Raw genomic sequence first — 144179 nt, forward strand, 5'->3', positions numbered from 1 at the left:
AACATGTATAATTGCATAAATTATTCAACAATAGGAGTAGTTATACAAATATTTGTATGTGTACAATTGATTCAACATACAAATAAATAAACTATAGAAATGCTGAATTTATACAAATATTATCTAGTGTAGAATTGTAGGTAATATCCAAATATGAACCTTAAAAATTCACATGTGGGTTAAAAATTATGTAAATATACAAATCAAACTGTATACAATTACACTCATAGCAATAAACATGGATACAAATAAATTCAAAGAGTCATATACAACAAAATATCAAATTTTTTAATACAAATACATATCACAAAAAAATATATACAAAATTAAATTATACAACTAGCTCAAATTTATAGATCTATATTCTTCATTGGATCTAATTTCTTCAATAACTCTAGATTTAGCAAAAAATCTTGCAAATTTTTCACAAATACCCCAAATTTATAGATCTATACTCTTCGATGAATCTAATTTCTTCAATAGCTCTAGATTTAGCAAGAAATCTTGCAATTTTTTTAAAATTTTGAGTTAGACCCAAAGAAAAAGATGGGGATCTAATTTTACCGGAAGATTGAAGATGATGAAGAATTATTTCTAGTAATTCTATTTGGTGGAGATTGTTCCTCCATGATTTGAATGTGTGTGATGATTATACTGAGATTTCAAGATTATGGCCAGAAAAAAATATGAAACAACGGGAGAAATTGAAACAAATTATACAAATACAAAAACTAAAAATGGATGAAAGTTAAAATAAATAAAAAAAACTGAATGAAAGTTACTTGGATTTGATTTTGCATGATTAGAGGGATGAATAAAATTTTCAAATTTTGAATTTTGATTCGGTTGAATGATTTAGGGGGAATTGAGAGATTTTAGGAGCAAAATAAGTGGGTGTGATAAGAGAGAGAGTGTTGATTTGTGTAAAAGGAGAAAAAAGGATACTACACATTCTGATACAAAATGTGGGACCCGACATATAGCCATTTTCTTAAACTATAACCATTTTTTTAAACTATTTTAAACTATAGTTATGAAGCATTATTAACTACTAAATATTAGTTTAGTTATGTAATTTTTCCCTTATTAGACCTTGTATTACAATAGCGGGAAAAAAAATACATAACCCAGTCTTAGTCTGTCTTGTGAACAATTTTTGGTCCATTAATATGAGTTGGTGAAGATTTTAAACATGTGCACTTATGTGTAGTATAGGAACATATGGGAATTCCTTTTTTGCATTGAGTAATTTTAACACAATCACAATCTACTATGATTATATATATCGACTTCAATTATAACATGCTCGAGGTTTTATGACTTACTAGCTATTGAAAAACTTATATGCATTCCGAATCTATTCACTCTCGTTTGTTTTTATCACTAAATAATCTGTCCCCTAAAACCATTTTTAGGAGTTCTTCAAAATTCAAGATTCTCTAAAATCCTTAAGTATAATTGGCTCGAAGAAATTAATTGAAGATAAAATACATCGCATAGATAACAAGAAGTCAAAGAGAGCAAACATAAACCATTTTCCAACATGATCAATATGAAAATAAGGGATCTTTATTGAACCCTATGAAAAGGGAAAACATAAATCATTGTTCAATTTTGCACATGAATAGAACAAATCAGTTTTGGTGAGTCTTGTGAACCCTTTTTGTTCCATAATTAGCTGGTGGAGCTTGTTGACAAATGCATTGATGGTTTGTCAAGTTGCATATGGGATGTGCGTCTATGCATTTCACAAACTTAGCACAATCTGCATCCTTAGAACATCCTCCTGCCGCATGGCTTCCTTGTCCTACCAACATTGGTTAGTGAGGTACACAAAAATTTTCATAAGCATAATATCAACATTTGAAGAAGTGAACAAACGAATGAATTATCATAATAATAGCGTAAATAAGTAAATTTACACAATCACATCACTTAAAAGATAATTGTACAACATTCTATCCAGAGTATAAGTTGCAATAGATAAAGAAAATTGCTTACCAGAAAAAATAAGCAAAAGGGAGACCAAGAAAATCTTAAAAAATGTTGCCTTCTCCATTTTCTTCCAAGTTTTATGGTAGCACAAGAGTAATTAACTATATATGTGATTTGTATTATTGATTTTAGTTGTCACTCTTAGCAATGTATTTATAGGGAAACAAAGACATTAGGTTGATGGAGAAATAGTAAATATTAAATAAGATAAATTCGAATCTCACAGGATCAAATAATTTTATGTTTTTTCCATAAATAGTGTAGCTAATTAAAGAAATACTATTAAAGATTAAGGTAACACAATCTTTTCTTGCAGGACTAGTTAGTAAAGTGATGTTTGACAAGTAAGATTTTCACACCACATAACTATATAAGACATAATATTACCCAATATATAGACATATTTTCATATTTGTCAAACATAGCAACATTTCACAATATACTTTCACCAAACTTTCAATTGATGCAGAAATGGTAAAAAAGATAACCTCAAATCTGGAAGGATCAAATAATTTTATGTCCTTCCCAAAAATAGTGTAGCTAATTAATTAAAGAAATTATATGAAAGACTAAGGTAACACAATCTTTTGTTGCTGGAAGAGTGAGTCAATTTTTCCTTTGATGTTTGACAAGTATATATTTATGCTCACTTAAGAAATAGAACAATTCGATTTATTACTTAGTAATCTAATTGCAACAGATTACTTAGAACGCATTAATCCTTCATATAATGGACGACTAGCTTTCTTTAATTGTTCATAAAAATGCTTAGCCTCGTCATTTGGCTCGTTTTGAGCCTTTGAGTACAATTATAATTTATCTCGACTTTTGTGATAATTACCTGAGTTCCCTCTTTTTTCCAGATTTCTGATACGTACGAATGACGCTGATACATCGCGATTTGATACATAAGTTTTTTTCATGATATATCGCTAGTTGATACAAACCAAACATTGTAATATCAATAAAACTTGTGAATCAGCTTATAACACCTAATATATCATGAACACAACAAAAATAGCAGTAAAAATAAGTTTTACTGATACATTTTGTGTTTGATTTGTATCAACTAGCGATGTATCATGAAAAAGACTTATTTATCAAATCACGATGTATCAACATCATTTCTATGTATCAGAAGAGGGATTTTTGAAATTTTTACAAATGATAGGGAATAATTGAAAATATAGGAATATAAGGTATGTAATTTGATAATTTTTCCTAAATTTTATATAAAAGAATCTAGGTAAAAGCCCAATAGTTTTTTTTTTTACATAAATTTAAAAAAAGTAGCTTGTTTAATCACATTCACGGTCATAAACTTTCTTAAATCATATTTTTGATTTAATTTAATATAAATGAGTCGGCTTGGCTCAGCTTGGGCTCCGTCATAATCTAGAAAAGCTCTGTTGAGCTACGCTCGATAATATTTAAAGTGACTCGGCTCGATGCCTAGGCCTAATTGCAGTTCATTTGATCGAGTACGAAACAATTCAGCTTCAACATTTCTTGTGTTTAAATAAGGGAGCGTTTGGTAGAATATATTAGTAAAAATAATATATGCATTAATTTTGTGTATTTAGTAGTATTTTATTTGATAAGTTTTTTCATGTTATAAATACAATTAATGATTACATTAATATAGTTATACTCTATTATGTATTGTGGAGTGTATTATTAATACATGAAAATCCATTGTATTAGTAATGCAAAGGGATTTAATGTATGCATTAGCATGGTTAAAGACCCAATTGTTCCTCAAAACTTTTTTTTACATCTTTCCACTATATTTATGAAGGGTATCTTTGTAAATAAATATTTTTTTAAAAAAAATTATGCAATGCATTTTATTTTTAATACATCAAATCAAAAAATGCATAAGAAATAATCTTGCATAATTAATGCAAGTATTACTGATGCACTCTAGTTTCTTCTCCTTTTCTCTTCTTTTTATCAATGGAATTAATTAAAATCTATTTGCAGAATTACATAAATGATAAGTTTTTTAGTAACCCTATAGTACTTAGTATTATTTTTTAATTAATGAGGTTATTTTGAATTTCAAAAATGAAAATTCATCGAATTGGTTAATAGTAATATATGTGACTTGTAATTTATTTATATTGTGTTCTACTTTTAGTATAACATTATAGTATTTTATATTTTTAAATTAAAATGTGACACCTATTTTTACACTATCCATATATAATTAAACTAGTTGAGATTGCCTATTGAAAAAATAATATATATCCATTCCAACCTATGCACTCTCTTTTGATTTTTACACTTATAAATAATTAGTCTATCTCTTAAGACCAATTAATTAGAGATTCTTTACAACCTTTAAAGATAATTGGCTTGAAGAAATTCATTAAAGATAAAATACATCGCGCATATAACATCAAGTCAAAAGGAGCAAATTAAACCAAACCACTTTATTCCAACATGATCAATATAAATCATGGTTCAATTTTGCAGATGAATAACAAACATAATAAATCAGTTTTGGTGAGTGTTGAGAACCCTTTTTGTTCCATAGTTAGCTGGTGGAGTTGAACATGTGCATTGATGTTTTGTCAAGTCACATATGGGATGTGCGTCTATACATTTCAGCTTAGTACAATCGGCATCCGTAGAACATCCTCCCGCTACATGGCTTCCTTGTCCTACCAAGTCAGTCACATACGCAATATTTTTCATAACAGATAATCAACATTTGAGAAAGTAAACAAAATATTATAACAACAACCGGTGTCATTTATATATATAAGAACTCATCAAAGCACGATTGGTCTTAAATCTTATTCATAATATAAAAGGACACACAAATTGTTAAAATTTGTCTAGTGTAAAAGTAAAATTGCTTACCAAACAAAACAAGCAAAAAGGAGACCAAGAAAACCTTAAGGAATGTTGCCTTCTCCATTTTCTCTTCCAAGTTTTGTGGTAGAACAAGAGTAATAATTAACTATATATGTGATTGTTATTATTGATTTTAATTGTCATTCTTAGCAATGTATTTATAGAGAAACAAAGACATTCAGTGGATGGAGAAATAATAACTGAGATAAAAAAAACTTTATGTACTTACCATAAATTAAAGAAGTCAAGTCAAAGACTAAGGTAACGCCAATAAGTAATCTAAAATCATTATTATGGTCAAACAAATTTTTGCACTTCCCATTCTCCTAATCCATAGCTAATTATAAAAGAAAAAAAAATCATGGAGAAATTATTAAACAAGATTAACTCTAATCTGTAAGGGTCAAACAACTTTCTGTCCTTCCCATAAATCTGCAACTAACATAAAGAAATTAAATTTAAAAATAAGGTAATTAATTAGGCAATCTTTTTGTGCAGGAATTATTTTAGAAAGTGAGTTAATTTGTCTTTGCTGTTTGAGAAGTAATCTAAATTAAATATTGTTTCTACTAAACTCATTTATTGTTGATATATGCAATCAGAAACGATCCCACTCAATTAAATTGGGTGCATGAATTTAAAAAATGGTGAGAATTCAATATTTCTATCAATTCAGAAATTCATAATTTAAATTGATGTCCTTTCATTGATTTTAATAATAATGACTTCCTCCGTTTTAATTTATGGTAACCTTTTCCATTGACATATTGTATAAAAAATTGTTGATTTTAAACATGACATAATAGTTGTATAAGTATAAAGTCATGTCATTAAGACTTAAATAGGACATTTAAGTAAAATCGTTTTCAAATATATGAATATATGTATAACACTACAAGATCCAAAAATTTATAGCCACCTATATTTAATTCATGGCATGTTTATAATCACAAATCCTAAAAAATTGTTTTTCTTTCTTAATTAATTTTTGTGTCCATTCAAAAAGATCTACATAAAGAGGGACGGAGCCAGGAAGAAATAACATACCCCTCTATTTCATTTTATGTGACTATATCTTATTAATTATTTTTAAAAAGATTGACACACTTCCAGTGGAATAGCTTAACTTAAAAATGAGTTCGCATGTCACATTAGTTCATGGTAGTTCGGTGTGTGTGTGTTGGGGTGGGGGGTGGGGTGGGGGGAGGGGGCAAGACAATTTATTCTATCAAATTAAATTTTTGAACGTTGGCCAACAATTATGTTTGACTAAAAATAATAAAACGTGAATGATTCTTTTGATCAAAATTAATAGCAGATATTAGAGAAATTTTAAAAGATGTTTTTGTTTTTTGTTTTTTTTGAGATATTTACAATATTTTTCCCAGCAATTGCCACATATATCAAAAAGAATGGTAACGAATATAATGAAATAAAAAGTTTTGATTTCACAAATAATAATAATAATAATGCGTCATATGAAACATATATAGATAAAACAAGATTAAAATTATAGAACATAATTTTGAACTTTTAATGAACCAAGAATTTTTGTGTATCCAAAGTTGGAGGATATAGATATCAGCTGAGACCAAGTAAAATGGCACGTTTATGTATTATATAGGCATAGGCATATTAACTTGGGTTTACAACCTGTTTGGATAAGCTTTATAAGCTGAAAACTGTTTATTTTAAGCTAAAAAAAAGTTGGGGTGACCCAACTTATTTTTTTGGCTCTGTTTTAGATAAGCTAAGTCAAACAAACTCAATTATTTTTGGGGGCTTATTTTAAGAACAAAATGACTTTAAATTGGCCAGCCAAACACTCAAAAAAGCTGAAAACAACTTATAAGCTAATCCAAAAGGACTCTTAGTTGACATCTATGACCTCCAACTTTGGATGTGCATAAGTAGATAGACACTTAAATTTGTATACAATAATTGCAACAAGTAGACACGCACGTCTTACATGTTAGACGTCATGTAGGATGCAAATTATCACATAATACATACAGAGAAAATTTTAAAAAATAGCTAAGACTAGAAACTTATATATAATCAAGCTCCTTAACTATAGTTTGTTTAATTATGATTCATAGCTACTTGTTCAAAGGATGAGAGAGGAAAGCGAGATTGAAAGAGGGAGGAGAGAGACGAATGAGATCTAAAAGAGGGAGGAGAGAGGAGAGAGATACAATTTATTTGTATATTTGGTCGATAATTGTATCACGAATACAATTGATACGATTGATTTGTATAAAAAAAGTAGCTAGCTACTATAGGAGGGGGGAGGAGAGAGGTGAGAGAGATATAATTCATTTGTATATCTGATATTGATAATTGTATATCTGATCGATAGTTGTATCACGAATACAATTGATTTGTATCATTGACTCTTACCATGTCTATTTGTGTTATCATTTATATTTGTATCAATTAACTTTTACCATTTGTATTTGTATCATTGACTATTACCATTTGTATTTGTATCATTGCATGTTACCATTTATATCATTGATTGTTACCATTTATGTTATTGTAGAGAGTTGAGATGAAAAGGCGAGAGAAAGTGGGAAGAGAGAGGGGAGGAGGGAGGGAGAGAAGAGAGAGAAATTTGCTATAAAATTCTAACTATAGCTACGAAACGTAATTTCTTTTGAACTATAGTTGTGTATAGTATATACATATCATGATCACGTATTTGGCTTCTTATGTAATTTTTCCATACATACATAAATGTATCATTTAACTTGACCTCATTGTCATTTATACCCTCCAACTTTGAGTGTGCACAAGTAGACACTTATAGTTACATAAAATTGAACAAGTAGATACTCACGTGGTACCTAACCTAATACACAAAGTCACATAGTTGACACACGTGTTAAAGAATTTTTATTGATCATTCTTAACAATTCTCATCACAAACTCTCGGTTAGTTCATAGACGGTCACTCAATGTTTACTTCCACTAATCTTTGTCTAAATAGTAAGTATCACGAAAAGTCATTAAGAAGGAAATAAAAGAGACATTCTAGATGATACACTTTAGACAAAACAAAATGACTTTTGGGTTTAAAAAATTAAAACTTTCTATATGAAACTTAAACAGTAACCAAAAAATAGTTTAGCGACTTTTATTGATACTTTGAGCAAAATTTACATCATTACAAAAAATAATTTAACGTAGGAATAAATCAAAAATGAATCGAGATCATCCGTGAAATCACCCCTTACAAATCATCAGGTTGTTTATTGACGGTACTGATAATTTCATAAATGAAGCTGTGTATAACATCACAACAATGAGAAGATTAGAAGAAAGAGAAGCAGTGCAAGCAGAGAAGAAGAAGAAGAAGAAGAAGCAGAGGCAGAAGCTCAGATGAAGAAGATGATGCAGAAGGAGAGAGGAGCAACTACATTGTGTAGAATCTTATTAATTTTCAATCAATCTTACATGAGTGTGTATGTGATGTATTTATAGATCACTTTGTAGTTAGTTTCTAATCTCAACAACCTCTAATTAACTCTAACACACTCTAACAAACTGTGACAACCTCTAACAAACTTCTAACAACCTTACTCAACCATGGTATCTTGTTAACTACCCCATGGTTAACACTCCCCCTCAAGGTCATGGTTTGAACAGGTTCATAACTCCAAGTTCATTCAGCAGCAGTTGATGTTGTGTTTTGCCAAGGCTCTTTGTGAGCAAGTCAGCTAGTTGATCCTTGGTGTGTGTGAATTCTGTTTTCAGCATTCCTTGATTGATTTTCTCTCTTACAAAGTGACAATCAATATCTATGTGTTTGGTCCTTTCGTGAAAGATATGATTAGCTGCAATCTGAATTGCTACTTTGGTGTCATACACCATGGTTATAGGTAGCTCAATGTGTACCCCAAGTTCTTCAAATAGCCCTACTAACCATGTAACTTCATCTGCACAGTTGGCCATGCTTCTAAACTCATCTTTAGCTGAGCTTCTGGAGACAGTCTCTTGCTTTTTTGATTTCCAGGATATTAAGGCTCCACCAAACTTAACTAAGTAGCCAGTTACAGATCTCCTTGTCTCTAGGCATCCACCCCAATCTAAGTCACAGTAGGCAAGAAGCTTGTTAGTGTCTTCTGCAGGCATCAACAACCCAAGTCCGGGAGCTTCTTTTACATATCTAATTACTCTCAATGTTGCTTCCATGTGAGATTCTTTAGGACAGTGCATGTACTGACTTAGGACCTGAACTGAGAAAGCTAAATCAGGCCTAGTCATGGTCAAGTATAGAAGTTTTCCTACTAGTCTTTGATAATTGCTAGGATCCTGCAGTTTGTGATCTTCATGTCCCTCATTACTTTTAATGCACTCATTATATTGCACAAAGGTCAACTTCTGATTCTGTTCTAATGGAGTTCCTGCAGGTTTATCTCCCCCTTGGCCACATTCAGCTATCAATTCAAGAGCATACTTCCTTTGAGGCATATGAATCCCTTTGCTTGATCTAGCACTTTCAATACCTAGGAAGAACTTGAGCTCTCCCAGATCTTTCATTTTGAATTGTTTTTGTAAATCTTTCCTTGTGTCACTGATGATGGACTGATTACTACCAGTGATCAGAAGGTCATCTACATAAACCAACATAATGAGTATATCATCCTCATCATGTCTATTGAAGAGTGAGTAGTCATAATGGCTTTGCTGAAATCCCAGCTGAATTAAAGAATATGTTAGTTTAAAGTTCCACTGTCTTGGTGCATGTTTGAGCCCATATAAAGAATTTTGAAGTTTGCAGACTTTAGAACTCTCCCTCTGTCTAGCAAACCCAGGAGGAACGGTCATGTAAACATCTTCTAAAACATCACCATTGAGAAATGCATTGTGACTATCCATTTGATGAATAATCCAAGCTTTAGAAGCAGCAAGAGCAACTATAGACCTTACAGTCACCATCTTAGCTACAGGGCTGAAAGTCTCACCATAATCCAGGTCCTCCTATTGACTATAGTCTTTAGCTACTAATCTGGCCTTGTGCCTCTCTACTTCCCCTGTAGACTTATACTTGACCTTGTAGATCCATCTACAACCAATAGACTTCTTATCAGGTGAAAGGTATACCAGACTCTAAGTCTTGTTGTCCACCAAGGCATCTATTTCCAGCTGCATTGCTTGAATCCACTGAGGATCAAGAGCAACCTCTTTATAAGCGGAAGGCTCTGAGATAGCTAAATAGGCCTTGAGACAAGACTTATAGGAAGGAGAAAGATGGTTGTAGGTAACAAAGTTAGACATAGGATATACACAGGAGTGGCTTTTAGGCTGAGTGACAAAGTCCTGAAGCCATAGAGGTGGTTTGGTTGGTCTAGAAGACCTCTTGGAAGGGACAAGAGTTGCTGTAGGAGGTGAGGGAACAACAGATGATAGAGTAGGAGAGTTAGGAGTAGGAGGAGAGGAAGGGAGTACAGGTGCATGTGGATTGGAAAGTGTAGTAGGGACAGTTGAAGTAGATGGATCAGTAGGTGGGATGAAGGTTAAGACTAGGAATATGGGATTGGATGAGGTGTGAATGTTTTTGAAAGGGAACAGGTCCTCTTTGAACACAACATGCCTATTAACGAAGAAGAATTTAGAATGCAAATCATATAGAAGGTACCGTTTTTATAACACAAAGTATCCCATGAGAACAGCAGGTATGGCTCTAGGAGAGAAATTATCTTGGATAGTTAGATAGGTGGCATAACACAAGCAACCAAAGGTTCTGATATGAGAGAGGGGGGAAGATACTAATACAGTAGCTCAAAGGAAGACTTATTGGACAGGAGTTTTGATGGAAGTCTATTAAGAATATAGACTGCAGTGGTAACACATTCTCCCCAAAACTATAAAGGTACAGATGCCTGGAACGTTAAGGCTCTTTCCATGTATAATATAGTCCTGTGCTTCCTTTCCACCACACGATTTTACTGAGGTGTATATACACATGTGGTTTGATGACATATCCCAAGACTTGACAACATGGACTGAAATGATATGCTCATAAATTCAACCCCATTATAAGTTCTAAACACTTTGACATATGTAGAAAATAGATTGTGAACTTGATCAAAGAAATGTCTCAGGACAACTATTGTATTAGATTTGGATGTAACAAGAAATAGCCAAGTGAACCTGGAGTAGTCATATACTATAGTAACAAAGTATTTTATTCCATTATGAGTAGGCACTCTATATGGACCCCAAACATCACAATGTATTAAGTCAAGGATTGCCTTTGAAGTATGAGTGCTTACAGGAAATGGAGCTTTTGTTTGTTTAGCTAGTGGATACAGAGTATATGTAGAATGATCAGAGATATCTACACCAGCAAGACTAGAAGACCTTCTTATTACATCAATGGGAGCATGTCCTAACCTTCTATGCCACAGTGAAATAGAATCAGAACTATCACACACAGTACTACATAAACTTTGAGTAAGAGCAGAATAGTTGAAGCCTTCCTTGAGGATGTAGAGTCCTTCATCTTCTCTACCAATCCCCTTGACCTGTCTACTGTAGAGATCCTAGAAAATACAGAAAATCAGGGACGAAAGCTGCCATACATTGAAGTTCCTTAGTTAGCTGAGACACAGATAACAAGTTGCATTTGAATTCAAGAACAAAGAGAACATTTCCAATAATTTGATCCCCAAGGACTTTTGTGCTACCAACATGAGACACTGATACTGTAGTTCCTGTAGGTAGAAGTACCTGCCTTCTTTCATACTCAGACACTGAGGTACACTTATCTAGCAGGGCTGACTGACATGTCATATGGTTAGTGGCTCCTGTGTCAACTATCCACTCCTTATTCACATATTTGAACACTAGAGCAGATAGAACTCTACCTGCAGTGGCTGCTTTAACTGAGTGCTCTCCACCAGTATCACTTCCTTTGGTTAGTAGCTGCAGGATCTGTTGATATTGATCAGCTGTGAAGAAAGTTGCAGGTGACTTGTTTACTGCATTAGTTTCTTCATTGTGTGCTGAACCTGCACTTTGAGTAATTGAAACTTGGTTAGCAAAAGAGCTAAAGTTAGATGTAGAACTACCAGTTTTCTTCTTTGATCTCTAGCCAGCTGGATAGCCCTTGACTTTAAAACATTGTTCTTTAGTGTGACCTCTGTAACCACAAACTTCACAAGTGATAACAGACTTTTGTGACTTTTGAGGATTATACTGAGGCTCATAATGAATTCTACTTGGATTACCACCACCTCCACTAGGTGGATGACCAAAGTTACCACTACCAATACTATGGCTATTCCCTCCTTTTTGACTGAACAAAGCAGTGCTTTCAATCAGTTTAGGAAGGGATGAGCCTTTATAGCTAGTTTGTGCTATGTTTCTCTGACTTTCATGATTTATGACAATAGAAAAGGCTTTATTCAAGTTTGGAACTGGTGACTGCATTAGAATTTATCCTCTGACTGCAGAGTAAGTTTCATTCAGCCTCATTAGGAACCCTAGTAGCTTTTGGTACTCATAATGATCTTGAAACTTCTTAAATTCAGGACATAAGCAACCTGGACAAGGCATAATTGAGTCATATTCATCCCATAGTCCTTTGAGAGTAGTGTAGTAATCTGTAACTATCATAGTTCCCTGACTTAGACTGTGAATTTCCTTATGGAGTTGATACACATGAGCTCCATTAATTTTGTTAAATCTTTCTTTTAGATCACACCATACCTTGTGTGCATCATTACCATACACAATAGCCCCTAGTAATCCTGGTCGAACAGCATTCATGATCCAAGAAAGAACTACAGCATTACACTTCTCCCAAGCATCAGAGAACTCAGGTCCAAACTTAGACTTAGGAAATCTGCCATCAATAAATCCAAGCTTGCTCTTCCCTAGCAGTCTAATTTTCATGGATCTACTCCAGACTGCATAGTTCTCAGAACCTATCAGTTGAAGGGATATTAAGGAGCTACCTGGAGTATCATTTTGGTGCAAAAACAGTGGATAATTGTGATCAATGTTCGAAATTATGAAATCAGGAGTTACATTCCTTACTCCTGTGTTTGGATGGAGGTTTACAGTGCCTAATGTTTCAGCTGCAACTTCACCTAAGTTCACCATTGCAATTGCTTTGAACTTGAGTGTGCTGCTGATTTGATACTTACTTGTGATTCAAACATTTTCCATGTGTGAATCTAAGTATCTGCACTGCACGACTTTGACTACTCTATGGATTGATCTAACCAGACTTCACCAATGCTCTGATACCATGATAATCTCATAAATGGAGCTGTGTATAACATCACAACAATGAGAAGATTAGATGAGAGAGAAGCAGTGCAAGCAGAGAAGAAGAAGAAGAAGAAGAAGCAGAGGCAGAAGCTCAGATGAAGAAGATGATGCAGAAGCAGAGAGGAGCAATTACATTGTGTAGAATCTTATTAATTTTCAATCAATCTTACGTGAGTGTGTATGTGATGTATTTATCAATCACTTTGTAGTTAGTTTCTAATCTCAACAACTTCCAATTAACTCTAACACACTCTAACAAACTCTAACAACCTCTAACAAACTTCTAACAACCTTACTCAACCATGGTAGCTTGTTAACTACCCCATGGTTAACAGGAACCACTGAGAGGAGATCCAATTGGTGGCTGTGAAGGAATTTTGCAATCTCAACAACCTATGTGTTTTCATGTAACACGTAGGAGAGTTATAAGGATAAAGACTGCATTTCAATAAAACACCACGATCAGCATCACTATTACACATAGTTTCATTATAATTTGGTAAGCTATTTGGAACTTTACAATAACACACTTGTGTTCTTGCAAAACATGAAGGTATCCCACCAGACAAGCATTTCAATTGCCGAGCACAATCAGCAGACGTTTTGCACCTAAAAGGTTGATTATCATGTGGAAGTCTGCAATAGCATACGTTTGTTCTGAAGTTACATACAGGATGCCCTTCTGTGCAATTTAATTGTTTTATACAAATGTCACTATCGTTGCTTCTCCTAATATAACAATATTGTCGAATAGGTTAGCAAAAAAAACATATCTAAAGTATCTTAAAATATTTTGTATTAATTATAATAAGAGTACTTAAGGGTAAAAGTGAACACACCTGAATAGTTTAGTGTGTATTTCGATAAACATTTGGTGATAGTTCAGGTAGAAAACACAAACATCTAATAGTTTAGATATGAAACTCAAAAAATCAGAATAAGTTAGGTGTGTTTTTTACCCTTTCACTAATCTTATATATAAAGATGGGAACTTACATAAATCTCACTAGTTTAGGAGCTAATTATTTAAATACACTCTAGTTTGCAATATTACGTATCTTACCATATGTTTTTGCGTCCATATACATTCAGATACGTTCTAGATACATTGTATCTAAGTGAATTCGCATCTATATGCGATACATAACAAATCTCGCTCGGCTCTCTCGCTCGCCACTCTCGTATGTATTTGGTATCTTAAATATGATAGTGAAGTATGTGTAATTATTATGTAGTTTTTCCTATATATATTAATAATAATGCTACTATAATGTAGTATTACATTTTGTTTCGGCGTCTTCATTTGAATCCGACGATTTGTATGAATAACTTTTCAAATCATGTATTGAAAGGTGTCACTTTTTTTACGGACTATATAATAGTTAATTAAATAAAGAGAGACACAATTAATTTACTAATTTTTTTTTGAGAGTACAAATTTCTGGATAAGAAAATACTAGTATTAATTATTGTGTTCATTTAGCATGCATGTGTATGTTAGTGTCATGTTTAATCAGCATCAATATCACAATATTCAAAAAATTCATCACAAGAAACACAAAACAAAATTATCTATATCCAAAAATTTTGGGGATAATAAGAGATCTAATTGGGCTATATATTTTGTTAGAATATACTCCCTCTATTCCATATTAACTGAATTTTTAGAGTTTTTTTCATTATTTAAAATAGTTGAATTGTTCAAAGTTCAAGAGAAATGCTTGAAACTTTTTTCATGTTTACCCATTTCTTTAATGAAGTTTTGTAATTTCTTAGGAGTAAATTACACTACTTATAAAGCTATACTCCAATAAAGGACTATTTATATTTATGATTTCACATCTAATAATCGTTATGATGCCAATTAAACAAAAGGGTAATAGAGAAAAGTATGATTCAAATTTTGTTCTTAAATATTTTTCTTAATATGTGTGCATTATCTTAAAAAATTCAACTAATATGGAATAGTGGGAGTAGTTACCTTACAAAATAACCAAAAAGGAAACGAAGAAAACCTTTTGGATTAATGTTGCCTTCCCCATTATCTTCCAATTAGTATTTTTGTAGCAGTATGGCTGCTATTATTGATAACTTTAAACTGTTTGTTTATTTAGCAAAAAAATATATATTTATATAGGGAAGAAAAGGCATTGACCACAACTTGTTGATGGATAAATTAATAATAACCACATTCATTTGACCACAAATTACAAGCGCATTTTCACATACTCCTCACATAGTGGAGTGTATCCTCTCACTATTAATCAACCATTTGGTTTCCTTAAACTTTGCTTTCACCACTTTTTTTAAAAAAATCTTAAAAAGAATATCATATATTAAATATAATGAGTTGATGGATATTTTTCCTTTATAATAATAAAGTTAAACTTTAACCACTATATAGAAACATGTTTTTCAATCTCCTCAATGAGAGAATGAGAATTTAAAAACCTAAATTAAATAAAGTAGTATTTTTTTTTTCGTTCACTAAATATAGCAGGCTTCTAATCTCGTTTATATCCTGGCAATTAATATGAACCCAAATTAGTATTTTTATTTTTACATTTTTCATTTCCCTCTCACTATTTTTATTCTCTTATTATTGAATATTCTGAAGTCTCCAAACAGTCAAACTTTTTGGATTATGCAAAATCTATCATTTTCTGTTTACAAGAAGATCAAATTTGTTTTTTGCTATCTTCTTCAAATTTCAAACACTACAACAAGTCAATACCATTTCAATATCACTATATCAACATATCAAATTTAACGCAATATTATTTCGATATCATTATATTAACTTCTCAAATCTTTGAGTGAGGTTTGATTCTAACTTTATATTATATTTTTTCATTAAAAATTTACACATATTTATATTCTTATTTCATAAGACCTGCTTATATCCTCTACCTTCTTTCGATCTTACTTAAAAAAAATTATGAAACTTTGATTTTATGCTCCCAATCTTGTTGAAACGGGCATGTTTTCGTCCATGATAAGTTGTGGTGGTGGACAAAAGCAAGTACGAGTCTTCAAGTTACATAATGGAGAACCAAAGTTGCAAATCAATTGGTGATCATACAATTGGCATCCGAATTGCACAGCAGCCCCCCATTACTTCCTTGTCCTGATAATGAAAAAAATAAATTAAATTAGAGTTATCATAATTAAATTAAATAAAAAGAGACTAAAGTTACTCATAAGTGAAAAATAGAAGAGAGTTAAAGCTCCTTTCATGAGAAATGCGAAATGAAAAAGAAAAAAAACTATCTCTATTGGGAATGAGTTATGCTCTATGTCCTTCTTTTCGAAAAAAATAAATAAAGAGATGAATTGATATATTTAATTATTGAATTCATCAGAACTAATGGGGCTCAAATCCACAACTTTCGCTTTGACAGGACAGTACTCTGACCGATTGAATTACCATCCCAAGAAAATTTAGTACTTACCTAGCAAAATAAGCAAGAAATACACCAAGAAAACCTTTAGGAATGTTGTCTTCTCCATTCTCTCTTCCAAGTACTAATTTGTTTGCACTAAAATAATTATATGACCGTTTTTTTAAAATTGACATCTCTTTGTAACTTAATTGTTGTCCTAGCAATGTATTTATAGGGAATAAAAGTTGACCAAGGTTAACTAAACCTAGCTATTTGGATTTGCCTTTTGATTTTTGTAACTAATGAGATTTCTAAGATTGAATTACACTGAATATGTTATTAATGACGGAATAAGATCCGACTCGATCCTCTCCATTACACTCTCTTCATTTCTTCAAGTACACTAGATGAGAGACATGTGTCCTAGTTAATTTTTAAAGGTCGAGATTATATTACTAACAAGTATTATAACCATAGTTAAAGTAAATAAATTAGAAAAATACTCTTCAAATTTGGTAAGAAAAAGAAATATTTCCCACAAATTTTGAAGACTCATTAATATCATTAATTTAATCTTATTTTTATATTATTCGATATTACAATTATTGAACATGAATTTTACGTTTTTAATTAGCCTGATAAGTAATCTTCGAAAATATTTTGGCTTTAGAACATTCAAAAAAAAGTTGGCCTTAGAACAATGTTTTCATTTATAACACACACAAACAAACAAAAAAAAAAGATCAAAGATTATTTTTTAGGAAAAAAACAGAATTCATTTTTTCTCTCCAACACAATATCCTCCGAACATTTTCTTCTCCAAACACATTAGCCTTGTACAGTTTAATATTTAAATATTAATATATAAAATAAAATTAATGATATTAATGGGTATCGGAATTTGGGGGAGTAATTTTTTCTTACCAAAGTTGAAAAATATTTTTTGAAAATTTATACACTTAACTATGATGATGATACTTGTTAATGTAATATAATCTTGATTTTTAAAGATTAAATAGGACACATATCTTTCATCTAAATGTGTACTTAATGAAATGGAGAAAAAAATTAATGGAGAGGAGACAGATCCTACTAGAAATATGTTATTATTATCATTATAATTAATTATAAGAACCTTTCTGTTATTAATAACCTGACAATAACCATTCCTACTTGAGAGTGTTCACGAAAAAAAAACCACACCGAAAATCGAAAATAATCTAAGAAACAAATAGACATTTTTTTGGTATGATTTGATTTTGGCAAGTTGACTATGTCATCAGATTACATCTAGTCTTAGATTTGCGATTTTTTTTATAACGAATTAAATGAAAACAATAATGTACAAAATTATGGTCTTAACTATGGCAAACGACTGGTTGGATACCCTTGATATGTAAATAACTACATAAAATAGAAGTCAAATTTAGAGTTACAATACATCAAGTTAATTTATTAAAATACATATCTAATTAAAATTTTCTTGAAAGGTCTGTCAAATCAATATGAGTCAAGTAATAAAAACGAAAGAAATAATAGAGATAGTTCTCTCTTAAATAAATTCTACTGGACTAGGATCTAAATTAATCGAGACAATAAATTTTGAAGGCTAGATAGCTTTTATTTTATAAGAAAATAAAGGTAAATTGTGGTAACTCAATTAGAACAAAAAAAAAGTTAAAAATTATAAGACCATAATATATATAGCCTTATCCACGTATAGCCTTAACCATTCAAAATATATGGATAATAAAGTTAGAAAACAGAGAGTAAACAAGCAAGAACAGAACAGCATCACTCAACAACAATGGCAGATTCATTAACACTGTCCTTACTCTCTACTGTTCCAGTTCCCAATTCAGTACTCTCAACAAAATCTCAACCCAAATGTAGTGTTCTATTTCGACGAAATCGATGTTTGATTTCTTCGAAAATAGGAACAAAATGCAGTGGAATGAGGTCATCAACAAGATTGTATGCAGGTCTAACGGAGATAGAACCAGATATTAATGAAGATCCTGTTGATCGATGGAGAACTAATGGCATTGACATTGTAATGTTTCTTTTATTCATTCCTATTTAATTCATAACCCGCATGTACCTTGACTAATTTTTAGGATTATCTACTCTCTCCCATCAACACAGGTAATGAGTAACTCTTTCTCTCCAAAAAGAGAAAAAGTCATCTAGTCGTTTTGACTCTACTGAGTCTTGAACCCCAAAACCCGTAGTTTTCAACCTATTTCATTGACCATACCAGGCTCGGAGATAAGCATGATAATAAAGAATTGGTTTTGATTTGATATGTTGCAGGAAGATTATGTGTTTGGGAAGTACGATGATCATCATACCTACTTTGAGAGTGAAGATAAAGGTACATAACTATATATACGACTCAATTTTAATTTATTTATTTGATTTGGACTGAACACAAAATTTAAGAAAGTAGAAAACTTTTGAATATTGTGGTCCTAAATTAAAGGCACGTAGAATGTACTAAAATGTTTATTTATTACTCTTGTGGTTTTAAGCATGCCGCGTGGAAATTTGAGATTAAAGAGTTATTAGAAAAAGAAAAGAGACAATCTTTTTTTTCACTCAGACTAAAAGGAAAATAAGACAAACAAATTGAAACGGGAAGTGTGTGTGTATATATATGTATATCTCTTGGGACTCAATTCATCATTTGAACTTTTATTGCAGCAACATTTTGGGGATCTATAGCAGAAGATTATGCTGCTATTGCACCCCCAACAGGATTTCAAGGTATATACTGTACCAAATTACCATGATCATTATCATATGTTTATTTAGTTATTCACTTAAGATAACTTATTTTCTGATGTTCGACAATAGGTATTATTTCATGGGTATTTCCTCCAGCAATTATTGCTGGAATGTACTTCAATGTTCCAGTAAGTTCATGATGAAATTTCAAAGACTCGAAAAACGCCCTTTTCCAGCTAACTGAATCTTGTATTTTCACTTGTTGACAATGCAGGGGGAGTATTTGTACATTGGAGCAGCTGTATTTACAATTGTGTTCTGCATTATTGAGATGGACAAACCAAGTGAAGCACACAATTTTGAGCCTCAGATATATAACATGGAGAGAGGCGCTCGAGATAAGTTAATATCGGATTATAACACCATGGACATTTGGGAATTTAACGAGAAATATGGCGATTTATGGGATTTCACTGTTAAGAAGGACGATATCATGAAAAGATAGAAATAAAATGAAATGAATTGTGTTCTGAATCATGAACAATAGGCTAAATATCGTTTAATTTGATCGATTACTCGGGGATGCAAGTGTTTGCTTGGCTTGTAGAGTTCAAGAAATGGTTGTTGTAAACAAGGTTTGTGAAAAATGTCTACTATTATTTCCAAGCACTATGGTTATTTATGTTTTCATAACATTCTTGTGTCTATGAAACACCTTGTAATAGTGAACATCATTACCTTGTATTCCTAGACGGCTAGACAGTTAGTTCGAAGAAAATACATAGGAATGTATATGTGTTATCCCTTTATACATATAAGTTACATATCTTTCACATGTTCTGTTGATGATTAATGAGTTGTTTTTGTCCTAGAAAAAGAATTAACTAGTACAAAAGACAGTTGCTTGGTTTGTTTAGTATTTTCTGTTTTTTTTTTATTAATGTTCTGATTTTGGTTCACACCATCTTGTAATGGTGAACTTCCTTCTATTTCATACATAAAAACTTTAAAAAATGTTTGACATCTTTATTGGAATCTCTCTTAATATATACTAGTGATTCTGCAAAGGTTACATGGTTGTAGTTATTGTTACAACATATATTTTAAGGACCAAATGTGTTAATTTCACCTCTAGAAAGTGGAGAATGATGACATTTCTCAAAAAATATGTACTATTTATATTAAATTATAACAAATGGACACGAAAAAGCAGTGGATGTAGTGTTAATTGGTATTTAAAATTTTGAATTCGTCTTTGCTAGGAGTAATTGAAGAGGGAAAGTACACACAACTCACAAGATGATTGGAAGACCGCTCAGAAAATAATAAATCAGTTAATGTTTAACCGCTTTAGAATCATCTTGAAATCTACTAGATTGAAGCTCAAAATTTTGATATGGGAAAAACTAGAGTTACTGATAAAATTGGAACTAGGTAAAAGTGGTGATGACAAACAGAAAATTTGGTGAGGGTGCAATAGAAATGATGACATCCTCATGACTTGATGAAAGTTATCAATCATAGTAAAGGTAACAAATGCACAAATGTGAAGCTTTTATTGGAGAAAAATATTTATGAGGTTCAACTAACCTTATGTGTAATAACTATTTTTTAAAAAATGAAGGGTTAATTGATAATTTCAACTCTTAAATAATTAAGAGGATTAGAAAGTGTGGGCCAATCCTATTCCTTCATTTTTGTTGTTGTGTATATTCTAGCTGAATAGAAAGTATATTTATTATTTTCTTAATCTTCTAACGGGAAGCAGCAGCCTCATACAAGATTTTTGGGGGAGTTCACGGCATAGAAGCCAAGCGTAGTAATTTCAGCGTGGTAAACCCATTTGTTTTTGGCTACTGGTGCAATTTTAAGCTTTAAATTGTTGCCATTTTTAATTAGAAAGAAGAGAAGACGGCAGCGTTATGATTAAGTAATGACTGTAATGATTCTAAGTGCAGAAGTATAACCAGTGGCTTCATTAATATGAGAAACGAATGTTGGGCAGTATTTGATGCCTCTATTCTGGCAATTTACTCTTTCGTGAAAGTTTCATGTTTAAACAGTGATGCTGGGATATAAATTTTATATATATTTTATGTTATCGTTAATTCATGGATGGTTTAAGGTGTGAGATATTAAGGTATGTCTCTAAGCTTAAAAGTTAGGGATATTGAGACTTGACTCCGATTAGTATAATTTATATCGTTAATTAATATTTTGCATAGATTGAGGTAATTGGGGACTGTTTTGGTTGGTGCTCTACGCGTGCAAGGTTGTGGAACTTGTCATTAGCAAGGTAAGTGAGACTTTAAGCTTTAGTGGTTGCTTTTCAAACCTGCTTTGATAAATGTGTTTTCTCTTTCTGATTCATGTGTTGGGACAAGCGTGTGCTTAGCAGAATCGGCGGCCTTGATCAGTCGTAGATATGCTATTTTGTGAAAAGTATCAAATATTTTTATAAGTTATATGTGGTGTGACATTGAATATTTTTCTTCATTGTCGTGATTTAGTCACTAGGGGCACACATAGCTATCGTAATATATTAGGGGCATACCAATCCTGTCGTAGTATATTAGGGTTTTGTACATGCTATCGTAGTTCTGACAATTTCATACTTTATTTTTGACTGTCTCAAGCTCTGAGTTATTCTACAACGTGACAGTGTTTGCTTTTGAGTAAAATACAATGTCAATTTATGTGCATAGTTCATTTAGTTTGTCACCTTGTTTCTAAGTAATTTTCAATAAAAACAATTGTGTCAAATATTAAAGGTTTAACCGATAAGCCAACTAATAACGATTAATAACCGATAAACCAATAACCGATAAGTAGGGGCAGAACCACCTATTGCTCTGAATCCCCTTCGACGAAAAATTATACTATTTATACATGGTAAAAATAATTTTTATGTATATATAATAGATGTCGACTTTTTGATTTTCTGGCCGATCTTTCAACAGCCTTCACGCTACGCGGAACTGCACGGGTAAAGTTTCAGTGAGTTGGGTCGATTGGCTTGCTGCTAGTCTTGGAAAGGGTCTTTGGGAGACCTCTTTCTCCGGCGATCTCTTTCTCCGGCGACCTCTTCCGGCGACTTCTCTCTCTAGCGGTCTTTCTGAGTACTCTTTCCTCCGGTCCTTCGTCAAGCACACTTTCTCCGTCACTCCTCTCAACCACCACACAACCAACGCCGCCGTTATCGTTGCCGTTGACGTTATCATTGACACAGCGGCACGTAAACATAGAAAAGGCTCTGCTTCTTCTTCTTCTCGTCTCTTCTTCTTCGTCTTCTTCTTTAGTGTTGTTTTGCAGGTATAGCTGAACCCCAAGTTGACTGGACGAATACATCATCAAGGATAAAGCATCAATTAATTTCTGGGTCTTTTATAGTTCAAGAAAAACTACTGATATACTGTTGGGCTCTAGCTTGCTGGGTTTGTGTTAAGAATCGACAAGCTATCGTCGGATTCTATTCGCTACTGCTTGGCTGGAAACACAGCTGGTCAGATCGGTCCACACTAAGGAACTCATTTTTAGCGGCAATCAGGTTCATTCCGACTGGAGTTGGTACCTCCGGTTTCTATATCTTTTATCCTTTTCATATCTGTCCTTTGTTCATACACTTGTAGTTACATTTTGCTGACTTTAGACCTTTAAATAATCTATTTGAATAAGTTATTAGCCCACACATATTTTCATGGCTTTGGATAGTGATGGTAGACTAGGGTCATATTCTCACTCGGGGACGGGGACGGGAATGGGGACAGGGCCGAGGATAAGGAGGGGTATGGGATAGTAGCGGGGATGCGAATAGTATATGGGATATGACAGCTAGTTGTATTAGGGTTGTAGCAAGAGAAGTGTTGGAAGTCTCGACATGTAGTCGTAGTCGGCATCGAGGAAACTAGTGGTGAAATAGAGAAGTGCAAGGGAAGGTGGAAGCAAAGAAGATGGCGTATGCGAAGTTGTTAGAAAGTAAGGATGAGGTGGAAAAGTGGACAAATGGGGAACTTTATAAGATAGCGAGGAAGGAGGCAAAGTTGACGATTTCGACGGTAAAAACACCAGCTTTTGAACGTCTTTATACTGAACTAGAGGAGCAAGGTGGGGATAGAAAATTGTTCAAGCTAGCCAGGGCACGGGAGAGAAGGGCACGCAATGTGGATCAAGTGAAGTGCATTAAGGACGAGTATGGAGAAGTATTAGTAGACGAGACTCTCATTAAACAGATATGGCAGTTCTACTTTCATAAACTTTTGAATGAAGAAGGGGATAGAGAAATTGTATTGGGAGAGTTGGAACATACAGGGAGGCGTCGCGATTTTGAGTGTTGTATGAGTATTACGGTTGAGGAGGTTAAGGATGCTGTTTGTAGGATGCGCCGGGGTAGAGTGACCGGACCCGACGAGGTTCCTGTGGAATTTTGGAAGAGTGCGAGCTCGGTAGGTTTGGAGTGGCTGACTAGGCTATTTAATGTCATCCTTAAGACAGCAACGATGCCCGAAGAATGGAGGTCGAGCGTAATAATCCCTCTATATAAGAACAAGGGGGATATCTAGAGCTGCGATAACTATAGAGGTATCAAACTTCTAATCCATACTATGAAAGTGTGGGAAAGAGTGGTGGAGATGAGGGTGAGGAAAGGAGTGTCTATTTCAGAGAACTAGTTCGGATTTATGCTGGAACGCTCAACTACAGAAGCCATCCATCTTATGCGGAGACTGGTGGAGCAGTATAGGGAGAGGAAGAGAGACTTGCATATGGTATTCATTGACCTAAAAAAGGCTTACGATAAAGTTTCATGAGAGATACTGTGGAAATGTCTGGAGGCTAAAGATGTACCGATGACATATATTAGGGTGATCAAGGACATGTATGAGGGTGCCAAAACCAGGGTAAGGACAGTCGGAGGCGACTCAGAGAACTTCCCAATTGTGATGGGATTGCATCAAGGATCAGCTTTTAGTTCATTTTTATTTGCATTGGTGATGAATGGATTGACGCGACAAATTCAAGGTGAGGTGCCATGGTGTATTCTTTTCGCGGATGACATAGTCTTGATCGATGAGACTCGTAGCGGAGTTAACACTAAGCTGGAGGATTGGAGAAGGACCTTGGAGTCTAAAGGGTTCAAGCTGAGTAGGACCAAGACAGAGTACTTAGAGTGCAAGTTCAGTGAGACACTTCAGGAGGTTGGAACTGAAGTTAGGCTTAGTGACCAGGCCATCCTAAAGAAAAGTAGTTTCAAGTATCTTGGTTCTATTATGTAAGATAGCGGGGAGATTGACGATGATGTCACACATCGTATTGGGGCAGGGTTGATGAAATAAAGGCTCACTTCCGATGTACTATGTGACAAGAATGTGGCACCACAACTTAAGGGCAAGTTTTATAAAGTGGTGGTTAGACCGGCTATGTTATATGAGGCGGAGTGTTGGCTAGTTAAGGTATCTCACGTTCAAAAGATGAAAGTTGATGAAATGAGAATGTTGAGATGGATGTGTGGGCATACCAGGAGCAACAAGATTAGAAATGAGGCTATTCGGTATAAGGTAGGAGTGACTTCGGTGGAAGATAAGATGCGGGAAATATGACTGAGATGGTTTGGGCACGTGAAGAGGAGAGACACAGATGCCCCAGTACGGAGGTGTGAGAGGTTGGTCATGGATGGTTTCAGAAGAGGTAGGGGTAGGCCAAAAAAATATTGGAGAGAGGTAATTAGACAGGACATGACGCAGTTACAACTTACCGAGGATATGACCTTAGATAGGATGGTGTGGAGGACCCACATTAGGGTAGAAGGCTAGTTCATAGTCTTGTTATTTTTTCTTTAGTAGGTGAATTAGCGCACTATAATTCCTTTGTGATCTAATTTTTTTTATAATCTATTATAATTTATTACTTTTTGTAATTTGATTGCTCTATTCTATTTTATTTTATTTGAGTTGCTTGTCTTATTTGCTTAGCTTTGAACTCCATATTCTTATCTGACTTCGCTTATGATTTTTCTGAGCCGAGGTCTTTCGAAAACAGCCGTGCTATCTTGATAGAAGTCAGGTCTGCGTACACTTTACCCTCCCCAGACCCCACGTGTGGGATTTCACTGGGATTTCACTGGATTGTTGTTGTTGTAATAGATGTCGAACCCTCTTTGACAAGTTCGTGTGTCTACTTCTTCAAATTTTGAAACCCCTAAATCAAAATCATGACTCTGTCACTGCCGATAAATCAATATCTTAATGGTTCTATAACAGTCTATTATGTCTACAAATCTATAACGAATAAGTCAAATTAATAAACTTTAAAACCGCATCGAACAGACCGATACGTAACCCTGAGTGAATTTGATTTCCACAATTTGGATACATGATAAGCTATATAATCACAGTACATATTTATGGTGTGTGACTCAAGTCTCAGCCATGTTAATATTGGCTAGTTCTTGATTATGTGATTAGATTAAATATTGTCTTCAAGATATAAACTAAAAAATAAGTAAAGAAATTCATTTATTTTTAATTATTTTTTTTGATATATTTTCTTCATACCAGACACACCCTAAATGGAAAAAAATAGAATTGATCCTAACAATAAAAACATATATTACGTGAAAAATAAAACAATGAATACCTCAAATTCCTATATCAGAAATAAATATTTCACTTATCTATTTTTAACAAATTAAGAGAGTGTTATTAGTTTTTTCTCATACTACTCTTAATTAAATAACTACATTAAGTAGTAGTATAGTAAAACCTCGATAAAGTAATATTCGATAAAGTAATAATCTCGGTAAATGAATATTTTTCTCCGGTCCCGACTTGGGCCATTTATATTAAAGTAATATTCTCGCTAAATGCATTAGATAATAATTAAAAATAAAGTATTAAAGGTCCGGAAAAAATATAAAGTAATAATTACTAGAATACATCCATAATTTATATAAATTTAATCAGTCAATAACATTAGACCAATAACTATTTCTTTTTAAAATACGATTCTATAGTTGATTATTTTTTCTTCCCACTAAAAGCAAAATTAATCTCATCCTTAACTTTTTGAAGAGCGAACACAATTTTCGGAATATTTTGTTCGTCTTGTACAATTTTATAATATACTTGGATTATGATTTTTAAACATCTACCTTTTTTTCTTTTATAGTTAATATAAAATCTCTTCATATTCTATATACATGAATACAATTAAAAATATTAAACTTCACTAAATTCCTTTAGCTTTCCTAAATTTAAATGATAAATATGTAAAAACTACACTTTTTAGTTTCCTGAATTTAAACTTTTGAAATTTTTAATTCAAATATTATTTTCTTTCTTATGGCACATACTGCAAATACTCTCTAAAATAATAAATATTTATTTATCGATAAATAAATATTTTGTGCTTTTATCGATAAACTAATCATCTCGATAAATGAATATTTTTTCCTGTCCTAAGCATATGCATTTATAGAGGTTTTACTGTAGTAATCAAAATTAGAATTCAAAGCACCATTAATAAGATTAATTTAGTAAAATACATTTTTGATTAAATTTTTTATAAGAGGTGTGCCAAATCAATAAAAATCAAACCATATGAAACGGAGGGAGTACTAGTAAAGAATACTTCACGCTTAAATAAACCCTACGAGTCTAGAATATGAATTAATTAATAAATTTTGAATGCCCGATAAGACTTTTTTTTAAAAAGAAAAAAGCTAAATTGTGGTAATGCAATAAGAGCTAAAAAAAATTATTCTTTCCATTTCATTTTATGTGGCATCATTTTATTTGGTACTGTGTGCCCAAGGACGGAGCTAGTAAGGTCTCAGGGTTCATTTGAACCACCTTCGATGAAAAATTATAGTATTATTTACACATGGTCAAAATTATTTTTATATATATATATTACACATGGTGAACCTCTTCGACTTCTTTGTATGTTCACTTCTTCGTATTTTGAATCTCTTTAATGCAAATTCTTACTCCGCCATATTACTAAATAATTAGTTTGGATTTATTGCAGGAAGATTTTGTGTTTGGGAAGTACGATGATCATCATACCTACTTTGACAGTGAAGATAAAGGTACAAAATCATATATGCGTGGTCAATATAAAACTCTTATAACTTTCTCACAATAAGTGCTTCGACACTTCACTTTATCATAAGAGTTTTGCTCTCTATTTCTTCATCTCTAACTCTCTAAGAAGCTTTGCTTCTTTTTTTTAAAACACACTATTACATACATACAAACATCTATTTATAGCTAACCTACACCTCCATATAGAAGACTTCTCCAAGTTGAATTTCTTCTACTTTAGTTTACTTCACCAAGTTGAATTCCGCCATCTTTAGTTTACTTCTCCAAATTGAATTCTTCCGTCTTTAGTTTACTTCTCCAAATTGAATTTCTCATACTTTTTAATCTTGCCAATTTTGACTTTGTTGAAGTCGGTTTGAATTTTAACACTCCCCCTCAAACCGAACATTTCATTCCAAGCTTTTTTTTGAGTATGTTGAATATGTCTACTTTCAATGGCTTCGTAAATATATCAGCCAATTGGTCTTCTGTGTGACAATTGACTAACTCCACTATTTTGTTCTTCACATGTTCTCGGATAAAATGATATTTTGTATCGATGTTCTTGCTTCGACTGTGCGACACCGAATTTCTCGCAAGTGATATGATAGACTTGTTGTCAACATAAACTGTGATCGGATCTTTTTGAGCAAAAAACAATTCTTCCAAAATATTCTTCAACCCAATTGCTTGACAGTTACATGCTGTCGCGGCTATATATTTTGATTCACATATTGAAAGAGCAATAGTTTATTATTTCTTTGATGACCATGAAAATGTTACTGAGCCAAGATTGAATAAATATCCGGACGTACTTTTTCGATCATTCAAGTCTCCCCCATAATCACTATCTGAGTAACCGGTCAATTTCAATTTTTTAAAGTGTGTATAAAAAAGACCATGATCCACCGTACCTTTGATGTATCTCAAAATTGTCTTTGCTGAAATTCAATGATCTTGTTTTGGCTTTTTCATAAATCTGCTAACCAGTCCAACTGCATACATAATATTTGGCCGCAAGATAGTCAAATACCTTAAACTTCTAATTACGTTTTTAAAGAAAGTTGGATTAACTGGCTAGCTTGTTAAGTCAACACTTAACTTCATGCCTGATTCTGCTGGCGTGGCTATAATTTTGCATTCTGAACTTTTTTAGAATTCGCTTCGCATATTTCTTTTGAGACATAAATATGCCATCTCTCATTTGTTTCACTTCGACTTCAAGAAAGTATGACACTTCACCAATGTCTATCATTTCAAATTCTTTAGTCATAGCTTTCTTCAAGTCATAGGACATACCTAGATTATTTTCGGTGAAAATTATATCATCCACATATAGACACATGATCATGATGACACTGGCCTTATTTTTTTCGTGTATAATGCATGCTCGTATGGGCTTTTCATGAATCCATTCTTCTGAAAGTATTCATCAATCCTGGTATTTCATGCTTGCGAAACTTGCTTTAATCCATACAAAGCTTTCTTAAGATGGTAGACTTTGTCTTCATGTCCTTGCTTTATATATTCAGGCAGCTGCTCGATATAAACTTTTTCTTCCAGGTAGCCATTTAGAAATGTTGACTTCATATCCATTTGATAAATCTTCCATGAATTTTGTGCTGCAATTGTAGTGATAAGCCTTATGGAATCAATCCTTACCATCGAAGCAAATATTTCATCATAATCTACTCCATATTTTTGTTTGTAGCCTTTTGCAATGAGTCTTGCTTTGTACTTGTCCAGTTTTTCTTCTTTGTTGGTTTTTGTCTTATACACCCATTTGACTCCAATAGGACTATGTCCTACTAGCAGTCTTGTTAGCTTTTATGTGTAATTTCTTCTGATGGCAACAATTTCTTTGTCCATTGCCTTCTTCCATTTAACATCTTCAATTGCCTCTTCATATGTTACCGGATCACTTTCAACCATTAAACAAAATAAGAAATAATCGAGACTTGTCTCTATGAGTTCAGTATTATCATAGACCTTACGGAGATCTACGCATTTTTGTTGGAGCTTCACTTGAACTGTTGCTACTTGGTGATGCAGATGTTGAAGGAGTTGTTGCAACAGGGTTTGTGGTGGACTCAATCCGTCACCTCGTTCATTTTGATCAACAAAATCATCATCATCTTCATCACGAAAGAATAATCCTTCAACTTTCTTTTCTTCTTCGCTCTATTTTCAATAATCACCTTCATCAAATTCAACATCTCTTGAGATAATTAGCTTCTTTGTGAGAGTATCATACAACCTGTAAGCTTTGCTTCTTTTATCATATCCAATGAAGATGCACTTTTCTCCTCTATCATCAAGCTTCTCTCTTAACTTTTCAAGAACATGAGCGTATGCAATACATCCAAATATCTTGAGATGTCCAACTCCAGGTTTTTGACCACTCCATGCTTCGTTTGGTGTCATATATCGTACACTCTCTTTTGGACAACGATTCAACAAATAAACTGCACATCGAACAGCCTCAGCCCAGAAATTTCTTGATAAATTCTTACCTTTCACCATACTCCTTGTTATATTAAAAATGGTATAGTTTTTTCTTTCTGCGACTCCATTTTGTTGAGGTGTATATCTGACTGTCAACTGATGAATAATTTCATGCTTTTTAACGAAATCTTCAAATAAATTTGCAGTGTATTCACCTCTTCTATCTGATTTGAGTATCTTCAGATAATATCCATTTTGTTTTTCCACTATCGCTTTAAACTCTTTGAATCTTTCAAGAGTTTCTGATTTTTTTAAGATTATAAACCCAATATTTTCTACTATTATCATCAATAAAAGTTAGGTAATACTTGTTTTCACCAAGTGATGGTGTGTCAAACAGACCAGCTAAATTTGAGTGCACAATCTCGAGTGTTCTTTTAGCTCTTCTAAATTTTTCAACTTTAAAACTTTGTCGATGTTGTTTTCCTTTGATACAGGCCTCACATAGTTGATCGAGTGAATTTATTTCTGGCAGACCATTCATCATCTTTTCTTTTGCAAATAATTTTAGACCAAAAAATTTAATATGTCCATATCTCAAGTGTCAAACCATGAGTCATCTTTTATAGATGTTTTCATGCACTTACATCTCCAGACTTGATATCAATAGTGAATAGGCGATTTTGCATCATATTAATCTTGGAAACAAATTCTTTATTTTTGTTGCTCAAGATCATTGAGCAATCCTTTATCTGCACTTCATATCCTATTTCAGAAAGATGGCCAAAGGCTGATAATGTTGCTTTTCAAAGCTGGTACATAGTGAACATAAGGAATAAATTTCTTTTTCCCATTTTTTTTGAGTAATTCTAATTTTGCCTTTTCTTTTAACAGAAACTTGTGATTCATCGCTAAAGGTTACTTTACCATTAATAGATTTATCCAGTTCAGAAAATAACTCCTTTTTGGCCAGACATATGGTTGCGAGCACAACTATCTAAATACCAAATATTCTTCTTAGATTTTTCATCTCCGTTGTAGGTGAGGAATATGTGAGATTCTCTATTTTGATCCTCAATAGTTGTTATATAACTTCCTTTTTCTTGTTTAGGAGTTGATCTACACTTATAACTATAGTGACTATATTTATCACAATTATAGCATTTTACTTGAGATTTATATCCCTGTTGAGATCTGCCTTGATCTAGGCTTTTGCCTCAAGCTCCTCATCCATGACTTGTGGCATAATAGTCTTCACTTGATTTTCCTCTACCATATGATTGATTTCCTTGTCCATATCCACCTTTGTTGCTACCTCTATATTCTTCATGATATCTTCCTCGGTTGTTTGAACTTTGTTATAAGTTGCTATTTGTTCTGCCTTCATTTACGGATAACTTGCTTTGCAAAGCTTGATCCAAACTTTCAGAATCATCGCTTTGCTTCATCTTTTGCTCATGGGTTTGAAGAGAATTCGCAAGCTCATCAAAGTATATCTGTGATAGATCCTTTGATTCTTCGATGACGACAACCACATAATTGAATTTGCATGCCAAAGACCACAAAATCTTTTACATGATTCTAACATCACTAAGAACTTCTCCATTTCTTTTCCTCTCGCTTGCCACCGATTTAACTCGGGTGACATAATCATCCACGCTTTTTAACATTTTTATTTTCAACGTCTCAAATTTAACTCTAAGGGTTTGCAAACGTACCCTTTTTGCCTTTTCTACTCCTTGAAGAGATTTTTGCAAAGTCTGTCACGCCACTTTTGATATTTTTGATTCAGAGATTTTTTCAAAGGTTGATTAATCAATACTTTGATGAATTGCATTTAACACCTTGCTATCTTTTTCTCAACTTTTTCTTAACACTTTTTTTCTTCATTTGACAGATCCTCTTTAGCTGTTGCATTTGTTGGCATATCATAATCAGCCTTAACCATATCTCAACAATCTATTGTACCAAGTATGACTTTCATCTGGTTACTTCAGTTGCCATAATTGGATTTTGTTAATTTTGGGCTTTGAAATTGGAACATATTTGACATTGTGGTGTGTATAAAAACAAAGCTCTGATACCACTTGTTAGAAGCATAGTTGACCAAGATAAAACTATTACAACTTTCTCACAATAAGTGCTTCGGCATTTTACTTTATCACAAGAGTTTTGCTCTCTATTTATTCCTCACTAACTCTCTAAGAATCTTTGCTTCTTCTTTCTAGAACACACAATTACATGCGTACAAGCATCTATTTATAGCTAACCTACACCTCCATATACAAGACTTCTCCAAATTGAATTTCTCCTACTTTAGTTTACTTCTCCAAGTAAGTTGAATTCTTTCTACTTTAGTTTATTTCTCCAAGTTTAATTCCTCCATATTTAGTTTACTTCTCTAAATTGAATTCCTCCATATTTAGTTACTTCTCCAAATTAAATTTCTCCTATTTTTTAATCTTGCCAATTTTGACTTTGTTGAAGTCGGTTTGAATTTTAACAATTTCATCTATTACTCCAGAATGCAAATGTGATCTAGTGTTGCTCCATGATTGTAGTATGTATTTCTTAACGCTAGCATAGCATGGAAACATGTTAAACTCTAATGAACCGCCTTGTCGAAGAATTACAGTGTATATACAATGTCAAAATTATTTATTTATTTATCTATAATATATGTCGAATCCCTTTCTTCTTTATATTTTGAGTTTCTATCTTGTGGGGTTCATCCCATAGTCAATATTAGCTGCTAACAAATTTGTCAAAGCAACAATTATTGAATTGAGAGCACTGCAGCTAATATTGACGGTGCAATTTGAAAATTGCAAACTAACCAATACTTTGATTGGTTCAACTTGCTGAAAATTTCTCAATAAATAAAGAATATTTTCTTCATCAGAAATACAACCAAGACAGAGAGAAAAATATTTGAGTTGTGATGTTTTTATAAATTATATACAAGAAAATAGTTTGTGAAGAAAAATAAAGTGTTAGCGATATTTTTAGTAAGGTGGAAGATCAAAAGAGTGTTATTCCTTTTGAGTGTATGGTAGTCATTTTTGAGTATTACATTTGGTACTACCCAATGCAAAATTTTCTACTATAATGATATCAGTTGCTCCTCTTGGTCCGTGGTTTTTCTCCCATTTAAAAGAATTTCCACATAAAATTCTTGATGTCATTATTTTTTCATTTTATTTTTACTATTTTGACTATATATATTTTGTGTTAGTCCATTTTTCCTAATAAAATAGTATCAGAGCAAGATTTTATCTAAGTATGCTCTGTGGTTGCAGCATAGTCTGAACTTCCACATCAGAAAAGATTTACTTAGATTTGCTATAGTTATTATTTTTAGGGGAAAACGATGGAAGCCAACATTAATAGAATGATTATTTTGAATAATTTTAATTATGTCATTTAAAAAGGGGGAAATGGAAGATCTGTTTTATGTCAAAAAATTTTATCAATCAGTCTTTACCACTGTAAAATCTAAAAATAAAAAAGATGAAGAGTGGAATCTATTGGACAGACATGTGTGTGAATTTAGTAGGCAATGGGTTAACGATAATGTGTTAAACCATATTTCTGGAGAGACAGATTCTCGTATCCTATGGGAGTATCTTGAATGTTTATATGCTTGAAAGACTAGAACAACAAAATATTCTTAATAAAGCAGATGTTAAATTTAAAATATCATGATGGTTCTCCGATAACAGATCACCTGAATAATTTTTTGGGATCATAAACTAGTTGTCTGCTATGGATATTAAATTTGACAAAGTAATTCAAGGGTTGCTTCTACTTAGCTCTCTACCAGACTCTTAAGAAACATTTAAAACTTCATTGTCAAATTCTGCCCCGGATGGTGTGATCTCTATGGATTCCGCCAATAGTAGTGTCTTGAACGAAGAAATGAGAATAAAATCTCAAGGTTCTTCATCTTTTTCATCGGATGTCCTGATAACTCGCTCCAGTGGGGGAAATAAAAATCGTGATTCCAGAGGCAGACTTAGGGCTATTGAGTGATATCATTATGGCATGAAAGGGCACACAAAGAGGTTTTGTCAGAAATTGAAGAGGGAGAACAAAAAAAAGAGGAAAATAAAGAAGATGGCAATGCAAATTTCCTAGCCACCGTCTCCACCGAAGATCTTATTATAGTCCTTGATACAGATCTGATAAATATTACTTGTGATGAGTTAAGCTGGGTTGTGCACACTAGTGCCACATCTCATGTGACATCAAAAAAGAATTATTTCTCTTCTTATACTCTTGGTGACTTTGGAACCTTGGGTATGAGTTATGTGACTGTATCTAGGGTGGTTGGTGTTGGTACAATCTATTTGGAAACTAGTATTAGAACTATACTAGTTTTAAACAATGTAAAACATGCACCTGATGTTCGTCTGCACCTAATTTCGGTTGGTGTTCTAGATGATGAAGAATATATTAGTACCAATGGCGGTGGAACATAAAAACTTATAAAGGGTTCCTTGGTTGTGGCTGAAGGTAACAAACGTCATAATTTATACTGGACTACGACTTCTACTTGTGACAATATGGTGAATGCAGTTGAGAGCGATAACTCTTCAACGTTATGGCACAAGAGACTTAGTCACATCAGTGAGAAAGGACTTAATGTTCTAGCTAAGAAAAAATTACTGTCAGATTTCCAAAGTGCTAAATTAGAAAAGTGTGAGCACTGCTTAGCTGGAAAATAAAGTAAAGTTTCTTTTAAGTCTAACCCTCTTTCAAAAAAGACAAAGTTGGTTGAGTTAGTGCACTTTGATTTATGCAGTCCAACGAAGACAAGGACTCTGGGTGGTGCACTTTATTTTACCACTTTCATTGATGACTACTCAAGAAAGCTTTGGGTCTATGTCTTGAAGACTAAAGACAAGGTGTTGGATGTCTTTAAGCAATTTTAGGCTTCAGTCGAAAGAGAAACTGGAAGAAAACTGAAATGTATTCGTACTGATAACGGTGGTGAATATTGTGGACCATTTGACGAATATTGCAAGCATTAAGGTATTAGACACCAGAAGACTCCTCCTAAGACTCCCCAGCTTAATGGATTGGCTGAGAGGATGAACAGGACCTTGATAGAAAGAGTTAAATGTTTGCTTTCTGAAGCAAAGTTGTCGAACTTCTTTTGGGATAAGGCCTTATTTACCGCTGCATATGTTATTAACTTATCTTTTGTGACTGCTTTGCAAAGTGATGTTCCAAATAGAGTTTGGTATGGAAAAGATGTTTCGTATGACTATTTAAGAGTATTTAGTTGCAAAACTTTTGTACATGTGCTGAAAGATGAAAGGTAAAAATTAAATGCCAAGACAAGACAGTATATCTTAATTGGATATGACTTTGATGAATTTGGTTATAGGCTATATGATCCAATTGAGAAGAATCTTGTGAGAATCTATGATATCGTCTTTATGGAGAATTAAATAGTTGAAGATATTGACAAAGCGGAAAAGCTAGAACCTTTAAGTTCTGATGGCGCAGTCAATCTTGATCAAGTTTCTCATACAAGTGTGCATGACATTGGTGGGCTTGATGATCACGGTGACGATCAGAATCAAGTTCCAGATCAACATATTGATATTGATAATAACAATAGTGCTGTTATTGATAATGTTCCTGCTAATGAAATTGTGGACGAATCAATTATTCCTCTCAGAAGATCCACAAGACAACTTATCCCTCCTCTCGTTATTCACCCAATGAGTATGTGTTACTCACTGACGGGGGTGAACCTGAGTGTTATGAGGAGCCCATGGAAGATGAGCATAAGAATCAATGGATTGAAGCCATGCAAGATAAGATGAAATCTTTGCATGAGAATCACACTTATCATTTGGTAAAATTGCCTAAGGGCATGAGAGCTTTGAAGAACAAGTGGGTGTTCAAAGTAAAAGTTCAAGAACACAGGTTGAATCCCAGATACAAAGCTAGATTGGTTGTTAAAGAAATTAGTCAAAGGAAGGGTATTGACTTTGATGAAATATTTTTTCTGTTGTGAAAATGTTCTCCATTCGTACAGTTCTTGATTTAGATACTAGTATTAATTTAGAGATTGAGCAAATGGATGTGAATACGGCTTTTCTTCACTCTGACCTAGAAGAGAATATTTATATGGAACAACCTGAGGGAATCAAAGTAAATGGTAGAGAAAATTTTGTGTGCAAACTCAAAAAGAGTCTTTAGGGCTAAAGCAAGTTCCTAGACAGTGGTACAAAAAGTTTGAATATGTTATAGGGGAGCAAGACTACAAGAAAACTTCTTCAGATCATTGTGTATTTATATTAAAAAATTCTGACGATGATTCTATCATTCTCTTTCTATATGTGGATGATATATTTATTATGGGCAGGTATACTTCAAAGATTGACAAGTTGAAGAAAGACTTGTGTAAGTCTTTTGCTATGAAAGACTTGGGTCATGTCAAGCAAATTTTGTGCATAAGAATTACTCATCTCAAAGATGAAAGAAAGATTTATCTATCACAAGAAAAGTACATTGAACGTGTACTGGAGCGCTCAACATGAAGAATGCTAAGCTTGTTAGCACACCTCTTACTGGTCATATGAAGTTGAACAAGAAGATGTGTCCTACAACTCGGGAGGAAAAAGAGAGCATGACCAAAGTTTCATATTTCTCCGTCGTTGGAAGTCTAATGTATGTAATGGTATGCACTAGACCTGATATTTCTCATGTAGTTGGTGTTGTCAATAAGTTTTTCAACAATCCAAGAAAACATCATTGGAAAGTTGTAAAGTGGATACTCAAGTATCTGAGAGGAAGCTCAGATAAATGCTGATATGGCTATACAGATGCTGATATAGCAGGTGACCTTGATAATAGAAAATCCACTCCTGGATATTTATTTACTTTTTCAGGGGAAACTATATCATGGCAGTCAAAATTGCAGAAGTGTGTTGCACTGTCTACAACTGAAGCTGAGTGTATTGCGGCTACTGAAGCTGGCAAGGAGATGATATGGTTCAAACAATTCCTTCAAGAGCTTGGCTTGTATCAAAAGGAGTGTATCGTCTATTGTGACAGTCAAAGTGCAATAAACTTGAGCAAGAACTCTATGTACCATGCAAGGACAAAACACATAGACGTGGGATATCACTGTATTCAAGAAAAGATAGAAGACGAATCTATGCAGGTTGAAAAAATTTCTACAAATAAGAATCCTGCAAATATGCTGACCAAAGTGGTAACAAATGACAAGCTCGAATTATGCAAAGAATTTATTGGCATGAGCTCTCTCTAAGAAGATGAAGATACATCCTTCTAGTGAATGAGACTAGAGGGAGAGATTTGTGGGGTCCATCCCATAATCAACATTAGCTGCTAATAAAAATTTTAAAGCAACAATTATTGAATTGAGAACACTGCAGCCAATATTGACGGTGCAATTTGCAAATTGCTAACTAACCAATTTTTTAATTGGTTCAACTTGTTGAAAATTTTTCTATAAATAGAAAACATTTTCTTCTTCAGAAATAAACCAAGATAGAGAGAAAAATATTTGAGCTGTGAGGTTTCCATAGACTATATATAAGAAAATAGAGTGTGAGCGATATTTTTAGTAAGGTGAGAGATCAAAAGAGTGTTATTCATTTTGAGTGTGGTAGTCATTTTTGAGTATTGTACTTGTTATTACCCAGTGTAAAATTCCTCACTATAGTGATATCAGTTGCTCCTCTTGGCCCCTGGTTTTTCTCTTATTTAAAAGGGTTTCCACGTAAAATTCTTGGTGTCATTATTTTTTCATCTTATTTCTACTATTTTAACTATATATATTTTTGTGTTAGTCCGTTTTTCCCAACACATCATAATTCTGTCACTCAGTTCTATAAATCAGAAGTGCATAGGACGTTTAAAGTTACTTTTAGAAGGAACTTAAGAGTTGAGAAGTTAAGGTAGTAGTTATTAATGTTACAACATATATTTTAATGACCAAATGTGTTACATGATTGTAGTAGTTATTTGTTACAACATGTATTTTAATAACCAAATGCGTTAATTTCATCACTAGAAAGTGGAGATTTAATGATGCCCGGGATCACTAAAACCAGAGATGGATGTAGCTTGTTGCAAATAGGTGTAAATATACCTACTGCATTAGCTCTATGTACTTATAGTTAATCATTTCTCAAAAGAATAATAAGTAAATTTTAACTCATGGTCACGAAAGAGCAGTGGATGTTGTGTTACTTCACATTTTAAAAATTCTGAATTCGTCTTCGCCTTTGATAAGGGTAATTGAAGGGAGCATGTACAACAAGCCACTTAGAGGACCACTATCTATGACATAGAAGAAAATTATAAATCATTTAATGTTTAATCGCTTTAGAATCATCTTGAAATTTATGGGATTGAAATCAGTCTGAGGTTTCAAACTTGCAAAGGATTTGTAAGTTTGGTGAGGGTGCAATAGAAATGATGACATCCTCATGACTTATGAAGTTATCAATCATAGGAAATGTAACAAATGGAAAAAGGTGAAGCTTTGATTGGAGCAAAATATTTATGAGGTTCAACTAACCTATGTGCATTTTTCCCAGCATGTGGGCTCTTTTTTGTTTATTTAGTGCTTTCTGAATTTTTTAACTCTTGACTAAAACAAAGTGGACTTGTTCAAATAGACTTAGTCAAAGATCACTTTCACAAAGACAGCAGTGAATAGCATCGGTGCATGCATTATTTTGCGTCATCACAATTTAGCTTGTAAGTAGATTTTTCATGCGATGAGCCGGTACGGGTTGGATAGAATTCACTAACTTCATTTTAAAATATTTAAATTTATTTGAAAAATTTATTGAATATGTACCTAGAATAATTTTCACAATGTTGGATCAACCTCTAAGATTTAGGTATAAGACGAGTGATTTCAAGGCTTTACTTTTTGTCTTATACTAACTTTAGCCAAACTTTCGAGAAGATTAAAATTTCAAATACTATGTGCATACATAAAAATACAAATACAAATACAAAAACAAAACCGTGTTAGATAATATCGAATAATTATGTGTCACTATTTGATGGCAAAAGTCCTTTTAAATGACCTCTCCAATACTCCAAGGACCCATTGGCTTCCATTAGTCAAGTTTAAAAGTCTTGGTCTTCCTATATAAATCCAAAGTCATACACAAATCAAAGTGAAACAGGTTTTCAAAGCAATGGAATTTGGCATTAGGACTCGACCAAAGTTGGCGTTTGATTTGGAAAATAAAGTTTGTCTTAATACAGTTTTTTTTTGTTAATGATGAATATAATATAATAACAATAACATATTTAATGTGAAATTTCATAAGGATTGTTTGGAAAGAGTAGAGTATATGTAGATTTTATCAGTACAACCTCAACAAGATAGAAAGGTTATTTTCAAAAAATATTCAGATCAAGTGCAAGAAATCCAAGTATAAAAAAAAGAAAACAACCTATAAAATAAACAAGGATATTAAAAAATTGAATTTCTAGACCAATAACAGTCCAATCATAAAGAAGACAAAAGCTTTTAATTTTCTAGTAGTTCCACAGTTGTAATAATGTTGATTTTAACATTATTTAGCTTAATGTGCTACAAAATCCTTAACCGGAGTTTGATAGCAGGTTAGAGTTATTCGAATATTAATAATATAGAGATTAGTTATGAAGAAATTTATATGTTGTTTTATGTAAGCTATTAGTATGCAAGGTTTATATATGTATTAGTTATGCAAATTTTTAAATTACAAATCAAACACATACTGATTTTATACATAAATAATTTACCCCCTAACTAACTATCAAACATAATTTTATTTATGAAAAATTTAATACCTACCTGACTCAACTTCAAATCAACCAGCAAACGACCCCTAAGTGAAAAGTATTTTCCCTAATTCTTGCAATAGCTTTATATAACCTTAGAAAAAGGTGCATCTCATAATAGCTATAAGTCCAAACATGTGAAAACATCCTGCGGACCAACATTTGCAGAAAAACAAGGGATAATGGATAATTATCCTTAAATTATGATCAAAATTTTAGCGATATATGTTAACTTAATTAGAGTTTTATTATTTTTTTAAATTATTTTAAAATAAAATTAATATACCCTAAAAGCTAACGTGACACAGAAAATGTGCACACTTTCTTGAAAGTAAATGATGAATGAAAAAATTAGATACATATCGTTTTTTAATTGATAACTTTACAATTAGTTAATACACATAATTATTGATATTAAAACTTACATATGTTTAATTATTTTTAATTATTTCTATGTAAAATATTTAAATTTAATTTCTTCCTCACTTAAACTTTTTATTTTTTTTCTTTCATTAATTTCTTATCTTTCCACTTTTAATTTTTTTTAAAAACTTATGTGGATTTTTAAAAAAAATAATTAAAAAGTGTCCTTTAATTTTAACATTTTAATTTTTTTCTTTTTATTTGATTTGTTTCACTTATTTTGATATTCATTTGAAATTAACTTACTTTAAATATAAGACATTTGAAATTAAATTTGAAATCAAATCAAAAGAAAAGACAAAGAAAAAAAAAGAATAAATACAATCAATAAAAAAATAAAAGAGAAAAGACAATGAATGAAGGTAAAAAAAAATTAAAAAGTTTAAATATAAGGAAAAAAATAATTTTTCCTACGTATATTAACTTAATTTAAATACAAGATAAAAAAATAAGAAGATTTAAAAAAGAATTAAAAATTTAAAAAAAAATAAAAAAAATTTAAAAAATATTTGCTAACGTGGTCAGACGCTTGTGTACAAATACATCTAACTTACTTAATTAAAGATGTCACATAAGTATAAAAAAAATGCAAAAATAATGAATTCGGGAATAATAAAATCTTAATAATTTAAGATATGTTGCTAAAATTTCAATTATAGTCGAAAGGTATTTATCCGAAAAACAACAAATAATCAAAAGAGTATTTTCTATAATATGGTAGACCAAAATCTCTTCTGGGACCATCAAATTGAAAAACCTCAACAACGACAACCAATCAAATGAGAAAAATCCCCATCACTCTAAATGCTCAAAACCAAGACTATGAGAAAAAACAACAAAAACTTTGATATATAAACTTCTTTACTCCCATCATATTTTTTTATACACACATCTCTCCTTCAATACAACAAAAACAAAACCAAGAAAATGATAACAAAACCTATGTTTGGTTTTCCACTTCTCTTCTTCTTATCACTCATCTTCAACCAAAATATATGTTATGCACAAGAACCACCAAGTATATCAGGATATACTTGTAATCCTAACCAATTCGATCCATGTCAAACTTATGTGTTATACAGAGCTAGAGGACCAGAGTTTCTTGATTTAGCCTCAATTGGTGATCTCTTTTCAGTAAGTAGGCTAATGATCGCAAACCCCAGTAATATTTCCAACCCAAACACAACTCTTGTCAATGACCAACCCCTTTTTGTCCCCATCACATGTTCTTGCCACAACATCAACACAACTTTTGGTAGCATATCTTATGCTGGCCTAAACTACAGTTTCAACTCAGGTGACACTATGTATGGTATATCAACAGGCAAATTCCAAAATCTTACTACTTTTCAATCCGTTGAGGCTGTTAATCCAACTGTTGTACCAACAAACATTGACATAGGTCAATCCATAAAATTCCCAATTTTTTGCAAGTGTCCAAACAGGACACAAAATCAACCAAGATTACTCATAACTTATGTTATTCAACCTTCTGATAACATTTCTTCAATTGCTTCAAGATTTGGGATAACCCCACAATCCATAAGACAAATTAATGGAAATACTTCCAAGATTCTTGATACCCTTTTCATCCCTCTTTCTAATCTTCCTAATCTTACACAGCCAGCAGCTTCAAACACCCCACCCCTACCCTCACCCCCACCCCAAACACCAGTAATCCAAGAAAATGACAGAAAATGGACTGTCATAGGGTTAGCAATTGGTTTAGGGGTTTGTGGGCTGCTGTTGATTTTGGTTGTTGGTTTGTTTTACAGAGAGAAATCAGTAAAGAAAGAAAAGTATAGTGATGTAGAAAGACAAAAAAGTTTGTATCTTGGATCAAAAAAAGGGTCTTTGGATAAAGATGTTGAAGTGAATTTGATGGCTGATGTATCAGAATGTTTGGACAAGTATAAAATGTATAAAATGGAACAGCTTTGGGAAGCAACAGATGGATTTGATGAAGGGTGTTTGATACAAGGATCTGTGTATAAAGGAACAATTGATGGGGAAGTGTTTGCAATCAAGAAAATGAAGTGGAATGCCCGTGAAGAACTCAAAATCTTGCAAAAGGTAAAAAATTTACTCAAAATTCTACACATATAGGTAATCCACTCAAGAATAGCTTCTGTGTACTACTCCCTATTCCCAATTTAACCTAACATAAAAAAAATGAGTCAGGTAATCGAGCCAGAGAGAGTAGTAATTGATATTAAGAAAATGACAAATATGGTTGGGATAGATTCAAAACAGGTTTAAGTATGTATTTAATAGTTTTAATCTTTTAAGTTTGTTCAAAATTAAAAATTTTAATATTTTTATAAAGTATTTATTGAATATTTATTTATTAGATTTGACAGAAATATGAAAAGAAAAAAACGAGGGAATTCACATTTAGAGGTACTATTTTTGAAGCTTCGGTTAGTTTTGATTTGTATTTTTATATATATAATTTGTAGCTTTTTGAGGTGTAAAGTGTCTAATACAATTTTTTGTGTTGCCTAATTTAGATTTTGATTTTAAAAAAATTAGTGTTTATGATTTAAAAAAATTCTCACAATTTTTGTCAAATCTAATAAATTTATATTATTAAATATTTGATAAAAAATTAAAAATATAAAACTTCACAAATTTGAAGAATCAAAATTATTTAAGAGTACATATTTAAAGAACTATTTTGAGCATATCCTCCAACCTGACTATTTTTGTCATTTTCTCAATTCATAAGTAATGTTAGAATTCCACTGCAGAATTGTTTTTCTTCCAACGGATCAGATTAAGTATTTAATTAAAAAATATTTACTAATTAGAATTATTAGGTCTAGTGACCTGTCGTATTCTCAAGACATTAGGACTTTATTTAAATATTTAAGTGGACCATTATGCCCGTTTGGATTTGATAATTTATAATTTAAGCTAATCAACTTCATTTAATACTCAATTTATATCTTTTCATTAAAAACTCTTTTTCTTTGTTTCTCAATTATTCACTTTTCGATTTCCTTTTTAAATTGGTGTCTGAAAGGAGACCCTACCACCCCCACCCCCTGAAATCCCTTTGAACAAGAATTTTGAATATGCATTGCTTTATTTGAATTGAATGTCTATTGAGAAGATTTTCTTCATCTAAACAAGAGTAAAACTACATATACATTATTTGTGAGATTTTATCGGATATATTATTATTTCGATAAGAATTGAGGGTTTTAAAAAATTAACAAGATGTTATTTGAGAAATAATTTTTTTTGTCATAAAAAAGCATCTTTTATTGATAAATAAAATAACTCAAGACAAAGTAAAAAATAAATTTATTTCCTAAATGAAATTTCTTGTCTGTTGGCCTCAAATTTTGTTAGTACCCCCACTTGCTTTCATACGTCATGCTTTCAGCTTGGTTTGGCTGTACTACTTTGACCAGATTTTATTATCTGTCCTATTAAATAAAGAAAATGTCATCAAGTCTTATTTTGCAACCTTTACTATAATTAGGGCGGAGCTCATTACAATAAAAATAGCTTTTTGTGATAATAAATATGTACATTAATAAAGAGTATTAAATTTTTTATTAATATTAGTTAATTTTTATTGAATTCAATATTGTTGTAGGCTTTAAAGATACTTATAAAGAGTGTTAATTGCCTCTAAAAGAACATATTTAGTGACAATTAAGTTATTATCGTTAATTAATTGCCTCAAAGATCACTTTTGATGCGGTGGCTAGTAGCTACATGACTTTTGCTTAAATTTTGTATTTGTATGTTGAATATGTAAAAAAAAAACAAGCTATAAGTTGGTGACAAATTTAAAATCCATAAGAAATGGAGGGAGTACTATTTGTTCAATTTCAACCAAATATTGTGTGAGCATACTTATGATTTTCACTTTTTGTTTTGTGTAGGTGAACCATGGGAATTTGGTCAAGCTAGAGGGGTTTTGCATAGACCCTAAAGAAGCAAATTGCTACTTAGTGTACGAGTATGTTGAAAATGGTTCACTACATTCTTGGCTTCATAGTGAAAAACCTGAAAAATTGAGCTGGAAAACAAGACTAAGAATTGCCACTGATGTTGCAAATGGTCTCTTATACATTCATGAACATACAAGGCCAAGGGTTGTCCACAAAGACATCAAAAGTAGCAACATTCTCCTAGACTCCAACATGAGAGCTAAAGTTGCCAATTTTGGTCTAGCTAAATCAGGGTGCAATGCAATAACAATGCACATTGTGGGTACTCAGGGGTACATCGCCCCTGAGTACCTCGCCGATGGGATTGTATCCACCAAAATGGATGTTTTCTCATTTGGGGTTGTGTTGCTTGAGCTCGTGTCAGGGAAGGAGGCCATCGACGATGAAGGGAAAGTCTTGTGGGCAAAAATTGGCGATTTTTCGGAAGGGAGTGAAGAGAGAAAGGTGAGGAAATTGCAAGAATGGATGGATGAAAGTCTTTTAAGGGAAGAATTTACAATGGAGAGTGTTGTGAATGTGATGTCTGTGGCTATTTCTTGTTTGAATAAAGATCCTTCAAGAAGGCCAGGCATGATTGAAATTGTGTATGCCTTGTCTAAAAGTATTGATCTATTTTCTGATGTCTCAGAGGAGGGACTATCTCCAAGGCAAGTCACAGCAAGATAGGCTAGTTTTGAAGTGGAGTATCATTTTGTGTTTTGAGGTTTTTACTTTACTTTAAAGTTTGCTTCTATATATGTGTAATACCCCTATATATTATCTTTTCTAGTAGTTGTGGAAAATGCAACTTCAAATAAGAGGATGATTAAGGTTGTTCAAGTGGAATATATATTATTAGTACCACATAAGATTCTTGTAATGAACTTTTTTATTTTATAATGTTGCTTGGATTATATTCTTCAAAAAATGGTGTCGCATTTGTGTCAAATTCTTTAGAGTTACAGAACTTTTGCAGGATTTACCACAATCGATAATATATATGAAGAGTCTAAACAATATAAGATTGTTTTGCCAAAAGAGATTGTTTATTGTAGGAATGAACATTGTTTTACAACTTATTCTTTTTTGTGGTGAACTAATACGAATTTCTCTCGCATACCTCTACTTTATTCTTATTAACTGCAAAATATATATCTTTACAAAGACAAAACATTGTTGATGACAGAATTAAACAGATGAAACGTGATCTTTTTAACCATTTAAGTTTTTAGATGATATGTGTACATATTTTACCATTATATCAAAGTCAAAACCATCTTAATTCTTTATTTACTTGATGTTGAGCTTTCCATTCTTGTTAATGTTATGTTATCCATACTTCGGATTTCTGGTCTTGAACGTCAGGAGGAAGTGTTAAAAAGTCTTGCATCGGTTGTGAATGGGTAATTGATCTCCTCATGTGATTTTGGATAATTTCACCTCATAAGCTAATTTTTGAAATTGAATTATAATCAAAGTTATCTTTTAACCAACTTAAAAATTGAAGAACTATATAATAAAACTATAAATTGACTACAAAAATTAATGAAAACTTCCCCTGATTTGTTGATGAGAGTAGTCAAATTCACTTGTTGATAGAAGTATATAGCAAAGAATTTCCAAATGCATATGATGTTTAGATAGTCAAATACGTATCTGCAATAATTCTACTTTAATTTGTTTGTTCACTTCTATAAGAGAAGTTTTAAAAGTTTCTCCTTTATCTCCAGTTTCAACCCAAATGTCAAACATACTTTGGATTGTTTTTCTCATTTATTCTTAATCTTATTGTGTATGAAAGATACATTAACCATAAGTCAAAAAGAGTAAAGAAGAAGTTCCTCAATACCTGCTGCATTTTAGGATTGTCAATATGAACAATTTTTTTTAAAAAAAACTATAACAATAATGATAATAGGCATAATACATAAATAGACATTCAAATTTAGCCTCAGTTGACGTGTAAGCACTTCAACTTTGAAAAGCACATCTAAACACCTCAATTGATCCAGATAAAAAACAAGAAATATATTTAGAAACATTTGTGGTCAAACGACACCTTAATAAAATGTTTTATAATTTTATGTTTGACCAATTTATAATTATTCAATTTATAAGCATATTTGGTTTGATCCATATTTTATCCCTAATACATTTTGTAAGTCTCAAAGTAACATATAGTAATACACATTAGAAAAATTAGAGACTATGTGATTACGAAATAATACTACTAATAAGGCAAAGATGAGAGGAGGAGGCTAGCCTCTGCCTCTTCTCACGGAAGTGCGATAACACTCGATCACTTACTTACTGTCTACACTAATTCTCGATCTCCATATCTTTCTATCTATGATTTATGTCCTCAATAAGTTAAAGTTGCGTCATGTCCTATTTAATCCTCCCCCTTCCCTCCGCTCCCCATTTTTTTTTCTACCTCTACCTCTCCTAACTTTTGCTACAACCACCCGCTCATACCTCATTATTGGTGCATCTGCACATCTCATCTTCACATGTTTGAATTATTTCAGTCTTGCTGCCCTCATCTTGTCTATCATGGAAGCGACTCTTATCTTATCCAGTATAACTTCGTTCTTAATCATATATCTCCTAGTATGCCCACACATCATCTTAGCATCCTAATAATTGCTACCTTTATCTTCTTCTGTACGTGAGCATTTTTACTAGTCAATACTCCGCCTCATACAATAAGTTTGACAAACACCACTTTGTAGAACTTACTCCTTAAATCTTGGCGACATGTTCTTAACGCATAGTACTTCGGAGGTGAGCCTCATTTCACCCACCATGCTCCAATACGATGTGCAACATCATCGTCAATCTCTGTGTTTCCTAGGATTATGCACCCAAGATACTTGAAGCTTAGACTCTTGGGTATGACTCAAGCATCAATCTTCACTTCATTTCTGCCTCATATGTTACATCACTAAACTTGCACTTCTAGTGATTTGTTTTAATCCTGGTTAATCTAAAACATTTAGACTCTCGGGCCTATCTCTAAACTTCTAGTCCATCGTAAACTTCACCACGCATCTTGTCAATCAATATTATGTCATCTGCAAATAACTACCACGAACTATTTGTTATTTAAAGTTGAGGAACATTTTATTTTTAAAGCAAAGTTAAAAAGTGTAAATAATTATTACCCATTTATTTTAAATTTTAAATATTATAATAAGCAATTTCTTGTTTTAAGCAATAACTATCCAACATTTTCAATGTGTAAAGTGTGATTTTCTATGAAGAAATTAATCAGAGTCGTTTTTCTAATATTTTCTTCATCAAATTAATTCCCCTTACTATAAGATGAAAAACATTATTTATTTACACAACAGCACATTTAGTAACAAATATAGTTAATACTTATTACTTAGCAATATTATACCTTTTAACATAAAGAATATCCCTTTTGTGTCTATTGAGGTGTAGCTAAAATTTAAAATTCATAATTTGAATTTTAATTCTTTAAAATTATCGGATTGTAAATTAATAATTTATACATAGTTAATAGAGTCTTTAATATAAATTTAAAATTTAGATCAAAACTACTAAAATTGGCCTAATCCTTAACCAAAGAGCTAGCTCCACCCATTACCTGTCAAAGTAAACTTATGTTTCTGTCATCATTTGATCAGTAATAAAAATAATGAGAAATTTGATCGTATGATTTTTGATCTAGTGATAAGAACTTAGATATTGTGGTTAGACATATATCACTGACTCAAGCTACTGTAAATAATAAATCTGATATTTACGTGAAAAGGAATGTATAAACAAACTCATCATCCACCAAATTTTTGATTTGATGTATTTGAATCGATCATCTTTCGGAAACAACCTCTTATCTTCATGAGGTAAGTATAAGGTCTACATACACTCTATCCACTCCAGATCCTGCTTAGTGTAATTTCACCGGGTATATTATTGTTATTGCATTATCCACCAAATTTTGAACGATGCACTGTTAACAAATCTTTTATTAAAAGAAAAGAGCAATTTGTCCATTTACAAAACCTATAGAGGAAAAAGACAACATTACAATGAACTCCAGGGGGCCAACAGCAAAAAATAAAGCAATCAAAAAATCAGCACACTTTTTAAACGCATGCCACAAAGCACGAAAGCCAAACAGAGACATTCCATTTCAGTTCCTCAAAACCCTTAACTTCTTCTCGCCGGAGAAAAAATTAATTTCGCCGGATAAATCTCCGGCATGGCAGCGAACCAACCGGAGGGCTATGCCGATGATTTCCTCGAGCAAATTCTCGCGATTCCTTCCTACTCTGGCTTACCGGTAGCTGACGTTGGCACTCCATCAGAGACGACGTCGTTTACCTCGGCGGCTGCCGTATCTCATCTTAACTCTGCCGCTGCTGGTGGCCTACATCAACCTTTGTTTCCGTTGGGATTAAGCTTGGATAACGGCCGTGATGACGTCAGCGACGCTGGTGCTTATGCAGTGAAGCATGTAAGTTTTTTTTAAAAAAAAATTAATTTTTGCGATTGGCATTTTCCAATTTTGACAATATTTATGAAGGAAAATTGACGAATTTAACTTTCTTTTTTGTTTATTATGCAGGAAAGAGAAGGAATAAATATCGGAAATTTATATGCAGGTCTAGAACACTTGCAATCTCATGCAGTTCGTCATTCTGTGCCTTCTGTTCACCATGTCCAGGTTACTCACTGTCTTTATGTGTGTGTGTGATTTTTTATTTTATTTTTTTTGTTGTGAAAGTTATTGCTAAAACTTTTTTCTACAGAATTGTTCATTATTATTCTCCAATACAAATAATGTTTCGACATAAATAGCTGGAAATGTAAAATTGAGTTCATTTCAGTTTTCATGTGTTGATTCTTTTTTTTTCTAATTAAAAAAAAAATTGTGATAGGTTTCAGGGTGTAGTGTGTTGTGTACAGTTAGTTTTGTAGTGACTTGAAACAGGTCCCTGTGAAGTGTTGCTATTGTTTCTGATGATGATTGAGGAATTAATGTGTTTTAAAGAATGATAAAATGTCTTTAAAACGTGCCTATTCTAAATTTAACTTGTGACTGAATTTTTTCCGGCATCTTCTATCCTTTTTGTTATATTCCTTATTGACTTGTAAATATTGCAATTATTTAGACCGCATAAGGATTTTGCTTCCTGAAGTTTTATGAGAGACAACTTTGTCGTCAAGCCCTTTGTAGACTATGCTTAAATGATTAAAATTTGGAACCTGAAAGCTAAGTGCATATACAAAACTGTAGCCAGTGATCTGTATGAAGCTAGTCCAGAATCTGTCTATACACAAGTTTGATACCCCTTGCCTACAAGGAAAGATTATGTATATATCTATAAATACTCCTCTAAAGATGGTGGTATTCGAGCCAACTTGTGATCACTTGACTATTCGATTGGATATTTGCTTATCTTCCTCCAATACAAGTATCGAGGAACTCTATCCACCAATGTTTGTACAGTTAGGAAGAAATTACCTAGTGCTTTTTGCCTCCACGGGATTTGAACCTTAGACCTCGTGGAGTCATGGTTCTTCTCCTCCCTCGTTGATCACTAGGCCACACCCTTGGGTATTTGGTATTGCATCCATTATTCTGTTTAATTTATCTTAATTTTCGAAGTCTAATTAGTTGTATGATTTGAGCCGAGGGTCTATCCGAAACAACCTCTCTGCCCTAAAAAGGTAGGGGTAAGGTTTGCGTACACTCACCCTCCCCAGACCTCACTTGTGGGATTATACTGAGTATGTTGTTGTAATTAGGTTTATATGATTCGTGCTTGGTAACTATGATTTGGATTATGTTTCTTTAAGACGAACATGGCCTTCTTTGTCAATGAGGGGAGTATATAATTACTGCATTTGTCTAGCTTATAACTTCTCTTGGCTTCTTGTAGCCTTTTCAAGGCCCACCAACAACGAGCACAACTGTAACTGTACCGCACCCACCTTCAATTCGTCCCAGGGTTCGAGCTCGAAGGGGACAAGCCACAGATCCACATAGCATTGCTGAGAGGGTAAGCAGATTGATGTAGCATGCTATGTAGATAAGTTTCGCAAAGACAAACGTGAATCACATAGTATAATGCAAGGTATTATGAGAGTCCTCTAGAAACAAGTGGTACTAAATAATGATCTGTCTCTTTTGCAGCTGAGAAGAGAGAGGATATCAGAAAGAATAAAGGCTTTGCAGGAACTGGTACCCAGCTGCAATAAGGTGTGTTGCAGTGTCTAGTTGCCTGCCACAAGTTTTATTTTCGTGAATAGTGTATTTCTTTACTCATTGCAAATGTCATACTTAAGTTCTCTAAAACACGAGGTCTTATGTTTACAAATGATAGTAATTTTACTTTTTTGTCTCATCATGGCCATAAAATACCGATACGTAAAAGTAAAGCAGGTATAAGATGAATCATCTTGTAGGCAAATACTTGCAGTGGAGTGTGTCTGGTTGTTTAATTTACTATTTTCTAGTTGTCGGGCTTTTGGGATTAGCGTTTAGCTTGATTGCTGATTTTCACTTTGATTGGGATTTTCGAAATTGGACTGTCTTAATTATTCAGCATCTAATATCAATGTTAGATTGGTCCCTTTTATATAGAGTGAAATTATAAAGGATGTGGCAGCTTGGAGTATTGAAATTTTATTTTTCTCTTGCCAGACAGATAGGGCTGCTATGCTTGATGAGATTCTGGACTATGTGAAGTTCTTAAGGCTTCAAGTTAAGGTAATATGTCATTTTTTAACGTTGATTATACTAGCTAACTTAGTCGTTCACTCTATCACAATTATTCCTTTCCATATGATTCGATCCTCAATTTAAAATTGTTGGAACCATTATCATTTATTTATTCCTGTAGAGCTCGCTAATTCATCTTGACCATCATGTTCTCAAGGACACTTCCTTGCTAGGGGTTTGGTGGTTTTGAATCATGTGGTGTTCTGGTTGTGGGTTTTCAAATTGTGGTTAACTATCTTATCCATGTTACGTATCTTGAGCTATGTTTTAGCTTGATTTCATGGGAAATAGTTGCCTTATTAGTTTAATATTAAGAACAGGTTAACGGTTTTGCTTGTATACTAATTTCAGTTTACAAATAAGTATATTTCTGTATCTCCTGGGTAATTTGAAAGTAATTCTCTTCCTGGCCTGTTCTACCAGCTACTCCCCTGGTCCCTATTTACATACACTTCCTATTTTGGTTTGACATCATTCTGCTAATCATATTTTTCAGAGATGCTTTTTAAATCCTTTGAACCAATCAAATTCAATTTTTTGATTTTTTTTATTGAACTTAACCTTTCAAATACTCTTTTGATATGTTTTTCTTCTACTACTAGTATGATATTCAAATCAAACTAATATTTTGGTTCCATTTCAAGTAGTATCATAAAATGGGAGGGAAGGATGTTAGATGTGTTCAAGAAATTGAAAAAAGAAGAGGATAATCTCATACTTTTAGTTGGAAGTCCTCAATTCTACCATTGCCTTCTCAATAAAGGTCCTCTGTTCTAGATAAATAACCTCTTGAAGCATTGTTTGTCCCTCAACAAGAAACTTACATCTTGTCTAATGGTCCCTAGTGATTCTTTACTTCCACGACAATTATCATGCCTATCATTGATGATCCTGCTCTGTAACTCTTAACTTAGTAGCATGTTACTGTTATGTTCTGGTATATCATTTGCTGTATATATATGCAAAAGTTTTGGCTTTGTTAAGAGGTTGAGGTGAGTTGGTGCATGCTGTTGCCTCCTTAATGGTTTTGAGTTTCCAGTTTCTATTCCTTGGTCAGTTCAGTGTATGTTGGATTTCTTGGCCATCATAGTCCCCTTAGCTGCTTTTGGAGATTTCCTGGTTTTCATTCTTGTATCTGTCCAGTAAATGGTTTGCCTTAAAACTGCCTAAAGGTACTGAGCATGAGTAGGCTGGGAGGAGCCAGTGCGGTGGCACAACTTGTTGCTGACGTTCCATTGCAATCTGTGGAGGTAATGAATGGAATCCTGTTGCTACTAGTTGAACATCTAAACCTTAAAAACAGTTTCTAATAGCTTGAGTTAAACAAATTCTTGTTTTTTTCTCTATCATAGGGGGACAGTGGTGAAAGTAGATCCAACCAGCATATATGGGATAAGTGGTCCAATGCCGACACAGAACTAGAGGTTGCCAAGCTCATGGAGGAAGATGTTGGTGCAGCCATGCAATACCTTCAGTCTAAATCACTCTGCATCATGCCCATATCACTTGCTGCACTCATCTATCCTACTCAACAACAGGATGAACAGTCACTGGTCAAGCCTGAATCGGCAGCCCCATCATAGACCTCCAATTCACTGCACGTGCCTCTGCGAACTCCTAATGGCCTTGTGTCCCACCCTCCTTTGTATCCTTACCTACCATCGCTTTGTATTTTCCTCTGTAATTGGTGGTAATGCAATCAATGTCAGATGCCACAACTTTTGCTTTTAGCCCAACCATTGGCCCTTTTTTATTACCTTTCTGGAGTTTCGTCTGATGTCATCATACCTTGGACAAAGGTAAACGTATGAAAGCACCCAATCAATTAGCATCATTTTCGGATGAGGTGAGCTTCTTTTTCAAAGTCATCTATGATTAGCAGCTGCTCTATCGCCATTTTGTTGTGGGATTGTGGGGACTCCCTTTATCCTTAGCATAGTGGATGGTGGGGCTTTGTAAAAGTAACCAACTGATTGTTGTAAAGTCTGATGTAATTTTAGTATATTATTGTAATGGGTAGTTGAAGTTGCTCTCCCCCCAAAAAGTTCTGAAAATATGATTAGTGCGTTTGGTGTACTTTTTGTCTTTTTTTGCACTTAGTAGAATGTGGACTTTCTGGTGATAAAGAACTAGGTTTAAATTCTTCCAATTAGTTTCTTTTCTCATCTGTGTAGTGTAAACAGGGTTTGTGCTAACCAGCTTGTTCACTCAAAGTTCCTTTCACTTGGGACTATGATATTTGCAAGGACAATATTGAGAAAATCAAGTCGGTACCTAATATCCATTTCAAAAAAGAATTATGCGTAAATTTAACCTTAAATAATCAGTAGAGACGATAAAAAAGAACCGTGATTAATTTTAAAAAAAATCTAAGAAAACAAGGCGATTAAATGCATCCAAAATGTTAAAGCACATAGTACACATCTAAGCATATCCCAAACATCTCGTTCTCTATGATCCTTCCATAAATCATTTTAAAGATTTTAGTTCTGTAAATTTCATGTTTTATTTCTTTTTTCCTGTCTGTCGTGCTGAGGAGACAACCTCTATACCTCACAAATGTAGGAATATGGTTTGTGTACGTTTTATCCATTCACATATTTTACTTTTGAAATTATCTGAGGATGTTATTGTTATTTTTTTTAAGTATCATGGTTATTCACCATATTACAAGGGATTTTGGTTTTCTTTTAGGGCAACAACAACAAAAACTTTATATTTCAAAGCAAATTCAATTTTTTATGGTCACGAAAGATAAAAACTTATATTGAACTAGTAGCTATTACAAGTAGGAGACAAAGGTCTAACTGTACCCAAAGGGTCAGTACTACAAGACAACACATTTGCCGCAGTTCTAACACTGTACTAGATGCTAATACTAAACTATTTACTAGTCCTATTTGCTATGTGAGGTGGAACGAGTCTTCGTGTTGCATCTTCGTCGATTAGCTACAACTGATTGTATAGCTTCCAAGGATGCCCAAATTACAACGAGAATGGGCTTGCACGATGCCTGATTTGTTGTGATTAACTTTCATCAGTTTATGGTGCTATGATGCTATCTGTTTACATGGACAAAGATGAGCAAGGTTCAAGCATAAACTAATAGGTAGGGGCGGATCTAACGTGAGTTTCTATATGTTCAACTGAAGCATTACTTTCGGCTCCAACTATGTACACATATGCAAAAGAATTTAAAATATGTACATAAAATAGGCAAAGGCTCCAAGCACTTAAACTGATGCAAATATCATCTGGCCACCAGATTATCAAACTTCTAATGCTTCTTCAGCACATTAGTAGCAGTAGTATAGTAGTAGCGCTTTTTTTTTTTCATCCGGAGTTCGATATCCGCATTGGAGTCTCATTAAATTTGAATTCGCATCAGAAAGTTCGTCCTAAAACATTCTTTCTTTTTACTGCAAAAATACTCAGGCAATCGACATGCACTTAGAACTTTCAATTTGAATCCTTTTAAATAATAGGACATTTTGTTTGTCTTATAATAAGGGGACCAAAATCATAATTAGTCGATAAGATATCAGCTAAACTCGCAAGTCTCAAGAAGTTTGGGGGGTTTAAGGGAAAACCTTAAATCCTATCGTCTCTTTTCCTCCACAGCAAAATTCCCCAACTCCAAGGAGTTCGTAATTCTGCAAATCCACATGGAATCCAAAGAAGATGAAGCCCTCCCCAAACGGAGCAAACCCACTGAAATTCAGTCCATTTCAAGCAAAGATTCAGTCTTATCAATGCCTAATCTTCCTGAAGAACTCATCACTGAAATCTTGTTAAAGCTTCCGGTGAAATCTCTCTTACAATTCAGGTCTGTTTCAAAATCGTGGCTTTCTTTAATCTCTAGCCCTGATTTTGTGAAGACCCATCTCTTATTATCCGCTAGTAACAAGGACTACACCCATCATGGAGTTATGATTAAGGTTTCTAATGCTAACCGCGGTGTCAAGGACTGTTCTCTTAGCGCTTTACTTTACGATTCTGTACCTGAGGCATTTGACTTGGATTATCCTGGTCAAATTCCCGATGGTTATCCTCAGCTTGTGGGTTCTGCCAATGGATTGATTTGTCTTGCTATCAATCTATTTTATGGATTAGATTGCTTGATTCTATGGAATCCATCAATTAGAAAGCATAAGGAATTGCCTAGTTGTAGACTTAATCTAAACCGCCGTCACCAGGAGCATGGTCTTCCTCATTTCACTTTTGGGTTTGCATATGATGAGTTCCAAAATGATTACAAGGTAGTGGGTATTTTCCCTATTTACAAGTATGTAAGTCTTTTTCGTGTTGAGGTCCAAATATACAGTCTAAAGAGTGATTCTTGGAAACGTATTGATGATTTTAAAGGTAGAGAGCTTTTGGATGATTCTGCTAAGTTTGTGAATGGGAAATTTCATTGGCTTGACAAGCAATGGAACATCATTTCTATTGATTTGGCGGATGAGAAATGGGAAAAAGTAGAGCAGCCCTGCTGTTTTAAAAGATGTGGATTTTTGAAGCTAGGAGTGTTTGAGAGTGATCTTTCTGTGTTTTGTAATTACGCATGGACTCATGTTGATGTCTGGGTTATGAAGGAGTATGGAGTAAAAGAATCTTGGACAAAGATGTTTACCATCAAGTCTCCTGAAGGTTCTAGGGGACTGATATTTTATCCAGCCATTTTAATGTCTAATGAAGGTGAAATTTTGCTTCAGTTTGGATCACGTTTCACGAAATACAATCCAAAGGATGACTCTATCAGATATCTAGATGTTGCTAACTTAGCTCCATGTCTTGAGGTAGAAATCTATGTTAAGAGCCTAGTTTGTCCCTTTTACCGATGAGACCACGAATTCACCAACAACGGAGGCTGAAATAATTCTGATGAAGACAATCGTGTGACTGATAGATAACCTGTAAGAGTTACACTCTATGCATATTTGTTAAATGTTGTTAAATCCTGCTTCATATTGCTTGGGGATCTTGTTAGTCAATTTCCTTTCTTGCCCTATTTTCAAGAAATGATAATCTTTTCCAAGAGCAGTTATTTTGGTAGCATTACTGATGTATTGAACTTTAAACTTATTGTTACTGGATGTCGTTGCTCTTGTTGAGAGCAGTTTTCTATTGGGATCAGAGGCAGACATACCTTTAAAGGTGAGGGGACACCGGCCCCTGTATGTTTCCGGCGAAATGTAGTATATTGTATATATAATCCCTTAAAATGGCTATGTAATGTGGCTGGTACCCGTAATCACAATGTAGAGGTAGGTGCATTGGTTGAGTGAAAGTATTTAAGGGTTCCTCTACCCTTCTGCCCAAGATTGAGTTTGTCTTGCTGCAAAACATTTACATTTTAGGGTGTGCTCTGTATGAAGGCCCCAGAAAATATTTTTCAATTTTCTCATGTTTGGTTGGTCAATTATTTTGGAGAACATTTTCTCTTAGGTAAAGAAGCTCCTTAATAATGGGAATTCTTGCAAGTTAAGGGGCAGGGTTTCTGTGTAAACCTCCCAAGTTTAAGTCTGACTGTCGATTTTTGGCTGTCCAATGTGCTGCACATGGATCAGCAGAACTATTTGCTTGTGACTTGTTCTTGGCTTTTGTTGTTTTGGTATTAGTTCTGTTTGAAAGTGCTAAGAAAATTTTGTTAGAAATTAGCACCCATAGAGTGCAAAGGAAGTGGTGTGTTGATATTTATAATAGCATATGCATACCACTTGAGACAGGATACATGAATAGTTGAATTGGTATTTTGAGATAGGATACTTGAGTTGGTTTGTTTGGATGAATAAATTCGTTTTGAGTGCTTGAATAGCCTTCGGAAACAACCTCTCTATCTTCACAAGATACATAAACAACCTTTCGAAAAATCTTTTTAATTTTTTTCATATTTGGTTGGCTTTAAGTGTTTTGGAAAACGTTTTACAAATAAACTTATTCTTAAAATTTAAAGAAAATGACTTCTCTTTATAAAATAATGAAAATGTTAGTTTAGATTATACCTAAATGCTCTTAGGACAATATTTAGAGTACACCTTTTATATATATAAAATTGTGGATTGTACTATCCAAAAAAAATAAATTATATGTATTAACTACATTATCGTGTTGTGTTTTATATGATAATGTACCTGTAGCACAAATATTTGTATAGAAAGTGAAGTGGTTGATGTTTTGGTTTAACTTTTTCTGTTTACTTTTGTTAAAAACAAATGGTATATCTGAGTTTGTTGCTATATAATATACGTAGAGTAGGTATATATTCATTTTGAAAAATATTATATTTCTATCTATATCGTGGAACTTATTAAATTACTCCACCACTTGAATTCATTTTCAAATAAAAAATAATGACAAACAATGATTATTATAGCTTTTTTTTTTCTCTTAGTAGTTGTATCCTTAATTGTATTGTAAATAATAAAATAAAAAATTGTATTGTATATTATTTCCTCTTTCAACTGTCCCCAATTTTTTATTTTTTTTAAATAAGGGTCCAACAAATGAAAGGTTGTTTGTGTCATGGAACCAGCAGATATAGGCCAAATCCATGTGACTTTTATTAAATAAATTCATTTTGGCATTTTGACAATTTATGAACATGAACATTAATCATGTTGGCATTTTAATAATGAACATAATTAGCATCAAGTTTTGTCATTCATTTGACTGCACGTGACAATATATTCGTTTATATTTAGACGTTAATTGCATTAATGAACTCCGCCAATTTATTTTACTATCTTATAAATGGGAGTTAGCCAAAAAAGAATGAAAATGACAAGACCCAATCGAAAAAGAAGATATTCACGAATAAAATTGTTATTTGTTTTAGCTTTAGTTAGATATATGAGTACATCAAATATTGAATTTGATATTTAATTTTAAGTATTAGCAAGAAGGTTAGTATGTAATCGTATGTTGTCGTATTTTACGTGAGAAGGCACGAGACTAGTCTCTCCTTCACTTATCCTTATTAATTTGTAATCATATAATTTTTTATTCTTTAATATATATTATTATTTGTTGTTTTATTCGCTTTGTATTTTACTATTTTGCTGTCATATTAAATAATCTCTCACCCTACAATAATAAAAGTAAAGTCTATGTATATTCTAGGCTTTTTAAACTTCACTTTTAAAATTATACCAATGTGTTGCTGTCGTAAATAAGAAGAGAATGATAATTATTCACAACTTTTCAGTACTTGAAATACTTCTGAAAATCATGACAAATGTGAAATTTTAGAAAGTATACTTTTATTAGATCCCTTTTTATGTTGCCAAAAAGCACCCCTTTCTGATATTTTCAGAAAAATGAAATTTTAAAAGGACCACACATTCATTATTTTCCCCTCTTTTCTGATACTCATAAAAAATAAAAAAGAACCCACTTTCGAAGTCCAAATATATCGATGAGCAACAATTGCTAAATTCCATATATATATAATTATTATGGTCAGATGAATCTTTATAAACCTTAATTACCTCAATTAATTTTATGAAATATCTATCATCTTTTCAACCACAGTTGCTCGATTTTTTCATCTCTTCTAAATTTCGTCCGTTCTTTGGATTGATCTGTATGACGCAAAAACTCATTCTAGGTATTGTTCGGAGCCTGAGACCCACAACGGCAGTAAGGGTGCAACTTAGGTGAGTTAACACAAAAAAATACATTTCATTCAACAATTTACTTTGAATTTAGATACTGAATTAATTTCATAAAGTATTTATCATCTTCCATCCATAATAAATACCAATAATTCTATCCGAGCAAAATAAATTAAACCTAGAATTTAAACTCAATTGATATGACTGTCAATCAATTCACGGATCACTCCGCCACAACTTGGATGCAAATTAATACTCATTTTCCTTCCAAGTTTTCAACCTATTTCTCAAATTAAACAAAAAATTCGTACCAAAATTGCTTCTTTTTTTTTCTTCACATTCCATAATTATATCATAGCACGCATTTCTTATATTAAAATCTGAAATTTTTTCGTCGAAAACAATGCCTTTAATCTCTTCCTTCTCTGCAATTCTTCAAAGGGTCATTACATAATCTCGAGTGAAGAAAAGGGGTTACAGAAAAATGCTTCAATTGCATTGCCCATCAATTCCAATACTGAATCCAAGATTCCATCAGATTTCTCCTTCTAAGAGGTTTGTTTGTATTATGTTTGTCATGAATATGTTTTGTATTGAGGGGTTAGTATCAATATAAGTTTTGCTTTCGCAATAGATTTTGAAGTTGAAACTTGAAACTTGAAATTTGAAAATTGAAAATTGAAAATTTGAGTTTTTTCAAGTTGTGTTTGGACATGCATTTTTATAACTTTTCAAATTACTTGGAAAAAAATTGAACTTTTGTTAGTGGAAGTGAATTTCTCCCAAGTAATCAAATTCCATGTCCAAACAACAGATATTGGAAGATAAATTTTCAAAAACTGATTCAAAATCTAAGGTCAAATGCGAGTTAAATGTGCAAGTGAACTTTAGACACTTGAAAGTTCTGTTCTTTCTCTTGGGTGTGTTGAGTATTGTAAGCTTGAAAGCAATTTCAATATCTCACTACCATTCTACATCTTCTTTTGGCACTACTGTTACTGTGTTCTGATCTGAATTTCTTGCATCTATGTGTATTTGATGTAGTTCTAGTTGCATTTTATTATAAAAAAAATACACAATTTATGCTGAAGTTGACCACTTTAATCAAATACATTATAGTCCTATCACCTATGCACAATATTCTTATGATGACATACAATAAAAAGAAGTTATGAGCTACAGAGATTGAATGAAAATAGCATAGATTTCGCGCAAATCTGAGATTTTATCTTCTAATCAAATATTCTATTAAATAGAAGTAATTTTATCATCATTTGGATAGGATCAATCCAAGTCAGCTCTCTTACAGTTCGATTGTCTGAGGACAGAGGGCTAGTCTAACTGCTGGTACGGTTATGCTAATAGGCAGAGGATCTTCCAATCCTGGATTAAGAAAGTCATAATGTTAGGAGTAGTGGTATGGGATTATCTAGAAATCCTTCAAATATCTTGCATCACTTAATCATTTTGGCTCTGCCGTTTCGTCCATCTTCACAGATATAGCCAACGCATATTGCAATTTGCATTAATACCAAGTCCTGTAAACAGAACAGTTAGTGTTGGACAATCCTCCATTTTCAGTTAGTTGCATATCTTGCTGTCACCAAAATAGAATAGCACTTCCGAATCTCAAGACATAACTAAGATGGAAGAAACAGCTGCAATTACTTGCTTTGTTCAGTGTAAAAGGTTGACTGTTGGAAGTCTCTTTATTCCCAATATTCTGTGTATTTAAAATTGCTATTCTTTATTTTCGTTGTCTAGAATGTCCCTATCAGTCTCTATTATAATTCAGACTACGGGTGTCTAGAAATACTGGATCTTGGTCTCATGTAGTGCTATACCAGTCTCTTTTCCACCCAAATGACACATTTTCTGATTTAACAAATTCGAAGAAATGCTAGATACATAATTTTATAATGGATATTCTAATGTGACAGTTATGAATGGGTAAACTTAAACAGTGGTTGAAAATATCTAAGGGTTCCTTCAAATAGTATGTGATTCTGGTTGGTTGTTTTAAATCAGGGAACGCTTAAGTGAATGCATAAGCTCAGATATATGTGCATAAGGATGCTAGGCCTTGCAGCTACAGCCTAAAATATCCACATGATATTGAACCTATCCTTTTTGCGCATTGTTTTAACTAAAGCTGTTTCAATTTCCAGAAAGTCATTGGCTTGTCCCTGTTGGAGAAACCATGCTTCTACTCTTTGCATGAATGACTGGTTGGCCAAAAGTAAAAGTGAGTAACTAGATTGTTTATTTTCAATGCTGTAAGAGTGTTTATGCCAAAAATAAGCTCCGATGCAGCTGAAGCTCATGAAAGCTGAGAATTCATCATTATGTCTTTAAGAGCCTTGATGAACTGGTGGACGGTGGTCCATTGAGCTCCTATCATCCTCCTTTTCCTTTTCTTGTCGGAACTGCATCCTAGTAATGCTTGTTACTCTTTTTCAACCAGGAAACCTGCCAAGCATTCAACAGAAGACATGCAGACAGCTAAGTTCCCCAGGAAACATGAATATCTGGGAAAATCTGAATCATCAGCCATTGAAGATTTATTTGAATAATATTTTTCAGGTTCCAATGCCTCTTGGTTTCAGTTTAAAACATAATATTTTATTCTTTAGATATAATGCCACGTTACTCTCGCCCATGTATGATATAATTTAATGGTTCCGCTACTTAACAAGAAAAAGAATTCAGTGGTTTGTGCAGGGCAATGTCAGATTTCTTTCAAATTTGTTGCCTTTGGTTCTATTACTGAAGGCAAAATAACATCTCTCAGCACTATAGTATTTTCCCTTAAGTTTGGGAAGTTGATCTTAACAATAATCAAGAGATAACCAACTGAATTTGATGGTTGTCCATAAAAAACTTAGTCATAGTTCTTCTCCTTGGACCCTTCTTAGAATTTCATGTTATGCCTCTGATTCAGTTTTCAACTTGAATCTGAAGTTGACCACCTTCGGAGATCTAGAGGAAACTAGTTCTGTACGTATTTTTAAAGAACTTCTGTCTCATTACAGGGAAAGCTCCATTTTTTTAATGAAGTAAATATTTGGTTGCTATGTTAGTTCTGTAAATCCGACACTGCACCCAGTATAGTGGAAAATCTTAACTTCTAGATGGTTCCATCTTTGTCCCGAAAAAACTGACGTAGGTTACAAATTCTCCAGTTGTTTATTATAATATTTTAGCCGAACCTGACTTGTTTGGGACTGAGGCTTAGTTGTTGTTGTTTAGTATAATATTTAAAAGTCTGATGAGGAAAAGCTGAATATCAAGTTGTGAGGTTGTATCACGATCCAAGCTACACCCTAGACGTGACACGGCAAAAAGGATCCTGAAATATCCTAAACAAGCTTCTTAGCATAAGCATGACTTAAGATACAAGAAAATCAAAATAAACTTAAAGCGGAAGATAAGTCTCAATAACAATCTCATCATAGTATAGAAATATATGAACAAAGACCATAAGCTAAAAATAAGTCTCACATAAGCCTCTACTACAATAGGTGAGATGCTAGGACATGTCCCTAGCTAAATCGAAATCTGACAACTGAAAGTATAGTCTAAATGAAAATCACAAGAAACACATCCTCGAAGCATGAGGACTCACCACACAATAGACAGCTGATAAGAATCATGTACTAACCGCGGGCGTGAGTAGGAGTGTCGTGACCTATATTATAAAACAATATAGGCAAAAGAAGTATGCGGTCAGTACTATGGAGAATATAAAATGCGTGATGTAAAACATGATAATGCATGACCAAGCTAAGACATAATATCATCCTTTAAAACATCATTAAAACACAACACATGGTCAATGCACTATTCGTAAGAAAATCATAATCAAAGCATAACATAGTGAGAGATACCGTTAACCGACATAAACTATGCGAGCTACAACATGGAGTCCAGTGTCTTCCCCACACCGAAAAGAGATTGACCTACTTGCCAGGTAAGGACCATAAACATGAGCTATACGTGGATCCACTAGCTAAGGTCAATTAAGGCAAATTCTACTGGGGCACGTAGTTATGGGATCTGGGTAATCGCCACTAGTCCAACTCGGTGCTAGGTGATACTCTCAACAAGAATAGTCATAATCATAGCTTAATCTTAAAAAATGGTAAAAGTCTAGTAATACCAAGTTCGTCATAATATACATGAAACATAAAAATAGCTTCTTTAACAAATCATGATTTCATAACGTATTCATAAAAGACACTTAAGTATCTAAGCATCTAAATCATGATAAGCTTGTTCATAAAAATCATGGAAATGCTTCATGATGAGAATACTTCACCTTTTGAAGCAACCTTGTTTTCATATAAATCATATTGATACTTCTAAAAGCATCCGTAAAAGCATAGTTTCATCAATTCATGATGCATGCATAATACTCAAACATAGTTCATTATCATAAAATAGGCATAATGCATGGGTTCATGTAAAAGTCCTTGAAAACATGTAATTACGATCAAATCATGTATAATAAGATCATTGAGAATGAATAAAACCATAATTGATTGAACCCAATACAAAATCATGAAAACCCTGGTCTTAGGAAGAAATCATAAAGAGTAATTGAAGATTCTTTGGGACTCCAGGGATGAAAAGAGATCCATGGATGAAATTCCCACACACCTCAATGAAATCTAGCTTGAAACTTGAAGAGGAGACTTGAGTCCTTGAACCCTAGCTTGATTGGAGAAGAAGACCTTGAGAGATCTCGAGAGCCTTAGGGGTTTTGAGTGAATGAGAGGGAATGTGGGAAATTTGAAGGGTAAGGATAGTTATAGGTCTTAGGAATTAGTCCAAAACGACATAGCTTAGGTATTAAAAGAATCGGAAATAACAAAATATCCCTGAAAGTATTCTGCCGAAGGGACCCTACGGCCCTACCTACGGGTCGTCAAAAGGGCTCGTGGAATCAAGGTAAGAAATCCAAGTTTCTGAATTTCACCCTATGACTCACTCCTACGGTTCATACATGGGCCTACGATCCGTAGACCTCACTCGTCTTGCCAACCCTAAATCCCCAACTCTCTGAATCTCACCTACAGGACCACCTATGGCCCATATCACTTCCTACGATCCGTAGGAGCCTCTCGTCCTGTAGAACCTTGAAGACCCCTCCTCTGAATCTCATCCTACGACCCTTCCGACGGACCGTCCTGTTGGTCCGTAGGTCAACTTTTGAGACTTAAAATTTTTAGCTACTTTAGGACCCCCTACAGACCGTAGGACCTTGTATGGTCCGTAGGTGGGCCTCGTGCAACAACTTCTGAAGCTCAAATTTTTCCAAGGGTCAGGGCTTACCTACGACTGCCCTCCGACGGGCCGTAAGACTTTGTATGACCCATAGGTCGGCTCATAGGAGCCTGCACCAGAAACTTTTCTGCATCATTTCCTTCCAATCACATTTTCCGACTTCTGAGGTAGTGAGGTTTTACAGGTTGGTTCTTGATGATGTAAACTTCTGATCCATATTGGATCCGTTGGGATTATACAACCACCTCTCTACTTCCAATGTTTCAGCTGATTCCACTTCCATTATACCAGGGATTTTTTCCATTCTTTATCCCGTTGAGATGCAATTTTGTGACCAACTTTGTGCGAGTTCTTCTATAAACCGATTTCTGCAATGTCGATTTTCTTATTGGAAACTCTCAAAGGTAGATTGGTTATATCATGTAAATATTTACTAATGAGAGTGTCTACATGTGCAGGACTTCCCAGCTAAAATTGTAATAGCTTCGTTGGCATCTTATTTCCTGCATAAATTGAAGCTTCTAAATCTAATTGGTAAGAAGATGGGGATGATCCGAGAGTTATTCTTCTTTGTGACTCAAACATCAGGGGCTCAAAGTTTACCTTTTGCTTGTCTTTCTAAGCCGGTGAATAAACCAATACCACTTCAGTTGGATGTGTCCTTTACTTCACTGAAAGACATCAAATGGAGTTTAGCACGGTTAATATATTTGTTCAATATACAACTAGAGAAAAATGTCGCCATGTAAGTAAGCCAATTATACCTCCTTTGTAGTATGTTACCTTTTTGCTTCTCTTTCTCAATGGCTTAGCTCGGTCATGGGTGCATAAATGATATCATGGAACGTGCTAGAGAAAGATTATAAGTTTGTTTTGTAAAAATAAAATATAGGTGGCTTGAATCAGGAAACTCGTACTCGTTACTACTTTAATTTGTTCTAGACCTGAATCGTAATGCTTATAACTTTTCAAGTATTCATGGACTTGTACTAGTAGGGTTTTAGGTCAGTCATCTGAACTTTCTATCTTCTCTCATTTCAGTTGCAATAATGCACTTCCAATTGTATTCTTTGTACAGGCTTACCATCTTTTTAACTTGTTTAAGATTATAATGTATGAAGCGATAGGACAGTAGTTCTTTGTAGCGCATTCATAAAAATACAGTACAAGGCCTTATTTGGATTTTTCCTTAGAAATGTGAATCATCTATTCCATTTTGTGCAGGTTTTTTATTGTGCTTTTGGTATCATGCTTCTCATTTGTGATGATTGGTGGTTTTCTGTTCTTCAAATTCAGGTAAATTCTTCCAGACATGATATTCAGTATACTTATTTGTGCTAATGTTGTCTACAAATGTATAAAACTATAAGTATATTAGGTTTCTCGTTACAAACACCGAGTAATCCCCCCTTGTATTAATATCCAAAGATCTTCTTAAAGCACATTCTTTAGCAGAAGCATTTGTAGATTTTTTTTAAAAAAAAGGTATCTTTAGAAGCATTTGTAGATTTCTCCTGCCTTTGTTACCGGAATACCTATTATAGGGGTCATTAATTTTTGTCAGTTGCTGAAGAACTAGTTATCTTTATGGAATTTCGTAACCACCTCAGCTAATAGTTTAAGCTGGTAGATAGGGTATATTTTATTTATTTATTTCGGGTCTTGTAGCATGCCCCTCACAAGTAGGCATGATTCCTTGGGCAAGCACACACGGATATTTTTGTTGATGGATGGAACTGAAACTTGAACCATGACCTCTTCTTGCTTTGACACCATGTTGAATTGGGTGAAGCGCATTAGCTAAAAAGTGAACTGCTACTGAGCAAACACTTCTATTGTTAGTTTTAGGTCTGCAAAAATCAAGGTGCAGAGCTGGCTGCCACCATTTTCAACTTGAAGAATCACAGAATATTGGTGTTGTTCGGTATAAATACATGCTAACATGCATGTCTAATAAAACAAGCCATATATTCTATCAGCTAATGGCGAAACGTGTCTTGTATACTCTCAGTTAGCCACTATCAACTAATAATGACCACTTTAAGAAAGTTGATAGTTCTTTAGGTTGTTGAATAGAATAAATACTATCTGGATTTTAATTGTACCATAGGCACAAAGCCTAGCTATGTTCCATAGACTCTTCAAAATTCCTGCTGCACCCGAGTCGACACGTCATGGCTGTGGATGTGGGATCCATACCGGATTTAGTCAACTTATCTTGGGTACTTTAACCACATTCTATGACCAAGAAGTATAAATTGATTGGGTATATGGTTCGATTTTTGGGTTTATGTGATATATATAGAGAGAGTTATATAAAGTATGAGAATGCTTTTCTATTACGCGAGATAAGAAGAAAATATTGGTATTCATAAACAATAAAATTTTATTAGTTTTAGTTCAATAACTTTAACTAATCAAAATATATACTTTATATGTTGTAATATACATTTATTGGCCGTATCCCAGAGCCCTATCCGTACTCGGATCCATACCCTTGAATCCCAAATTTACGTGATGAAGAATCCGACCTTTAGATCCGCACCCTCATCGGATACCCATACCTAAGTCCGAGCAACATAGAAGCCAAGTTTAAGTTTATTTCAAGTTCCAACGTGGTTTTAACCCATGATAAAGCAACCTGCATGTTTATTTGGTTTCACTTATGCCATGCTCCAGTCAGCCATGTTACTCAGTCATGTTACTCTCCTCTCTTTTCTTTCCCTTTATTTTTTCCTATTGCTGAAAGCGCTATGTAGTAGGAATTTTCTTCAATTTTTTACTTTCCCTTTTATGAAATTTGGCAAAATTTGGTGGTTTAGTTGCTTTCAGATTTAAAGTAACATTTATGGAAATGATCTTAATTCTTATCCATCGAATAGTTTTATCATTTGCTTTCATTGTGTGCTTCACCATATTATCATGTTTCATACTGTTTCTGATAGTGAATTTTGTTGATGCCTTATATGAGAAATTATTCATATTTCGATTTTCTTCTCCAGCTGTTTCCCTATCCTCATGTTTGTTTGCTGATATGGATATTTTTCGTCATGAAGAAAACGCAGGGGTAATGCTTACTCTTTGGAGGACTGCTTATGGGAGGCCTGGGCATGCCTCTGTTCATCATCTACTCACCTGAAAGTGTGGTTTATCTTTATCACATTTGATTTTGTTGATAAAATGTAATCTTCTTACTGATAGCAATATTTAGATCATAATAATTATCATTACTAAAAGGACTTGCATTTGACTGCAGCAAAGAACAAGAGTTGAACGTGTAATAGGATTCATCCTTGCCATATGGGGCATACTGTTTTATTCTCGCTTATTGAGCACCATGACTGAACAATTTAGGGTAAGCTCTTGAAAAATGCTGCATTCAAGCTTAATAGCAGCAGGCAGTCCCCTAACAAGCACTTTGACAGAATAATATGCAAAGACTCAGAGAAGGGGCACAAATGCAAGTGTTGGAGACTGATCATATTATAATTTGTGGAGTTAACAGTCATCTGAACTTTATACTAAAGCAGCTAAATAAGTACCACGAATTTGCTGTTCGCTTAGGTACTGCCACTGCTAGGTAATATCATTGCTTACAGTTCACCATACAAACTATGCTTAGTGCTGCAAATGTTACAAGTGGAGTTACCTGTTTGCAGGCGGCAGAGAATTCTTCTGCTATCTGATCTTCCACGAAAGCAAATGGACAAAATATCCGACAACATCACCAAAGATCTCAATCACATTGATGTCTTTACAAAAAGGTCAGTCTCACTTCATAAAGAAAACTATGTAAGATTGCCGAGGTCTGGAAATCTCTATAGAAGATCAAACAAGTCCTAGTAAAGCTACTTCATTAGTTATATAGATCACCTGTGTCTAGTGAAGCTACTCCATTAATTATATCGATCACCTTTGTGTATGTTTTCTACAATAAGAAAAAAAACCATCTCCAGGTAGGAAAAGAGAATAAGGGGAATATCATAGAAGACGCTTCCTTGAACAAAGCTGTATGCGCTACAGCTGTAATCCTTAACTTTTTCAAGGAATTGAAGTGCTACGTTTGCTGTTCCAAATCTTTAATTTGTTGAACTGCTTAGATGGAATACATGTTTTTGTTAGATGCCTTCTTTGTAAAATGTGCTCTTTTGTAAATGATGTTATATACTGTTTCATTGCATCCTCTTAAAGCTTATACTGTCTAGAGAGGGTCACCACTTGTTTATTTAATCTTATTAGACTTTGCAGTTGCTCTCTCTTGTATGGGTTCTTTACCCATGAGCTAAGCAAATCACTGTATTTGATTATGGGTGGCTACTTAATTTGAGGATCTTTCTGTACTTTGAAACCTTGTTGAATATTAACCTACACTCATCCGAAAGCTTAACTTGGGTTTTCCCACTTCCAATGAATAAGATTGACTTTTCATAAAAAGCAGTCAATACTCCCAAAACTTGATTTCATGAATTAGCATTAAACAGTATCATTTTTTTATTACTCTAGTCCTGGTAATTATCAAAGTCAAGCCTGAGACTTGATATGGGCAGCTCGGATACATATTTCCGTAGCAGATGCTGGTCCAGTGTTACTCCAGAGCATAGTGTATGCATCTATCTCCCTCACTTCGAAGAGGGGGAGGCAGTTAAAATTTCTCTAACTTGTATATATTGCTAATGGTCAAAACATCAAGTGATCGTAATTTGGCTTTCCAAGAGGGTTTTGTTGTGCTGTGCAAGATTGCATAAGTCGGCTTAGGCCTCGGGTTCATAGGCCTCAGTCTGTCCATGTTTCCTGAGCTATTCTATGATTAAATTGAAGTTGCTGTAATTTCAGTTGCCTTTAATCTAACATTTCATACATTTTCTCTAACAGTTGCAGTTTAAGTATGACAAAATCATTTGAAAGAGCTGCAGCCAATAAGGCACGTGCCATTGTTATACTTCCAGCGAAGGGAAATAGGTAGATGATTTGTTTTATCTTGGGCACATTATGAAGTGTTTGCTACATCAATTTTCTTGTTCTTTAGTTCTCTTCATATGGCATGTGGTCAAAGGGATAGAAGACAGTTCCTAGTTGAGCTCTCTAAATACTACAATCACTTCTATGATTAATTTATCCTCACGTAGACATGGGAGGACCACTCTCCTCAACTTAAAAAATTATATTGACATCATGGACTTCAGGAAATTCTATTCTTGAGTTTTGATAATTTTCCTAGTTTTGGTTCAATATTTGGAAAATACCCAACAAACTTAGTATCATATTCGTCAATATATCCAAAATAAGGAAGAGTGATTCACAACATTAGCAGCTGGGTAAAGTATAGTATTCACTTGAAGAGATCAATCGTATTCCTTTATCCTAAATTATATGTTATAATTGGATTATAATGTTACCGAAGAATTTACTGTACGTAATTTAAATAATTCCCGTGTTTTCAAAAAAGTTAAACTTACAGCTTAAGGTTTCAGTGTCGTTAGTTGTTGTCAATTATGTTCTATATTGATTGACAGTATGCAATACGATTCTAAAAATGATCTCTGAAAAAGAGTCCTTGTAAGCCATAGACAGAATATGTGGAAATAATACAACACACTAAACCATGCCACAGAAACTCAATCTGTTATCTGCAACTTCAGTGCTTAAGTCTAGACCTTATGAAAGGTCTTATACCCTGACACCAGGTGACATGTATGTGATTGGGAGTAATTTCATGCACGATTCTCTGAGTCTTTTGATGTCTACACTTCCCTAATTTTAAACTAATGGCATTTTATGTGCAATTTGAATTTTGTGTTTGTGCTTTCTTCGTAGTTTCTTATTTGCGATGTTCTTAATTTAATTAGGTATGAGGTCGACACAGATGCATTTCTCTCAGTACTAGCCCTTCAACCCCTTCCAGAAATGATCTCTGTGCCCACCATAGTTGAGGTATGTTTCTCTGGAAGAGTACTTTAAACGTTTTGAATTATCATTTATAATTTAGTGACTCCTTCGCAGATTTCTTTCAGGTTTCAAGCTCCAACACATGCGAACTCTTAAAGTCAATTTCAGGATTGAGAGTGGAACCTGTTCAGAATGTCGCATCAAAGTTGTTTGTTCAATGTTCTCGCCAAAAGGGACTCATTAAAATATACAAACATTTGCTCAATTATCGAAGTAATGTACTGTTTCTCAGTTAAATCATTTTTGTTTCATGAGTTATTTTATTGAATGCATAATCTGTAAAGGAAAATTTGGCAGGTATCTCATTGTCTTCCACTGTTTTAAGTGCTGCATTCTGATAGTGGTCTCAAATACATTTAACTTTTGTCAAAAAGTGGATCATCCACTGGTGGAGTGGTAAACCTGAGTAAAATATCATGCAGCTTGTTAGGTTATGATAGCTAGTTAGGTTCTTTTACTTCATCTACCTGTAGCCGTTTGTAACAAAATCAACTTCCGTTTTATTGCATCTTTTGTTCTGTCTGGTAAAGAGCTAAGTTCCTTAAGACATTATGAATTCTGTGGTCCACAACCTTGAACTTTGAACATCCCATGCTTAATTCAAAGCACTAATGTCTTCTTAAGTTTCTCAAAGTTCTCAGCAAACCAGAACTTTGCTCTGTCCTTAATTGTGGGATAACATTTCAAGTCTGAAGTGTCTGCTCGTTGAAGTTTTTGCTTCATATATTATGTTGCTTTTTTGCATAAAATCATGTCATGTATCTTGCAATATCCTGACAGTGAAATTATCATAACAATGTACATGGATTTGTTTCATGATTGGACACTTCTAAGAAGAGCACGGTTTCATTTGGCAGAGAACGTATTCAATCTTTGCAGTTTCCCTCACCTGGTGGGATTAAAATATAAGCAATTAAGACGTGGCTTCCAAGAGGTAGTCTATTTGACTAGAATGGTTTTAACTAGTGATTTCATAAAGTTTGTTGATCTTGAAGTCATATTCAATTCTGCTTTTCTTTCAGGCTGTTGTTTGCGGTCTCTACCAACAAGGGAAGATAAATTTCCATCCAAGGGATGAAGAGGTTTTGGAAGAAACTGATAAAGTATGTTTCAACATTAAATGTTGCAGTTGTGTCACCCATACGAATAAAATAATCCAAACTGTAGATGTTAAATCAACTTGGACTATCACTGTGGAGTAACAAAAATTTACACACTGCTTCCTTTGGGAGACCTAGTTTGTGAAAGCATAGTGATATACTCAGTACACTGCTTTTATACTGATCTAATTATTCTGCATCAGTCCTTGAAAGATATTGTATGCTTATATTGATTGTACATCTATTATAAGCCATCCTACATTAGTCTCAAGTAGAAGAAAGGAATATTAACTAGAAGCGGATTGATGGAACTAGGTGAGATGAATCCTTAAGACAGGTATTTATTGCTTTCATGATTGCCATTGAAGTGAATAGTAAGGTAGTCGCCATAAGGCTTTTTTTTTTATTATTTCTACAGTTTTAAGCTTTGATGATTTATCAGTTTGAACATGAAGGTGATTCGTTTCTGCCAATAATGCCTTGCGTCTCGTCTATCATAGATCATGCATGAATGAGATCAGTTGCTAGTTATACCTTTTACTTTGGTCTTAATGGAATCATCAGTTATAGGATAAGGATCAAGAACATTTATAAGGGGTAAAAAGTGTTGCAGCACTAAATCATTCCATGGGACATCCAGCACTCCTTTCTGGCTCCAATGATTACTATCTTTCTGTTTTGGTGTGGAGATCAGGCAGTTGAGCTATGATAGTAGTTGCAGTGTCACCATTGTAGTGGCGAGAGCAGAAATTATGTACTGTTCACTTCGTTTCATAATTCATAATTGACTAGATCATAAAATGTTGTGCATGTTCTCATCAGAAAGTTCTGGAAAATGTACAAAGTTCAAATACTTTTTTGCTATAGTCCCCTAATTTAGTTTACTTGCATGCTGATTGTTTCACTTTGAATCATAAAGGTTTTGTTTATTGGACCTGTTCATGGGAAAAAAAGGCCGCAGCTGGCATACTCAAATATTTCTGATGAAAGTGGTATTGCCATAAATGATTCTCACACTGTGGAAAAGAATGGACAATTCCGGAGTAATGCTTTGGAGATAACAAAAGCACGCCTTGAGAATATAGTGAAACGAACAAAATCAGGGTCTAAGGTATAACATAATATAGTGGCAGGCCTTTGCACCTGCCACCTTCATTGCTGAGTATTTTAGCTAAATCTGTAAGTATCTAAATTCAGGGATCTGATTGGTGTCCGGGACCTAAAGAATGCATATTAATGCTGGGATGGCGGGCTGATATCGTAGAAATGATTGAAGAATATGATAATTACCTGGGACCTGGAAGCACATTGGTAAGTCATTCTCTTCTGGAAGACCTCCACTTCTAACCTCTACATTATAGGTGAAGATAATTAAATGATTAGCTTTTCAATTTGTTATTAGGAAACAGACTTTTCCTGGTTCAGCATGACATCTGTCAGTATTTCTGGGAGTCATGACAAGGAAAAATCAAAATTGTCAAACTCAAAAGGGGTACAATGTAAAATGCAACCGAAACACTTGGTTCTAAAGTTGTGGGGTTGATTTGGATTAATTTTGTTATTTTTTCTAGTAGACACAAGGAATTGACGCAAATATAACATTATTCTGTTAGCCTTCTACACCATATCACTTCTTCCATGAATTACTTGACAACATCGCTGTAGTTTGAAGAAATGATCACATTTCAGGAACATAATCAAGAGGAGGTCTCTTTCATTTAAGGTTATCTAATGTTAATAGATTAGGCTACCATCCAATTGATTTTAAGTATGAAATATTGACCTTAACAGTTTCTAGTTCATTAAAAATACTTGATTTGATTTCTCCTGATGAAAAGATGCTATTAATTCATTCATGTGGATATTAATTCATTCATATGGATCTTTAGGTGACAGTGAAACATCTCTACAAAATCAAGAAAATTAGTATATGTAGAATATTCTTGACGGTTAAATACTGTCAAGAGAATCATTATGAAGGCAGAATACATTCACATACACTTAAATTTGTCTGAATTTTTCACCTTGCCACCTGAACTAAGCCTATAGCCTACTGAACACTTGATCTATGCTCAAACTATGCCTATTAGATGCATGTGGTATGGCACATGCATGGATATCACATACATTAAGCACGTGAATGCATTGAAAATGAGCTGCCATGGATCTTTTTCCCTCATCTAATTCTTTTCTCATCTCTCAACAAAATAAGACCCATCTTCCATCACTTTTCACCTTAAATCTCTGCTAACAAACCACCACAGCCACCCCTTCTCCCATGATATAAACAAAAACCAACACCTTACCACCACCATTACAGACCACAAACGGCCTTGCTCCCACCAGCTTTCTTCTCCACTTCTCCAGAAACAATAGAAAAACAGAGACCCAACACCTCATAGACCCCATGGATCGCTCTTTCTAAACTCTCGAACAATCTGCCATCCTTGAAATCTATATCCAACTATTAGTTCCACCAGCCATATTTTCCCTGGAAAATGGACAGCCTCTGCCACGCTTAATTCTGTTAGGACCTTCTTTCCAGCATATGAACCCGCCATCTGCACGTACTTCGAATGTCCCATCGAAAACCTCTATAGTTGTGTTTAGGATGAATGACATTTCCCATCAAGCACGCCGGCAGAGTTGATCAGGATGTTGGCTGGTGATTGAAAAGTCGGCCTCGTCAAAAGAAACTTTACTTCATCTTGGTTGTAGATATTGAAGTGGGAAGTTTTGGCCTTCGGTATAGTGCTGATGAGTGGTGGTGTCTTCTTCCACCATGATTGAAGAAAACCAATGATTGCTAGGGATACAGGAGAGAGGAAAGGAATTTTGTGGATAGACACCAAAGAGTGAAGATTATGCAAATATATGTCAGTGAAGGGAGACAGGTCGGAGGTACAACAAAGAGGTTGATGCTTTGTGGGGAAGGATAAGGATCATTTATGACAAATGTTGTAGGTAGGACATTGGTGTCCAAAAACTGTCAACAGGTCTTATGGTGTGGGGGTATGGAAAGCTATCAGAAGCCACTGGATCTATCTACATGCCAACTCTTCAATAAGGGTAGGAAATGGAAGAAATACTATTTGAAGTGATAATTGACTGGGACATGGCCCTCTTAAGGACATCTTCCCTGAAAGCCTGAACTTTTTAGCAAAGCTTCACTGCCTGAAGCAAATCTGGAATAACTGTGGGGTGCAAGGGTGGAATGTTGTGTTCAGAAGAGTACTGAATGACTGGGAACTTCAAAAAGTTGTTGATTTCTTCAAGTGCGTGGAGTCTTTCCGGAGGTTCAAGGAGGTTGAGGACACACCCAACTGGTGCAGAAGCATTAGTGGAGAGTGCACAGTCAAATCAGCTTACTTCCCCCTCTCTAACTCCTCGAGGAGGCAGGAACTGTCCATGGAGATCAATATGGAAACTGAGGCACCTTTCAAAGTGGTTTGCTTCAGATGGTTAGTGACCAGACAAGCTTGCCTAAACCAAGAAAATCTCATAATAAGGGGATTCCAACTGTGCTCTAGATGCTCTCTATGTGGTTCTGCTGGTTAATCTAATAGCCATTTGTTCCTTCATTGTCCAATTTACTGCTCAACTGTGGCAGCTGTTTATTAGCATGGTGGGTTTTAGTTGGGTGATATCCAGCAAATACTGCTGAGCTGTTACATTCATGAAACTATAATGGGGGAATAGTGAAGTAGAAGGGGTGGTGGAGAGTGGTGCCAACTTGCTTTTGTGGTCAGTCTAAATGAGAGGAATGCAAGAAGTTTTAACTAGAAGCAAGGTTCAACACAGAAACTTCAGATGAACTGTATCTTGATGTTTCACTTTTGGTGTAAAGAAAGAAGAGTAGTGGAGAAAGATTCCCTGACAGATATGATGGTTCTCTGTAAATTTTATTTTGTGCATAGCAGGGATTTTGGATTCTTTGTAAATATGGCTTCGCACTTCCTTAAGTGTTTTTTGTATATACTAACATGTTATCAGTCTCAAAAAAATGTCTTTCTTCTAAAACGCAGAGCAGTTGTAGATTAGCATCTGAATTATCACCATATCTTTGGATTTTATGACCAAGTGACTGTGATTTGCTTACTACTAGACTAAGTCTTATTTTGTATGCTTTTGTTTTGTGTCCCATAAACTCGTAGGAGGTGTTATCAGATGTTCCAATGGATGACAGACATACGGCTAGCAGACTTGCTGGTCAGGGAAAGCTAAAAAATGTTCGAGTCTCTCACAGGGTATTTCTGACTCAGTATCTTATGTTGATTACCTGGATTAAACTTGGAACTGTCCATATTAGTCTGTCCATATTCATAATATTTTACAGATTGGAAACCCAATGGACTATGACATGCTGACGGACACCATTGCGAACATTCAAAAATCATTTAAAAAAGGCGAAGAATTTCCATTCTCCATTGTCGTAATATCTGATAGAGAATGGTTACTTGGAGGTAACAAAAATGGTGTTATCTAATTTGTGATATAGACGCATGTTTAAATTTATCTTTCATTTCTCCAGATGCATCGAAGGCAGACAAGCAATCTGTATATTCTCTCCTCCTTGCTGAAAACATCTGCAACAAGCTTGGCGTGAAGGTATTTGGTCAAAATATGTCTTCACAAATCTAATTTCCTACTTCAGTATTCTCTAAAAAGCTCTTCAGTGTGTAATATACCCACCCTCTACTTCATCATTAGTACTTTATTAGTGGTACTGGGTGGGGCGGTTGCAACCATAGGTTAACTCCTTTTCTTACCTTGTATTAAATTTTTGTATCCCATAGTACAGTCTCAAACAAATAGCTATGTAGAACTATTCTTTGAAAATAAGAAAAAAAAAGGGAAATCCGGAGCTCGAAGCATCCCGCGTTCATGAACGCACACCTCAAGGGAGTGTGATGTAGGCAACCTACTTTCATGCAAACATCAGTGGAATCATCCTCTGTTCGAACCCATGGCTAAGAACATGGCTAGGTCACATGGAGACAATTGTACCGTTGCTCCAAGGCTCCCTTCCTTCTTTGATAATAAGAACAAAGACTAATTTAGATAACTATCTTTTGTCAATCTATACTTTTTGTATATCCACTTCTATCCGGAAATGAGAAGGGCGTACACTCTAGAAGATTTTCTTGGAGTTTTGTTTTTTCACTTGGTTGATGGTATCTTGAAACCAAAAGAAAATCTTCATTTACTTGCATAATAGAATCTGTACCGCCTTTGTGATTTCAAGATGCATGCTGTAACCTTCAACATCATATGTGTATCTAGCAACCTTCTTTACTGGGTATTATTTCTAGTAGAGGGTAACATATTTGACAGGAGTTATACTGAGATGTGTATGCTTATCAATTGCCAATCTTTCCCTTTTGTACAAATAAATGTTTTGAAAATGAAAACGATGCTGCTTCTGTTGCCTGTGCTGGCATCTATGACCTGAGAAAGCACATAAAAACTTGAATGCTACTATGTAGTGGTTGTGTGCTGCTCAAATCTTCTGATCAGAGTATCCTGGTGTTTGAAGAAAACACTCTTATTTCATCACTATTCTTGTATTTCTCTTTCCATGGGAAATTGTCAATAACACTACTGATTGGTTTAACATTCTGCTGTGCGGAATCAATGATCAAATTGCAGATGCATAATCTTGTTGCGGAGATTGTCGATTCCAAATTGGGTAAACAGGTAATTTGTTTCTAACAAAGGCTGTTCTTGGTTAATTTAAATGAATGTGTAAGTTATGGCTTTGTTTTTCTCTAGTTGTGGAGTTTTGATGGCATGTTTGAATGTTCTGCTCTCCAGATTACAAGAATCAAGCCTTCCCTCACTTACATTGCTTCAGAGGAAGTAATGAGTCTTGTGACTGCTCAAGGTTTCAAATATTTCCATACAAAGGCCAAACGGATTCTTCTTAGTGAGGTTTGAAGTGATTCCTGAATTGTTTTTTTTTATTTTGTCACAGTTGCAGAAAATAGCGAATTGAATGAGGTTTGGAAAGATATTTTGAATGTCGATGGAGATGAAATATACGTTAAGGTAATAATTTGCCTTTTTAAATATAGCAGGTGTGAAATGGACAAAGAAAGTTGGCTTCTAGAATAAGATTATTGTCAATTATCTTGAACCTCATGTATTAAATCTTTAGATAAGCTTCACCTCTCTGCGTCTGATAGTTCATGAAGGAATTGGCATGTGTTTCCACTTTCCTGTAATGGTGCACGTAAACCAAGTTAGTGCTTGTGTCAATGGTGCACTTAACAGGCATGCCTGTTGGTTGTTTAATTGATGTATGCTTCATTTACCAAAAGGTGTGAATATTTAATATATAAATTTATGAATGAGTTGTGGCAAGTGTTAGAACAGTAATCGGAAATATAAAGGAGTTTTTGCATTGAGTGCATACTTGTTTACACTAGTTATAGATGAGATACTTAATATATCCATTTTTAGGTCCTATTGTGTATCATATATATATGCATTGGATATTGTGTTAATTGATAAAACTAGCGAGATGTCAACTAAAAGCTGGACTTATGAACAAATACTCTAGAGAGTGAGAGTTCATGATAAATAGGAGTAAAATAGACTCTTCCGTGGGAGTTGCGTATTAAGAAGAGTAAAGCTGATAAGAGATTAGAAGGGATTGTGGTGCTTAATGTAAGACAATTCAAATATGAAGGCTGGATGTTTACAGAGAATGGTATGTTAGATGAAAACGGAAAAGATAGAATTAGAATAGAATGGTAGAAAAGGAGAAATGCTACGGGAGTGTTAAGCAAAAGGACACCTACCAAAGTGAAATACAAGAGTTTGGGATAAGACCTAGTCATGTCAGTAAGCTTACGTTAGGTCCAATTTTTCTCTGTGTCAGTAAAATATGTAGAAAGCCTGTGGTAAAAAAACCTAAATTATTGAATAATAGAATGGAACGTGTTCAAAATGGAGTGTAATAGATAATGAGGATTCACACAACTTACACCAACTAGCTTAGGATTGACGCATAGTTGTTGCTGTTGTTACTTCATTTACCCTCTTTTTCAACCCCTTCCCCCAAACCCCAAGAAAACAAAAAATGTAAAAGTAACTAAGAAGGAAAATAAAATATAACCAATGTAAAAATGTAAAAAATATAGTTTTGCTTATGTATGAATATTTCTCTCGTTTGACCTTTGGACATGAATGATGTGTATATTCCTTAGGACATCGACTGAACGTATGTAGTTTGCCCAATTTTTTCCCTTGAGAGTGATGAAAGAATAGTGCCTATTTGTTGTACCGGATTCGCCAAGGATGGCGAATGGGCAATTAGAGGTTGCTCCGCTTCCTATGGATTGTTCTATAGCACTATGATTACGATGCTTGCTCCGAGTGGAAGAGAGACGGTGTCCCTTTCAGATGTTGCAAACGGACAAACAAAACACCTTAATCAGCTGAAGAATTCACTCTCAATCCAATCTAGCAAGAAAAGCTTTACCGGTAAAGTAAAGCAAGAGACAGTCGATCCTCTCCTTCTCTACTACCTTAGCTGTCAGAAATAGCATATTTGACCTCTTTTCCCCTTTCTTTCATCCTCCTAATAGTATCTACAATAATTTATTCCAGAAATATTCTCCTTCTAAGACTTTATAAGGACGCTACAGGTGATCGTAGAATGAGAGACTTCATTTTTTTTTAATTTCCTCAGTTCCACACAGCATGAGTTTGTGATAGATTAAATGGTGACATGAAACAGAAACTATTAGAGCTCCTGACTTGGTTGTAACTTTCTTTTTACCCTCCACTTACAGGACATTGGCCTTTACATGAAGGAAGGTGAGAAACCTTCATTTGCTGAACTTTCAGAAAGAGCACATTTGCGAAGAGAAGTTGCTATTGGATATGTGAAGAACAACAAGAAGGTATAGAATCTCGATCTGCTTCTGTAAATAGAATGGACATTGAAGCTCAACCTAACGCCTCACCCATTGCAGGTTATTAACCCAATCCCGAAATCAGAACCGCTTTCTCTTGAACCGGGTGATTTGCTGATAGTGATATCAGAACTTGAAAGAGAACAACCCGTGATCACAGTTCAAGCAAAATAACACAGGCAGCACCTTCTTATTACACCAACTACGACGAATGCCAAGTTTGGATCGTCAGTCTCAGTTCTTGGCTTCTCGCAACTGATGAAGAAAGAACAAGGAGCAAGCATGATAAGGAGATGCAAGTTACTGTAAATAAAGCAAAGAAAAAAATCGTCATTGGATTGAACTATAGTGTTTTTTTATTTTTCTTCTTTTTTTTCTTCCACCACTGGTTAAGAGGGAAAATCCCTTTTGAAAATGAACTCCCGCATTTGCTATATTTATTCACTGTGCAAAGAAAGAAACAGTTCAAGCCAAATATGATTTCAGTTTTGTGAAGGGGGGATGAAGATATATTTATTCATCTTCCAAGTTTCTGATAAACAGAGATAATATATTTATTCACTGTCCAAAGAAAGATTCATTCTTGATATTTCCTACTCTGTAAGTCAATAATTTTATAATAAGTTATATGATACTGTGATATATTAGTTTATGGTCAACACCCACTAATCGGAATCGTTTGATGTGAGGTATAAAGTATAATAATCCTGAAATAAAATGTAGGATTATTTTGTCAAGTGTTTGGTTGGAGGTATTAGATAATCCTTGGATTATTTATCCATCATTTATACTTTAGTGATGGGATAAGTTATCTTATCATATACATGATGAAATAATTTATTTCAAGATAACTTATTCGGGGATAAGTTGTTCTCAACCAAACGATTCCTTATGGTTGTAACTCTAGGACCTTCATAACCTCCTCCATAATCTTACTTCAGGACTTCAGTGGTTAATGTCATGTTTAATGTATCTATTTTGTAATCCTATATGTATTAGTGTAAATAAATAAAGGCATGAGATATGATATACAAAAAGGATATTGTAGAAAACAAAGAAAGAAGAAAGTTCAGTGATTTTGTGATTAGAAAAATAAGTTTGGTGATTTTATCTCAACTATATTTTAAGTTGAAATTTGAAAAATCATATGTGAATTTACTCCAAATATTAGAGCATATTTAAGATCATATTAGTTATCTACAAAGGAATTCGAACCCCAAAACTACAAATCGTGCACCTCTTAGCAGTGCTATACATGGTTAAGGAGAAGATGATGGGTGCATGTGAACTCACTCCCCTCCATGTGCATATGCTCCAGTACCAGAATCAGCACCACAAAAATAAAAAATAAAATGGAGGAGGTTATCTAAATATAAACAAGTGACTTGTAAGAATAGTCTTTATAAAGGATTTTACCAACAACAACAACAAAAAAAACTCTATAAATGATGGTCTTGAACGTTGGCTCCTGCTTAACAACATTCTTAAGAAATGACGTTTGTTGCCCATGGGGCATTTGTTGTGGGCATAAAATACTTTGCTTGTGAGGCGGGAGTTTGGGTGATTTCAATAGAGTGAACTTATTTGACTGATTTCAAATTCTACCTCATAAATAAAAGTTACATGTGTTGCTTATTTGCTATATATTTTTCCCTTTTTACGCAATTCAGTTTGATTTTCAATTCTTGCTTCTCCCTTTCTCCTCTCCGTCTCCAGAATGATTGCCTGATTACTATAAATAAATTTTACATCATAGAATTCGTAAGTCAATACAATGAAAATTCATGCTCAATAGCCAAATGCACCACACACTCTCAACAAGAACAGAAAATATATTAAGAATGAGATCGCTAGGTAGGTTAGGGTAGCACTTGTCATAAAGAAGCTAGCCAAAAAGCACATCAGACAGACGAACGACAGTACAAGCAAACTAACATGCAAACGGGGAATTCTCAATTGAAATATTCCAAACTCTTGTCTAAAACACAAAATTAATTGGAAAAATTACGCGGATAAATAAACATATATTAGTTAATTAGCTAGCATAGCTATAGTTTGAATTAATTATGGCTCGCGGCAAATATCTAGCTGTAATTACAGTTTGAGTTTTGTATAATTCAAGCGATTTATACAAATGTTGTGCGCAAATCAAATTATGTAATGAAATATACCAACGCTACAAATTGTATAGCTAATTATACAAATATTGTGGATGAATTGTATAATGAAATATACAAATGTTATACAAAAATTGCGAATTGTATAGCGAATTATACAAATATAACGCAAATTATACAAACTCTGTTATGACTATGATTATGAATTGTAATTAGCAAATTATAGCTATAGAGTATAATTAATTTAGGTGCATAATACAACTAAAATTCATACCAAATGAAAAAGGAAAGCTATATTTACAATTTTATATTAAGAGGAACAAAAAAAAATTATTTGAAATTTCTTTTAAAAAGAACTCTCCAAACCCACCCCCTAGGCAAAACACCCCACCCCATCGAGCTAAAAGCCTAAAACCTAGCTTGACAATTGTCCATTGGAGTGGCACAATGTCCGCTCCACAGCAGTAGAATTGCTCCATTTTCTGGCATCTGGGTTTTCTCCTTTGTAATGGCGCACGGAGGTTATGGAAAGCGCAGAGTCCCTGAAGCTAATAGTAATAGAAACCGGCGACCCAAATCGTTAGGTGTTGAGAAGAAGTCCAAGCCTAAGGCTGTTTCTATAAAGAATCAAATTCGCTCCGTCGAACGCATGCTCCGCAAAGTACATACCCTTTTATCTCTTCTTTATTCTTTTTGTTGTTGAAATTATTATAGAGAAACAAAAACAAAAGGTACCGATTATACATTCATATTTGTTGTGTCATACTGGAGGTCGAACTATCTCAGCTTAGGTCTCACTTTCGAGATGAATTTATCTTAAAAAATAGTATTTTTTTTTTCATTAGGAAGTATGTTGTATTGTAAAAACTGTTTAAAACGTTAGTTAGTTAAAGATAAGAACGTTTTTGATTTCGAAACAGCAATGGCGCATTGTAACAGGAATATCTATGCTAGAGCACCATGAAATTGGGTTGAATAGTGCTAGTATCTCTGGAAAAAAGTTGAACCATTTATGAAAAGAGTGATTTGGAAAATTCCCTCTTTCTTTTTGTTTGTTTTTTCCTGTCAAATGTGGTTTTGATTCCTAATTATGTTCATTTCTATTTGTGCTATGGGAGAAATTACTATGTGATGCAGAATTTTATTTTATTTTTTATTAGAGTTGGTTGCAGAATTGATATATCCTGGGTGGTGTTTGCGTCTTTTAATTGAACTAGTAGTTGCACACGATGGGGTGGTTTAAAGTTGTTGTCTTTGCTTAACTTTGATGTTGTTTATCTGTTGTATTTTTTGTTTATTAGTTTAAATTGTGAACAAACGATTGTGGTAAGTGTTTTGAAAATAATTGTTGATCATAAAGGATGGAATTTGTAAATATGAAACAAATGTAACTTACAGATTTAAAGAAACTTTAACATATGGGAGTAATAGGATGCTTAATTTTTGGCTTTTAGTTTACAGCTTGATTGTTTTCCTAGCATCTTCTGGGAAAGAGTTGCTATTAGCCGTGGCTTACTGGAACAATCTACCAGGTGCAGGGATAACTAGTTTCACACCCAATAACTATGCTCATATCTGACGATGACTTCTATCAGAAATAAGAAACGAACTAGTGTTTCTGATAAATGTTTTTTTTTGACCAAGCAATTTTAATAGATCAGATAAGACAACAGAACGGATGTAATGGATTCATATGCGGCAACTGATTTGGGATAGAGGCATAGTTAATTGATTGATTGGCATGTAATTATGTTTGGGTCTTAGTTAAATCAAGTGTACGTCAATTTAATGATTATGGTATTCCCACTAATTGGCAGATTGATAGACATGACTTGACGCAACTTCAACTTACCAATGACATGACCTTAGATAGGAGCTTATGGAAGATACAAATTAGGGTAGAGAGTTAGTGAGGTATTTGAGTGGTTATGGAAGATACAAATTAGGGTAGAGGGTTAGTGAGGTATCTTAGTGTTTGTCTCGCTTATCTTTTCATACTAGTAGTCATAACATTACTCTTATAATTCATGTTATTCCATTTTTGTTACTATTTAATGTTTCTTGTACTTCAATTGTCGTATTATTTTGTTGTAGACTTGTAGTTACTGTTCCTTTTTAGTATGTTTTGTTGTGCTTTTAATTGAGTCGAGGGTCTATCGGAAACAACCTCTCTTCCTCCCCAGATAAGGGTAAGTCTGCGTACACACTACCCTGCCCAGACCCCACTTGTGGGATTACACCGGGTATGTTGTTGGTATTCCCACTAATTGTATAGTATAAAAAGTGTGAAATTATATGTCGGTTAGTTACGATTATTTTCACATTCTACATGTCATGCTGTTGTGTCTGTTTTCCACTTTTATATCTACCTATGAATTTTGTTATCTGAGTTTTGGCTCCTAGACAAGCGTCCTAACTTGGGACTCAAATGTGGTTTTGCATGAAATAGATTCAAAGCAAAGTTCTATGCTTGGTATCAGCATCTCTAACTTCGAGCTCTATTTTCACGTCCCGGAAGGGTACCCTAGACGTGGTCGGCACTCAAAAATCATTGCTGGCCTTTAAGCGAACCACTTGGTCCAATCGCACTTTCATTCAATCACATTCTATAAGCGGAAGGCTCAACTCACAAGAATACTATTCATAAATAAGGCCAAAGGCCAACCACATATCCAATCAACAACTAGTAAGAATGAAACTAGTCAAAACGAAATAAATCAACATCATCCACACTCTAGTCTATGGAGCCTCTATCAACAATCTAAGAGGTGTCAATAACAGGTTCATGGCTACCACAAATCAAATAAAGGAAAACTAACTCAAAGCTGAAAAGATAACTGCGGTATCCTTCGAAAACAGTGAGGACTCACCAACTAGCTGGAAGCGAATAGATCCTCAACGGTGCGCTTGTTGATGATCTCTAGTACCTGTCTCTGCATCATGAAACGATGCAAGCCAAATGACGTTAGTACGTGAAATGTACGAGTATGTAAAATGGCGGAATGAAACATGCATCAGGGTAGGATCAAATCAACTCAGAATCTCAACTCAGAAGAAAGACCAACTAAATCAAGATGTCCTAAGTCTAAACAAGAATATGATTTAGACAAGACCAATCATATACAACCCAATCCAATCCATTCTAATCCGACTCAGAGTATTATCAAGACCTATATAGGAGTTTCTCTTATCTGACAACTATCACTTATGAGCCAGTGATAGTACAACAAACCGATGTTGTTGCCACGTCCATTCTTACCCTGTTCCTACCTTGTCAGGGTAAGAACGAATCAACAATCATGGATCCATAACCAATCATGTCCTATCATATCAGGACAGTAATTTGGGAAACATCCGACTTTAATAGTTCAATTCCCTCATACGTTTGGCGACATAGTTATTGAATTTGAGTTATTACTTACTCTTACCCAATTCGGTGCTCGATACTCCTCCCAAGACTCAATGTTCATAAAACTCTATCCAATCAATCAATCTAGCCATTTCGACAAGTCTCATTTGAACCCTTATCAATTCATCAATCCTATCACAATCAAACCTCTCTACTAATCATATTATCCAATCAACCCCAATCATATTTTTCAAGAGTGGTTTACATAAGCATTTATGACAACATTTAATCCTATCCAATCATTTCTCCATTCATTTAGCCAATCTTTTGTGGCTAAATCATGACTCACCAAGACTCTAAATCAACAATTAAGTATACTCAAAATATTTAAGTTTATAACAAAATATGTATAACAACTCATACCAATCAAACTCTTAGACCCAACCATAGTATAAGAATATTGTAATATAGGAATCAATTTAGGTTTATGGGGATGAAGACATGAAGCATTTATCAATTTCTCAACTTATCAACATCAACATAACAAAATCAAGTTAGTAGATGTAAAAACTCATTAGGACATAAATCTATCAAGAAAACTCAATTCCTATGAACATTCAACTCAAAGAAGATGTATGGCACATGGGTGAATTCAATTCATGTTATGAGGAGCCTTACATACCTTAGAGTAGAACTTGAAGAAATCTTGATGTTAGGTCCTAAATGGAGAGCTTGAATCCTTGAGTTTGAGAGCAATTTTGTTGGAGATGATTTGAGAGAGAAGAGGATGAAGTTTGGGGGTTTTGAGGAGGCTAAAGACTGAAAAAATGCCCTAAAAACGCGTCCAAGATCGTATATATATAATAGGGAATGGTCCAAGTTGCCCTTACTAAAATCTGTAAAAACTAGCCAGGTCCGCGTCGCGGACTTGACATGCACCTCTCTGGTCAACTGGGCATAACTTTTTACTCCGAACTCCAAAAAATGCAATCTTGGTGTCGTTGGAAAAAAGACTCAAAGACCTTTAATTTGATAGGTCATGGTTCACCCAATTCGTTATATTCTAGTAGATATGGTCGTTTGAAGTTGACCCTTATAAGAACTCATACGAAAACTTAGCCGATAGAAATTCTTTGGACTCGGCTTGGTGTTAGAGATTCCTTATGACCCTAAAACACATCTAATACACTTCAAATACTTAGGAATTGATCCTAACTCATATATACAACTCAAAGTCACCGAGTTCGATCCTACACGCACATGAAAAATGGTTCGGGTCTTGGCATAGAAATTTTCGAGGTGTTACATCTATCAGGTGACATACAGCTAATGTAGGAAGCTAACGTGTTCATTTTGCATTTGTAGTCCATAAACCCGGAGGTGGTATAAGATTTGAGTGCCCCATTATTGAAAAACATAGTTACAAGATAATTTTTCCAGGATCTGCCTCCTGAAATTAGAGAAGTTCAAAAACAGAAGTTGGAGGAACTCAAAAAGCAGCAAGAGCTTCAGAATCGTCTGGCTGTAGAACGCAAAATATTTCTACGCAACAGGAAGGTTAAGTTTTTTGGTTAGTAACTTCTTCTCTGCTTTATAGATTTGATATGCTTCCACACTCTACATGCTAGTTGAAAATTGATTCATTGAGCTTCAATTAATGGGCAGATAGAAGAAAAATAGAGAGAAGAATAAGACGTTTAGAGAAACAGCAGCGCACTTCATCTTGTAAGGCCCAAGAAACAGATATTGCTGAACAACTTGCTAAACTGAAAGAGGACCTTGAATATGTTCGGGTGAGCTTCTAATTAGTTTACCTGTTTCTTATGTTCTTTGATTTCCATCTCCGGTTGAGTTCCGACTCTGTTTCTCACAGTATCGATCTTTTCACTGAAACAGTTGTATTCTTTTTCTGGTCCCAGATTTAGAGTTTAGTCTATTTTCTTTGCAAAGAAATTTGTTTAATGAGAAGGATAAACTCGTGTTTTCTGATGAATATTATCATTGATGCCATTTGTTTTTTTGCTAGTGCGAGCATGAGGTCGTCTTATTATCTCAAAATGGCATTTACATATTGACGATGCAATAGTTAGCCTAGATTTGGGGTCATCTAGGGTTTCTTTAAGAATTTGCTAATGCAGAGATCACCTGCTGTAATGGCTAACTCAGAAATCTACCTTTTATAAATGGTTTCTCATATAGTACAATAGAACTTATCACGTCTTTCCTAGTGTAAGTTTAAACATAATTGGTCATTTTTTGTCTTCTCACTCTGATAACGAAGTGCTATTTTGGTCACAGTTCTTTCCCAAGAATGAGAAATATGTACCCTTGTTTTCGGGAGGTGACGAGCAAGATATTGTTGACAAAAGATGTAAATTACGGGATCAAATCAAAGCCAATATAGTTGCTGCTGCCGCAAGTGGGAAAGATTTGGAAGGTACTAAGCTGTTGTTCAATCTGTAGTTCACCTTAGTTTTGGCTAGCTTCGCATAGAGTTCGTTTCGTTTTTAAAATGCTTATTGCAACATCTGGTAAGTCAAAATCTGTAACTAAAACATACTACATAATAAAATATCGTCTATGCTGATTTTATCTTATCTTAGCTACTAAGTGATCAATCTTCATATCCTCGTTATAACTAAATGAATCTTTCCATTTTCTCATTTTAATATCTGCAAGACTAAAAGTTATATGAAACATGTGAGCAAGAGCCTTAACTTTTTTTACCGGAAGTGTGCTTTGGTTGATGGTTATGTAGTGTTAGTTTGTTATAGGTATTCAATTTGATATGCTTCTGAATGATGAATTTTGAACAAGATCTTGGTTAGCTTCAGAGAAATATGTCAGCATAATTTTTGGAGCAACATGTGGAATTCTTATTACCTTACATTAGTAACTTACTTTTAAGAAGAACTTGAGATTTAGCAGATCCTAGAGTGGGAGGTGGATTTTGTGTCAGAAGCTGCAACATTGTGACCTTCAGTTGGCTTTACTAGATGGATTATTAGATGGAACTCCAGTTGCTCTTCTCAATTGTGTACTTATTAATTTCAAATTTGGTATTGGCAACATTTGTTTGCATTGACCAGAACTGACCCCTCTACTTGGGCCTTTCCTAACAGAAACAGGGAGCGAAGATGATGGGCTTCTTGATTTAAGCGATGATGATTTCTTTGAAAGTGGAAGTTCAAGTGATGATGCCGATGACGAGTGGACTGATAAAAGTGCAAGGTATTGATTTGTCCTTAAAAACTACTCCCTATTTTTCAATGTACATGTCTTACTTTCTTTGGATGTCTTTTTTTAGATCTAGTAGCTCTTAAAACCAATATCCTGGCATATTTAAGACCATAAGATTCAAAGGGCATTTTGGTGCATTTTACACTTTATTTTAAGACTACAAAATTCAAAATTCTTCCTTACTTTTTAAACTTCGTGCGTAGACAAATTAAGACACATAAATTGAAATGGAGAGAGAAATTACTATTGACTTCACACTTGCTGGACTTTCTAAGTTCTGCCTTGAGTGAAAGTATCCTTTTGGGAGATGGACTGAAGTCTATAATGTGTGCAAGGGGAATTATGACATTATATCTAGAGGGTCAATAATTTTCTTGTGATGTTGTTTAATGTATTAGTGTTAGATTTTAGAACATAGTATGAGCTTGGCAGTGAAGTTAGTACTAGTTAATTTGCAACTGGAAGCTGGTGTATCCACCCTCTTGTAAAACTCAATGGAATGAAGTAGGGACACAAAAACCAATCTCCTCCTAAAACTCAATGAAAGGGAGTAGAGTATGCCCAGCATGATTCAGGTTGAGTCCACTTGTGAACTCTTTGTTTTAGATTATTCGTTTCTTAGACCAAACAAACAACAACTACGCCTCAATCCCCGACCAGTTAGTGTCCACCTCCCACTTCTTAACAACAATTGGAGTTCTCTCTGGGGTCTCTAGAAGGTGATTAATGCTCATGTAATGATCGATCTGCATGAAGCCGTCAGTGCCGAACTTCTTTTTGTGAGCCCTTTTCTTGTTGATCATTATAACGAGAACTCAAATACTTTTATTGCAGAGAACAAGCTTCTAGTGCATCTGGGAAAGCAGCTTCTAGTATGTCCAGCGATGAAAAGAATCAGGTCTATCTCAATTGGAATGTTCTACTTTTGCTGCTGAAAATTTACTTTGGAATTTGAATATTAACAGTCTCTTACCATTTGAAATGGTGTATGCAGAAGCAAATATCTGCCCGTGCTCTAATGCCGCCACCTCGTCCTTCGAGCAAGTCTTTTAGTCACTCAGCAAATAAAAAATCACGGTTTGGAGGATCTACAAGTAAGAAATCATCTTTCCGTGATATGTCAACCTCCAGCAACACGTCAGATAGCATTAATAGATCTACCTTCAGAAAAGGAAGACCTGCAGATTCACTCACAGGCAACAGTGGCAATATCAGCTCTAACTCTGATGCTCGAAAACCCCGAAGAAAGAGGAGACCTAAGAAGAAAAAACAACAGGTTGTTACTTTTATATGCATGCAGCTTTTCCTTCTTGATCATCATTATGCATACTCAATTTCAAGCACACTTTTGGTCTTTTGGGCACTTGACATACTGAAGATTTCTCGCGAGGCTAAAAAAGTCAAAACAATAAGTTAAAGTATTCATGTTGTAAAAATTTGAGAGTAGTCTAGTTCAATTATGTCAGATTCTAACACATGAGCACATACACAAAGTCGGTTGTTTGGCGTGGAGTGGGAAGAACCGGAATATCCACAGTTCCACTCATACATATATAGTGCACGTACTACCTAGTTTAAAATATTTTGAAGTATATTTTGCCTCATGCTGTTTTGTCCTTGTACCTTTGAATAAAAGGTCTACCTCTTTCTGTGTTGGTGCTCATAATGCTGCTCCTAGGTGTCTCTGTCATTTTGTACATGTGTCAGTTTATTGAAGAATCTGTATTCTAATGCATATTTTTTTTCTCGTCTTTTTTCCCTCGTGTGAAAAGCATCTTTTCATTGTTGAAACACCAGATGATAATATAGGCTGGTTTAATATAGGTTGCCTGTTTGTGGTACTCTTTTCTGTTACTTTGATAGGTCTTTTCTGGAGTTTAGCTCTACATATAAGTGTAAGATATATAGAAATTTATTAAGTGCATCTTAGCTAAGTTCTATCTGTTGCTTTGTATCTTGCTATTTTGTTGTCATATTTTCTTGCTGCCATGCTTCGAATTCTTTTCTTTTCTGTCGAGCCGAGGGTCTGCTAGAAACAACCTCTCTACCCCGCAAAGGTGTAGGGGTACAGTTTGCATACATTCTATCCTCCCCATATCCCACTTGTGGGATTACATCGGATATGTATAAAATGCAGAATCCGTAGACTGTATAAACACTCCTTTGACTTACGTTTCGGTTTATATTCATAACTAACTGGCTCCTTGTTTACAATTTTCTCAGGCTTGAATCAAGTTTCTATAGCTCCAAATACATTGTTGTTACCAGAGTTCTGAGGACAATTGAAATGCCTCTTATATTTCAAAAAAAAAATAGATAGCAAGTTGTTGAGGCTACATATGCTTGAATAACATTTGTTTGATATTGTCTTCACTAAGCTTTATTATTACTTTATTTTCTTAATTTTAATCTTTTACTTTACAGAATCGGATTTCAAGTAAGTACTTTTATTTATCCTTTTCTTCATTTTGAATTGAAAATAAAATTAGAAGCATCTCTGCCTCAGTGTACAACTTTCTATATTTTTAATTTCAGAATATATTATTTAATTCTTTTTAATTTTAAACTCCAAATCTTAAACCATAAAATCGACTAATAAAACCGTTGTTGCTCCTCTTTGTATTCTTCGAATATGTTCCTTTTTATTTTCGGCAATTCACTTTTTTTTATCCTATTCTTTTTAATTTCTCTAGCCTTTTTCTTGACAAATTTAACAGTCTAGCATAAATATAGTGCGAAAATAGTTTGTTCACTTTAAACTTATATTTTCCTTTAAAGTATAAGTTGTAAATTTAACCATTTTTTCTTTGTTTCTATTCTAACAAATTTATATTATGATAAATTCTAAATCTGAAATAGATCTGCTCAACGATAAATTGAACAAGAATGGATAAAATATTGATGAACTAAAGTACTTTTATTTCAAGGCAAAAAAAAAACGTTTTTTGTTCCAAAATATGTTTTACTTTTGATGTGCAAACAATTTTAACTATAATATTCTCATTTTATCCTAATGAGTTATAGCACACAAATATGTGTGACAGTGCTTCAAATCATAAGTTTCAAGTATTTATTTTTTAAAAACTTTAGTCTTATAAAAAAATTGATGGAACATAAATTAGAATGAAGAGAGTACCAAAAATTATGATGTAATTATATAATTTAATTTTTTTTAATGTGCGGTATATGTTTTAATTGCTCTATCCATGGATCACCAAGAAAGATTGCGAATATATGTTGGATATGAATCTCCTTCTATTATAAAATATTTGAAACATATGACTGGAGATTTATTTACGATAAGATTTGTTGGTTGTCATTTTGATAATCTGAATACCCAACATTATGGGAGAAACATAAACATGTGGAAAAAGAGATATATTGAAATACATTATTACTGTCTCATTTAGACGATCTCGAACAAATCAATATGAACAAGAAGTTCAAAAGACGATTTATTTGTCAAATATTACAAATCAACTTTCAAATGCATTTAATAACCTTTCAAGGGTTACTAAATCTCATGTTCTAACTACAAATGCTCAAGTTTGAGTAGATGTTCTAATAAAACAAACCGTAAATGCAAATGAATCTAGACCACGTCTAAAACGTGATAGACTAATTGGTTCTAAGGATAAAAATTTCCAAAAAAGAAAAGGAGAAAATGATCATAATATGAAAGTGAATGTTCAAGGAGAGCCCCGAGACATAACAAACAATGAGACCATAGAAAAGTCCAGATACCTGAAAATAATGAGGATGAACAGATCTCAATAAGTTATGTTTCGACAAAATAAAGGTGCAACCGAAATGATATTGTGGTCGATAATATAATTGCTTATAATGTTGCTATCAAAATAATGCAACACAATGAGGATTTTGAATCAAAATCTGTCGATGAATATAGATAGAGAAATGATTGGCCAAAATAGAAGGACAAAATATAGACAAGAATATTTTGAATAGAAACATGAGTTACAGGATGTTCATTTTTTAACCCAATTGATAAACTTGAGAAGTAAATTCTTTAGCATTATTGAGATAACTATATGAGAATTGTATTCTGAATCATATTATTTGAGCAAATAATTTTTCAAACATCAGATTGCGAGACGATAGGAGGCACACTAAAATCATCTTTCAAATGCATCTATTAAAATCATAAAATATCTAAATATCCACCAAGTGGGTGAATAAGTCCACATGTATCTCTATATTTACATTTTTAAAAGACGGGATTTAACGCAATATTATTTTTTTTGGCGTTGGTTTAGATATCAATTTATCTTGATAAACTGAATCACTTGAAAATTCACCAATTTTAAAAATTCTTAGATTCGTCTTATTATTATTTATTCAGTATGACATACTATTAATTTGCCAAATTACAAAAGTACTTGAATCAATAAATTTTATATTTACGATTGAATGTAATTCAATTGGACTAATTTATATATCGTTAGAGATAAGTGTCAAAAACACACATAAATTATCCTTTTTTTTTTGAGTTTCATACTTAAATTATTGGGAGTGTGAGTTTCATACATAAATTATCACTTCTTAATTTTAAAAAAATTCTTACTTCATCTTCCCCCTCCCCCTTCAAATAATAATTTAGGTATTATTTTTATATATTTTTTTAAAAAAAAAATCTATCCCGCCACACCTAACCCTCCGCTTCTAATTTTTTTTCTCATTTTGTGTTAGACACATACACATGAGTGAGAAAAATATTTTAAACTTTTTTAAAAAAATGATTTCTTTTTTTGGGGATAAAAATACTTTAGTTTTAACTTTTAACTAATATTAGTAGTTTATTTAATTTTTATCAATATAGAATATTTTAGCCATATGGCAAAAAAAATTCAAAAAATAGAGAGAGTAGTGAGTGTATTACACACACCACTGAGGTGTGTTTCTCAAACTGAGAACTGATAGTTTAGGTATGAAACTCACACTCTCAATAATTTAGATATGAAACTTTAAAAAGATGAATAGTTTATGTATGTTTTTGACACTTATCTCTATGTAATATAGTCTAGAAGATAAAATTGATAATTTCTTCAAAATATATTTTTCACCGCAGACATTCTTAATAATATCAAATATTCATAATTAAATAGAGGATATATTTTTTTTAGAGTACTAAGAAATCAATTATATTCTAATGCATGAAGTCATCATTTTCTTCGTAAATAAAACTTGATTCATTTTGTGTACTTTAGGGAGGCTTGATAAAGCTCAACTGGTGATTTGAGATACAATAAGCATTGTGTCAATGCCTAGTCTCTTCACATCAGTAATGTTTAGCTCGATTTTTTTTTTAATTTTATCTCTCAATATTGTTATTGTAGGAGCATATTTGAGACATGAAAAATGGTGAAAATTTTCTCCAACATATCATAATAATATTTTCACCACATAATTGCAATTGTGAGATTATTCTAAACATTGAAAAGTTATACCCATAGATAGAATTGATTTCCTATTCATAGAAGAAAATCATTTGCAAGTTATGTATTTGATTTTAAAAAATTGTGTAATGGACACCCACACAATTACGTATTTATAACATATTACTCTCTTTATCTTTAAATAAGTGTTAAGTTCATTTCACTCCCATTAAGAAAAGTAATAAATAGAAGGTGCAATTTATTAAATTACCCCTATTTATAGTTGAAAAAACTTATTAATTTTTATCTTGAATTTCTAATATGTCACTTATTTTGAGACAATCTTTTTTTTGGTTAAGGCCATGCTTATTTTGAGATTGAAAAAAAATAAATTAAACCCTTTTAAATAACTTTTTGTTCAATTTCTGGGTTTCCAAAGGATCCAGTTAATGCTACATTGGATTCCAAGTTCTTTTGATTATTATTTTTGGTCAATAAATAAACAATATATAATAAACCAGGAAAAAAATATTACTGCAGCTCTGACTCATTATTGAATTAATGAAGGATTAAATGGAAAAATTACATTCTATGTGCACGGTGCTGAGTGCTGACAACTATATATTAAAAATGATTCATGCCATATATAATATAAACGCAATTTTGTTTATATAATATATTATTTATCATTTTACTACGTATTGTTCAAAATTATCTTTGAATTAATCTGATAATATAAATATTATACTGACAACGTATATAACTTAATTTTCTTTTCACGTCTGATCGGCGAGTTCAGTCACGCCTATAGGTCCGCTACTTCAAAGGCATCGCCTCACTTAGATTGTCGGGGCTAGAGCTTCTTCGACCCCTAGCCATGACCATTCTCCCTTATCTTGCATTTCAGTAGGTTTTCTATGCTAGTGAATTAGATCTTTGACTTTATCGTGTTACTATTTAAAGAATGAAGGTGATCTCTCTCTATCGGTTATTTTTACCGGCTAGAATATAATATATGCAAAATGTATTCTTAATACTAATTAAACTTGGAATTAGTTGCAGGCTATCTGAATTCAAGTGAATCATTTGATATCTTTTCTTAAAAGCATCCAAAGAAGTAGATATTTTCTAAAAAGAATAAGATTTGCTAAAATAATAATAATAACAATAATAATAATAATATTATGAAAAAAGATTAGTTAAAAAAGGTTACTTTTACTTAAATTACTGTCTAATTGTTTGCTGAAATGTGAACAATTGCAACTATTACCTCGTAATTCTCACCATTAGCATGTGCTAATTTATTAATTAAATGTATGTGGACAGTGAGTGAAGAATAAGATTTGAGATATTGATTAATAAGTAATCAATGTTGTTAAACTTACTTTAGTTATTTTCAGTTAACTTTTGTTTGCTTTATGTAGGCACAGGGCTCCAAGATAACTTATTTTTTTAAGCCTTAAAAATTCGTTTCTACAAACATTAAAAATTAAAATAAGTAGCAAAGCACAAGAAATATTTTCTTGATTGCTCGATAAGATTCTTATAATTTTTTTTTAATTATTCGATTAATGTTTTCTGTCCACTAACTAGCAAACATGATCCTTAACAAAGACTTTGGATTCTTATGTCAAAAGCAACCCCCCCCCCCCCCCCCCCACCTCCAAAAATATAAATAAATAATTACATAAATATTAATCCTGCTTAAGTGATACTTAAAAATTAGCATAAACACGGGTTCGAGTAAGAGTTTCTTTCCCCCGAGTTTCTATCCATGTAAAGGAGGATCAGAAATTAAGTATATAAAATATTCCGCGTTCATGCATAAGGTAAAAAAAAGGATTGTATTCGAGGGGTGTGATTTAAAGGAGGATACTTCTTAAATTCTTATGTATGCTTTTTTTTTTATATGATTGACAGTGCATGCGTGTGAAAATTACAAAAAATACTAACAAATATTATTTACGTTGTGTTATGTAATGTTAATTGATTAGGTAAAAAATATTTTTAAGAAATAAAAAAATAATCTAAAATAAGTCATAAATATTTATATGAATATAAATTATTTCGTCAAGATCAAACTGAAAAGTATAAAGTTAAGATATTTCTAAATATTTCTAAATATTATTTTTTTTTTAACAAATTCACAAAAAAAAATGTATCACGTAAATTGAAATAGAAGAAATATAAAGCTTTGAACTCATATTTGCAAATGTTGAAATATAAGGGCAAAACCTATCATGTTCATATCTACGATCCGCCTCTAAACAACTCCCTTCTAGCACCTCAGGTAAGCTATGGGTTCATCTGAATTATTTTTATTAAAAAAATATATATATTTTATATATATTAAATGTAGAATTTTTAAATTTTATGTGTATTGTTTTTATATTTTAAATTTTTTAAGTAAAAATTTAGATTTCACTACTATAAGGCAAATGCGTAAATTAAAGATATCATAAAAATTTTAAATTAGATATTTGATCTAATTCACATTTCAAACGCTAGTTTTAAGGGAGAATAATTATCTAAACCTAATTACCCCCGCACTCTTTCCCCTCATACTCAAATTCAGACATTCTTTATCTGAGATTCTACTATTCGATCTGATGCATGTATATTTTAGGGAAATTTACATAGATATACTATATTAAGAAAATATTTATCATTTATAGCAATAATATTTTTTTTCGCTGAACATTTATAATATAATTTTAATACATATTACCGAGAATAATTTATAAAACACATATAATACACGTTTTATTCATGGATTGTACATTTATCACACTTATAATACATTGTGTCAATTTCTTACCAAACAAGCATAATATATTTTATAACACTTATAATACATTTATATTGCATGCATAATTCACTTTTAATACATAACAATTTTATTATAGTATTGTTATAGATGGTAATAAATAAATAAAATATTGCTAAAATCAGTAATTATTTATTAAAAAATGTTCATCCAAATAATTTTTTCTATATTTTATAAAATCGAGGATATTTTCATCATCGCAATTTATGGGACCCTAGAGGCCCGTACTGAATCAAACGTTAAGATATGGTATCTAATTAGATCTTGCGTCAAACTTACACTCAATAACTAGCTCAGAGCAAAGAAGAATTTCCCCGGTCTTATGAGGAGTGAAGATTCTCACCCTTCACCAAGTGGGATTTATTCCATTCATCAAAGAAAATTAAGTTGATAAACTAAACAAAAAATTAATCACATGAATCATTGGAATTAGAATCTTTTTTTTTCTTCCCAATTAATTTTCTTTTTCCCTGTGTGAAATAGGGAAATTCTGCAAGAATATAGGCATGTTCATTAATGGTGTATTTTTTAAAAAAAATTAAGGACTTTTAAGTTTATGCATTCCCTGCATCTGTACTTTCACTTATTCTGAACTTTGACCATGTCTGTCTTTAGCTTCATGTGGCATTTTTATAATTTAAAGTTTTGTTCTTTAATTATTTCATATAATTGAACATTGACTTTTTCTTGATAGAAGAAAATTTAGGTGGACAGTGTATAATGATTGTTCTGAAGCAATTAAAACTTCTGGCCAACTTGTTAATTAATGTACCCTGGCCTCAAGTTAGAATCCAATGAACTTAGCATTTTTCTTTGGTAACAAAACAATATTTTTAAAAAATAACTTATGACAAAATGGTTGCAGTTTGATTTTAGTTTCTAAAACCTGAGCTTGTAAATTGAAAAAAAATTGTTTAAGCTGTATTTATTAAATGTTGCGGTAGGATGACAAGTATCTTTTTATCCTTAATTAGAAGTTTCAACTGATAACGACATTTTTATTTTTAATTAAAAGTCTCAACTTTTGGAGTTCGAGATTTGAGAATGAAGTTGTACTTAATAAGACACATTTTACCTCCAACATAAAACTTTTCTGAGTGAATCCGGATTAGTCAAACCCTAAAGTGAATACCAAACGTGAAGAACTAAAAAATTCTAGAAAATTTTGGTATATAATTGGGAATTACCTCAGTAGAACATTTTGGTTTCATTTTCGAAACCCAAAATCTATTTTGTCAAATTAATTTTTGGTAAAGTTTTTGAAAAAAAAAAACAAACTAAAAAAGTAACTTTGTTGTGTACCACAAAAATGTGTACGAAAGATTCCGAATGAAAAGTTTGCAACTTTTCTCTATTTTTATCCATAGTATATACTAATAGATTCCTACTTATCTTGGTGAGCATATATAATCTAGTGGATTTTATTGGATGAAATTTGCAGCAATTAACTATTTAGTTTTTATTGGAATTTAAGATTGTCTTCTTTTGGTTTGAGGTTATATTTTGATTGAAGGAACCATCTAATGTTATTCATGAGTCCATATAAGTTCACCTTTGGATACGTAGGAAGAATTCTCCATATCCTCTTACTTCCTGTTGAATGTATAAAATAAGGAAACGGACTTAAAAATATTTTTAAACTATCGAATTTGGTATAAAAATACTTTTCGTTAACTTTTCGGTGGTAAAATGCTTTTGATGTCAACCTATTAATCTTGAAATACCCTTATTTTGACAGCCATAATTAGGGGTGTACATGGACCGGGTTGGTTCGGATTTTTTACAAACCAAACCAAACCATTTGTGTCGGGTTATTAAATCTATAAACCAAACCAAACCAATAAAAGTCGGGTTTTTCGATATCAATTTTTCTCGGGTTTTTCGGGTTTTTTTTCGGGTTTCTCGGGTTTTTTGGTTTTTTTTGGATTTTTTTGGATTTCTCATAGTATGAAATAAAAAGCACAGAGCAGTGCTTCTTAAAAAGAGTTCTAGTACAAAATATCAACATATAAGATGGAGGTACAACACTGTTTGAAGTTTTAACTTTATAATATAACTTTATAAGATAAGTTTTTTTTGTATATTATTTAGATGGGCTACTCAAGTCCAAATCTAAATGTAAGAAAGAAAACAAAAATTATGAAAAAATTTTAAAAAATATTTATAAATTACATTTTAATAAATATTTTTATGTATAACATAATTTAAAAGTAGTATATCTATAATCGGGTCGGTTTGGGTTCGGTTTGACTTTTTTTAGTTAAAACCAAACCAACCCTATAATGGTCGGGTTTTTTTTTCAAACACCAAACCAAATCAAACCAAACCACTAGTCGGGTTTTTTTTCCGGTTTGGTTCGGTTTGTCGGTTTGGTGCGGTTTATCGGTTTGTCTTGTACAGCCCTAGCCATAATTAATAATATAATTAAATTTATCATTTATTACGTGACACAATTTTATTGGTGTATTTTATAATTAACCTAAACTAATTATCCCAACTCAAATTCGGATCCACCTAATAACCCTATACCTTCCCCACATAAAAATTCAAATTAAATTAAAGGGAAAAACCTTATTCTCATATATTTAGGTGTTCTTCAAGCTTTTCTAAATTCTCAAATGATGATTTTAGTGATTTTAGGTTTCCTTTAAATAAATCCTCAAATTAATAAGTAAATCTAAATTTAAGTACAATAAATGATTTTCAAAACAATTTTAATAATAGGTAAGTAATCTACAAACTTCAGTTCATTGTGAAGTTGTATTTTAATTTTGAAGGATTCAAAGATAAATTAAGGTGACTTCTATCAATTTATACTTGGGTTCAATGAAGACGATGAAAAATAATTTGAACTAGTTAGATTTATAATAATTAATAAAATGAAAATAAAGATTTTCTCTACCTTAGTTTAATGGTGTGACGACTCAACCCACCGAGTCGTGTGGCCACCTACTCTAAGACCTAAGTAGGAGAATTCTTAACCCCTTACATGGAAAACATTGCAAAATTTATAACAAAACTTGAGTAATGTAAGCCAGAAGTTTATAGAAATCTGTAGTAATACATTTGTACAAAAATAACACACATAAAAACCCCATGTATACTAGTCTAAAACATATACAAGAGCTTCTAAGAGTGGTAACATAATAAAAGAACAATGACACAGCTTCCACCATAAGAAGGAAAAATAGAAGTTGCTGGATGATCGCCTTCGTCTTCACCTAAGAGACATAACTGACCTTACAACTAGACTATGCCAAATAGCATAACAAGAATAGTATTAGTACAAACAACACGTACAGGTAGGCATCATTGTTCAATCTGATACCCACCACATAGTATATGAACAGAAAAATAAGAAATATCATGATAATTAAACTTGATAACCTATCCATCCAACTAAATAAGTAAACTCCTTACTCTCCTTCTTATAGTCTTCACCTCTCTACTGTTTTAGAGTTTCGCTACCAACTCTCAATTACAAACTTGAGTCATGTGGGTTATAAGCCTACTATACTACTGCTCACTTCACTCTAACAGTTACCACACAAATCGCCTTAGCCACTCAATAGTTCCACCCAACTACCACTGGTCTTGATTCAGTTGTCTCACAACATAGGGACCTAGCCACTCCATAACCACACTTCTCAACTAAACTTGGTTCTAGATAACAACTACTACTACCACAGTTACTCATAGAAACTTCAATGAGAACACTCCCTGTTGGCAAGCAACCCTACCTCTAAGCCTATAAATATAGAATATTTCATATAACACATGTCACATCAAGGCCTAACACGGCCCATCATCTTACCCACGAATAAGTTTATACATGCTCACAGTTCTTTATAACTAATATGCCTCAACTCAAGGGTTCCTTTATATGTCCTTATTCCATTGCTCACTTACAATTAACCTCGCTATTACACAAAAATACAACTATCATCAGGTCCTCTTATGGGATCATCCACACACACATAATTGGCCCTCTCAGGAGACCCAATTCAGCCATATATGGGTCGGAACGTGACACCCGATTTAAAATCGTGTCGGAACGTGACACCCGATCCAAATATGTGTCGAAACGTGACACCTAATTTAATTATGTGTCAGAACGTGACACCCAATCCAATTATGCAAACCAATCATAAACTATCAATAATAGACCACATTATATCACAAGAATGGTTTCATTACAAAATAAGTCACCAAGTGATCATTTTGCACATAGTCTAGCATGTTTTTCTATTAATACACACGTATGCATATCATAAGTAATTCAGCAAGTACATGAAACACACCTGAAAAACAAAACCATCGCCTTCACTATCAAGCCCTAAGGTTTATCTTCAATATTTACGTATTTCATATCCGTGTACATACCACTATGTCCATTACAACTTAACTCGTCTATATTCAGTTGTATTAATATTTAATTCTAAGTGACCTGGGTAAGAGGGTGGTGTGATGTTTGGATAAGTTATTGAACCTATTGGGGAAAATAAGAAAATCGCGACTTAATTTCTGTCTCACGATCTCTCCCTCTGGCAGCCACATTTCTGCTCGACACCGCTAAAGCCGAAAGTTCCCGCTCTGATGGGATGATGGAACCCAGCTGAGTAAATTTCCGATATTTTCTTCTAATCTTAATTAACGACAATTCGGATCGTTACAAATTGGGTCGTAGGTGGAGCATCGGGTTATTAGATGGATCTAAATTTGGATTGAAATTTAATTAGTTTAGGTTAATGAATTACAAAACACGCCTATGAAATCATGCCACATAATAAATAATATTTTTAATTATAGTCATGCCACATAATAAATAATATTTTTAATTATATTGTTAGTTGGGGCCGTAAAAAATAAAGATATTTTAGGATCAATAAATTGACGAAAAAGGCATTTTAGAGCCGAAAGATTAAAGAAAAAAAAAAATTTATACCATTTTTTTATGACTTGAACAATGGGGATACTTTTTATCCTCCTACTATTTGTTGTTGTAATAAAACACTGCAAAAGTCATCATTCTTGTTCTGTTATGATTTCTAAGGCAACAAGATCAAATGGAATTGTCATCATCATTGCAGAACAATAATTTGTACAATCTTGCAAGATATTTGAGAAACCAGTAACAGTATTTACTGTGATTTGTACATTTGCTTTCTTAGCAACAAAAAAATAAATACTATATAGTTACTTTGTATGTTTGATGGGATTATTCCAAAATAGAATCAGAAAATAACACTTGCAGGATCTTTAAACCACCCATGGTTTGTCTTTCCTGCTATACATAGTATATATATTAATCATGACTCCAAAATGAAACAACAAAATTTAATAAACTGTAACTAAGGTTTTTTCTGTCCATAGAAAAAACTGTTTTGATTACAAGAGGATTGCCCAAAAGAAAAATGAAAAAGATATCAATATTCAGGTTCACTTTAACTCAAGAACCCAAGCTGAGAAAAGACTCTTTTTACTGCCAATAGAGGAAAAAAACTTCATCATATCATCATATAATCTTCTTCTTCTAGCCCTGTCATAGAAAAAGATACAATCTTTCTATTTGGGAATTTTTTATAATTTATAAGTTATACTCCACATCCCAAGCCTCTTGCTTCTGATCCTTTCATTATTCTCAGCCTCTTACAAGAAGACAAGAACATTCTGCAAAAATAACATTCAAAAAAAAACATTAGAATTATACAATTAAAAAAGGGATCTTTACACTGTTTAGGCGATATACATAAATTATATACATAATATACATGGATTATACATTCAAGATTCAAGAACTTACTCCCAAGGAACATCACCAACAAGCATCAAGTCACCATCTTTATCTTCATAAGCAGGGGCAAATTCAGAGCCTTTGTAGCCTTCTCTTTCTGAGTATTCACCTATGGTGAGTTTGAACATGTTTTCTAAGGCTTTTAGTAGTTCTGGATAACACTTGTACATTTTCAGATCAATTTTTCTAAGATATGGGGCACCATCCATGCTAACTTTGACAAACATTCCAGATTCAGATTCTGTTTTCTTTGGTTGGATGTTGTTCTTCCTGTTAGATCTCACTGGTGGCCACCCCACAATTTGTGCCCTGCAACCATTAATCAACAACAAATTATTAGTCCTCATTTCTTCAATTGAGTCAAAAGGGGTTTAAAAGTTGAGATTTTTAAGGGTATTTGGTGCACAAAACATCCACGTCAGCAGAATTCGAGAAAGAACTACACCCCATAATCTATCCTAATGCAAATATTAGTGACAAACAATTTTATCGTTGCGCCAAGGCTATCTTTTTAAAAAAGTTCGAGATTTTTAAAAAGGGAAATTTCAAGAAACTTACTTGGCAACAGGTGGGGTTTTGACATGATCAGAACTGGACTTAGATTCACAATCTTCTTCATCATGAGTTGATTGAGGCAAAGCCCTTTTGTTGTTATTCTTGGAATTTGATGACAACAAGATTTCTTGGTCAGATTCTTGATCTTCTGAACCTGGCAAACCTAACCTCAGCTCAGTAGCTTTGAAATTCAGATCTTTCTGATGTGCCACTATACTTTCCATTTTTACCCCCAAAAAATTGATTCTTCGAATACCAAAACAAAATTAAAACCTCAGTAGAAGTAGATTTAACCTCCAAAACACCAAAAAGCCCCAAATTTTCCTAACACTTTCTTGATCAAGATTGCTGCTTTATTTATCCTTCAAGATTTTGGCTTGTGTAATGCACTTGTATTTGTTGTGTTTCAAGAAAAGATGAGGTCTTTACAAGTTGTGGGTTGCTGTTATATAAAGAGAAAGAGAAAAAGGAAATTTGTAGACAAAGGGACTTTAGGTGGGGGTGGGGGTGGGGTACTTGGGGGTGGGTGTTACGGGGTGGATGGGTATTGAAGAATCATTTTTTTTAATTTTTTTAAAAATTTGCTCAAAGTGCATAAATTTGGGACAAAGGCAAGGTAAAGTTGTCGGCAGGAAGAGGAGCAGCTTTAAGACAAGTGAAGCAACATTTAGGGGACAAGAGTGGGACAAGTTCAGCCGCCCATATGGAAGAAGACTTTGAGGAGGATTCAATGGAAAGGGATGGATGGTCAAGATGAGTTTTACGACCTCGTTGAGAAAAATCAGCTACGTTGGATTGTATTTCTTCGGTTTTGAGAGTCTTGGGGGTGGTGTTATGGATTTTGGTCGCCACGTTCGATTTAAATTAAATTAATTTAAATAATTAATTTTTATTTTATTTTATATTTTTAAAATTTGATAGTATTTTATTTGATTTTAGTTTTATTCTAAAAAATTTTAAAAATAATTGAATCGAATCGAACCAATAAATTATATATATATATATTTTTAATGATTATATATACATAATATATTATTTTTTATAAATACTTTTTTATGTAAAAATATGTAGTACACTAATTTAAAAAGTAATGTATGATGTATTTTTTATTTGTGCAATAATATCATTAGTTTACACATTATTTAATAAGTTTATATTGTTTAGTACACTGAATTAGCTAACAATATAAGCCAGAAGTTAAACATAATTGAAGTTCTGATATAAAAATTATAAGATCTAAAATAGCACAATTTATTTATTTTTGAATGAATTGTTGTCTCTTTTTTTTCTCTCTATTTTGAATGAATTGTTTTTTTTTATTTTTTTGTATGTTTAAACCGAATAATCTAGTCAAAACCAAATCGAAATCAATAACAACTAAACTGATAGATATATATTTTATTTTATTGATTTTGTTATTACTATAATTTAAAAACTAATTAAATTGATTTAATTTTGATTTTGACCAATAACTAATTCAAATCGATTCGTGAACACCCTTAATTAAGATAGAAAACAATCTTTTTTTATTTCTTATCTGGTATTCAATATTCTCTCCGATCATATTCAAAATAAGAGCTCTCTATGCAAACTCGTAACCTGTTAAAGGAGCACCGCATTCTTCGATTTATATAAATTACTCGAGATAGAAAGTAAAAAATTTCGGTAAGATTAAAAAAAGAGAGCTTGAGACAACAATGATATTGTAAAATAGTTAAAATTCTCTTATTTATAATTTTAGTGTCCTTGTTGGTCATACATATCAAATATGAGAATACAAATTTAATCGAATTTAATATAAATATTAAATATCGAGAAGGAAAAAACATATAATAATGAGCACAAAAAAAGGGAAAGAAGAAGCCTAGCATGTGAAATGAAAAGGAGGGTCCATATGGGTGTTGGATATGTATGGGCAAGGCATGGTGTAGCTTTTAGGGGAACTCAGATTTTTGGCAGACTTCAAATTTTTGGTTAAGTTCATGTCTGATGTCCCCATTATTATATTTTATTTTTAGTTTTTGTTAAAAATATTACACCATTATATTGTTTTTATTAAATAATTATAAGTAATTTTTTTGATAAAAATTAATTATTTTTTTGATAAAATAATAATAATTAAAAATAGCGCTTATTATGTGAATTCTTTGAACTTCTTAGCTTTATCTGACTTCTTTTTATGCTTCTAATGAGCCGAAGATCTCCAGAAAACAGACGTCCTACCTTGGTAGAAGTAAGATCTGCGTACATTTTACCCTCCCCAGACCCCACGTTGTGGGATTTCACTGGAATATTGTTGTTGTTGTTGTCGCTTATTATGTGAATTGTTTTTTTGTTTTTTTTTTACTAATACCACTAGCTAGACTAAAAACTTTGGTTTACATGTTGAATATGATGAGCATGAAAGTCATCCTATATTCATATATAAAATGTTTTGTGTGTGTTGTAAGTATTTGATTTAACCTTTTCATGAGGAATTTAATATGAATTTTTTTGTGCGTTTGGCTTAATTTGGTTTAAACTTGACTAACAGGAAAACTCCAAATGAGATAATGTTGAAAATAATGAAATTAATTAAAGACAAGACATGAAAATGTTAGCTACAGTGCTACATCTTTTCAATTCGCGTTACCTTCTTTTGTTATTTTTTCTAATTAAAGGTTGATTTAAGTCGCCAAATAAGCATAATTTTTTTTTTGTAAGGAATAAATGTGAGTATAATATTATTTTCAAATCATTATTTACTCCACTAAAGGATGCGATGGATGAATAAGATTCTTCCATTTTTTAATATAAATGGTCTCAAGTTAGAATCGTAAAATTACTTAAAGAATATGAATTAGCTATGAAATTTATCATTATTCTGTCATTAAATTAACATATTGCTAACATAATATTTTGATAATACATATCGCTTATCTATCATTAAATGAAATTAACGAAAAAGTTTTAGATTTTACCAAGAATCGTTATTTGTCGTCTGCAATTCATACTTCTTTTGTAATAATGGAGAAATTCTATTACAAAACACTTCTCTCTAAATTTTATACTATGTAAATTTTAATTAATCGAGTCAATATATTAACAATATCAAATGGTTATTAAAGATGTTGGAATACTAACTTTTTATCATGGACTCACAAGGAATATATATATATATATATATATATATATATATACCAGCAGTTTGTCTTCTTAAACTGAAAGTCACTTAAAATCTATGTTGCTCGGACTCTTCAAAAATGATTTCACATTCGTATTAAATCCTTAAAAAATAGTACACTGTTTTAAAAAAATTCAATATACATTAGTTGACATTTTTTAAGGAATCTAAACAACATAGCTTGAAATAGTATAGTACATGTAGTTCTCAAGAATTTTTCTTTATTTGAATAATAATAGACCATATAGATCCGTGATTCTCACGTTAACGGAACCTTTAAAAAAAAAAACACCCTCCCAACAACAAATTATAACTTAATTATCATATCCTTCCTCTATTTCATATTAATTAAATTTTTGAGAAATTTTTTATCATTCAAAATAATTGAATTGTTCAAAGTTCAAGATAAATGTTAAAACTTTTTTCATATTTGTCCTTTCATTTATTGAAATTTTATATTTTCTAAGAGATAAATTACACTACTTGCAAAATTATATTTATAATTTTACAAAGTGCAATAGTAAAAAATATGGTTCAAATTATGTCTTTAAATATTTTTTTTAATATGTATGCATTGCCTTACAAATTCAGTTAATATGAAATAAAGGAAATATTTGTTAACAATCTAAAAGAAAGAGTGAAATCTACAAATCCATAGTATATTTATATTTTATACGTATATATTAAATTTTAAACATTTTTCATCAAATACGATTAGCCACGACATATTAACTATATAGCACTACTAAAATATCGCTATTTTGCTATGGAGTTTGTCAGAATTTGACTAGTCGAAAATGTTTTCGATGAAAAATTTCATATTTTCGAAGGCATTCTGCCGGAAACGCCTGTTAGAAATTTCCATGTTTCTAATAGTATAGTCTGTAGAGCAAAGAGAATTTTGTCAATTATAATCACTTAATAAAGGAAAATCCTCTCTTTTTAACCAAAATAATACAAATAATATTAGCATACTCCTATTACTTACTATTCTAAGAAAAAAAAAAAACAGAGCAATTAATGGGAAACTAAAGAATATAAATGATTAAGATGATGTCCTTTAAGTTCCACATTTGTTCATCTATTTTCAGTCAAATTAGGCCATGGGATTCTCCTATCTTTTTTATTACTCCCTCCGTTCGGATTTCGATATTCAAAAAAGTTTTTCTTTAACCGTAAATTTTTTATATATATTTTAAATTTTTTTTTTGTGGAATTTCACTAAATATATTATTATTTTGATTTATAACACCTTTTATGTAATTTATAAATATATACATTTCATTTCAAAAAAGTTAAAGATTTCATGCTCAAAATTTTTATCAAACTTAAATTGTTTGACTCTTATAAAACGAAAAGTGTCACATAAATTAAGACACAGAGAGAGTAGTTATTTATTATGATCAATACAATATGTCCTATTATATTGTGCAGATAGGGGCAGAGCTAGACTGTGGGTTACAGATTCGATTAAATTTAATAATTTTGATTTAAATCTTATATATATTTTAAAAGTGTATTAATTTAAAATTTTATAACTTTAAGAAAATTAAAATTCAAAACTCATAAACCTTGAAATTTTGATCCACCTCTATCCATTTGTACTCAAGTTGAAATTGTTTTGGGCAAAGTTAAGTGGCTAGATGTTTCATCTACCCACCCATTTTGTTTTCTTTCTAATCAACCAAATTTTGTAGAAAAATAAATAAAGAATTAATTTTTAAAAATGATTACAAGGAAACTTAGTAGCCTAATTAGTAGAAGTACGAAGGAAATTTCTTTTCAACAAGAATAATCATAGATTACGCGTATCAGTTTAAAATGAAGAAACACTAAGGAAGTATTAATTATTCCTAATGTGAAAATAAGTAAATTTTAATGTGAACCTTTTTAATGTATTTGAGAAAAGTAATATTTTGACTTACAAAGTAGTTCCGTTTACTATATTCAAACCCACTTATATAGCTTAATAGTATTAGGGATGGCAAATGAGGCGGTGTAGAATGATTGCGGAGTAATAATTTGTAGTGTTCAACGTGTAATTTTAAGTATCATATAATTTTAGATAAATTTACGAGAATAATATTAAATTTTAGTTTTTTTTTCGTTTAAACTCACATAAATATCTGTTCACCTTATATCAGTTTAGAAAAAAGTATTTCAACCTACTCTGCATTCGCATAGCTTAAAACCTGAACCGCCTCACATATCTCGTTGCCATTTCTTGATAGAATAAAAGAACTATAAATTAAGCAAGGGATCTAGTAACCATGAACAAATTATTACAAATATCTTCAAAATGTTAAAATCATAGTTATATTTAATTTATAAACTCTTCATAATAATCTCATAGCTAGGGCATAAGTATTACAATTTCGAAATATTACATGTGAATGCTGAATTTTCCCAAGATATCTCAAAATCATTAATTTGTTTCTTGAGCAATTAATGATGTAATTTAACACAACTCCTCAAGTAGTGCTTAAGATGGTTATTACATAAAATAAAAAAAATAAAATAAAAAGAAGCAAAGGATGCCTATACAATTAATAAGTGGTTTTAGCTTCTTTCTTTTATTCAATATTCAATATCCATTTTCAGACTTGATTGATCTTAATTTGTATCAAGGAGTTCCACTTTGATCATAAAACACTCCCACCAAAAATGATTTAATGTTTGGAATTCAAAATCGAGAATTTTAATAAAGAATAAAAGGGTATTTATCAGACCGACAAAACTTACATTGTCTTGGCTTGTTTTAGGAACATAATTTATTTTAGTTTATTTATACTATACTATATATATTTCATTTTCTTGGTAAAATGAAGGGGAAAAAATTGAAAAGAAAGACGCGTAAGACACGAAGAATAAAAGTGGAACGTGCAGTGATTTTGTCTGGCGGTTCCAATTTTATTCTTCTTTTTCTTCTTCAAATATTATTGTAATTTTTTATTTTATTTCTTGCTTTGCTTGAATGGATTTAAGAAATATGATGTGATTTATTAAAAAGCATAATTTTATAAGATTCTTTGTCTGGTCTTTGAAGTACTCATCATTGTTAAACTGAAAAAAAACAACTAAAAAGATGATAAAGAATCTTTCGTTGAAGGGGCATTTTCAAAGAAATATGGCTCTTGGCATTTGAGAATATGTCTCGTAGACTGAAAATAATGGAAATTCTATCGATAAAAAGCATAAGCATTATTTCTCGATTCAATTATTTTTTTCTAATTTTTCTCAAGACACTAATGATATAAAAGAAATTTTTCGCCATAAAGGAGTTTGAAAGTCTGAGTCCCCTCGATCACCCTCTTTCTCATTTTGCTACAACTGAATTGTATCCACACGTATTGTAGATATTTTTAAAGCTGTATTTGAGTACATATAATAATAGCTTATGCTCATATAATTAAATACTATGTGTTTTGATTCCTCTAATAAAAAAAAATATCTCATGTTTGAATGTGTGGCTGTTTTTCAATTTATGAATTTAAAAATAATTATTTTTTATTTTTACTTTTTAGATTCGTATCGCGTAAGACTCAATTAAGAGAAAAATGCTTCTTGTTAGGAAAGAAGTAGGAGTTTTTCCGTTTTTAAAACTCAAACTTTCAATCTTATAGAGAAATCTCAATCATCCGACCGCAACTTCTGCCCATGAATCCTCTTTCGCTTGATTACGGGACTAGAGCGAATCGTATTATTTGTGGTGTTATACGACCCACTTGTGTATGCAGTATGTATGTGTATTGTTTCTTTTAAAGAAATCCAAAAGAGAAAAGAAAGTAGAAAAACAGAAGACTTCAATCACAGTTCATCGTGTCTGTGGTGTAGTTAAAAAGTAGACACCAAAAATAACAAGATATTTCCTTCTTTTTTTTTATAGAAAACTATACAAAATAGACTTAATTGTCAAATTATTTATTAAATTAGTTCCAACCTAAACTATTTACCCTTAATGGATACATGACCCAAACTATTTACTTTCTTATCCGATTTTCTCTTTTCTTATTTCGTGCATGACATTAGCATCACTGCTATCAATTAATCATCTATGATACCCCATTGGTATATTGATACCATATCGGTATCATATAGAATTGAGCTTAATTCTCTTTGATACTCTGGTGATATATTGATACTCTATCGGTATCATATGAGATTGGGCTCTTTTTTTAAGAAATAAAAATGAAACAATTAACAGAAAATTATTAGAGTCACAATCTTATTTATTAAACTCTAAATTAGTAGAAATAATTTTTTTGTGATACTCCGTCGATATATTGATGTCATACTGGTATCATATAGGATTGACCTTAATACTCTGTGATACTCTGGCGGTATATTGATACCCTATCGGTATCATATGGGTTGGACCCTGACGTCAGCGCGTGAATTTTAAAATAAGAACCTGTTTGGATTAGCTTATAAGCTGTTTTCAGCTTTTTTGAGTGTTTGTCTGTCCAACTTAAAGTCATTTTGTGCTTAAAATAAGCTCCAAAAAATAATTGAGTTTGTTTGACTTAGCTTATCTAATACAGATTATAAACTAAAAACAGCTTATAAGCAAAAAAAAATAAGTTGGGTTACCCCGGGTTTTTTTTAAACTTATAATAAACAGTTTTCAGCTTATAAGCAGATTAAAAAAGCTTATCCAAACAGGCTCTAAATCTATGCCATTTTAAATTTAAAAAAATAAGAAAGTAATAAAGCATTTAAGAATAAATATTTTCTCTTTTTGGGTATAAGTTATTTCCCCCCCTTTTTTTTCCTTCTATTTTGAAGCTTCATAGGAATTGCTCCCAAGAATGAAAACAATTTTCAGTACCAAAAAAATGGACAAGTTTTGCTGTCTTAATTATCCTTTTTCTTCAACTATCATATGCTTGGTTAAGATGTCATTTTCTCACATATATATATTTTTGTCCAAACATACATCTCCTGATATTTAATAAATCCATCTAATTTAGGCAATTATCTAAGTCATGCTAGCTTGTGAATTTATCTTGAATCGAGATTTTTTTATTCAACTTTATCACAATTTTATCAAGGAAGTAACCTTATTTTTCACCTTGAATTGTTCAAAATATACGACTTTTAAAACTTTTTGTGGAGAATTAGATTTAGTAACTGAAAATATGTGGCTGATTGAGACATATTATCATCCCAATTATGAATAAAAGAAAAGAATGACAGAAAATTGATAACTGACCTAAAATAACTAGTCAATTTATGTTGAACTAGATCTCTCTACTGAGATTATATTATAATGGTTATATCAAAAGCTAGATGCAAATTAATCCATCTAATCAATTTGACTGACTTTAAAAAAGATTTTCTCACATTTTAGAATAGTTGAAGTTTTCTCTCAAGATCTTCTCGTCTCACCCATTTGGACACTCGCACTGATCAAATTATATGTTATAGTATTTAATTATAATCCTTTTGAAAAATCATCTTTAGGTATAAAAAATCAAGTAATAATCAAGAAAAACGAAATGTAAGATTGAATCGCCAAAACTTTTTGCTCACATAATATCGGTTTCATGTTTGGATAAAAGGAAACAACTTTGATAGGTTGACACTTGACAATCAAGATAAAACTAATTAATTTATAATGAATTCAAATATGTAAATAAAACGATAAAAAAATTATTTTAAAAAAACCCCAACATTTGGCATAAAGCAAAGTCTGATCATACAATAGAAAAGATGTGTAACTTTTCTTTAATTACCCCCTCATTTTACTAAAAAAAATTAAATTAGTGATAGACAAATTTCGCTGTTGATTAGCAATGAGTTGTCATAAAATTATGTGCGCGCAATTAAGCGACATATCGTAGCTAATTTCATATTTTTGGTAATGACCTTGTGAGAGCATATATTACATGAAAAATAATGGTGTGATTGTGAAGTATATCTAAGCTATTTTGGAGTTTGGTATAATAAACATAGCAAGAAGATACTGATATAAAAAGCAAAAAAACATGTTTTTTCCTGTCTATTTTCTATTTTCTTGAGACCACAAGAATATTTGAACAGTTTATTTTCTTTCTTTTGGATATTTGAAGTGATATGACTCATCAATAGAGATGATTAAAAAAGAAAAGAAAAAACAGCTAGTTATAGTTTGGCATAGGCAAAGTTGTAGGCAAGATTTTGATAATGTATAACTGGCAATGTACCTCTTCTTATGTCATTTGGCTTGTTGGTGGAGTATCAAAATTAATTTTTGTGATGCTCTCATTGACTTACTTAAAATTACCCTTTGTTACAAATTAATTACTTAGTACTATTAAGTTTTAGTTTTAATTTTCTTGTATATTGTTTTGAGAGAGTTTTGATGTACCGTATAAAATTACATTAGTGGATCAAGAGGTCATCGATTCAAATTGTGAAAATTACCTCTCGCAGAAGTATAAGTTAAAATTGCAAATAAAAGTTTTAGTATAATTCAACCTTTTACTAGAATGCTACGGATAGCAAAAGATTAATGCACTAGATTACTCTTTTTTTTCTTCCTCCTTTTTGATACCCCCACAAGTTTATATTGGCTCCTAAAGTTCGAATATATATTTTAATTCATGCAATCGAATAGTTTGAACTTCAACAAATTTTGAGATGAATTTGGTTTTGTTAGTAAGCTGTATATATATATATATATATATATATATATATATATATATATATATAGAGAGAGAGACTGTTTATACCTTTTAAGAAAAGACACCTGTTGGGAAAGGTTTGTCTGTTGAGAAAAGGTTTGCAACTTTTCGGACAAGGTTGCAACCTTTCAAAAATCCGTTGGAAAAAACAGAGGGAAATTTTAAATTAATCCGGGAAAGAAACGGGTCGCGGGTCAGGATTTTTTCCACTTAATTAATTAAATAAATAAATAATAATTAATTAATTAAAAATTTAATGAAAATTTAGTCCAAAAAGATTATCAATCAATCAAATCCAAATCCAAATCCAAATCCGAAGCCGAAGACGAAGCCGAAGCCGAAGCCGAGCGAGCGACGACGACGACGGCGCGAGGGGAGACCCTCTTCTTGACCCTTTAGCAACATGAAGGAGTGCTTCTACTTTTAAATAGGAGACTTTTCATTTCCACCACCTATGTGGGACCAAAGCTTATTTAATAAAGCAAGAGAGAATATATCATTTTCTGTCCACTTCTTTTTCCCTCAATTTCCCATTCAACCTATCAATTAAACCCAACAATCCCCCACATGAATGGGGAATGTCTACAAGATAAAGGAATGCACGGATAAGTGTGTGATATACAAGCGAAGATTAATTGCATCTGGATAAGTAGGTTTCCCTTTGAACTTTTCATAGTGAACTTATATAGGATATACTCGATCAATCGGTAGATGCGATATCTTTGAACCGTCAAACTTTGTTGTATAACTAGACAACATAAGTCACACAATCAATCTTCAACCATCTATGGTTCTCACGGTTGTGTTCGTTTCAGCCATGAACACCGCCTGGTTTCGTGAATGCATAGAGAATGGGCCTTTACTGTCATTCCCCTTGAAGCGGCTTATACTTCACATTCACATAGGTGATTTCTAAACGTGTAGTCCTTAAGGTTTTATCCTTTGTTTCTGAACATTGTCATCATCACGAGAATGGGTTGAGTTATTTGACAATGTTGAACCGTCAATCATAACTTTGTTTGATCTCTTTGAACCTAGTTCTTGGGATCTCCAGTCTACTAGGTAGAATTACCGCCATGTTGACTTGTCCTAGGCCTTAACCTATTCCCCTTGATGATCTTTCAACAGCCTCTCTAGATAAGCCTTTTGTTAGTGGATCCGATATATTATCCCTTGACTTTACGTAGTCAATAGTGATAACACCACTAGAGAGTAGTTGTCTAACAGTATTGTGTCGCCGTCGAATGTGACGCGATTTTCCATTATACATAACATTTCCTGTCTTTCCTATTGCCGCTTGGCTATCACAATGTATACATATGGGTGCCAAAGGTTTGGGCCAAAATAGAATATCTTCCAAAAAATTTCGAAGCCATTGAGCTTCTTCACCAGCCTTGTCTAAAGCTATAAATTCAGACTCCATTGTAGAGCGGGCGATGCATGTCTGTTTTGATGATTTCCAGGACACTGCTCCTCCACCAACGGTGAAAACATATCCACTTGTAGATTTAACTTCAGATGATCCAGTGATCCAATTTGCATCACTATATCCCTCAATTACTGTGGGATATTTATTATAATGCAAAGCATAGTTTTGGGTGTGTTTCAAATACCCCAAGACTCGTTTCATTGCCATCCAATGAGTTTGATTAGGATTATTCGTGTATCGACTCAACTTGCTAATAGCACATGTTATATCTGGTCGTGTACAATTCATAATATATATCAAACTTCCCAAAACTCGTGCATAGTCCAATTGTGAGTCACTTTTACCTTCATTCTTTTGATGTGCAAAACTTACATCAATTGGAGTTTTTGCAACATTGAAATTTAAATATTTAAACTTATCTAGTATATTTTCAATATAATGTGACTGTGATAATGCTAGACCTTGTGGAGTTTTATGGATCCTAATTTCTAAGATTAAGTCAGCAATCCCTAAGTCTTTCATGTCAAATTTGCTAGCAAGCATACGCTTCGTAGCACATACATTGACAATGTCTTTACTCATTATCAACATGTCATCAACATATAAACAAACAATGACTTCATGATTTGGAGTATCTTTATGTAAACACATTTGTCACACTCATTAATCTTAAATCTATTTGCCAACATAGTTTGGTCAAATTTTGCATGTCATTATTTAGGTGCTTGTTTAAGTCCATAAAGTAACTTAACAAGTTTGCACACTTTCCTTTCTTTACCTGGAACTACGAAACCCTCAGGTTGTTCCATATAAATTTCTTCCTCTAATTCTCCATTTAAGAAAGCCGTCTTAACATCTATTTGATGAATTTCAAGTCCATATACAGCTGTAAGTGCCACTAACACCCGAATAGATGTTATTCTTGTTACCGGCGAGTATGTGTCAAAGTAATCAAGACCTTCTTTTTGTCTATAACCTTTGACCACAAGTATTGCCTTATATTTATCAATAGTGCCATCAGCTTTCATTTTCCTTTTAAATATCCATTTTGATCCTAAAGGCTTATTTCCAGGAGGAAGATCAACCAATTCCCATGTATGGTTATTCAAAATTGATTGAATCTCACTATTGATTGCCTCTTTCCAAAATGCTGAATCAGAAGAAGACATTGGAGCTTTAAATGTTTGAGGCTCATTTTCAAGCAAGAATGTCACAAAATCTGGTCCAAAGGAAGTAGATATCTTTTGACGTTTGCTACGCCTTGGATCCTCTTCGATTGGTTTACTTTCCTTTTGAACTTCTCTTGGTCGTTTAGATCTTTCACTTGAGGATTCACTTTTAGTTTTATACGGATAAATATTTTCAAAAAATTCAGCATTATCTGATTCAATTATCGTATTAACAATAATTTCAGGATTGTCCGATTTGTGAACCAAAAATCGACAAGCTTTGTTGTTTGTAGCATAGCCAATAAAAACACAATCCACGGTCTTTGGTCCGATTTTTACCCTTTTGGGCAAAGGAACTTGGACCTTTGTTAAACACCCCACACTTTGAAATATTTCAAGTTGAGTTTTCTTCCTTTCCATAGTTCATATGGAATAGTTTGTGTTTTGCTGTGGGGCACTCTGTTGAGTATTCGATTAGCTGTAAGGATTGCTTCCCCCCACAAGTTCTGCGGTAAATCGGAACTTATTAATAAAGCATTCATCATTTCTTTTAATGTTCGATTCTTCCTTTCCGCAATTCCATTTGATTGTGGTGTGTAGGGGCAATAGTTTGATGAATAATTCCATATTCTAAACATATCTTTTCAAAAGGAGATTCGTATTCTCCACCCCTAACACTTCTAATCATTTTTATCTTTTTATTCAATTGATTTTCCACTTTGTTCTTGTATTGTTTAAATGTATCAATTGCTTCATCCTTACTATTAAGCAAATACACATAACAATATCGAGTGCAATCGTCAATAAAAATTATAAAATACTTCTTCCCACCACGAGTTGGTGTAGACTTCATATCACAAATATCTGTGTGAATCAATTCTAAGGGACTAGAATTCCTTTCAATAGATTTATAAGAATGCTTAGCATACTTAGATTCAACACATACTTGACATTTTGATTTATTGCAATCAAAGTTAGGCAATATATTTAAGTTAATCAGTTTTCGCAAGGTTTTATGATTGACATGTCCTAAACGTGAATGCCATAAAATATTTGACTCAAGTAAGTAAGAAGAAGCTTGAACTTTATTATCATCAACAACCATTACATTTAGTTTGAAAAGATCCTCAGTGAGGTAGCCTTTTCCTAGATACATTTCATTCTTACTGACAACTACTTTGTTTGAAACTAGAACACACTTGAATCCATTCTTGATAAGAAGGGCGGCAGACACTAAATTCTTTCGCATTTCTGGAATATGATACACTTTGTTCAGCGTCACCACCTTGCCGGATGTCATTTTCAGAAATACTCTCCCATATCCTTCAATCTTTACAGTTGCAGAATTTCCCATATAGATCGTCGCATCAGGTGCTGCAGGGGAATAAGTAGAGAAGGCTTCTCGGACTGCACACACATGCGAAGTAGCTTCCGAATCAAGCCACCATTCTTTGAGATTACCTACTAGGTTGCATTCCGATAGCATTGCACACAGATCATCAATACCTTCTTTATTTTCCACCATATTGGCTTGTCCCTTTCTCTTATCCTTTTTCGGAAGACGACAATCTGGAGCTTTGTGTCCAACTTTCCCACAATTATAACAATTGCCCTTGAACTTTTTCTTGTTCTGCTCCTGATTCTTTCCAAAAGGTTGCTTCCTTTTCTTATTCTTTGGAGCAGCATCTTCAACGATGTTCGCTCCCATAATTGTTGAATTTCCACGCAACTTCTTTTCTGCTGTTTTGTTATTTTCCTCAATCTTGAGACGAATCACAAGATCTTCCAACTTCATTTCCTTACGCTTGTGCTTTAGATAATTTTTGAAATCTCTCCACGAAGGAGGCAATTTTTCTATCATCGCAGCCACTTGAAATGCTTCATTAACTACCATACCTTCAGCAATAAGGTCATGAAAAATAAGTTGTAGTTCTTGAACTTGGGTTCCAACAGTTCTGCTATCTATCATTTTATAGTCTAGGAACTTAGCAACCACAAATTTTTTCAAGCATGCGTCTTCAGTCTTGTACTTCTTCTCAAGTGCATCCCATAATTCTTTAGAAGTTTTCACAGCACTATAGACATTGTACAAATCATCATCCAAAGCACTTAGGATGTAGCCCTTGCATAGAAAATCTGCATGTGTCCATGCCTTAGTAATCATAAATTTTTCATTGGCCGGCATATCAGCAACGGGCACAGGAGGATTTTCGTTAGTGAACTTCTGCATACCAAGAGTGGTAAGCCAAAAGAACACCCTTTGATGCCATCCTTTGAAGTTGGCTCCAGAAAATTTTCCTGGTTTTTCTGCCGGTGGCACAGAAGTGCAGCTTGTTGCAGCAACAGTCGCAGAAGTAGTAGTAGTATCACTTGCCATTTCTTTTCACTGTCAAAATAGACAAACTGACTTAATATTTTCAGAATATCAGACCTTTTACAAAAACAACGACGAAGTTTTTATACTCTTCAAATCGTTGTACAAGTATGAACTTTAATATTCCAACAAAGTTTTTATACTCTTCAAATCAGAATATTTATTTCATACGGAGTAGAAAACCACACAGGTTTTAGTCTCCAAAGACAGAATACAGTTTGATTAGAAAATAATAATAATACTAATTTCCTTAAGATTGTTAGTAAACTGTATTGAAAATATGAAACAGTAACAAAAACTTCTGAAAATAATAAAGATAGAATCTGGAATTAATCAAAAAAATAATAACAGTATATGAACAATTATTATAAGAACAAAATCGAGCCCACTGAATACACAGTGTGTCCTTAAGGAAATTATTCCCCTCAAAGTACCCGAGGTTTTGGAATGTTTCCTCCCAGGATAGAACGATTTACTCACCAAAGTAGAGGTACTACTATTTTTTTGGTGACTGCGAACCACTTGATGGCTGTATTTCACACGAATTTTAGGAAGTGTAGAAAAAAGAAGAAGATTGTATATTCAGAATTTCGTACGGAACATTCTGAGGATTAACATATATATATATAGACTGTTTACACCTTTTAAGAAAAAGGCACCTGTTGGGAAAAGGTTTGCCTGTTGAGAAAAGGTTTGCAACTTTTCGGATAAAGTTGCAACCTTTCAAAAATCCGTTGGAAAAAATGGAGGGAAATTTTAAATTAATCCGGGAAAGAAACGGGTCGCGGGTCAGGATTTTTTCCACTTAATTAATTAAATAAATAAATAATAATTAATTAATTAAAAATTTAAAGAAAATTTGATCCAAAAATATTATCAATCAAATCAATTGACCAAATCCAAATCCAAATCCGAAGCCGAGCGAGCGACGACGACGACGACGACGGCGCGAGGGGAGACCCTCTCTTGACCCTTTTAGCAACATGAAGGAGTGCTTCTACTTTTAAATAGGAGATTTTTCATTTCCACCACCTATGTGGGACCAAAGTTTATTTAATAAAGCAAGAGAGAATATATCATTTCCTCTCCACTTCTTTTTCCCTCAATTTCCCATTCAACCTATCAATTAAACCCAACAGGTTTCTCATATATGTACTTCTTTTAATTTTAAATCTTTGATAAAAATTCTGAATGCGTTACTACTTTCGTAGTTGTATTAAGGACATAATTAGATACGATATATAGTCACAACACACTTCAACAAAATTCCCATCCTTCACATTCTCAACAAAAGTACTGCTTAACGGTAGTATATTAAGCTCCCGTTTAACCATAAATTTTGAAGTTGAAACATAAAAAATTGAGTTTTTGAAGTTGTAATTATTTGAATTTGAAATTGTATTTGGGCATGCGTTTTACTTAGGGAAAAATTGAGGTTTTGTAAATGGAAGTCCCAAAAATTGGTTGAAAATATTTGAAGATCAGATTTTGAAAATATAATCGAGTTTCATGACCAAATAGATATTTGAAAGTAACTTTTCAAAAACTACTCCAAAAAGATATGTGTCCATACGCTAGCTAAGGAAAAGGTTAAAATATCACTAGCTACTATAAAAACTTTGAAATTAGCGACAAATTTCATAGCTAATTAAACAATAAAATTTCATTGCTAATCCTAATGAATGATTAATTAATAATAGATTATCAAAAAAATATATTAGTTACGAGTAATTTAACAATAAAATTTCTAGCAAATTCCGTTTTTCTCAGGGAGGACTTTGCATTGTTGGTAGAAAACCTTAAGATGGATATGCTTCTTCACCTTGATTTTATTATACTTTACTTGAATTTACGATTTATCAAAAAAAAAATTTTTTACTTTCATAAGATAAGAATAAATTTATGTATACATCATTTTTCTTATATTTCAATTATAAAATTATATTAAATGCATTATAATTGTTGTTTTTTTTTTCTTTTCCTCAGGAAAAATTAGTACTTAAAAGAAAAGAAATGCCCACGAGTTCATGTGAAAATGAATGATGAAACATGTCTACTTTAATAGAATCCTAATTATTTCTGTGCCAAAAAGTAAAGTACCTATTGAGGCAATTTTCCACCTGCTTCTTTATGTCGACTTGTTTTCTAAGAAAAGTTAAAAGAAATAAAAAAGTAGAATAATATTCAGACAAAATTGTGTTTTGTTTGATTTAATAAAGTTAGTATGGACATCAAGTGCAGGCTGTACAGGCCCTGTTCATTTTCAAAATATGACAATAGGCCCAAAAACACCCTTTAATCATTATTCCTTCTTTTCCACAAGTCGGTGCCACTACCCTTTTTAGTATACATATATACTAAATTCTTTACCATTCATTATGGTATTTTTTGGCGCCAATCAAAATTTATTGAACTCCAAATTAGTTATCGGACATCGATTAAGAGCCCAATTATATATATGTATAAAGATCCATATTTTATGTCATTTGTGGAAATTTGATGATCTATCAATTATCTTTAACGAGTGTTTGGCTAATGCTAGAATGTGATAAATCACTCTGTGCCGCGACGTGTTTCTAATCTACTTTCTAGCCTTATATGAAAATGGAAAATTGAACATTTTATTCATCATCAAACGAAGAATCATAAATATAATAATTTCTGATTGACCTGGTTCTCGAGAAAATTTTATGATTGATGTTAATTGGCACTCCAATAAAAATGATGACTAAACTATTATAGTTATGAATTAAAACTCACTAACAACATATATAATTTATATAGTACTGTCTAACTTAAATCCAAGTGGAATGAGCCATGTGGAGTGAAGAGGGAGGTGAGTGGTTGGGGGGTTGGGGATTTTAGTTAAGATTAATGCTGGCATGTAAGAAGTGTCCTTTAACATTTAGACCAAAATGACAAATACAACTTTGATGAGTATGGGCATGTCATGTATAAGCCTTGTATTATTCCAAGTGGTCCCTAAAGATGAAACATCACACATCAATGCCTAAAGGATGTCAAAAATAGTCCACTGTGGAAAACTGGGGATGTTGGCCATTGTAAGCAGGGAGGAATGTAATAGCTGATTATTTATTTATTTATTTTTCTTAAAACAAGATATTATACAACATTCATAAGAAAGTTATAATGAACATAGTAATAGTGACACTTATCGATTTAAAATCTTAGATTCACCTCTGACTATAATATCTTTTAACATCACAAACTTATTTGATTTTCACCCAATTTCACTGCAAAAGGAGTTAGACAACCCTTTTTAGTTTTTAAAAGGATATGGTTGTAAATTGACTTTGATCAAATAGATCAAGAACAAGTCCTTAGCCCAATCGTGGAGGTTGATATATTTAACCAATAAATTTTATGTTTCATTTACTTCTTATTTTGATGATGGTGTATTCTGATCAGTTTGTACACTTTTTCACTATCTCATCGAGTATCTATTTATGGCAAGGCCCACGAGGGGTTGGGTGGTTTGGGTCAGAGTCATGATCGAACATGACAGTTGATTGATAGGTTTAGTTAAGAAATAAAGTTGTGGTCTTTCTATCCATTATAACTTTTGACATGTTGGTAGACATTGATCCTAACAGTTATGATATTCCCACCGGTCAAGAGGCATAGTCAAAATGAGTAATATATGTCCATCGTTATTTAGAGATTTCAAATTAATGTCCTGGAAATATTGGAAAAGACCCTTGGCGGAGCTCGCCTCCCTTTTAACGAGCCCTACATAATATAATATTAATTTGAATCAGTTGGATCAATGAATTTCGAATGCACTCGTAAGTTATTGTAGAATGTGAAAAAATGTATTTGACAGAATCTCAATACGCTATCATTTTTAAAATTTAATATTTATAAACTCAATATTCTAACTCCGTCTTTGGACGAAACGTGGCTCTTTCATAGATACGGGGCTGTGTCACCTTTCTTACATTAAATTCCGTGGGCATTCTGTATTGAAAAACTCGTTCATCACCAGCCAGAATAACAAGGACCACTAATACTTTATTATCTACAAATTGGTCCACCAATTTTGTTACATTCCTCACAATCCATATCCTCAGATATATAAATATACTGTGGACCAATTCTTATATGCTATCAATAAGAAAGGAAAGGATATATATATATCCCAACCAACCCCACCCCCCATGTGCTAATGGTACAAAAAATGTGGTGCTCAATGTGTCTATATTACATAATTGAGCCCCCTCTTATGTACTACTATTTGTTAGCTGGCTATTTTTGCTCAACCCCAATGCCATTTATATATACATGAAAAAAAAAACACAATAAATTTCATCATAAAAAATTCTGACATCTTTTCTCAAGAGTGTATATACAAAATAAAGAGAGCATCACCATACTTTTATACTAACGGCTTTAGTTTTCAAAGGAAAAAAAAAGTTACTTCAATCCAGCTGGTTTTTTCTCCTAATCCTAATTAATGAATGATAGGCCGATTAATGATAATTGAAACGAATTCTCTTTCGGTAATCATAATTAGATCAGAAGCTGATGTGTATATATGCCACCACCTTCTTATAATATTTGATATTTGAAATTCGACTAATTTGAATTTTATCATGTAAATCTACTAAGTTAGACGCTTTATACAGAAAGTTCCTCGTTTTAAAGACTCGAACTCAAAATTTCTATCTAACAATGAAGATATCTCAATCATTCCATTACACCTCTCAGTTTAATATGAGTAAGTTAAAATGATTTTAAACAGATAAATAAAAGGAAAAATCACCTAATTACACTCTTTTATTTATCATATTTTTCACTACTCTCATCCATTTCAAAAAATTTCAAAAATCCTTTTTTTCCATCCGAATACATTAATTCAGTAATCTGGATACATTAATTCTGATTCATAAATTATCTATATATTTAATGTATCATGCTTTAAATGTTACCTACTGATACATAAAACCTTAATTAATGTATTCAAATTACCATATTTTTTAAGAATTTCTATAAGTTGAAAAATGATAAAAAAAAAATTATAATTAATCCTTTACACTAGGTGATTTATATAAATTTCCCTTCTTATATTAGGATCTTGAATCACACACTTCCACATAAAAACAAGTTTTGGGTCAATGCACACGAGTGTGCGTTCCCCCTTCGCGCGAGTGGGTCCAAATTCACTGTCGTCGTTTGGATTTGGCTAAATTTGGGCCCAATACCAATATCTTCCCTGGTTCTAATTGTCTCCAAGTCCTCTAAACCTGAATTGACGATTTCGATCTACATATTATTTTTAAATTTTTATAATGATATTTTAAAAGAATTACATAGCATAGAGAGATTATGCAATTTCATAACATATATGTATTTATACATGTATTTGTGTATCTAAAAATTCTGATTGTCAAAACCACACATACCTTCAACTTCTGCTTTGAAAACATACACATATACAGTTGGTTACACATACATACCCAAATATTTACAAGCAAATATTATATCCGCTTAATTTTTAGCTAGGATGAGATACTATTTGCGTACGAATACATGTATTCTATTACGTTTTAAAATCAAAGTGCTATTACATATTTGAAATTTAGCAAAATCTCGCTATTTTTTATTTATTACAAGTGGCCGTAATAGCGCAATTTACACTATCCGTATATAAAACTTAAACTTAAATTTAAATTGTATAAAGGAAATAAGTTGTTGATGAAGCCACGTCGATGCTCCAAACACCATTTGTGTACTGTACTGGGCCAAGGCCCATGTCTCTGACATAATTTGGAGCCCTTTCATTCTAATCAGGGCTTTTATTGCTTGGATTGTGACCTCTCACCCAAATTTTTAGTTAATTCTAATTTTTAATTTTACTTCTAATCAACCGCAGAGGTAAAGTCAGGATTTGATGTTGATTAAATTTGGGATTATAATTTTTTTAAGTTATTAAATTTTAAATTAATAATTTGTATATATTAAATAAATTTTTTAAGACAAATTCAAAGTTTAGAATAAAATTAGTACATTCGATTGAACTCATAACCGACACACTGACTCCGCTCTTTAAATTAGGCAATGTTCTGAAACAAGTTTTTACCACTATTTGAGTTGAAGTTTGAAAAAAGAGTATGTGGAGTTGAGTAACCATTTAATCCTAAAATTTGTTCAATGGGCACATTAAGTATTACATATTGATATTCTCATTAAATGTCTACATTATGTTTATTATATGGTCTATGACAATTATTCTAAAATTCACGTTTGTTGAAAAATCTATTTCTCTATCGTGTTGTATTTGACCTATCACGCGTTTCTTTTGAAAAGAGACATTTAAATTTTGTGTATTAGAATTATACTAAAATTATAATATCGTTTATAAAATGGGAAAAGAGAAGAGATTTTATGTCGTAGGTTAACCTAATTACCTTGTTTTAGGGATATAATTAACAATCGGACAACTTTGACACAAGGTTAAAAGATCTAATGGTCATATCAGCGATAAATCAAATAATTGGTATATATATAGTTTAAACCTTGATTCACATGAGGGTTTGATAATATTTTCAGAAACAAAAAACACCTTATGGAGATTTTGTTACTTTTTAAAAAAATATTCAATTGCACAATTTTTTTTTCAAATTTACTGTATTTATTTTCGGAAGGATTACACAAATCTCATAGTGTTAAGAGTTAGTTACATTCTATCCCTACTCTTTTTCAAATTATAAAAATTTCTTAAATTTAGTGGAATTCGGATACATCCCAAAATGTCCCGTTACATCGCGTAAGTGATGTATCCGGCTGATACATCGCATAAAGTGATGTATCTAACCGATAAATCACGTAAAATGATGTATCAAATGTCTCAATATATCACGTAAAATGATATATCCGACCGATACATCACGTAAAGCGATGTATCCAAGAATAGGAGAGAGTAGGGATTTTTGTAAACCGATACATCACATAAAGTGATGTATCCGAGAATAGGAGAGAGTAAGAATTTTTGTAATTTTTTCAAATGGTAGAAAATTTTTAAAAATATGATAAAATAAGTTGTGTATTTAGGTAATTTTTTCCTTTTATTTTCAGCAACCAAAATTTTGGACATTTGTTTCCAAATGGGCTATTCACACTATGGATATGGGGTTTCACATGGCTCTGAAATGAAAACTGGGCCTAAACTCTAGTACATGGACCACTAAGAACAAACTTATATGTCACATTCACCAAAAATAAAGAAGGGGTACACTTTATAGGTACTTGAAGAAAATATTTATAAAATATACAGCAAGTATATACGATTATAGCTTCGACATGTTATATACCTTAATAATACACAACATGATTCAATTTTTTGTAAACCTCAGGGTATACAATTATGTGAATTGTATACTTTGAATGTATACAAGGTACAAAATTATAATGTGTGTGCGCATTTTGTCAATCTAACTAACTTGATTGTTCATATTAGAGGTCAAAAGACAACTCAATGCACTAAATTTTCATTATGTACAGGGTCTATGGAAGGAATAAATCATATTAGCTCTATTATATATAATTTTAACTAATATTTTATTTAAAGGTTATTACCACGACTTGTAAAATTAAAGGACATTTATTTCCTCCAAGCGGCTATGAACACTCTATGTTGAACACAGAGTGTTCATAAAGAAGCAACGACTGTAACTTGATCTTAGCTAAAATGCCTAGAAAAGTATAATACTTAGTAAATAAAACGATAATCAACAACCATACACTTAAAATTCTCAATCTGCCTTTTTGTGACTCTCCATCTCAAACCCCTTTTCCAACCTAGCAAAATCCAAAAAAATAAAATAAAAACATGAAATCAATGCAAAATTAAAGAAAACAATATTCTTTTCTATAAATTTGTGGAATAAGTGGAGTATAATAGCCAAGATATTGCAATGAATGCTAGAATATCAGCTGGAGTAGGGAATGTTTTTCATCATTTAATAATTTTCAAAGGATTAAATTTGGGGAAAACAATTGAATGTGATTGGAAAAACATGTCAATGCCATTAGAATTATTTTTTCATTTTCATTATAATTTTTTTCCCCTCAATTTCTTTTTCACCATCAATTTCAGTATTCCCAATAATTGGATGGAATTAATTCAAAGAGAAAAAAAATATAGGCTTTTCTTGACTTAATGAATTGATTTGGACACAGTACCTACAAAAAACCACGTCTACAATGTAAATTTAAAGTCTTTTATGAAAATGTATAATAATACATCTATCGAGACGAAAACTAAAGATGAGTCTCGTAGGTGGACGTATCAAACCATTACTTTCTACAATTATTAGTACTTGTTAGGTCTGGAAATTTAAATGCATTTCTATTTCAAAATAGCTGGAGATGTAGGTATTTTCCTTGCATAAATGCTCTTATTGATATTTTTTTACTATCTTAGAATATTTATAAAAAAAAATGAGTGGTGGATTTGAAGTTCTGTAAACAAAATGAATTGTCTATTCAAGAGAAGAAAGTGACAGACTTGATTATTTTTTTTCAAAAAAAAAAAGAGAGAAAAAAGTGACACTCAAATGAAACGATATTAGGAAGTGTCAAATCTTTCATTTTTCTTCTTTTAGAGTTCAAGATTAAGAGTTGACAGATTGAACTGGATAATTCATAAAAGTGTTTGTACATTCCTTGAAAGGCAATGATTAAAATGTATTACTTTAAGGTATTGACCTAATTTAATAATTATCGGAATATTTTTTCATCCTATTTAAGTTATTCTTTGTTCAAGTTTTGAAAATGAATTTTTTTTATCGGAATCACGAAATCTTACACGAATTAATCAGGCCAATAATATGGTTTGATTTATTTTTTTTTAGAAATAATGCTTACCAGCCACTTTTCAGCCACGTAATTGAAAATAATGAGGAATAAATGAATTTTATCTTTATTTTTATGTGTACGATCTTAGTTAAAACTTAAAAGTAATGGAAAAGAGACAACTATTTACATGGAATGGCTAGGCTGTACAAATATCTCAACTACTAGAAAAAAAGGGGTTATGTAGGATTGTTTCATACAAGATTTCTTTTTTTGCAACCTTATAATACATATATACCAATAAAGATATGATGGATGAATAAGATTTCTTTATTTTTAAATTTTTAACTATGACTAAAATAATATAAATTTCTAACGAAATTCATTATCAGATCATTAAAAATATTAGCGAATAACTTTCGTTAGAAATCTATATTCGTTGAAAATTTACATTTTCTTTAGTAATAGAGTTTAGACCTTGAATATGAAATGCAAATCTGAATTAGGAAAGACTAATGAATTTTGGATACTATTTAAAAAAATAAATCCTTTTACTTAATTAAAGCTTTCAATGTGACCTACTTGTCCCTATTGCTAGCTCCAATGTTAATTTAATAGCAATGATATTGATACTAATTAAACGGACAAATTAAGATTAGTGGTGACAAAATCAAGGATTGATATGGGATTATAAAGGATCTCATATCTTATCATATCAATAATCAGATTTACTTTATCTTTTAACGTTCCCAAGAACCCTTGAAATTGACAGCTTCAACAATATCATTCATACAATTCCCTACAATTAATTAATAAACTAAACCTAATTTGGATGAGAGGTGAAGGTTGAAAATTGAAATTAATAATTTTTTTCTCAAACAATATATTTGTGATAAAAATTTTCTTAAATATATATAAATGTTTTATATAGAATTTAATTATTAGCACTTGAAATAGTTGTTTTAAAATTCAAAATCCATAAAATTGAAAGTCTAGCTCATCCACTAATCTTGACTCGTATTTTTACACTCATATAAAAATGATTGATTTCTCATATGATCACATAAAAAATAATTATTGTCTTATAAAGTCATTTTTATTTTCTTAATTTTAATTTTCTACAACAAAAAAATTATATTTTTTTCTAATAATAATTATTAATTGAGTAATCACACGAAAAATCAAACTAATTCCACATCCTATAAGAAAAATTGATTCACCTTAGCTCATATAAAATAGGAAGTTATCTCTTCTTTGCCAGCTTGTACATATCAATATAAAAAATCTTTTAATCACAAAAAAGGTAGTAAATCTTAAATCATAATTTTCTCATATCATCAAAACCAAGATTTGATAGCCATGGAGGTTAGGTAATTCATGACTAAAAAGAAGAGAATTAGTTGACTTTTAGCACTTCTTTTATAATTATTTATTAGATTAAACATTAAATTACTCTTCCTTCCTGTTCACAATTATTAGTAATTGTCCAGCCTCTCAAATCTCGTTCAAAATTAGTGATTTTTTTATTTTATATATAAATAATCCGTTAGTTCTTATTTAATATTCACCCTTGTCTAACATATATTAAACAACAACAATAACATAATTAGTGTAGACTCACAAGTGAGATCTGGAGAAGACCTCTACCTCGTGAAGATAAAAAAATTATTTTCAGTGGACCCTCGACTCAATTAACGCATATATAAAAACAATATAAAAAGAAAATATAATAATAAATAAATCATATTATAAATAATAAAAAAGAATAATAGCAATAACATATAATATGATAATCTACGCAAAAGGTAATAAAAACAATATGTAATAGAAAAAAATAAAAACAATAAGCTTAGCTAGAAGGAGAGTAATATTCAAATAACTCCACAATTTGACAAAACTTCTAAAAAGTCTTTCAATATTTTAAAAATTTTCTCATAAGTAGACTAGGGATAATTTAGTCAAATAACTTTCTTAATTAATGTTATGAAGTAATTTTCTTAATGTGTGTGTGAGAGGCAGATTCATAATTTTGAATTTTTTGGTGCCATGCTATTTTGAATAGCAATCTATGGCAAAAACTCTAGCGTAGAGCAAGATAATACTTAATATTTATTAATAAATTTGCATACAAAATTTAGACTTGTTCCGTTGGTTTGATTAAGATTTTACTTACAAGATGTCTAGGGTTCTAATCTCCTTATTCATAATTTTTTTACAATAAATTCGCTATCAATATTTTGCATGATAAAAAAGGTTTTAAGAAAATCCACCCCACAGTAGGGTTCAAATTTGCGTCCCTATGGTGGTAAACCTGAACTTTAACCACTGACACCACTCAGTATTTTTAAGGGTGACACGTTTAATATTTATACTTTCTTTACAAATATATATACAAATATACATGTATATACAGATTTTCAACCGAGATCAAGGGATGGCGTGACACCCCCTCCGAGCTACGTAAATCCGCCCCTGTTAAGTCGTTACTAACGGGTCAGTAGAATTTAATAAATTTTAGCTCAAACTAAGTATTCGTGTTAAAAAAATTTTTAATATACATAATGATCTATCTCGACTAGATCAATAATCAAAAAAGTTTGTAATCCAAATTTCATAAATTAAAAATTCTAAATCTATTTGTAAATGTAACGATTCTGAATCAACAGTTAAAATATCGTCTACTTTGAATCTAGGTCCACATAGATTTGTCTCTCGAATTTTTACACAAAAAATATCTCAATAATTGATTCTGTATTCATTCTTTTTATATTTTTTCTCCTATTTCAATGTGAAATCGATTCGTCTAAAATATAATGTGTGCCCCTTTCCCTCCATCATGGGCCTTGCCTTAGGTGTGCCAAAAACCTTAAAAATTACTTACAGTAAATTACTAGTTGGGGTAAAATAAGTAAGTAGGATCTTGGGTAAGCTGCAGCAGAACAAAAAAATTAAATTTGATGGTAGACATTCCAAGCAATGAGTGGTATAATCAGCCCCCACCTTGGGATCCATTGTCTCTACTTCAACCAACATTTAGAATAATACTATTGTGGTGAAGATTCTATATATATATATATATATATATAAACATAACCTTTAATTAACTATATATGTGTGGCTGATGTAACATGTCTCCTCAACATGGTCATTACAAAATTAATTGTGAAATTAAGTTAGATCTGACTGATAATTGTTAGAACGACACCCCTGCTAAATACAACAGGAATTAGTGACGGATTAATCCGCTTTTGAATTTGTCTATTTCGGATTAACGCTAAAAAATTCTACTTTGAGAGTAAAGTATTCCTGTCAGATTCTATGTTGGAAAATTCTAATTAAGAGGTAAAGTGCTTTCTACTAAAAGTAACTTTATATCTAAGGCTTTCTACCAAAAGCAGCTTTATATTTAAGGCTCAAACTTTGAGATCTTTATGGATGAAGAAATACTTATCACTCCATTACAAAGTAATATTACTGAACTGAAAAATACTTATTTATCCATGATATTTATATCGAATTAAATAATTTAACTGTAAGAATGAAAAATTAAAGTAATATATATATATATATATACCTCTTAACCTGTTTAAGCGATAAAAGTTTATACTATTAGATTATTTTTTTTAAAAAAAAAGTCATGTATTCAAACTATTAATTGATTTCGTTGTAAAAACAACAGATAAGCTTTCCTTTTCTTCTTGGACTAATTAGTCAAGATTGATATTTGCCTATGGGGTTCACCATGTTTCTTTTGTGTTATTTTTTTTTTGTTTTGCCAGAAAAGAAAGAAAATGTACATTTTAAGGTGATATGTCTAAAGAAGTCAACGTCAATAATTTATTTATTTATTTTGGGTAAAACAATAAATAAATAGTTTTACTACTGTTTGGAACCTATTCAATTCGATTCAATTTATTTGTCTGATTTCAACTTGATACATAGTTTAAGAAATTAAAGAATATTTTTGAATTTTGTAGTTTTAAACTAAAGATATGTAGAATATTTCAAAATATCTTTTAGCCTATGTTGCTTTTACTTATTCACATTGAGGATTTTATTTTATTATTAATAAAAAGCCGCTAGACTCTCTGTCTAGTGGTATAAATTTATTTTTAAAAAACAATCAATGTGGAAGTTCAAATTAAAAAGTTATTAAAAAAGAGGAAAAAATAATCTTTTTGAAACAGATTAAAAAATAAATGAGACAAATAAATTAAAATGAAAGCAGTGATAGTTTTTGGGTACACAATAAGGAATATGAAAACTCATAAATCTGGAAATTAAATAAATTATTTTGATAAATGATCTTACATAAATATGCTAAGTTTTTTTTTATGTATTACCAATAGTTATTTAACAGTCCAACTATTTAATTTGAAAAAAAAAGGATCAAATAAATTAATGGTTAACTAAATGTGAGAACTAATAAGCTTTGATAACTGAAGTATATATATTAGCATAATAAAAAATTTCTCAAAATTCTATCCAGAAAATATTGTCAGAACCTGAGAAAGTAATAAATGTCAGAAATATCTGACGAAAATAAGTAAAAGAGAATGCACACAATTCTGAAATACTTTAGCAATTAACTGACATGAGACATATGAATATTCAAATGCAATTTTTTTTTAAAAATAATTAAATTTGGCTAACCCAGTCGAATATTATTATTAATATGACATGATATTGTCCATTTTAAGTTAAGATAGTACAATTTTGTTTGAAAAGTCTTACAGTATTTAAGAATATGAGATTTTATTTGCACACAAAATAATTTTCCCTCCACTTAAATTTCACATATGGCTAATTTATCTTATAACTTATCTGGAGATTAACTACATGTATCACCACATATTATTCGAGTATTTATAATGGCCACCAAACCCCATAAACTATGTTTTTCTTTTGCGTCTCCAAGCTCCAAATAGATAGTAAATTGAGTCCCACACTATTATTCTATCATCTCCATATTCGTCCGTCCAACTCATAGGCTTTAATATTAATTGTTAGGTTAAATCATTCCAAAAATATTTTTAACATGATCTGCGATCATTTGTTTTAGTCTTAACTCACATAATTTTTGTCAAAAAGCCGCAAACCAATTTAATAATATTCCTAATATATATAACTTTTTCTTTTTTCAATTATCAATATAAAATTTTATTCGTACGCACAATTATAATACTACAAGCTAAGAATACATTCACATTTCAGAAGCAAAATGCAATTAGGTAAGCTTTAATTTATTCATCTGTTTAAATATTTTCATTGCTACATATGCAAAACAATAAGTTCATTGTGGTAAACTTTCGGTGTTCTATATATATATATATATATATATATATCTTTTTAAATTCGAAACTACATATATGTAATGTAGCATGCGCACCACTTTCAATAGGCCTGTGCAATTCAAATTTAGTCGGCGCCCAATACACGTACAGGCTTCGTACACCCCGGATGAAAAATAATAATTAAATGTAGTATCAACTGTGAATCTTAGATAGTGGGTATAATTAGGACCACCCACCTACCAAATGTTCTATTTAGGCTTATTTGCGAAAAAGGGATAAAAACTCCAAAAGTTAACTGATTGGTGGTCACTTTCTTCATATCTATATATTTCTTATAGTCATCAATTCATATATATCTTTCAAGATAAGGAGGGATCTGTAGCTAGCTAGGATGAATTCCAAGTTATGGATATTTGGAAAAGGGCATTTTTTAACATTGCCAAAAAACATTTCTTGTAGTCTAGTGTGACATTGACACTACAAAAAATAGAAAAACCAATTCCCCCCAAAAAAATTGAAAGGTAAAAAACAAAAAAAAAATGTGTTTATCTCTCATTAGGGGTATTGTGTGTTTGGATAAAATTTGGCTGGCAAGGATTCATATCATGATCTCACAAATGAATTACACTCACTCAATTTGTTTTATGGGAGTTACTTTTCTTTTTAGTCAATATTTTTTAAAAAATCACATTTTTATATTTAGAAACTATTCGATTGTGTTATCTCATTTTATTTTTAATGATATGATTAGTTAGAATTCATTTTTATATAATTTTTTACCTTTTGTGAAAAAAGAAATATGAGAGAACATGTAGAACTATTATATATATATATCAATTCAATAGGTCCAACGAATTTTAAGAATTTTACCACTAAATATGTTATACTTTTAAAATTATAGATCTAAAATATAATATTTATTAAAATTTAATAATTGTTGCTGCCATGTGACCAGGAGGTCACGGGTTCAAGCCTTGGAAACAGCCTCTGGCAGAAATGCAAGGTAAGGCTGCGTACAACAGACCCTTGTGGTCGGGCCCTTCCCCGGACCCTGCGCATAGCGGGAGCTTAAGTGCACCGGGCTGCCCTTTTATTAAAATTTAATGATTCTTATCGTCGTAAATGTTGGTTGGTTCAGATGAATTCGGTGTTGATACTCGATATCTGCCACGACATGTGCTTTACTACCCCTCATTTAATTATTGGTAGTAAAGACAATTTTGGCATGTTGCATGTATATATTTACTTTATGCATCAAAATAATTTCATTTATCTCTTGAATTTCGTATCAGATTAAATACCATCATATAAAATGAGACGATGTGAAGATTAGGTTAGGTTAGCAAAAAACAAAATAGAATGGGGTTGGGAAGAAAGAGAGAGAGGGATGTGACTTAGCAAGGGCACAACTAGGGTTTGGGATGTTTCCTTCTCTTAGAAATGTGACCTGTCTCTAAGTCACCACCATGCCCTAAAAAAACTAAGAATGAGTGATGTTGATTGTTGATATTGATTCATATTCATTTCTTTTCCTTTTCCTAGGGAAAATTTTGACACAACATGTTAAGCAGACTTTCTATTCCTCTCTAATTTTGTTTGCCCAAATTAATGTTCACTTTCTTTTTAAAACTAGGGAACATAATCATCACAACAATATATCAAGATTTAATTAGAATGGAATTTTACTTAATCAGTCATATACATGTTAGATGTTGCATCTGTTACTATTACTATTTTTTATTTTAGAAATAATTGGTGTTTAGTCGTAGAAGAATCGAATAGTTGATTTAGTAGAATATTCAGTTTCTTAAATTTAATAAAAATCTAATACTTTAATTGTAGGATGAGTCTACTATTTTATTTATGCATCTATTTAAAGCTCTGTGATTAGTGTAATTTTTTTTAAAAAAATTTCAAGATAACTCGCAGCTGCTACAATTTCTATCACAACCTCTGCTGTTTGGGTGAGCATTCTGTGCGCATACAAGAGATCTAAACCACATTAGACAAGCCCTACACGACAGACTTGATTCAGAGGGTATTGAGGGGGGATCGATCCCGAATCACATTTTCAACCTTAATGTTTGTATATTTTTCCGAAAAAATCTTAACAATATAGTTACTCCCTTTGTCTAGTTTTAATTAGCCTTTTTATTTTTACTCTTAATGACATAATATATTGGGATTTGTTTGATATAAAAATTCATTTTTATATGAAGAGAGAGAAAATTAAAAGATATGTATCTCACTACCATATCATTTAAAAGAGTGATTTGATACTTTGAATATATTTGACTTGCATCACAAAAGTTTTTTCTTTTAAAAATATTGAACTCCATTTCTAAGTCAAACATTCACATAAAAATGGGTCAGAGGGAGTACTAAGAATTATTTGCATGTCTAGTTGTATTCCCGACAAAAGGATCTTAAAGATAAGAGGTAATTAAAGAGTCTATAGAAGAAAAATCCAATTTCATTCATGCTTGTATAATTAACTTGGGTATATATGGACCAACATGAGTTGTGATGGTTGAGATAATTATGATTTCTTCATTTTTAATCGTTAATTGTTGGTCGGCAGAGGAAAAGACAAATGATATTTAGAGGAAAGATGATTTTGGTTATTCCTTCTGTATTAAAGTTAGTAAATCAGAAACAGTAAAGATGTAAAGGAAAAAACAGTATCTGAGTCCACAGGATTCATTATTTGTCCTTAAGGAATTTGATTCCTTCACTGTTCCTGAGGTTATGAATTATTTCCTTCCAGGATAAAACAGATATAATATTAAAAAAATAGTGGTACCTCAAACTTTTTTAATTCAGCGAACTCAGAAAGCAGCAATGTAATCACACAAAGACACAACTTTGTTTGTAAGAAAAAATATATGCAGAAGAGGGATAGAATTCGATGCCAAAAAATTAAGAGAAGACCTCTCTATTTATAGCCAACAAGGGTGCGAAGTTTCTTTTTAGAAAGAAAGTGTTTGTTCGGAAGGAACAGGTCATTTCCGAATCTACGAAGGAAAACATTTGTTCAGAAGGAACAAGTCCCTTTTGAATCTGCAAAATTTAAAATTCCATTTATTAGTTAATTCAGTAATTATTTAATTTAGCGAATTTAATTAATTCAATTAATCCGCAAATTTAATTAATTAATTATTTAATCAATAATTCTGAATTAATATTGAATTAATATTAAGAAAAAAGAAATTAATAAATGAGATTGATAAATAAAATTTGTTTAAAAAATTATCAATCAATCACATCATTTACCAAATCGTAATCCAAAGCCAAAGCCAAAACCGAAGTCGAAGCCGAGCCGAGCGAGTGACAATGACGAAGGCGCGAGGGGGCACCCTCTACTTAACCTTTTATGAGTTAAAGGAGGTGTTTTCTTATATAAGGACAAAACATTTCCTTTCTACTACCAATGAGGGAGAAAATGACTTTCATTTTCCCATCATTTAGTGTTCCCCCACATTTCCTTATTTCCCAATTCTTCTTTCCCATTCTTTCTCATTCACACTTCACTTAAACCTAATAATCCCCCACATGAATGGGGAATGACTATTGTTTAAAATATATGCATGAAAAACTATGTGATTTGTAAGTAAGAATTAATTGAATATGGCTAAGTAGGTTTCCCTTTGAACTTTCCATAGTGAATATATATCGAATATACTCGGTCAATTGGTAGATTTGATATCTTTGAACCGTCGAGCTTTGGTGTATATCTAGACAACACAAGTCACACAATTAACCCTTTAACTATTTCTGGTTCTCATTATTTTGTTCGTTTCAGCCATGAACATTTCCTGGTTCATAAGTGCGTAGAGAACCGGCCTTACCAGATTCTCCTTGAAGCGGCTTAAACTTTACACTTACATAAGTGATATCTAAATGTGTTATCCCATAGAAATACTATTTAATATGCCCTGTATCAAACTTAGATATCATTAAAAGATTTTAATGCCTTATCCTTGTTATTGAACATTGTCGCATCATGAAAAATGGATTATAAAAATTATTTTGACAATGTTGAATTGTCATCAATGACTTTGTTTGATCTCTTTGAACCTAGATCTTGGGATCTCCAGTCTTCTAGGTGGAGTTACCATCACGATGATTTATCCTCGGCCATAGTCTCATTCCCTTTGATGATCTCTCAACTCCCTCTTTAGTTAGGCCTTTTGTAAGTGGATCCGATATATTATCCTTTAACGTTACATAGTCAATTGTGGTAATTCCACTAGAGAGTAGTTGCCTAACAGTATTATGTCTTTGTCGTATGTGATGAGACTTACCGTATACTTAACGCTCCCAGCTCTTCCTATTGCAGCTTGACTATCACAATGTATGCATATAGAAGCCATTGGTTTGGGCCAAAATGAAATATCTTTTAATAAATTTCAGAGCCATTATGCTTCTTCACCTGCCTTATCAAGTCTATAAACTCATACTCCATTGTAGAGCGAGCTATACATGTTTGTTTGGATGATTTCCAATCGCTCCTCCACTAATGGTGAACGTATCCACTTGTGAACTTAGTTTTAGTTGACCCAGTAATCCAATTTGCATCTCAATATCCTTCAACAATTGCTAGATACTTATTGTAGTGCAAAGCAAAGTTTTGAGTGTTTTCTAAATGCCCCAAAATTTATTTCATTGTCATCCAATGATTTTGGTTGGGATTACTTGTGTATCGACTCAATTTACTTAGCACAAGCTATGTCTGGCCGTGTACAATTCATGATGTACATCAAACTTCCCACCACTCTTGCATAATCCAATTGAGCTTGACTTTCACCTTTATTCTTAGTAAGATCAAAGTTTACATCAATTGATTTTTTGCACTTTTGAACTTTAAGTACTTGTATTTTTCAAGTACCTTTTGAATACAATGAGTTTGAGACAATGTTGGACCTTGAGAAGTTTTGTGAATTTTAATTCCCAATATCACATCGGCAACTCCTAGATATTTGATATCAAATTTACTAGAAAGCATACGCTTAGTAGCATTTATGTTTGCAATGTCGTTACTCATTATTAGCATATCATTCACATGTAAATAAACAATGACAACTTTGTTTGGAGTGTCTTTAATGTAAACACATTTATCACACTCATTAATCCTAAATTCATTTGCCAACATGGTTTGGTCAAATTTCGCGTGCCATTGTTTAGGTGCTTGTTTTAGTCTATAAAGTGACTTAACAAGTTTGCAAACTTTATTTTCTTTATCAGGAACCACAAGACCCTTAGGTTGTTCCATGTAAATTTCTTCCTCCATTTGATGGATTTCAAGGCCATATACTGCAGCTAGTGAAATTAATATTCGAATGGATGTAATACTAGTTACAGGTGATTATGTATCAAAATAATCAAGGCTTTCTTTCTGTCTAAATTCTTTGACGATAAGTCTTGCCTTAAATTTGTCAATAGTTCCATCAACTTTCATTTTTCTTTTGAAAATTCATTTTGAACCCAAAGGTTTATTTCCTGGGGGAAGATCAACAAATTCACAAGTATGGTTGCTCAAGATTGAATCAATCTCATTATTGACAGCCTCTTTCCAAAAATATGAGTCCGCAGCGAACATAGTTTCTTTGAATACTTGAGGCTCATGTTCCAGAAGAAATATTACAAAATCAGATCCTTTGCTGTTTACTGCGCCTTGGATTATCTTTATTAGGTACATTCTCCTTTGGTTCTTTTCGTTGTCATTTACACCCTTCACTATATACTTCAAATCTAGTTTTATATGGATATATATGTTCAAAAACTTCAGCATTATCTGATTCTATTACCGTATTGTTATGAATATCCGTATGTTCGGACTTATGAACCAAAAATCGACATGCTTTACTATTTATAGCATATCCAATGAAAACACAATCCACAGTCTTAGGTCCTATTGTGACCCTCTTAGGTTTAGGAACTTGGACTTTGGTTAAACACCCACACTTTAAAATATTTCAAATTTGGTTTTCTTTCTTTCCATTTCTCATATGGAATAGTCTATATTTTGTTGTGGGGAACTCTATTGAGTATTCAATTAAGTGTAAGGATGACTCCCCCCTACAAGTTTTGTGGTAAATCTGAACTTATAAGTAAGGCATCATCATTTCCTTTAAAGTTTGATTTTTTCTTTCTGCAATTCCATTTGATTGAGGTGAGTAGGGGGCAGTAGTTTGATGGATGATTCCATTTTTCAAATATATTTCTGCAAAAGGAGATTCATACTCTCCACCTCTATCACTTCTTATCATTTTTATCTTTTTATTCAACTGATTATCAATTTTAGTTTTGTATTGTCTAAATGCTTCTATTGCTTCATTCTTACTATTCAACAAATAGACATAACAATATCTAGTGCAATCGTCAATAAAAGTTATAAAATATTTTTACCCATCACGAGTTAGTGTTGACTTTATATCACAAATATCTGTGTGAATCATTTCTAAGGGACTGAAATTTCTTTCAACAGATTTATAAGGATGCTTAGCATACTTAGATTCAACACATATTTGACATTTTGATTTATTGCATTCAAAGTTAGGCAATACATTTAAGTTGATTAGTTTTCAAAAGGTTTTATAATTGACATGTCCTAAGCGTGAATAACATAAATTATTTGACTCAAGTAAGTAAGAAGAAGCTTGCACTTTATTTTTATCAACAACCATTACATTCAGTTTGAAAAGGCCTCAGTGAGGTAGTCTTTTCCTAAATACATTTCTTTCTTACTAAAAACTACTTTGTTTGAAACCAGAACATACTTGAATCCATTTTTGATAAGAAGACCAACAAAAATCAATTTCTTTCTCATTTTTGAAACATGACAAACTTTGTTCAGTGTCACCACTTTGCTAAATGTCATTTTCAATAATACTCTTGCATATCCTTCAACCTTATCCATTGCAGAATTTTCCATATGGATAGTCTCATCAGGTGCAACAAGGGAATAAGTAGTGAAGGATTCTCGGACCACACAAACATGTGATGTTGCTCCTGAATCAAGCCACCATTTTTTGAAATTTTCAACCAGGTTGCATTCGGTTAGCATTGTACATAAGTTTTCAACATCCCTATTTGTATCAACCATGTTGCCTTGACTTTTCTTTTTTTCCTTCTTGGGAGCACGACATTCCACAACCTTATGTCAAGTTTTTCCACAGTTGTTGTAGTCTCCTTTGAACTTCTTTTTAATAGGATAGTTCTTCGGTCCAGAAGGTTTTTTTTCCTCTTTTTTGATTTATTTGGACCATTCTCAATAATATTTTCTCCCATAATTATTGAGTTTTCTCTAGCCTTCCTCTTGGCAGCCTTGTTGTCTTCTTCGATCCTAAGACGAACAATCAAGTCTTTGAGAGTTATCTCCTTTCGCTTGTGCTTTAAATAATTTTTGAAGTCTTTCCATGAAGGAGGTAATTTTTTGATTAATGCCGCTACTTGAAATTTTCTATTTATGATCATACCTACAATGAATAATTTAAAATCAACAATACATTCAATAATTTTAATAATAAAACTATTGAATTTGATCATACCTTCAGCCAAGAGATCATGAATAATGACTTGTAGTTCTTGGACTTGAGACATATTAGTCTTACTATCAACCATCTTATAGTCCAAAACTTTTGCAGCCATAAACTTCTTTAAGCCCGGATCTTCAGTTTTGTATTTCTTCTCAAGAGCATATCAGAGTTCTTTCGAAGATTTACAAACACTGAAGATGTTATACAAGTCATCTTCTAATCCATTGAGTATGTAGTTCTTGCAAAGGAAATCAGATTGTGTCTATTCCTCAGTCACAATAAACATTTTATTTTCAGGAGTTCCTTCCTCTACCACAGGAACATCTTCATTTATAAACTGCTGTAGACTGAGTGTAGTCAGATAGAAGAACATCTATGTTGTCAACGTTTGAAATCAATACCAGTAAACTTTTTAGGCTTTTCTGCAGTAGCCATTGCTGTAGAAATTGGTGTTCTACTGGTTAAAGGCATTGTGTTTGCTTTAAAACTTGATACTTTTGTATCTCTCATTCTTTTTGACAAAATAAAAATAGTTTTAAACAACAAAATAACCAAATACAGATTATTTTTTCAATTCGATGAAGTTTTTATATTCTTCAAATCGAGAAAAATAAAAACTCAATTAACTTGATGAAGATTTTATTTCTTCAAACCAAGTTAATCACTGGAGTAGAAAGTCTTTTGATTTTAGTCTTCAGCCCCCCAAACAGAATATAAGATGAAGCAGAAATATACAACTTGTTTTTAGTTTAACGGTGAAGTTTTTATATTGTTCCAATCATTAACCGAATGAATCTTGAATAGTGATGAAGTTTTGATACTCTTCAAATCAGTATTAGATTCAGATAGAGTAGAAAACCAATCTCCAGAACCGTAAGCTACAAGAGAAAATAATAAATTCCTTAAGCTTGTTAACCCTCATGTATTAAAGTTAGTAAACTAGAAACAATAAAGATGTAAAGGAAAAAAAAGTATCCGAGTCCACAGAATTCATTGCGTATCTTTAAGGAATTTGATCCTCTCACTGTATCCGAGGTTATGGATTATATCCTTCCAGGATAAAACAGATAGAACATTAAAGAAGTAGCGGTACCTCAAACTTCTTTAATTCTAGTGAACTTAGAAAGCAGCAACGTAATCACAAAAACGCAGCTTTATTTGTAAGAAAATATATATAGAATTGGGAGAGAATTCGATGCCAAAAAACTGAGAGAAGACCTCTCTATTTATAACAAGGGTGCAAAGTTTTTTTCCAGAAATGAAGTGTCTATTCAGAAGGAATAGGTCCTTTCCGAATCTGTGAAAGGAAACATCTGTTCGGAAGGAACAGCTCCCTTCCGAATCCGCAAAATTTAAAATTCCATTTATTAGGTAATTTGGTAATTATTTAATTTCGCAAATTTAATTAATTTAATTAATCCGCAAATTTAATTAATTAATTATTTAATCAATAATTTTGAATTAATATTAAGAAAAAGCAAATTAATTAATGAGATTGATAAATAAATTTTGTCTAAAAAATTATCAATCAATCATTTGCCAAATTCAAATCCAAATCCAAATCCGAAGCTGAGCGAGTGGCGACGACGCGAGGGGGCACCCTCTATTTAACCCTTCATGAGTTAAAGGAATTGTTTCCTTATATAAGAACAAAATATTTTCTTTCTTCTACCGATGAGGGAGAAGACTTTTCATTTTCCTTCATTTGGTGTTCCCCCACATTTTCTTATTTTCCAATTCTTCTTTCCCATTCTTTCTCATTCACACTTAAACCCAACAATTTTCACCTTAATGAAGTGTAGATTTCTATCAGAGGTTTCAGTTTGAGTCTTGATAATAATAAAATATTTATTGAGAGCGTTGCTCTCAGAAATAGGCTATAATACATGAATCTGAATTAATCAAATTCTAATATGAATATCAATCACTGAGTAGAAATAAAAAAAACAACTTTGTGTATATGGTGATAGATACTTTAACATGATTATTTTTTAAAAGTTTAAAGTGTCCTGTTTTGTCATGATTAACCAACAAAGTTGGATAAGAAGGTGATTGGCTTAATTCAGTGCTTATAAGAGTCACCATTGACATGATGGTTTTGCTTAATTGATGTAATGAAATTAATAATATATATTCATCATTATTAGTTCACTAAACTAAATTTATGCTAGTATTCATCCCTTTCATAATAAATGTCACTTTAACAAATATTATGCTGATTAAAAATTAATAAATACAATGTATATTTTATTAAATTATTTCTATTTAATACTCTTTCCTTTCCATTTTAGGTAGCACCATTTAACTTGATATGATGTTTAAGAAAAAAAGAAAGACTTTTGAAACTTGTGGTCTAAATCAATCTTTAGATATTTGTGTGGTTATAAATAATTTCATTAAGAGAAAAAGGAAAATTTTAAAATTAAATTGTTTCTAATTATAATAAAGTGACATTCTTTTTGGGACGAACTAAAAAAAAAAAGTGCCACATAAAATGAGACAGAGAGTAAATAGTTTATTTTAAACTAAAATCAGACTTATTTAGAGACGGAAAAGTATGAATTAGTCTAGGTAGATATTTCCTTACTCTATATTTTCATAATAGTAAATTGAAAAGGGAGATTTGATCAAAACGAAGAAAAGTGAGTTCAATGACCTATAGTGATTGTCACATAGCATTCATCATAATATAAAGAATTAGAGCATGACATAGGAAAGGAAAAAGGAGGGGTCATTTGTACTTTTCCCTAACTTGTGTTTTTATTTTTGTTTTATAAAGATAAATAATTTTTTCGTGAAATATAAAATTATATGTTTATATCATAATATTTCATAAGTTAAATTTTGATCACGTTAAGCATTAATTCAATTGCTAGAAAAAAAAATTTAAGACTAATTCATTTAAAGGACAAATCGTGTAATTAAATTAAAAAGAAGTAGGGAATTTTCATAAATAATAATTTCAAATTTAATTTGTCTCTCACAAAATTTTTACAAAATAAATCTCGCAAAAACTAATAAATCCTACACTCAACTAAAGCAAAAAAAATTGCCTAAAGTTGAATTTACAATAATTGATTATAGTTCTTTGAAAATTGATTTATCCTAAATGAATGCTTGAAAACCATCACAAATCGAAGCAACGCTGTCGGTTGAGGCCTCATGATGTGATTCTAGATGTACCAACAATAAATTGATTCACAATCAAATAAACATGATAAAATAATAATGATGTGATTATAAAATAAAAATGAGGGAGAATATACTTTAGAAAAAAAAGAAATAATGTAATAATTAAAATGCATTAACCATTAGATTCAATTCAAGAGGGAAGAGAAACAAATTCATACATGAAAATCCTTAAGAGTATTCAAAAGCGGTCTATTGAAGATACAGGGAAATATTCTCATAAACGAGAATAAAGAGTTTCTCTATATACTTAAAAACTGACTATTTATACTAGCCTTGCAAAAATATTTAAACTACAAAAATGACCAAATTATTAAAATAGTCACTTGAGCATTAGTGGTCGTGAAGTCTTCCTTTTATGCTTTCTTTTAAGTCTTCCAAATTTATGATGGTTGAAAGAATAACTTCTGTGGTTGTCATCACTTTTTTCAATAGTTCTCTTTTAATGAATCTTTCATGACACTTTGAGCTTTTGTAGGTGATTGAAAGCTTTCATATTGCCTACACCTCATTATTGATATCAATTTTGCTATCTCAATTTGCATCACCTCACCTGGCTTTTCCTAAAAGAAAATTAGATCAGAACTTAATAAATTTAAAATTTTCTAATCCATATCCATTGCAACTATGTTTGGGTATTTTGTTTGAGTTATACAAGGTGAACGTTTTTTATAGGGTGGAGTTTTGCCTATCTCAATAAAATATATAATTGGTTTGAAGAATATATCGAGATTCAAGCAATTATGGATGATATAAATAGTAAATGTGTTCCTCTTCACCTAGCTAGAAGCACGATGCTTGCATTGCTCTCATACATTTTCGTTTTTTTACTGTTTAGGCTGTTCTCACTTTAATCACATTTACTATGAAAATCACGTATATTCTTTTTCTCTGCCTACTAAGATATATTAGTTTGTCAAGTTGTCTTTTGTTTGCCATAATTCAAAAGGTTGGTTATCAAAGAATTTCATATGATTATTTCAAGTATGAAATGAGTTAGTCAACACAGTTTAATATCTTATTTAAACAAAATTGGTGATATTGTGATCCTCAATTGCTCAAGAATTTCGATTTTTAAAAAGTTTACGATCGATCGTCTCTACTTTTGCAAATGAACAATTTGAAGACTGATAGATCTAAGTCGTTTGAAACTGAGAGTATGCACCTTGGCTTCGAAGACTTTTTCATAGTATTTTAATATTTCTCTGACCACATGACACAATAGAAGTCAAAAGCTGTTTAAAAAGAAAGCCTTAATTATATAACTAGTCCAATAGTATATTGCAATTATATATTAACAGTTAAATTCTGTTCTGATCAGTTTCAACTTTGTTAAATAACTAATTTACTACTTTATTTTTCCACAAAAAAAATATCTTCCAAATATGAGAATCTTTCAAAATTCACAATGTGAAAAGAAATTAAATAGGGATTGGCTTTTATTCATTATTCAATGAACGAACAGCATATGCAATCATGCACATATGGGTTGGTGTGTGTATGTGTGAGAGAGGAAAAAATTAAAGAGAGATTTTTAGCAAGATCAATTATAAATATACAAAGTAGAACTACTTAATAGAAATTTTATTTTAAAATATTTCCGTGCAATGCAAGTATAATTCATTCATGTGTAATAAGAGAAGAAGGGCGGCAGCTTCCTAGAAAGACCCCCCACCCCCAACTCCCAAGGCCCAAACACACCCATACAACTAAAATTCACATAATATACCAATCATTATATTATTACAACAACAAAATAATATAATAATTGAAGTACATTCATCGTAATATTTTTATTTATGCACCTTTCATCTTCTGAACGTGAAAGTTATTGACTAGCAAAGACTCTATCCCATATAACATAGTTGATTTAATTAGCACTCAGTAGAACTTGCCTTTAATTTTTTGTGACATCTTTTTATCACATAAGACTTTCGATATAAGCCTCCACTTTATTAACCCTGCACTAATATGGTGAGTGACATCCACGCCGATCTTCCTGGCCATTTTTTTAAATAATAGATTTGAAACTTGTTTTTGTGGATAACTTAAGTATGAAGCCTCACGTGCACGTCAGCCTCATACATTACGTCACTGAATTTACACTCCAAATATTTTGTTTTTGTACTTCTCAACCTGAATCCTTTAGACTCCAAGGTCTGTCTCCAAATCCCAAACTTAATGTTAACTTAGCCACGAGTCTTGTTAATCAGAGCTAAAACATTCGCAAATAACATAAAATATGACGCCCACCTTGAATTTGTCAGGTTAATATAATCATCACTATGACAAAAAAAATGGGGCTAAAGGTTGATCCCTGGTGCAACACCATCAAAATTGAAAAGTGCTCAGAGTCTCCTCCCGCAATTCTTACTTCAAGTCTTGATTCCATCATACATGTCCTAGATCTCCCTAGTGAGTGCCACATCTACTCTTATAACCTCCAAACAACTTCATTGAACCTCCATTGGGACTTTGTCTTAAGACTTTTATTGGTTGATGAACATTATGTGTAAGTCATTCTTTTTTTTTTTTGCTCCTCCACTTTCTTTATGAGATGAATGACTTTTGTAGTTGGACGCCTGACACAAATCCAAACTGATTATTAGAAATAATCACGCCTCTTCTCACCCTTATTTTCACCATATTCTCTTAAATAATCATA

The 144179-nt window shown here is 32.4% G+C and overlaps 7 protein-coding genes across 8 annotated transcripts; 6 read left to right on the top strand and 1 right to left on the bottom strand.

The window, feature by feature from the left end:
• The first annotated feature begins 18259 nt into the window (after window positions 1-18259).
• Window positions 18260-19943, top strand: LOC129881841 (photosynthetic NDH subunit of subcomplex B 5, chloroplastic). Its single transcript, XM_055955950.1, has 5 exons — window positions 18260-18576; window positions 18837-18897; window positions 19227-19289; window positions 19380-19438; window positions 19525-19943. The coding sequence occupies exons 1-5, from the start codon at window positions 18331-18333 to the stop codon at window positions 19753-19755; spliced, it is 660 nt and encodes a 219-aa protein (XP_055811925.1). The 5' UTR covers window positions 18260-18330; the 3' UTR covers window positions 19756-19943.
• Window positions 19944-40787: 20844 nt separating this feature from the next.
• Window positions 40788-44929, top strand: LOC129883082 (serine/threonine receptor-like kinase NFP). The gene is made up of 2 exons (XM_055957650.1): window positions 40788-42106; window positions 43933-44929. The coding sequence occupies exons 1-2, from the start codon at window positions 40961-40963 to the stop codon at window positions 44665-44667; spliced, it is 1881 nt and encodes a 626-aa protein (XP_055813625.1). The 5' UTR covers window positions 40788-40960; the 3' UTR covers window positions 44668-44929.
• A 3186-nt stretch (window positions 44930-48115) lies between these two features.
• Window positions 48116-52886, top strand: LOC129883083 (transcription factor UNE12-like). The gene is made up of 7 exons (XM_055957651.1): window positions 48116-48466; window positions 48578-48676; window positions 49896-50015; window positions 50150-50215; window positions 50660-50725; window positions 51910-51987; window positions 52090-52886. The coding sequence occupies exons 1-7, from the start codon at window positions 48212-48214 to the stop codon at window positions 52318-52320; spliced, it is 915 nt and encodes a 304-aa protein (XP_055813626.1). The 5' UTR covers window positions 48116-48211; the 3' UTR covers window positions 52321-52886.
• Window positions 52887-54282: 1396 nt separating this feature from the next.
• On the top strand, window positions 54283-55859 carry LOC129883084 (F-box/kelch-repeat protein At3g23880-like). The gene has a single exon (XM_055957652.1). It carries the CDS (start codon window positions 54403-54405, stop codon window positions 55576-55578), a length of 1176 nt encoding a protein of 391 aa, XP_055813627.1. The 5' UTR covers window positions 54283-54402; the 3' UTR covers window positions 55579-55859.
• A 2517-nt stretch (window positions 55860-58376) lies between these two features.
• Window positions 58377-79193, top strand: LOC129883085 (putative ion channel POLLUX-like 2). Of its 2 annotated transcripts, XM_055957654.1 has the most exons (25): window positions 58377-58392; window positions 58792-58905; window positions 60519-60595; window positions 60815-60933; window positions 64095-64381; window positions 64861-64932; window positions 66693-66777; window positions 66893-66991; window positions 67062-67216; window positions 67296-67400; window positions 68509-68595; window positions 69483-69567; window positions 69648-69795; window positions 70440-70516; window positions 70605-70685; window positions 71602-71793; window positions 71880-71993; window positions 74837-74929; window positions 75019-75145; window positions 75214-75290; window positions 76332-76379; window positions 76497-76566; window positions 76657-76730; window positions 78482-78592; window positions 78665-79193. In XM_055957654.1, exons 2-25 carry the CDS (start codon window positions 58835-58837, stop codon window positions 78776-78778), a joined length of 2568 nt encoding a protein of 855 aa, XP_055813629.1. In that variant the 5' UTR covers window positions 58377-58392; window positions 58792-58834; the 3' UTR covers window positions 78779-79193. The 2 variants fall into 2 exon arrangements, with proteins under 2 accessions (XP_055813629.1, XP_055813628.1); XM_055957653.1 differs by lacking the exon at window positions 58377-58392 and having other exon boundaries at window positions 58674-58905.
• Window positions 79194-81108: 1915 nt separating this feature from the next.
• Window positions 81109-89736, top strand: LOC129883087 (rRNA-processing protein EFG1). Its single transcript, XM_055957655.1, has 8 exons — window positions 81109-81382; window positions 85511-85640; window positions 85736-85863; window positions 86369-86507; window positions 87193-87301; window positions 88145-88208; window positions 88305-88586; window positions 89534-89736. Exons 1-8 carry the CDS (start codon window positions 81230-81232, stop codon window positions 89537-89539), a joined length of 1011 nt encoding a protein of 336 aa, XP_055813630.1. The 5' UTR covers window positions 81109-81229; the 3' UTR covers window positions 89540-89736.
• Window positions 89737-100723: 10987 nt separating this feature from the next.
• On the bottom strand, window positions 100724-102332 carry LOC129883088 (auxin-responsive protein IAA4-like). Its single transcript, XM_055957656.1, has 3 exons — window positions 101883-102332; window positions 101334-101633; window positions 100724-101200 (listed from the first exon to the last, which is right to left on the bottom strand). The coding sequence occupies exons 1-3, from the start codon at window positions 102101-102103 to the stop codon at window positions 101125-101127; spliced, it is 597 nt and encodes a 198-aa protein (XP_055813631.1). The 5' UTR covers window positions 102104-102332; the 3' UTR covers window positions 100724-101124.
• Between the last annotated feature and the right edge of the window lie 41847 nt (window positions 102333-144179).

Source organism: Solanum dulcamara, chromosome 3 (assembly GCF_947179165.1).
Source record: "Solanum dulcamara chromosome 3, daSolDulc1.2, whole genome shotgun sequence".
In the NCBI taxonomy this organism is placed as follows: Eukaryota; Viridiplantae; Streptophyta; class Magnoliopsida; order Solanales; family Solanaceae; genus Solanum; species Solanum dulcamara.

Coding starts and splice junctions, on each gene's coding strand:
- LOC129881841 (XM_055955950.1), top strand. CDS start 18,331: ATGGCAGATTCATTAACACTGTCCTTACTCTCTACTGTTCCAGTTCCC. Junction 18,577..18,836: donor GAACTAATGGCATTGACATT/GTAATGTTTCTT, acceptor GATATGTTGCAG/GAAGATTATGTGTTTGGGAA. Junction 19,290..19,379: donor ACCCCCAACAGGATTTCAAG/GTATATACTGTA, acceptor GTTCGACAATAG/GTATTATTTCATGGGTATTT.
- LOC129883082 (XM_055957650.1), top strand. CDS start 40,961: ATGATAACAAAACCTATGTTTGGTTTTCCACTTCTCTTCTTCTTATCA. Junction 42,107..43,932: donor AACTCAAAATCTTGCAAAAG/GTAAAAAATTTA, acceptor TGTTTTGTGTAG/GTGAACCATGGGAATTTGGT.
- LOC129883083 (XM_055957651.1), top strand. CDS start 48,212: ATGGCAGCGAACCAACCGGAGGGCTATGCCGATGATTTCCTCGAGCAA. Junction 48,467..48,577: donor GTGCTTATGCAGTGAAGCAT/GTAAGTTTTTTT, acceptor TTTATTATGCAG/GAAAGAGAAGGAATAAATAT. Junction 50,726..51,909: donor TCTTAAGGCTTCAAGTTAAG/GTAATATGTCAT, acceptor AACTGCCTAAAG/GTACTGAGCATGAGTAGGCT.
- LOC129883084 (XM_055957652.1), top strand. CDS start 54,403: ATGGAATCCAAAGAAGATGAAGCCCTCCCCAAACGGAGCAAACCCACT.
- LOC129883085 (XM_055957654.1), top strand. CDS start 58,835: ATGCTTCAATTGCATTGCCCATCAATTCCAATACTGAATCCAAGATTC. Junction 66,992..67,061: donor CCATGACTGAACAATTTAGG/GTAAGCTCTTGA, acceptor GCACTTTGACAG/AATAATATGCAAAGACTCAG. Junction 76,567..76,656: donor GAGTCTTGTGACTGCTCAAG/GTTTCAAATATT, acceptor ATTTTGTCACAG/TTGCAGAAAATAGCGAATTG.
- LOC129883087 (XM_055957655.1), top strand. CDS start 81,230: ATGGCGCACGGAGGTTATGGAAAGCGCAGAGTCCCTGAAGCTAATAGT. Junction 81,383..85,510: donor TCGAACGCATGCTCCGCAAA/GTACATACCCTT, acceptor TAATTTTTCCAG/GATCTGCCTCCTGAAATTAG. Junction 87,302..88,144: donor TGGACTGATAAAAGTGCAAG/GTATTGATTTGT, acceptor CTTTTATTGCAG/AGAACAAGCTTCTAGTGCAT.
- LOC129883088 (XM_055957656.1), bottom strand. CDS start 102,103: ATGGAAAGTATAGTGGCACATCAGAAAGATCTGAATTTCAAAGCTACT. Junction 101,634..101,882: donor AAAACCCCACCTGTTGCCAA/GTAAGTTTCTTG, acceptor TAATGGTTGCAG/GGCACAAATTGTGGGGTGGC. Junction 101,201..101,333: donor GTTGGTGATGTTCCTTGGGA/GTAAGTTCTTGA, acceptor TTATTTTTGCAG/AATGTTCTTGTCTTCTTGTA.